The sequence below is a fragment of the Cetorhinus maximus genome, chromosome 6, assembly GCF_964194155.1.
Source record: "Cetorhinus maximus chromosome 6, sCetMax3.hap1.1, whole genome shotgun sequence".
In the NCBI taxonomy this organism is placed as follows: domain Eukaryota; kingdom Metazoa; phylum Chordata; class Chondrichthyes; order Lamniformes; family Cetorhinidae; genus Cetorhinus; species Cetorhinus maximus.
The window spans coordinates 721,905-866,083 of NC_135884.1; the positions used below are offsets into that span (position 1 = coordinate 721,905).

Here is a 144,179-nt window from a genome sequence, read left to right on the forward strand (position 1 = left end):
GCTCCTTTCATGTTTGATAATGACCCAAGGAGATTCACAGGAACACAGCCAACAAAAAGAAATGAAATCAGCCAAAGAATGAGATAATGAAGGTAGAAGAGGTTTGAAGGAGGAAAGAGAGAGAGAGAGAGAGAGGCGGAGTAGTTTCGGGCAAGAATTTCAGAGCTTAGAGCCCAGGTTGCTGTCAGCATGGCTGCCAATGATGGAGCACTGGAAATTGGGGATGTTCAAGAGACCAGGATTGGATAAGTGCAGATATCCCAGAGGGTTCTGGGACTGGAGAAGGTTACAGACTCACTCCTGCTGCCTCCCCCCTTGTCATTCTCCTGCAACCTGACCAGCTGAAGGCTGCAGCATCAGTACCTCTGGCGCCTGGTCCACCCTCCCTCTACACCGCTCCTCCCCTGCCCAGGCTTCAGGAGAACTGGGTGGATGTCTTCAATCCCCCTTTACTAGTCACTGCCACTGCAGGACATGTCCTCCAGGAAGTCCCAGAACTTCCAAATGCACCTGTGCCTGTGGCACTGCAGCTCCACCTCTAACAGCTTCAAACAAGTCACCTCTTACTCTTCTAAACTCCAGCGGATACAAGCCTAACCTGTCCAACCTTTCCTCATTAGACAACCCACCCATTCCTGCTATTAACCTAGTAAACTTCCTCTGAACTGCTTCTAACACATTTACATCAGCTCCTCAAACTGCCCCTCATCTCCTTGGAACTGCCCCTCATCTCCTTGGAACTGTCCCTCATCGCCTCGGAACTGCCCCTCATCTCCTCAGAACTGTCCCTCATCGCCTCGGAACTGCCCCTCATCTCCTTGGAACTGCCCCTCACCGCCTCGGAACTGCCCCTCATCTCCTTGGAACTGCCCCTCATCGCCTCGGAACTGCCCCTCATCGCCTCGGAACTGCCCCTCATCTCCTTGGAACTGCCCCTCATCTCCTCGGAACTGCCCCTCATCGCCTCGGAACTGCCCCTCATCTCTTCGGAACTGCCCCCGGCTCCTCTGAACGGCCCCTCAGCTCATTTGAACTGCCCCTTATCACCTCGGAACTGCCCCTCATCTCCTTGGAACTGCCCCTCATCTCCTTGGAACTGCCCCTCATCGCCTCGGAACTGCCCCTCATCTCCTCGGAACTGCCCCTCATCTTCTCGGAACTGCCCCTTATCACCTCGGAACTGCCCCCTGAATGATTGTCATGCCCTCCTGCCCCTGTTCAGCAGCACTCTCTCTACTGCACAATGGCTGACCTTCCCTTCGGAGCCTGAGGTCTTGCCTGGATTCCACCATCTTTAATGGTGGGGGGTCTGTCAGCCTGTGATCCCCCATGTGACACACATTTAATTTGTGAGCTACAATTAAATTCCATTCACTGTCCTGCAAATGAGGTGTAAGTGCCTTTTGGATAAGCTCAATTGCCTTTGTGCCGTTTCCATGTGGCATTGCCACCTCCCTGTGCCCAGGCTGCCAGCTGGGCTCCCAGAACAACTGGCCCACCCCGCTTCCCACTCCAATAACTCTACCCAATGGGCTGAATGGCCTCCTTCTGTTCCCTAGGTATTCTAAATTTCTAATTCTGCATTCCTTGAATTTAAGGGAGCAGAGATGAAAGCCATCTGAGAGGAACTGGGAGGGTGGGGGACAGTAATGGTTTCAATGGGAATTAAGGCATCAGACATAGAGACTAGGGTATTACTGAACAGATATGAAGCTGCTGAAATATTTTGGTGACTTGAAGGCTAGAGGCTACAGAGTTGAGATTGTGGAATTGCATTTGTGAGAGAATTGGGAGAGTCTTTTCCAGGGTGTGGAGACAGAATGAAATAAGTTTTGGAGGGGGAAGGGAGCAATGGGTAGAGAGAAATACATGGGACTGACCAGAGGTGATTGACATGATGGGAGTTGAGCAGCATGGGAGATGGCAAGGCAAGTGGCTTGTTGACAATATGGGTTCGGGAGTTTACATGGAGGAGGGATTAAAGGGGGATAAGAGATCAGTGAACTCAGAGGAGTGAGAACGTGATGATTTGAGATGAAGTTTGAAATCACCAAGGATGAGAAGCTGTTCAATGCAGAGGCCAAGAGAAAAAAGCAGTGAAGATATTTCAGTGAGAAACTTGCGTGGTTTTGCATGTGTGAAAGGGAATGAGGATTTTAAAGAGCAGGTGAGAGGAGTGGAACAAAGTGAGATGTTGAGAGGAGCACAGAGTGCCAGAGGAGCAGGGGGTCAGACCAAGGCGAGGTTTGGTGATAAGACCCACACCAACACTATGACAGTAAGAGTGGGGCAAGTGGTGGAAGGTGCAGCCAGCCTTAGAAGCTTCACCTCCTCCTGTCAAGGCCATGATCTCAATGCAATCATCCACGGCTGGGGAGGACCCTGATCCCCAATGAACTGACATTCTGGAGGGAGCTGCAGAGAGAGACAGTGAGAACTGGCAGAGTCCACAGGGTCAGCACTGGGTGGGGCAATGGGGTGGGAAGGAGATTGGAATGATTAGCTCCTAGTGGACGTGCTGGGTAGGGAGGGCAGTGCAAGAACAATGAGGCAGTTGGGGTTACTATTAATGAGGAAGCATTGATGAGCCCTTGGAGAATCTCGAGTGGGGTCACACAGTGAAGGTGCCAGTTTATCTAAAGAGGGAGTCCAGCCTAGAATGGGGGTAGGGGAGTGGGAGGGTGGGAGAATGCTGAAGGGTTGGGGTAGGGATTTGAGAGAGAGAAATGAAAAGAGTTTGATATTTTAATCTGCCAACATGCTAAGTTTTCCCCTCCCCAGGTCACTGAGCTCTGGGACTTGGTGTCATTGGTTATTCTTCAATAGTCAAATAAAAACCACAGCAAAGTGGAAACTCATTGTTGTTCTTTGCATTCTTTCTGCTTCCTGACAAATAAATGTAAATGCAGTTTGTAAACAATCAAAACAGTTTTCGTCTGTAACATTAAGGGGCAACTTGATCATTTTTACTCATGTACACACTCAGAATGAGGTGAGTTGGACAGTGACGGCTGGGTTGGGGTGGGGTTGGATTTTGATCGTAGGGAGTGGGGTTGTGAGGGTGTTTGGGGGTCACAATGAGGGGAAGGTGCAGTTTGGGACAGGCCGATGAAGCACCCGCCCTGTCCTTCATTTCTATAAGTTTGTAAATAGATTCAATGTTGCATCTTAGTTGTCCATCCTGTCACACTCACATCGCTCTTGCAAACATCTCTCTTAAGTGGGACATGTCCCTGTTTCCCTGATTGTGCACAGGCTCCAAACACACACCAAGGGCAACAGAGCAAGCTTTCTGCCCTCGATCTTGCTGGACTGGCCATGGGTAAAACATTTAGTTTCTTGGGGTATCCATTGGGGCCCACCTCCTTCCTGAATCAGCTGATCACAGCGAAGCCATTGGCCTCAGTGCCCCAGACTTGTTCGGGTTCTCAGAGAATTGATGTAGAATTTGGCGGAGATGAAGATGGCAGTGAGTTCATGAACCAAACGTGTGTGAAAAGCAGGGTTGTCATGGAGCTGAGTTAAACCCAAATACTAATCATTACCCATCCATTACTGTACATACTGGAGAAAATACACCCCCTAGAATCCCTAACAAGCTGGTACTATATTTGCTGGAGATAATGCACCCCCAGCTTCTCGAGTCTCTCTACATTAACAGAACTCCTTCATCTCTGGTACCGTTCCGGTTAATCTCCTCCGCATCCTCTCCAAGGCCTTGACATCTTTCCTAAAGTGTGGGGCCCAGAATAGGACACAAGACTACAGTCGAGGGCCATTCAGTGTTTTATAAAAGCTTACCATAACTTCGCTGCTTTTGGACTCTATGCCCCTATTTATAAAGCGCATGGTCCTATCTGCTTTTTATCCACTTCCTGAAGTTATCCTGTTGTTTTCAAGATTTGTGCACACACCCCTGGATCTCTCTGCTCCTGCATTCCCATTAGAATTGTTCCCTTTATTTTCTATTGTCTCTCCTCATTCTTCCTACAAAATGCATCACTTGACATTTCTCCACATTAAATTTCATCAGCGACTTGCGCACCCATTCCACCCACCGGTCTATGTCCCCTCGAAACCGCCTACTATCCTTCTCACCCTTTATAACATTTCACAACTTCCTGTCATTTGCAAACTTTGAAATTATGTCCTGTGTATCCATAGCGAGGTCATTAATATATATTAAAAACAGCAATGGTCCCAGTAACGAATCCTGGGGAACTCCACTGTAAACCTCCCTCCACTCTGAAAACAACTCTTCCCACTAATCTCTGCTTTCTCTCACCGAGTCAGTTTTGTATCCATATAGTTACCGTCCCTTTAATTAAATAGGTTTCAACATTGCTAATACGTGGATTGTGTTGTAAATCATGATGAAGGTCCATAGCAAAGCCCTGTTAATTGGAAAAATGGGCTTCATAAAACTGAGCATGTCCAGGAAAAGCAAGGCTCATTTCTCTTCTGCTGTAGTATTTGGATTGTGTTATCCGCAACAGGTTTAAACTTTACTCCATCCAATTCATCACTGAAGTTCAATGCTGTCTGGCAATCCTGCACAGCAAAGTATTAAACACGTGGTTACTCCTAAACCAGTGCCAAATAACTGCGAAACCACAGTCAAATACAGTCACTTTTAATACTTCAGTGAATTACTGCAAAGGAATACCTTCATCTATCTGTAGTGGGTCTGTGATATTACTGCTGGGATGTGGTGGGTCTGTGATATTACTGCTGGGATGTGGTGGGTCTGTGATATTACTGCTGGGATGTGGTGGGTCAGTGATATTACTGCTGGGATGTGGTGGGTCAGTGATATTACTGCTGGGATGTGGTGGGTCAGTGATATTACTGCTGGGATGTGGTGGGTCTGTGATATTACTGCTGGGATGTGGTGGGTCTGTGATATTAATGCTGGGATGTGGTGGGTCTGTGATATTACTGCTGGGATGTGGTGGGTCAGTGATATTACTGCTGGGATGTGGTGGATCAGTGATATTACTGCTGGGATGTGGTAGGTCAGTGATATTACTGCTGGGATGTGGTGGGTCTGTGATATTACTGCTGGGGTGTGGTGGGTCAGTGATATTACTGCTGGGATGTGGTGGGTCTGTGATATTACTGCTGGGATGTGGTGGGTCAGTGATATTACTGCTGGGATGTGGTGGGTCAGTGATATTACTGCTGGGATGTGGTGGGTCAGTGATATTACTGCTGGGATGTGGTGGGTCAGTGATATTACTGCTGGGATGTGGTGGGTCAGTGATGTTACTGCTGGGATGTGGTTGGTCAGTGATATTACTGCTGGGATGTGGTGGGTCAGTGATATTACTGCTGGGATGTGGTGGGTCAGTGATATTACTGCTGGGATGTGGTGGGTCTGTGATATTACTGCTGGGATGTGGTGGGTCAGTGATATTACTGCTGGGATGTGGTGGGTCAGTGATGTTACTGCTGGGATGTGGTAGGTCTGTGATATTACTGCTGGGATGTGGTGGGTCAGTGATATTACTGCTGGGATGTGGTGGGTCAGTGATGTTACTGCTGGGATGTGGTAGGTCTGTGATATTACTGCTGGGATGTCGTGGGTCAGTGATGTTACTGCTGGGATGTGGTAGGTCTGTGATATTACTGCTGGGATGTGGTGGGTCTGTGATATTACTGCTGGGATGTGGTGGGTCAGTGATATTACTGCTGGGATGTGGTGGGTCAGTGATATTACTGCTGGGATGTGGTGGGTCAGTGATGTTACTGCTGGGATGTGGTGGGTCAGTGATATTACTGCTGGGATGTGGTGGGTCAGTGATGTTACTGCTGGGATGTGGTGGGTCTGTGATGTTACTGCTGGGATGTGGTGGGTCAGTGATATTACTGCTGGGATGTGGTGGGTCAGTGATATTACTGCTGGGATGTGGTGGGTCTGTGATATTACTGCTGGGATGTGGTGGGTCTGTGATGTTACTGCTGGGATGTGGTGGGTCTGTGATGTTACTGCTGGGATGTGGTGGGTCAGTGATATTACTGCTGGGATGCGGTGGGTCAGTGATATTACTGCTGGGATGTGGTGGGTCAGTGATATTAATGCTGGGATGTGGTGGGTCAGTGATATTACTGCTGGGATGTGGTGGGTCTGTGATGTTACTGCTGGGATGTGGTGGGTCTGTGATATTACTGCTGGGATGTGGTGGGTCAGTGATGTTACTGCTGGGATGTGGTGGGTCAGTGATATTACTGCTGGGATGTGGTGGGTCAGTGATATTACTGCTGTGACACTAGAAGGTGCAGTTGAATCTTTCGGACAGCAGAGGTCAGTAAGTGACTGTTCAAGAACATGAAGCTCGATGTTGAGAAAGTTTATTTTTTGCTTCGAGCTGCATTTTTAAATTCTGCATCTCCGGGAGATTCGGCCTCGGGTGTCTTGGCCGTCGGGGTGGGGACAACACGGAGAGACGGACAAAAATTTGTTTCACGCCTTCGTGAAGCCAGTTTGTGACCGTCCGCTCCACCTGTCAATGGGAGACCACATTCCCCATCACCGCATGTCGGGGACCTAATTTCAATCATTTAGCGTCTCATTATAATCCCCCTCCCCCACTCCCACCCCCACCCCCATCCCCACACCCACCCCCACCCCCACCCCCACTCCCACACCCACCCCCACCCCCATCCCCACCCACACACCCACCCCCACCCGCACCCCCACCCCCACCCCCACTCCCACCCCCACCCCCATCCCCACCCCCACCCCCATCCCCACCCACACACCCACCCCCACCCCCATCCCCACCCCCACCCCCACCCCCACCCCATGCCCATCCCCACCCCCACCCCCACACTCACCCCCACCCCCACCCGCAGCCCCACCCCCACCCGCACCCCCACCCCCACACCCACCCCCACACCCACCCCCACCCCCACCCCCCACCCGCACCCCCACCCCCACACCCACCCCCACCCCCACACCCACCCCCACACCCACCCCCCACTCCCACCCCCACCCCCACCCCCACCCATACCCCCACACCCACACCGGGATCATCCCCACCTCCACCCCCACCCCCACTCCCACTCCCATCCCCACCCCCTCACGCTGGATCATCCGGACACATCAGCCTGATCCCGCACTGACGTGTTTCACAACCCATCATAACCGACGTGCACCTGGTGAGCTGCCCTTCACTCGGGACTTCCAGGTTTGTTTGTCTATCCTGCTTCGGGCAGCACTCGGGGTCTCAGCCCCAGGATTCTCAGGCAGCACCACATCACTGTTAGGGGGGCTCACGGGCAGGTCTCTACCCACCAGACCAGCTGTAAGGTGGGGGGGGCTTTTCAACAGCTGCAGGGCTGGGGTTTGGGCAAGCGGGAGAAGTGGCCTCAGGCAAGGGAAGAGGCTGCAGGGCGAGGGCTGTAATGGGGAAGGAGGGTATCCCAGGGTGTGTGTGGGGGGCACATGTTGATCTGTGCAAGTGGCCTCAAGATGGTGAGGGCTGAGGAGGCAGCCTCCAGAGGAGATGAGGCCAGATGGGGATGTGAGGGTGTGTGTGAGTGAGTGAGTGGTGATGTCCCTTGAGCTGGCAGTGAGTGAGATGCCAGTGAGTGTGTGATGGGTGGGTGAGTGTGTGATGGGTGTGTGTGTGTGTGATGGGTGTGTGAGTGTGTGATGGGTGTGTGTGTGTGATGGGTGTGTGAGTGTGTGGGTTTAGAGTGATGAGATGGTTTCCTTACCCTGGCGGTATGGATGAGATCATTCATCCTCTTTCTGCACTGGATGGCCAACCTCTTCTGTGCAGCATTGGCACTGACCACCACTGCCATTGCCTCCCAAGCCGGAGTGGTGAGATTGCTGGACCTCCTGCAGCCAGAGTGGGGGTGGGGGACATTGTGGTGGGTCTCCGGGTGTCCGGAAGGGATGCATCACGGAATCAGGGGGCTGTTCACCGGTGCCCCCCTGGGCTGTGACATTGAGAAGCAGGCGCACAGCTGCAGTTTGAATATGGGGCCCTGTGTGAGGAAGCGGCGAGGTAGGTGTGGCGGGTAAATCGGACCCCGTCAGCCAGCGAGACGCACGTTTCCTGTGGCTGCAAAATTAATCAGGTGGGAAACGGACAATCCAACACAAAAACCCCCCAGTGCAGCCCGTGGGTAAAATGGCTGAATTCCTGCTCAATACCGCAGTGTGTACAAATCTGGGATAATCCCATCTTGGGGAGAGAGAGACTGGGGGAGAGAGAGACTGGGGGAGAGAGAGACGGGGGAGAGAGAGACAGGGGGAGAGAGAGACTGGGGAAGAGAGAGACTGGGGGAGAGAGAGACTGGGGGAGAGAGAGACTGGGGGAGAGAGAGACTGGGGGAGAGAGAGACTGGGGGAGAGAGAGACTGGGGGAGAGAGAGACTGGGGGAGAGAGAGACTGGGGGAGAGAGAGACTGGGGGAGAGAGAGACTGGGGGAGAGAGAGACTGGGGGAGAGAGAGACTGAGGGAGAGAGAGACTGGGAGAGAGAGAGACTGGGAGAGAGAGACTGGGGGAGAGAGAGACTGGGGGAGAGAGAGACTGGGGGAGAGAGAGACTGGGAGAGAGAGACTGGGGGAGAGAGAGACTGGGAGAGAGAGACTGGGGGAGAGAGAGACTGGGGGAGAGAGAGACTGGGGGAGAGAGAGACTGGGAGAGAGAGACTGGGGGAGAGAGAGACTGGGAGAGAGAGACTGGGGGAGAGAGAGACGGGGGAGAGAGAGACTAGGGGAGACAGAGACTGGGGGAGAGAGAGACTGGGAGAGAGAGAGACTGGGAGAGAGAGAGACTGGGGGAGAGAGAGAGACTGGGGGAGAGAGAGACTGGGGGAGAGAGAGACTGTGGGAGAGAGAGAGACTGGGGGGGAGAGAGAGACTGGGGGAGAGAGAGACTGGGGTAGAGAGAGAGAGACTGGGGTAGAGAGAGACTGGGGGAGAGAGAGAGACTGGGGGAGAGAGAGAGACTGGGGGAGAGAGAGACTGGGGTAGAGAGAGAGAGACTGGGGTAGAGAGAGAGAGACTGGGGTAGAGAGAGAGAGACTGGGGTAGAGAGAGACTGGGGGAGAGAGAGACTGGGGGAGAGAGACTGGGGGAGAGAGAGACTGGGGGAGAGAGAGACGGGGAGAGAGAGACTGGGGAGAGAGAGACTGGGGGAGAGAGACTGGGGGAGAGAGAGACTGGGGGAGAGAGTGACTGGGGGAGAGGGAGAGACTGGGTGGGTGGGTTGCTAGGACAGAGAGGGAGACTGGGTAAGGGGGAGACTGGGGAAGAAAGACTGAGTCATAGAATCATAGAGTCATAGAGGTCTACAGCACAGAAAAAGGCCCTTCGGCCCATCGAGTCTGCACCAGTCAAACAAGTAACTAACTATTCTAATCCCATTTTTCAGCACTAGGCCCATGGCATCGCAACTGCACATCCAAATACTTCTTAAATGTTATGAGGGTTTCTGCCTCTACCACCCTTTCAGGCAGTGAGTTCCAGATTCCCACTACCCTCTGGGTGAAAAAATTCTTCCTCACATCCCCTCTAAACCTCCTGCCCCTTACCTTAAATCTCTGCCCCCTGGTTATTGATCCCTCCACCAAGGGGAAAAGTTCCTTCCTGTCTACCCTATCTATGCCCCTCATAATTTTATACACCTCAATCATGTCCCCCCTCAATCTCCTCTGCTCCAGAGAAAATAACCCCAGTCTATCCAATCTCTCCTCATAACTAAAACTCTCCAGCCCAGGCAACATCCTGGTAAATCTCCTCTGCACTCTCTCTATTGCAATCACATCCTTCCTATAATGTGGATTTCAGAACTGCACGCAATACTCTAGCTGTGGCCTAACCAGCATTTTATACAGTTCCAGCATAACCTCCCTGCTCTTGTATTCTATACCATGGCTAATAAAGGCAAGTATCCCATATGCCTTCTTAACCACTTTATCTACCTGTCCTGCTACCTTAAGGGATCGGTGGACATGCACACCAAGGTCCCCCTGATCCTCGGTACTTCCCAGGGTCCTACCATTCATCGTGTATTCCCGTGCCTTGTTTGTCCTGCCCAAGTGCATCACCTCACACTTATCCGGATTAAATTCCATTTACCACTGATCAGCCCATCTATATCCTCCTGTAATCTAAGGCTATCCTCCTCACTATTTACCACCCCAACAATTTTCGTGTCATCCGCGATCAACCCTCCTACATTCAAGTCTAATTATATATACCACAAACAGCAAAGGACCCAACACCGATCCCTGTGGAACCCCACTGGACACAAGCATCCAGTCACAAAAACACCCCTCGACCATCACCCTCTGCTTCCTGCCACTCAGCCAATTCTGGATCCAATTTGCCAAATTGCCTTGGATCCCATGGGCTCTTACCTTCGCTATCAGTGTCCCATGTGGGACCTTATCAAAAGCCTTGTTGAAGTCCAAGTAGACTATGTCAAATGCATTGCCCTCATCTATACACCTGGTCACCTTTCAAAAAATTCAATCAAATTGGTCAGACATGACCTCCCCTTAACAAAACCATGCTGACTTGTCCTCGATTAATCCCTGCCTCTCCAAGTGTAGATTAATTCTGTCCCTCAGAATTGCTTCCAATAGTTTCCCCACCACTGAGGTTAGACTGAGTGGCCTGTAGTTTCCTGGTTTATCCCTTCCTCCCTTCTTGAATAACAGTACCACATTGGCTGTCCTCCAGTCCTCTGGCACCTCTCCTGTGGCCAGAGAGGTATTGAAAATTATTGCCAGTGCCCCTGCTATCTCCTCCCTTGCCTCACTCAACAGCCTGGGATACATTTCATCTGGGCCTGGAGATTTATCTACTTTTAGCCAGCCAGACTACTTAGAACTTCCTCCCTTTCTATGCTAATTTCTTTAATTATATCACAGTCCTTCTGCCTGATTTCCATACCCACGTCGTCTCTCTCACTTGTGAACACCGACACAAAGTATTCATTTAGAACCCTACCTACATCTTCCGGCTCCACACACAAATTACCACTATGGTCCTTAATGGGCCCTACTCTTTCCCTAGTTATCCTCTTACTCTTAATGAACTTGTAAAATAACTTTGGATTTTCCTTTATTTTACCTGCCAATGTTTTTTTCATGCCCCCTTTTTGCTCTCCTAATTTCCTTTTTAAGTTCCCCCCTACACATTCTATACTCCTCTAGGGCTTCCGCTGTTTTGAGCCCTCGGTATCTGCCATAAACCTCTCTTTTTCTCTTTATCCAATCCTGTATATCCCTCGACATCCAGGGTTTCCTGGATTTGTTGGTCCCGCCCTTTGTCTTTACTGGAATATGTTGGCCCTGTACTCTCCCTATTTCCTTCCTGAATGAGTCCCACTGCTCTGACGCAGATTTACCTAAAAGTAGCTGCTCCCAGTCCACTCTGGCCAAATCATATCTGATCTTATTAAAATCGGCCTTCCCCCAATTTAGAACTCTGATTTCTGGCCCATCCTTGTCCTTTTCCATAACAACCTTGAATCTAATGGAGTTATGATCACTATCTGCAAAATGCTCCCCCACTGATACCTCTACCACTTGCCCGGCTTCATTCCCTAAAATTAAGTCCAGGACCGCCCCCTCTCTTGTCGGACCTTCTACGTACTGGCTTAAAAAGCTCTCCTGGATGCATTTTAAGAATTCCGCTCCCTCTAAACCTACCACACTATGACTAACCCAGTTAATGTTGGGGAAGTTGAACTCCCTCACCATTACAACTCTATTATTTTCACACTTCTCTGAAATTTGTCTACATATCTGTTCTTCTATTTCTCTCTGACTGTTTAGGGGTCTATAGTACACTCCCAGCAATGTGATTGCTCCTTTTTTGTTTTTAAGTTCTACCCATATGGCTTCATTCGAGGAGCCTTCTAAGATGTCATCCCTCCTTACTGCTGTAATTGATTCCTTGATCAATATTGCGATACCCCCTCCTCTTTTACCTCCTTCCCTGTCTCGCCTGAAGACCCGATATCCTTGGAATACTGAGCTGCCAATCCTGCCCCTCTCTCAACCATGTCTCTGTGACAGCAATGACATCATACTTCCATGTGTTAATTTGTGCCCTCAACTCATCTGCCTTATTCATCAGACTCCTTGCATTAAAATAAATACCATCCAGCCTTGCCAAACTCCCTTGTGCCTTAAATGACCTATAATTTCTAGGCCTTCAAGACTCACTTGCTCTCTCTTCTAATTTTGGCTGTGCATCTCCCCCTGCTGAACCTCCTCTCAGGATCCCATCTCCCTGCCAAGTTAGTTTAAACCCTCCCCAACAGCACTAGTAAACCTCCCCACAAGGATGTTGGTCCCATTCCAGTTCAGGTGCAACCCGTCCTCCTTGTACAGGTCCCACTGCCCCTAGAAACAGTCCCAATGTCCCAGATATCTAAAGCCCTCCCTCCTGCACCATCTCTCCAGCCACGCATTCATCTGGACTAACCTCCTATTTCTATACTCACTAGCGCGTGGCACCAGAAGTAATCCAGAGATTATTAACTTTGAGGTCCTGTTTTTTAATCTGTTTCCTAGCTCCTAAATTCTGCTTGCAGGACCTCATCCCTCTTTCTACCTATGTTGTTGGTATCAATATGTACCACGATCTCTGTCTGTTTGCCCTCCCCCTTTAGAATGCCCTGCAGCCGTTCAGTGACATCCTTGATCCTGGCACCAGGGAGACAACATACCATCCTGGAGTCACGTCTACAGCCACAGAAACGCCTGTCTGTTCCCTGTACTATCGAGTCTCCTACCACTATTGCTCTTCCCCTCTTTTTCCTCCCCCCCTGTACAGCTGAGTCACTCCCAGTGCCATGAGCGTGGCTGCACCCCCCAGAGGAACCGTCACTCTCACCGTTTTCCAACACAGAAAAACGGTTCTCGAGCGAGATGCACCCTGGGGATTTCCTGACAACCTGCCTGACACCTTTCTTCTGACTGATGGTCACCCATTCCCTCTCTGTCTGCACTTCCAGAAGCTGTGGGGTGACCACGTCTAAAAGCGTGCTATCCACGAAACTCTCAGTGCCTCCAGCTGCTGTTCAAGCTCTGAAACTCAGAGCTGAAGTAGCTGCAGTTGGTGGCACTTCCTGCACACGTGGTCAGTCAGAGAGCAAGGAACGTCTAGGACTTCCCACCTGTCGCAGGCGGCACATAACACGGGACTGAGCTGCCCTGCCATGCCTCTAGTTGAAAAAAAACCCTTACTTTAAGTTAAATACAGTAAAAAACATTAAATTATTTATGTACTTTAAATAAAAACTAGAACCCTTACCTTTCCTTAGCTTAATCTATTTTAAACTGGAGAAAAACACTTACCCACTGCTCACCAATCAGCTCTCACCTTTGTGCTGACGTCACTTTTTGAAGTGAAGGACATAAAAGGTTTCTCGGACTGCTGTTCCCGTCGCATTCTGAGATCCACACTCAGTGCCATGCGCCACCATATGAACAGACTCGACCTCTCCCTCCAGCAGCACCGCCGCACCCTTTTTCAAAGCTGCCCGTGCCCCCAGTTTCATTTTATTCTTCGCCTCATCCGACGCCTCAACAAGAAACTTTTTCTCTTTCTCTCAAGTGCTAAGGAACACAAGCTCCAACAACTCATCGACACCAACACCCATCTGGGACCCTCCACCCCTGCTTGTCCCTCCGTCCCCACCCCATCTTCCAATCCCAGCCCCAGCCGTGTATCCACCATACCCCCTGACCTTCCCCTCTCCGATGCTGAACGTTCAGTGCTCAGCAAAGGACTTAGTTTCATACCCTTACGCCCTCATCTCAATGAATTTCGGGCTCGGCATGATGCTGAACTCTTCTTCCGCCGTCTTCGTCTCCGTGCTCACTTCTTTGGGCAGGAGTCCTCTCCCCGTTCAACGGATCCTTTTACCCACCTCCAATATTCTCCCTCCACCTGGACCCCTCCCTCTGGATTCTTACCTTCTCTTGATCTTTTCATTGAGAACTGTCAGCGTGACATTAGTTGTCTCAATTTCTCTGCTGCTCTCACCCATTCTAATCTGTCTCTCTCTGAACTTACTGCACTCCGTTCTCTCAGGTCCAACCCCAACATTGTCATCAAACCCGCTGACAAGGGTGGTGCTGTTGTTGTCTGGCGCACTGACCTCTACCTCGCGGAGGCTGAGCGTCGACTCGCAGACACTTCCTCCTACCTCTTCCCTGGACCATGACCCCACCACTGAACATCAAGCTATTGTTTCCAGGACTGTCACTGACCTCATCTCATCTCTGGAGATCTTCCTCCCACAGCTTCCAACTTGATAGTCACCCAACCTCGGACGGCCCGCTTCTACCTCCTACCCAAAATCCACAAACAGAACTGTCCTGGCAGACCAATCGTGTCAGCCTGTTCCTGCCCCACGGAACTCATTTCTCGTTATCTTGACTCCCTTCTCTCTCCCCTTGTCCAGTCCCTTCCCACCTACATCTGTGATTCCTCTGACACCTTACGTCACATCAACAATTTCCAGTTCCCTGGCCCCAACCACTTCCTCTTCACCATGGACGTCCAATCCCTCTACACCTGCATCCCCCACCAGGATGGTCTGAGGGCCCTTAGCTTCTTCCTTGAACAGAGGCCCGAACAATCCCCATCCACCACTACTCTCCTCCGTCTGGCTGAACTTGTTCTCACACTGAACAATTTCTCCTTTAACTCCTCTCACTTCCTCCAAATAAAAGCTGTGGCTATGGGTACCCGCATGGGCCCCAGCTATGCCTGCCTCTTTATGGGGTATGTGGAACATTCCTTGTTCCAGTCCTACTCCGGCCCCCTCCCACAGCTCTTTCTCTGGTACATCGATGATTACTTCGGTGCTGCTTCATGCTCTCGTCTGGATCTGGAAAAATTTATTAATTTTGCTTCCAATCTCCACCCCTCCATCATTTTCACATGGTCCATCTCTGACACTTCCCTTCCCTTCCTTGACCTCTCTGTCTCAATTTCTGATGATAGACTGTCCACCAATATCCATTACAAGCCTACCGACTCCCACAGCTACCTCGACTACAGCTCCTCACACCCCGCTTCCTGTAAGGACTCCATCCCATTCTCTCAGTTCCTTCGCCTCCGTCGCATCTGTTCTGATGATGATACCTTCAGAAACTGTTCCTCTGACATGTCCTCCTTCTTCCTTAACCGAGGGTTTCCACCCACGGTGGTTGACAGGGCCCTCAACCGTGTCCGGCCCATCTCCCGCGCATCCGCCCTCACGCCTTCTCCTCCCTCCCAGAAACATGATAGGGTCCCCCTTGTCCTCACTTATCACCCCACCAGCCTCCGCATTCAAAGGATCATCCTCCGCCATTTCCGCCAACTCCGGCATGATGCCACCACCAAACACATCTTCCCTTCACCCCCCCGCCGGCATTCCATAGGGATCGTTCCCTCCGGGACACCCTGGTCCACTCCTCCATCACTCCCTACTCCTCAACCCCCACCTATGGCACCTCCCCATGCCCACGCAGAAGATGCAACACCTGCCCCTTCACTTCCTCTCTCCTCACCTTCCAAAGGCCCAAACACTCCTTTCAAGTGAAGCAGCAGTTCACTTGCATTTCCCTTAACTTAGTCTACTGCATTCGTTGCTCCCAATGCGGTCTCCTCTACATTGGAGAGACCAAACGCAAACTGGCTGACCGCTTTGCAGAACACCTGTGGTCAGTCCGCAAGAAAGACCCAAACCTCCCTGTCGCTTGCCATTTTAACACTCCACCCTGCTCTCTTGCCCACATGTCTGTCCTTGGCTTGCTGCATTGTTCCAGTGAAGCCCAACACAAACTGGAGGAACAGCACCTCATCTTCCGACTAGGCACTTTACAGCCTTCCGGGCTGAATATTGAATTCAACAACTTTAGACCTTAAATTCCCTCCCCCCATCCCCACCCAGCTTCTTCCCCCTCCCTTTTGTTTTTTTCAATAATTTATATAGATTTTTCTTTTCCCACCTATTTCCATTATTTTTAAATCTACAACTAATACCTTGTCAATCTTTCCACCCCACCCCCACTAGAGCTGTACCTTGAGTGTCCTGCCATCCATTCTTAATTAGCACATTCTCTTAGATAATATCACCACCTTCAACACCTCTTTGTTCCTTTTGTCTGTGACATCTTTTGATTATCTGCTCCTATCACTGCTTGCTTGTCCCTACAACCGCCCCCCCCTCATCAACTTCTCTTTCCCACCCCCCCACCCTTAAACCAGCTTATATTTCACCCCTCTCCTAACTATACTCAGTTCTGTTGAAGGATCGTGAGGACTCGAAACGTCAACTCTTTTCTTCTCCGCCGATGCTGCCAGACCTGCTGAGTTTTTCCAGGTAATTCTGTTTTTGTTTTGGATTTCCAGCATCCGCAGTAGTTTTTTGTTTTTATCACTTTTTGAAGCTTCCCTGCACTCGCGCTGGTTCTGATCTCTTCACCGCTCTCTTGCGCTGTCTTGTGATGTCACTCTTGCTATTTTCAACAAGAACTGGCTGCAGGACACTCTTCCCAGGCTGCTTCACCGCGATGCTGACTGCAGGACACTCTTCCCAGGCTGCTTCACCGCGATGCTGACTGCAGGACACTCTTCCCAGACTGCTTCACTACGATACTGACTGCAGGACACTCTTCCCAGGCTGCTTCACCACGATGTTGACTGCCGGACACTCTTCTCAGACTGCTTCACCGCGATGCTGACTGCAGGACACTCTTCCCAGACTGGGGGAAAGGGAGACTGGGGGACAGAGACTGGGGGAGTGGGGGACATTGGAGGAGGGGGAGAGACTGGGGGAGGGGAAGAGACTTCAGGAGGCAAACTGGGGGAGAGAGAGCTGGGGAGGGGACTGGGGGAGGGAAAGAATATGAGAGAGAGAGACACGAGGGGAGGGGAAGACTGGCGGAGGGAGAGACCAGGGGAGAGGGACAGACTGGGAGGGAGAGATTGGAAGAGAGAGACACGGGGGGAGTGAGACACTGGGGGAGAGGGAGATTGTGGGGTGGGGGGGTACTGGGGGACAGTGGGGCTGGGGGAGAGCAGGACTAGAGGAGAGGAGGACTGGGGGAGAGGGAGACTGGGGCAGGTGGAGACGGGGGGAGGGAGAGATGTGGGAGAGAGACAGATGGAGGAAGAGACTGGGGGGAAGAGAGACTGTGAGAGGGGGAGACTGGGGTAGAAAGAGAATGGGGCAGGGGGAGACTGGAGGCAGGATTTTCCAGTCCTGTCAGCAGTGGACATTGTGGTGGGCGGGACAGGAAAATTCACAATGAGGCCTAAAGTCAGTCTCTGGTCGGTGTGAAAATAGACTGTAATTATCTGTAATTATCTATAATTATCTGTAATTATCTGTAATTATCTGCTCCTGATGTTCATGGTGGGTTAAGCTGCCCGCCATACCATGTCGGGAATCGCATTTGCATGTCTTTGTATCTCATGAATGGTCATTAAATACCCGGCTGACCGGAATCATGCTCCCCCTAACTGGATCGGTGTGAGTCACAACCGGATATAACTGACAGGTACCTTACAAACCGCACACATGACTTCAGATTTGTACCTGTTGCTCTCACCTACCTTTCACTGCGCTGTGCTCCTGGCTGCTCAGGCAAGACCAGCAGGAGGGGAAGGGAAGGTGGTGGGGGTGCAGGTGGTGAGTCTGGACAGAAACAAGGGAAAGGGCTTCATGGTGGGGGGTGGGGTGGGGAGGGTGGAGTCTGACCTGGGAGGGAAGGGACAGACCAGGCATAGATATGACTGTGAGTGGTGACTGGGGCCTGGGGTGGGGGTCTCATAATAAAAGCAGAAACCAACACTTTGGCAGCCCATTGAATGATGCAGTTGGAAAATAAGCTCGGAAAATAAATCGTCAGGGGAAGGGTCAGTGGGCTTGTGGGAGGGGTCGACTCCTGCACTTTTGGGCCATTGAATGGGTCACAGAATCTTTACATTGCAGGAGGCAGCCATTCGGCCCATCGAGTCTGCATTGGCTCCCTGAAAGAGCATTCTACCTACTCCCACTCCCCTGCCTTATCCCTGTAACCTTGCACATTCTCTCTTTCCAGGTAGCAATCAAATTCTCTTTTGAATACCTCGATCAAACCTGCCTCCACCACTCTCTCAGGAAGCAGGTTCCAGACTCCAACCACCCTCTGGGTGAAAAAGTTTTTCCTCACATCATTTCTACTCCGTTTGCCCATTATTTTGAATCCGTGCCCTCTAGTTCTTGATGTTCTCTTGCGTGGGAACAATTTCTCACTATTTACCGTCCATACCCCTCAGGATCTTGAACATCTCTATCAAGTCTCCTCTCAGCCTTCTTCTCTCCAAGGAAAACAGTCCCAACGTCTCCGATCTATCCTCATAGCTACAGTTCTTCATCCTGGGAATCATTCTGTGAATCTCCTCTGTACTCTCTAATGTTTTCACATCCTTCCTCAAGAATGGTGCCCAGAACTGGACGCAGTACTCCAGATGAGGCCTAACTAGTGTCTTATAAAAGTTTAACATGACCTGAAGAAGGGTCATATGGACTCGAAATGTTAACTCTGTTTCTCTCTCCACAGATACTGCTAGACCTGCTCAGTTTTTCCAGCATTTTCTGTTTTTGTTTCAGATTTCCAGCATCCTCAGTATTTTGCTTTTATTTAACATGACCTCCTTACTCTTGTACTCAATGCCCCTATTAATAAAACCTAAGATACCATATACTTTATTAACTGCTCTCTCAACATGCCCTGCCATCTTCAATGACCTGTGTGTATACACCAAGGCCGCTCTGTTCCTGCACCTCCTTTAAAGTTTCTCCCTTTATTTTATACTGTCTCTCCATATCCTTCCTGCCAAAATGAATCACCTCACACTTCTCTGCATTGAACTTCATCTGCCACTTGTCTGCCCAATCCACCAACATCTCTATGTCCTTTTGAAGTTCAAGACAATCCTCATCACAGTTGACAGTGCTTCCAATCATCGTATCATCCACAAATTTTGAAATCATGCCCTGCACACCACAGTCTAGGTCATTAATATACATCAGGAAGAGCAAGAGTCCCAACACTGACCCCTGGGGAACTCCACTACAAACCTTCCTCCAATCTGAAAAACAACCATTTATCACTACTCTCTGTGTCCTGTCACTCAGCCAATTTCTTATCCAAGTCCCTACTTTCCCTTTTATTGAATTTTGCTCACAAGTCTGTTGTGTGGCACTGTATCGAATGCCTTTGAAAATCCATATACACCACATCAACAGCATTACCCTTATCAACCTTCTCTGTTACCTCCTCAAAAAAGTTCCAGCATGTTAAGTTAGTTGAACATGATTTTCCCTTATTGAATCGATGCTGGTTTTCCTTAATTATCCTGCACTTGTCTAAGTGACTATTAATTTTGTCCCATACTATAGTTTCCAGAAGTTTCCCTACCACTGAAGTCAAACTGACTGGTCTGTAGTTGCGGCTTTATCCTTGCACCCCTTATTGAACACAGGTGTAACAATCACAATTCTCTGGCACCACCCCTGTGTCTAAGGAAGACTGGAAGGTTATCACCAGTGCCTCTGAAATTTCCACTCTCGCCTCCCTCAGTATCCTCAGATGCATCTCATCTGGTGCTGGTATCTTATCAATTTTAAGTAACAATAGGGCAGAATTTTTCACTGAGTGAGTCACACGCCCGACCCGCTCGAGCGTAAAATGATACGCGATGAAGTTGGGCGAGAGTCATCGCGCATTCACTCGATATTTAGGTTGACGGGTGCGAAAAGGCCAAGCGGCCTTTACATTTTTTAGGAAACCTCATCCACGGGCAGGATGAGGTTTCCAACAGCAAATAAAGATTGAATAAAAACTTAAACTTTTCATGAATAACATGTCCCTGCTCATGTGCCAGGGTCACATGAGGGGACATGTTTTTTAAGACCTTAAAATTCTTTATTTTTTATTTTCAAAACTGTTCATCTGCCTGAGTCCGCTCTGTGCCACAAGGAGCTTTTCCAGTGCGCACCTGGGTGCAGGTGTGAACTTGCACTCTCGCCCTCCTCCCCCATGGGCAGCGCTGAGCAATGAAGCACACGTTTCATGCTGGGCGGGCCTTGATTGGCCGGCCGGTGTGAAATCGCAGTCCGGCCCCGATCGCGGGTGGCAGTTGGCGTCCCGACCGCTCCAGCCCACCATCCCACCGAGCCCACCCAATGAGGGAAAACTCCTGGCCAAAGTCTTTCTGACACCTCCTCCCACTCAATTATAAATTCCTCGCGTGTACTAATCACCTCCCCTCTCACCTCGGCCTGGGTAGCATCCTCTTCCTTTGTAAAGGCAGATGCAAAGTATCTGTTTAAAAGCTCCACTACTTCTCCTGCCTTCACATGAAGTCTCATTCTTTATCTCTAATCGGCCCCACTCTTCCTTTTACCACCCTTTTATTATTTACATGCTTATAGAAGACCTCGAACTCCTTTTTATCTTCGCTGCCAGACTCTTTTCATGCTCTCTCCTTGTTTCTCTTATTAGTTTCTTCACTTTCCCTCTGGTCCTTCTATATAAAGCCTGATTTTCCATTGTATTTTCTACATGATATCTGTCGCTCGTGTACTTCTTCCTTTTCATCTTTACCTCTATCTCCCTCACCATCCAGGATGTTCTAGATTTATTTGTCCTAACTTTCCCCTTCAAGAGAATATACCTTGTGTCAGGAAGATATAATAATGTTTATTGGAATTTATTGTAAAATAGTGGTATCTTTGTCTATATGTGTCTGTGTGTCTGAATGTGAGACTTAATTGAATTAAAGGCAGCTGGTCTGAAGGCTTTGATGTATTAGGAGATAAGTGAGGTTTGAAATGTTAAGTAGGTAAACATGGGTGCCAAGGGAACATTTACATTTTTAAATAAATCAGACTAGATTGTTTTCAAAAGGAGTGAAATGTATCAGCTAGCCAGGTGAAGTTCAGAAACAGTGTGTTTATTTTTCCCAAAGATTAGTGGTAAAATTAGTGCTATGAGAGATTTTTATGATTAGAAAGGTAAAGTCCAAAGACATAGTGAAACAATGGGAATTTGCATTCAAAGGGGAACATATATATAAAGGTGCAAAGGCTGCGTGTAAGGGTAGGGATTTTAAGATCTAAAAAGTATGAAAAGCCTTCACCATCTAAACCTCAAGCTGCTGTCTACAATGAACTGAAGTTAAGGAAACTCACTTTGAATTGGATTGTTCAGGGCATCGTGTTTCTTTGCCTGGGTCTTTTAAAATCTGTGTGTCTTCTTGCTGCCTTAACATAAGTTTAACTGGGAGTTAGATTAATTAGGGCATTTAAAAGTTATTATAGTAGTAATTTGTAGACATATGTCTGTGCTTAAAAATTATTTTCTTGTTAATAAATGCTTAATCTAGTTTTGTAAAAACCTATAAGACTCGATGGTCTTATTACTATTGAATTCAAAGTCTGCATCTCGAAACATACAAATTGCAAAATTAGTTGCGATATTGTTTCAAGTTTCCCTCTGGGATTTCAAGAACTCAGCATTTACTATCGGTTGTGCCGTAACACCCTGACATTGCCTGTAATACTGTCTCTTTGAAGGTGGCCCATTGCTCAGCCACCATCTTTCCGCCAACATTTGATTCCAACTCACTCGACTCAGATGCATTCTCATCCCATCAAAGTTGGCCCCACACAAGCTGAACATCAAAAGCAGCTTATTATCTATTACACAAACATATTTTCCATCTCGTTTCACAATTGCACATCATGTTGTAGAATGACAAAAATGTACTTAAAGTCAATAAATGTCACAAGATTAGTAGAATTTATACATCATAGCATTATCATAACTCACAGAATCACAGAATCACACTGTGCAGAGGAGGCCCTTCGGCCCATCGAGTCTGCACCGACACGTGAGAAACACCTGACCTACCTACCTAATCCCATTTACCAGCACTTGGCCCATAGCCTTGAATGTTATGACGTGCCAAGTGCTCATCCAGGTACTTTTTAAAGGATGTGAGGCAACTCACCTCCACCACCCTCCCAGGCAGCGCATTCCAGACTGTCACCACCCTCTGGGTAAAAAGGTTTTTCCTCATTTTCCTCAACTCTTATGTTTCTTTTTCCCCTTATTCCCAGTCTTTAACTCAGCAAAAATGTTTCATTTAAGTCCACAGCCCAGTCCTTTTGGTTCACTGTAGGTGTAATTCCATCCTCAAGCTCATTTTCTGAACTCAAATGCGATAAATTCTCATTTCGATTCAGCAAAGCCAGAATGGTATTTTTGTGCATTAACATCTCATTTCTTCTCTGGTCAAAATCTCCTTTCGCCGTTTCAGGGATGTTGTTGAGATGCTTCTTATGTTCAGACAGAAGAGTTTTGTACGTCTGCTTGGTTTGATCTTTAAACTTTTTATGATCTTGTTTTTTCTCACAATCCCATTTTGAACAGGTCTTTTCCACTTCTCTTGGAGTAATTTCAATTATATTCTCTCTGTGGAGTTTCATAGTTTGCTCCAACCCTTCAATTCTTTTGCATAATCCACGAACAATATCATTCCTCTCCTTTCCAGGTTTTGGATGGTCTTTTGCAAACTGTCCACTTGCCTGGATTCCAACTGTTGTATTTTGTATATTAGCATCAGCAAGAACTTATAAATCTGTCTCTCGGATCATTGCCTTTTCCAGACCAGTTTGCACTTTCAGTCCTTTTTGTTGGCAATTTGTGATTTCCAATTCTGTGTGCACTTTCTCTCTTTTCACATTGTCCATTACTGCGGTTGATATCAGTGATGTTACTTGGGTCAGTCCTTTACTCAACTGGACCACAATCCAGCAAGAAATTTTTATTCACAGGAATAACTTTGGAGTTCTGACATGCTGTACTACATATCTTCCCCTTCATCTTCTCCTGATTGCATTGAAGTTCGAGAATCTCATTACTCTTTTCTTGATGAAGTTCTAACAGTTCATTAGTTTTGGTCTTTAATTCTGCATTTAACCAATTATTCTGATTCACCAACAATTCCTTTTCTTGTTCAAGGCATTTTCCCTGATTTTTCAGAGAGGCTTCTGATGCTTGAAGTTCATCAGGTTTTAACTGAAGAATGACCTTTGTTAAATTTGCTTCTATAAGTTTATCATTTAGACATTTCAAATCCTCAGTCACGTGTCCTACTTTCTGTGACTGATTCTCAATTGATCACATCAATTCTCTTCATTAATTAGCAAATTCCTCTTTCATGCATGAAAATTGGTTTTCTAAATTAATCAGCTTTTCTTTCAATTTCTTGTTAACTGCAATAAGAGTTTCATTTTTGGCCACAGTAGTTTTCTGAATTTTGTTAAATTCTGCAATAGAGCCATTGCTACATTACTGGCTCCACTGGCCAAATCATTACCCAGAATAAAATCTACCCCTTCAATAGGTGATTTCGGAATAATTCCCACCGTAACAATTCCATTTACAAAGTGACTTTGTAAGTTAACTTTACACAAAGAAAAAGGTTAATAAATTCCATGAATACCATCAATACTTTTTCTTTCATAAAACTTTTTTTTATTAATTCACAGGCCGTGGGCTTCGCTGGCTGGGCCAGCATTTATTGCCCATCCCTAGTTGCCCTTGAGAAGGTGGTGGTGAGCTGCCTTCTTGTACCGCTGCAGTCCATGTGGTGTAGGTACACCCACAGTGCTGTTAGGAAGAGAGTTCCAGGATTCTGACCCAGTGACAGTGAAGGAACGGTGATATATTTCCAAGTCAGGATGGTGAGTGACTTGGAGGGGAACTTCCAGGGTGATGGTGTTCCCATCTATCTGCTGCCCTTGTCCTTCTAGATGGTAGTGGTCGTGGGTTTGGAAGGTGCTATCTAAGGAGCCGTGGTGAATTCCTGCAGTGCATCTTGTAGATGGTACACACTGCTGCTATTGTGTGTTGATGGTGGAGGGAGTGAATGTTTGTGGATGGGGTGCCAATCAAACAGGCTGTTTTGTCCTGGACAGTGTCTTGAGTGATGTTGGACCTGCACTCATCCAGGTAAGTGGGGAGTATTCCATCACACTCATGACCTGTGCCTTGTAGATGATGGACAGGCTTTGGGGAGTCAGGAGATGAGTTACTCGCTGTTGGATTCCTAGCCTCTGACCTGCTCTTGTAGCCACAGTATTTATATGGCTAGTCCAGTTCAGCTTCTGGTCAATGGTAACCCCCAGGATGTTGATAGTGGGGGATTCAGTGATGGTAATTCCATTGAACATCATGGGGTATTGGTTAGATTTTCTCTTAATGGAGATGGTCATTGCCTGGCACTTGTGTGGCATGAACGTAACTTGCCACTTGTCAGCCCAAGCCTGGATATTGTCCAGATCTTGCTGCATTTGGACATGGACTGCTTCAGTATCTGAGGAGTTGCGAATGGTGCTAAACATTGTGCAATCATCAGTGAACATCCCCTATTCTGACCTTATGATGTAAAGAAGGTCATTGATGAAGCAGCTGAAGATGGATGGGCCAAGGACACTAACCTGAGGAACTTCTGCAGTGATGTCCTGGAGCTGAGATGACTGACCTCCAACAACCTCAACCATCTTCCTTTGTGCTAGGTATGACTCCAACCAGTGGAGAGTTTTCCACCAGATTCCCATTGACTCCAGTTTTGCTAGGGCTCCTTGATGCCACACTCGGTCAAATGCTGCCTTGATGTCAAGGGCAGTCACTCTCACCTCACCTCGGGAGTTCAGCCCTTTTGCCCATGTTTGAACCAAGACTGTAATGAGGTCAGGAGCTGAGAGGCCCTGGCAGAACCCAAACTGGGCGTCAGTGAGCAGGTTATTGCTAAGCAAGTGCCTCTTGATAGCACTGTTGATGACCCCTTCCATTACTTTACTGATGATGGAGAGTAGACTGATGAGGCAGTAATTGGCTGGTTTGGATTTGTCCTGCTTTTTGAGCACAGGACATACCTGGGCAATTTTCCACATAGCTGGGTAGACACCAGGGTTGTAGCTGTACTGGAACAGCTTGGCTAGGGACACAGCAAGTTCTGGAGCACAAATCTTCAGTGCTATTGCCCCTGGGTGCCTGGCTCCTCTCTGTGGGTGCCCGAGGGCCGCTCTGTGACTCCTTGAGGAGAAGGGGCTTTTGGAGGGATATTGAGGTGCCCCATTCCCCTCTCACATAACCACTGATGCATTCCATTCAGGGCTATAGTGATGGTGTGTAAGGCCAAGTGCATATCTGGTGTAAGCTGCTGGACCAAGGTTTCCATGGCAGTTGTCTCCCTTCCAATGGTGACCTCAATGTGTTGGCATTTCAGCACCACAACATGAGATGGGACATGAACAGACTGACTCCTCCACCCTCCATTCTAGTCGGCTGACAGCCCCCCAGCCTGCTGCACCCCTGCCTGCTGCACCCCAGCCTGCTGCACCCCTGCCTGCTGCACCCCAGCCTGCTGCACCCCTGCCTGCTGCACCCCTGCCTGTTTCTGGAGCTCCAATATCTCTCTCAGGGCCGATTCCAGATGCTGGTCATCCTGCGCCTGCTGTCTGTGCTGAGTGAACCTGTGTAAGGGCCGAAGGTACAACTTGTGCAGGAAGTGACAAGAATGAAGGTGTAAAAGTGTGAGAGAGAGAATCAGTGGTGATGTCCCTTGTGCTGGTCGTGAGTGAGATCTCTGTGGACTATAACCATGCGAATGCCTGATGGGCTTGTGAGAGTGAGAGTTTAGAGTGAGCAGGAGGTTGACTTATCCTGGTGGAAGGGGTGAGATCATTCATCCTCTTTCTGCCCTGGGTTGTAGTCCTCCCTGAGGAGCGCAGGCACTAACCATCCTGGAGACCTCCTCCCAAGTCTTGGGAGTGATGTCAGTGGTGCCTCCAGCTCCCATCATGGGGGGAAGGGGTTTCCTGCTGGTCACCCGCTGTCTGGAGAAGGGCCACCAGTGCCTTGTCGCTGAACTTTGTTGCAGAATTTCTTCGGAGGGTCATCGCTCTCCACGACAAGCCCTGGGCTGCAGAGAGTGAATGTGTGCGCGGGTGCCGGTTAAATATGGTCACATATTTCCGGGTGCCATATTTTAAACAGCACCCGGGAATACGAGCCGATGAGGTAACGATGGGCTGACGAATCCCAGCCCAACATGAGATATGACATGCTGCTCATCCATGAATACATAATGAGCTGAAAAGCAGAGGGTCTGGTGCAAAACCCACCCCCCCTCGGCCAGCAGGAGAGTTTCTCACCGGCCGCCACAATTAGACTCCGGAAAATTCCACCCTGAGGGCAGGGGAGAGACTGAGGAAAGGCAGAGACTCAGTGGGGTGAGACTGAGGGAGACAGAGGCTGGGGGAGACTGGGAAAGGGGTAGAAACTGCAGGGAGGAAGAGAGAGTGGGGAGACTGGGGGAGAGAGAGACTGCGGGAGAGGGGGAGACTGAGGGAGAGAGAGACTGGGGGAGAGGGGGAGACTGGGGGAGAGAGAGACTGGGGGAGAGGGGGAGACTGGGGGAGAGGGGGAGACTGGGGGAGAGAGAGAGACTGGGGAAGAGAGGGAGACTGAGGGAGAGGGGGAGACTGGGGGAGAGAGAGAGTCTGGGGGAGAGAGAGACTGGGGGAGAGAGAGACTGAGGGAGAGAGAGACTGGGGGAGAGGGGGAGACTGGGGGAGAGAGAGACTGGGGGAGAGGGGGAGACTGAGGGAGAGGGGGAGACTGGGGGAGAGAGAGAGACTGGGGGAGAGAGAGACTGGGGGAGAGAGAGACTGAGGGAGAGAGAGACTGGGGGAGAGGGGGAGACTGGGGGAGAGGGGGAGACTGGGGGAGAGGGGGAGACTGGGGGAGAGGGGGAGACTGGGCTAGACTGGGGGAGAGAGAGACTGGGGGAGAGGGGGAGACTGGGAGAGAGGGGGAGACTGGGAGAGAGGGGGAGACTGGGGGAGAGAGAGACTGGGGGAGAGAGAGACTGGGGGAGAGAGAGACTGGGGGAGAGAGAGACTGGGGAGAGAGAGAGACTGGGGGAGATGTAGAATCTGGGGGAGAGGGGGAGACTGGGGAGATGTAGAGACAGGGAGGGGGGAAACTGGGGAGAGGGGGAGAGGGAGAGACAGGGAGAGGGAGAGTCTGGGGAGAGAGGGACTGGGGCAGACGGAGAGGCTGAGGGAGAAATGGGACTGGGGGAGAGGGAGCGACAGTGGGGCGACTGGAGGAGAATGGGGTTGTGAGAGAGAGCCTGGGGGAGGGGAAGACTGGGGAAGAGGGGGACACTGGGGGAGATGGGGAGACTGGGGGAGAGAAAGACTGGGGGAGAGAGAGACTGGGGGAGAGGGGGAGACTGGGGGAGAGGGGGAGACTGGGGGAGAGGGGGAGACTGGGGGAGAGGGAGAGACTGCAGGAGAGGAGGAGACTGGGGGAGAGAGAGACTGGGGGAGAGAGTGAGACTGGGGGAGAGAGAGACTGGGGGAGAGAGGGAGACTGAGGGAGAGAGAGACTGGGGGAGAGGGGGAGACTGGGGGAGAGAGACACTGGGGGAGAGGGGGAGACAGGGGAGATGTAGAGTCTGGGGGAGAGGGGGAGACTGGGGGAGAGAGAGAGACTGGGGGAGAGAGAGAGACTGGGGGAGAGGGGGAGACTGGGGGAGCGAGAGAGTCTGGGGGAGAGGGGGAGACTGGGGGAGAGAGAGAGACTGGGGGAGAGAGAGACTGGGGGAGAGAGGGAGACTGGGGAGATGTAGAGACAGGGAGGGGGGAAACTGGGGAGAGGGAGAGACAGGGAGAGGGAGAGTCTGGGGAGAGAGGGACTGGGGCAGACAGAGAGGCTGAGGGAGAAATGGGACTGGGGGAGAGGGAGAGACAGTGGAGAGACTGGGGGAGAATGGGGTTGTGAGAGAGAGCCTGAGGGAGGGGAAGACTGGGGAAGAGGGGGACACTGGGGGAGATGGGGAGACTGGGGGAGAGGGGGAGACTGGGGGAGAGGGGGAGACTGGGGGAGAGGGGGAGACTAGGGGAGAGGGGGAGACTGGGGGAGAGAGAGACTGGGGGAGAGAGGGAGACTGGGGGAGAGAGAGACTGGGGGAGAGAGAGACTGGGGGAGAGGGGGAGACTGGGGAGATGTAGAGTCTGGGGGAGAGGGGGAGACTGGGGGAGAGGGGGAGACTGGGGGAGAAGGGGAGACTGGGGGAGAGAGAGAGACTGGGGGAGAGGGGGAGACTGGGGGAGCGAGAGAGACTGGGGGAGAGGGGGAGACTGGGGGAGAGAGAGAGACTGGGGGAGAGAGGGAGACTGGGGGAGAGAGGGAGACTGGGGGAGAGAGAGAGACTGGGGGAGAGAGGGAGACTGGGGGAGAGAGAGACTGGGGGAGAGAGAGACTGGGGGAGAGAGGGAGACTGGGGGAGAGAGAGACTGGGGGAGAGAGGGAGACTGGGGAGATGTAGAGACAGCGAGGGGGGAAACTGGGGAGGGGGGGAGAGGGAGAGACAGGGAGAGGGAGAGTCTGGGGAGAGAGGGACTGGGGCAGACGGAGAGGCTGAGGGAGAATTGGGACTGGGGGAGGGAGAGACTGGGGGAGAGGGAGAGACAGTTGGGAGACTGGGGGAGAATGGGGTTGTGAGAGAGAGCCTGGGGGAGGGGAAGATTGGGGAAGAGGAGGACACTGGGGGAGAGAGAGACTGGGGGAGAGGGGGAGACTGGGGGAGAGGGCAAGACAGGGTGAGGGGTAGAGACTGGGGAGTGGTAGAGACAGAGAGGGAGGAAACTGGGGAGAGGGGGATAGGGAGGGACAGGGAGAGGGAGAGACTGGAGGAGACTCAGGGAGAGAGACAGGGGGGAAGGAGACAGGAAAGAGGAGATTGGGGGAGGAGAGACGAGGGGTGTGGGCGACTGAGGGAGGGCAGGATGGTGGAGTAGTGGGAGGCTGAGGGAGAGGGGATTGGGGTAAGGAGACTGGGACCAGGTAGGGGCTAGCAAGGTGGGTGCTTGTGTCTGGGGTGTCAGTAATGCTCAGATCTGGGGGAGGGGTACAGACAGACTGAACCCCTGTTGGGGAGGGAGGTCAAAAGAACATAAGAAATAGGAGCAGGAGTAGACCATTCGGCCCCTCGAGCCTGCCCCACCATTCAATACGATCATGGCTGATCTTCTTGTGTTTCGAATTCCACATTCCCATCTAACCCAAATAACCTTTGATTCTCTTGCTGAACAAGAATCTCTCTCCCTCTGCCTTAGGTCATGAGCAACACCTGCTCTGGAGATATGACCGAAGTCCAGCCTCAGTTTCTCGGTTAATTCTCGACCACAGTTCTTTGAATTTTCCTCAGTTTCATTGCACCTGAAGGGACAGCAGAGTCTTCACCCGTGTCAGGGTATCTAGAACATTCTCCTTGATCTATGAACTCTAAAAACCAAGCGTGCCAGAATGTTCCCTGTGTCCCACACCCCTGCAGACCAGGACAGGAGTAACATTACATACTGAGGGTAAAAGACCTTCACACAGGGTTCACATCTTCGCGTTTGATCTATTCACAGGCTATAGTACCGCTGGCTAGGTCAGCATTTATTGCCTGTCCCTAATTGCCCTTGAGAAGGTGGTGATGAGCTGCCTTCTTGAACCGCTGCAGTCCATGTGGTGTAGGTACACCCACAGTGCTGTTAGGGAGGGAGTTCCAGGATTTTGACCCAGCGACAGTGAAGGAACGGCGATATATTTCCAAGTCAGGATGGTGAGTGGCTTGGAGGGGAACTTCCAGGTGGTGGTGTTCCCATCTATCTGCTGCCCTTGTCCTTCTAGATGGTAGTGGTCATGGGTTTGGAAGGTGCTGTCGAAAAAGCCTTGGTGAGTTCCTGCAGGGCATCTTGTAGATGGTACACACTGCTGCTACTGTGCGTCGGTGCTGGAGGGAGTGAATGTTTGTGGATGTGGTGCCAATCAAGTTGCCTGCTTTGTCCTGGATGGTGTCAAGCTTCTTGAGTGCTGTGGGAGCTGCACTCATCCAGGCAAGTGGGGAGTATTCCATCACACTCCTGACTTGTGCCTTGTGGATGGTGGACAGGCTTTGGGGAGTCAGGAGGTGAGTTACGCATCGCACGATTCCTAGCGTCTGACCTGATCTTGTAGCCACAATGTTTATATGGCTAGTCCAGTTCAGTTTCTGGTCAATGGTAACCCCTAGGATGTTAATAGAGGGGGATCCATTGATGGTAATTCCACTGGACATCAAGGGATGATGGTTAGATTCTCTCTTGTTGGAAATGGTCATTGCCTGGCATTTGTGTGGCATGAGTTACTTGCCACTTGTCAGCCCAAGCCTGGATATTGTCCAGGTCTTGCTGCATTTGGACATGGACTGCTTCAGTATCTGAGGAGTTGCGAATGGTGCTGAACATTGTGCAATCATCAGCGAACATCCCCACTTCTGACCTTATGATGGAAGGAAGGTCATTGATGAAGCAGCTGAAGATGGTTGGGCCAAGGACACTACCCTGAGGAACTCCTGCAGTGATGTTCTGGAGCTGAGATGATTGACCTCCAACAACCACAACCATCTTCCTTTGTGCTGCGTATGACTCCAACCAGCGGAGAGTTTTCCCCCTGATTCCCATTGACTCCAGTTTTGTTAGGGCTCCTTGATGCCACACTCGGTCAAATACAGCCTTGATGTCAAGGGCAGTCACTCTCACCGCACCTCGGGAGTTCAGCTCTTTTGCCCATGTTTGAACTAAGGCTGTAATGAGGTTAGGGGCTGAGTGGCCCTGGCAAAACTCAAACTGGGTGTCAGTGAGCAGGTTATTGTGAAGCAAGTGCCGATTGATAGCACTGTTGATGACCCCTTCCATTACTTTACTGATGATGGAGAGTAGACTGATGGGGCGGTAATTGGCCGGGTTGGATTTGTCCAGCTTTTTGTGTACAGGACATACCTGGGCAATTTTCCACATAGCCGGGTAGATGCCAGTGTTGTAGCTGCACTGGAACAGCTTGGCTAGGGGCGCGGCAAGTTCTGGAGCACAAGTCTTCAGTACTATTGTCAGAATATTGTCAGGGCCCATATCCTTTGCAGTATCCAGTGCCTTCAGCTGTTTATTGATATCACTTGGAGTGAATCAAATTGTCTGAAGACTGGCATCTGTGATGCTGGGGACCTCCGGAGGAGGCTGAGGTGGATCATCCACTCGGCACTTATGGCTGAAGGTTGTAGCAAATTATCTTTTGCACTGATGTGCTGGGCTCCTCCATCATTGAGGATGGGGATATTTGTGGAGCCTCCTCCTCCAGTGAGTTGTTTAATTGTCCACCACCATTCACAACTGGATGTGGCAGGACTGCAGAGCTTAGATCTGATTTGTTGGTTGTGGGATTGCTTAACTCTGTCTATCACTTGCTGCTTACACTGTTTGACACGCAAGTAGTCCTGTGTTGTAGCTTCACCAGGTTGACACCTCATTTTTAGGTAAGCCTGGTGCTGCTCCTGGCATACCCTCCTGCACTCTTCATTAAACCAGGGTTGATCCCCTGTCTTGATGGTAATGGTAGAGTGGGGGATATGCCGGGCCATGAGGTTACAGGTTATGTTCGAGTACAATTCTGCTGCTGTTGATGACCCACAGCACCTCATGGATGCCCAGTCTTGAGTTGCTAGATCTGTTTAAAATCTATCCCATTTAGCACGGTGTTAGTGTCACACAACATGATGGAGGGTATCCTCAATGTGAAGGTGGGATTTCATCTCCACAACGACTGTGTGGTGGGCACTCCTACCGATACTGTCATGGACAGATGCATCTGCGACAGGCAGATTGGTGAGGATGAGGTTAAGTATGTTTTTCCCTCTTGTTGGTTCCCTCACCACCTGCCGCAGACCCAGTCTAGCAGCTATGTCCTTTAGGACTCGGCCAGCTCGGTCAGTAGTGGTGCTACCGAGCCACTCTTGGTGATGGACATTGAAGTCCCCCACCCAGAATATATTCTGCACCCTTGCCACCCTCAGTGCTTCCTCCAAGTGGTGTTCAACATGGAGGGGCACTGATTCATCAGCTGAGGGAGGGCGGTACGTGGTAATCAGCAGGAAGCTTCCTTGCCCATGTTTGACCTGATGCCATGAAACTTCGCGGGGTCCAGAGTCAATGTTGAGGATTCCCAGGGCAACTCCCTCCTGACTGTATACCACTGCCGCCACCTCTGCTGGGCCTGTCCTGCCGGTGGGACAGGGCATACCCAGGGATGGTGATGGTGGTGTCTGGGACATTATCTGTAAGGTATGATTCTGTGAGGATGACTATGTCAGGCTGTTGCTTGACTAGTCTGTGAGACAGCTCTCCCAATTTTGGCACTAGCTCCCAGATGTCAGTAAGGAGGACTTTGCAGGGTTGACAGGGCTGAGTTTCCCATTGCTGGTGCCTCAGTTGATGCTGTGTGGCCTGTCCAGTGTCATTCTTTTTGTGACTTTAAGCAGCTTGATACAACTGAGTGGTTTGCTAGGCCATTTAAGAGTCAACCACATTGTGTGGGGTCCAGAGTCACATGTGGGCCAGACCAGGTAAGGACAGCAGATTTCCTTCCCTAAAGGGCATTAGTGAACCAGATGGTTTTTATAACAATCGGCTTCATGGTCATCATTAGACTTTTAATTCCAGATTTTTCGATCTGCTGTGATGGGATTACAAACCCAGGTCTCCTGGGCCTCGGGATTACTAGTCAGTGACAATGCCACGATGTCACCACCTGCCCTTGTCCCCATTCCCAGGAAAATGTGGACACTGGGACAGCCCTAATCCCATTCCTGATCTTTACTGTCTCAGAGCGATAGAAAGAAGGAAATTGTGACTCTGAGTAAAGATTAAAACTAGACAAAGGAATGGGCAGCTTTCACCAATGATTATGTTTGATCAAAATAAACCTGAAAATCAGGGAATCTACATATGGTCAGTCAGAATCCCCCCAAATTTTACAACACAGAAGGAGGCCATTCAGCCCATCAAGTGGAGCTGGAAATTGATATTTAATACTTTAGATGCACATGATTTCTTCAATTTAATTTTATCTACCTCCCTGATAACTCAGTGAAGGACCCAGTGAGTAACTGATCAGACAGAACAAATTCCAGAAAATTAAACAAGGGCAGCAGATAGATGGGAACACCATCACCTGGAAATTCCCAGCCAATCACTCACCATCCTGACTTGGAAATATATCGCCGTTCCTTCACTGTCGCTGGGTCAAAATCCTGGAACTCCCTCCCTAACAGCACTGTGGGTGTACCTACACCACATGGACTGCAGCAGTTCAAGAAGGCAGCTCACCACCACCTTCTCAAGGGCAACTAGGGATGGGCAATAAATGCTGGCCCAGCCAGCGAAGCCCACAAATCTGAACTGAAACCAACAGGTCAGGCAGTGTCCGTGGAGAGGCAAACAGAGTTAATGCTTCAGTTAACTGACCTTTCATCAGAACTGGCAAAGGTTCTGAGGAAAGAACAACATTCACCCTCAGTGTGGGCACAGTGACCAGAGCTCAGGGCAGTAGCTGGGAGTTAGACTCTACCCCAGTCTCCTGGTGGGTGCAGGAGGGAACAACGTGTGAGTTTTGCCTCCAAGAGGCGAGTTCACTTCAGCAGCAGCTGGGGCGATGGGGTGGAGGGGGGTGGGGGTCAGTATTGCTGCTGAACCTTAAACTTGTGGATAGGGGGGATTCCAACCAGAGGGAACTGGACAATTTCTAAAATTTACCTGGCAATAAGGAATGAGGTCAAGAAAATTACTGAGTAAATTGGGTTTATATTCTCAAGTTTAGAAGAATGAGGGGCGATCTTGTTGAAATCTACAAAATTCTGAGGGGGTTTGATAGGGTGAACGCTGTGAGATTGTTTCCCCTGGTCGGGGAATCTAAAACACGGGGGCACAGTCTCAGGATAAGAGGCCGATCATTCAGGACTGAGATAAGGAGAAATTACTTCACTGAAAGTGAATCTTTGGAATTCTCTACCCCAGAGGGTTGTGGATGCTCCGTTGCTGAATATATTTAAGGCTGGGAGAGGCAGATTTTCAGTCTCTCGGGGAATTCCATGATAAGGGGAATGGGCGGGAAAGTGGAGTTGGAGCCCAGGATCAGCTATGATTGTATTGAAAGGTGGAGCAGGCTCGATGGGCCGAATGGACTACTCCTGCTCAAACTTGTTGTGTTCTTGTGTAGACTGCAATTTGTGTGGATTCCAAGCTGGTCCATTCAGTCCACAGCATTAATAACCAAAGAGCTTCTGGTGAAGGAATATCAGGAAGGTGAAGAACAGGGAAGCCTGAACAGTGAAATATTCCCCCTACCCCGCTCACCCCGTCCCCACTCTCAGCCTCCCTCGAACTCTCCCTTACACCTACCCAGTTCCAAACAAAACGAATACAGGCCATAATTGTCCAGCAGGGGAGTTTGAATAACCAGTTCAAACACTTTGGTTATTAGGAATTGATCTTCAGCCAGTTGGCTCGTGTTACTGCAGAAAGTGTCGGATGTTCAAGAGAACGACCAACAATCTCTGTTTACACAAGGATAAAATTCCAGCACCAGTTTGGATAATTTCTCTTGTTTCATTCTTAATAACAGTTCATATTTGAGAAGTAACAGTCACATAACAGAAAATAACTGCATGTTAAAGAGCAGCGGCTGGGGAGAGCGAATAGCAAAAGTTTGAGACGGAAGAATATGATCGTGAAATAATATTAGGGACGTAAATTGTGCAAAACTGAACCAATAACGAGAGTGAAGGCTTCAATGAAAACACGGGCACGATGAAAACCGGTACAGTCCCGCGCACGCTGACTCTCACTGGGGTACAGTCCCGCACACACTGACTCTCACTGGGGTACAGTTCCACACACACTGACTCTCACTGGGGTACAGTCCCGCACACACTGACTCTCACTGGGGTACAGTTCCAGACACACTGACTCTCACTGGGATACAGTTCTACACACACTGTCTCTCACTGGGGTACAATCCCACACACACTGGCTCTCACTGGGGTACAGTTCCACAAGTACTGACACTCCTTGGGGTAAAGTTCCACACACATTGACTCTCATTCGCGTACAGTTGCAGACACACTGACTCTCACTGGGGTACAGTTTCACCCACACTGACTGTCACTGGGGTACAAACCCGCACACACTAACTCACACTGGGGTACAGTTTCGCACATACCGACTCTCCTGGGGTACAGTTCCACACACACTGAACCTCATTGGGGTACAGTTCCACAGGCAATTGCTCTCAGTAGGGTAAAGTCCAACACACACACTGACTCTTACTGGGGTACAGCTCCACATGCACTGACTCTCAATGTGGTTCAGGTTACACACGCACTGTCCCTCACTCGGGTACAGTTCCACACACAGTGACTCTCGCTGGGGTCCAGTTCCACACACACTGACTCTCACTGGGGTACAGTTCCACACACACTGACTCTCACTGGGGTACAGTTCCACACACACTGACTCGCACTGGTGCACAGTTCCACACACACTGACTCGCACTGGGGTACAGTCCCACACACACTGACTCACACTGGGGTACAGTTCCACATAAACTGTCTCTCACTGGGGTACAGTTCCACATACACTGACTCTCGCTGTGGTACAGTTCCACACACACTGACTCTCACTGGGGTACAGTTCCACACACACTGACTCTCACTGGGGTACAGTTCCACATACACTGACTCTCACTGGGGTACAGTTCCACATAAACTGTCTCGCACTGGGGTACAGTTCCACACACACTGACTCTCACTGGGGTACAGTTCCACACACACTGACTCGCACTGGGGTACAGTTCCACACACACTGACTCTCACTGGGGTACAGTTCCACACACACTGACTCGCACTGGGGTACAGTTCTCCACACACACTGAAATTCACTGGGGTACGGGTCCCGCACACACTGACATTCACTGGGGTACAGTTCCACACACACTGACTCGCACTGGGGTACAGTTCCAAACACACTGACTCTCACTGGGGTACGGGTCCCACTCACACTGACTCTCACTGGCGTACGGGTCCCGCGCACACTGACTCTCACTGGGGTACGGGTCCCACACACACTGACTCTCACTGGGGTACAGTCCCACACACACTGACATTCACTACACGAAGCTTTCCTTGTTGTGGCTCAATATGTGACCCAGACAGAGCCGAATTCTCTTTCCACTGGTCTTTGCCTGGATAATCTCCCCAGCCTCAGTGCCCCTCTTTGTGGAGGCTATAAAGACTGTTGGGCTCAGGCTGCAGAGAAGGTGATTGACCCAGGGACCTGCTGCTGAGCTGTGGATGGGATTATATGTCAGAGCCAGCCCCTTGTATTCAGAGGGTTAATGTGCCTTGGGGAACTTTAATCAAGTTTCTTTGTTGTGCTGGGATTGCTCACATTCCCATCATTCATCAGAAACACAAAGGTAACATGAGGCCATTGGCAAAGCAGCTGGTTATAGGGAGCTGTCAGCAGATGGGCCCCAGTGTCTGAGCAGCTGGAGCTCAGGGCATGTGGTCTCCATGGTGAGATGGGGAGGGGTCCAATTGGCTGGACAGGCCATTGACTGAGTGATCCTGGAATACAAAGCCAGGGAGGGTCTGGGGTGCGGAGCCGGAGATCAGAGCTGTGCCGTGTCTTTAAGAGTCAGTCTTGTCTGGAGCGATGTTATCCAATCACTTGGAGGCTGTTGGTAAATTCAAGTTAATCTCACTCGCTCAAAATAATTCTGCCAGCTGCCTGAACACATCTCACACATTTACTTCATCTGGATCTGGACCTGTTTCCTCTCTGGAACTTCACATCTTTAATTTGGGTTTCCACAGTCTCCTGATCACCTGCAGACAGCGGAGAGGTCAAACTTTCCCAGGTTAGTGACTCACTTCCTAATGTACTCGGAGAGGGCAACAAGCAGCCCCTGTGCCCCCCACCCCCGGTCTCCATACCCCCGGCCCCTGTACCCCGGCCCCTGTACCCCCCAATCCCTGTGCCCCCCGGCCCCTGTGCCCCCCACCCCCGGCCCCTGTACCCCCGGCCCCTGTACCCCCGGCCCCTGTGCCCCCCACCCCCAGACCCTGTACCCCCCCCAATCCCTGTACCCCACCGATCCCTGTACCACCCCCCCCCCCCAACCCCCGGACCCTGTGCCCCTCCAGTCCCTGTACCCCACCCCGGTCCCTGTTTCCACCCCCCCCCCACCCCCCCACCCTGGTCCCTGTAACCCCACCCCCCAGGTCCCTGTACCCTGACACTGCATGAGCAAAATGCGCTGTAATCAACAAAAAAAGAAACAAAGACACAGACTAAAGATTAAATCCAACCTCCTCCCAAAGCTTTTCAGATCTAACTAATTATTCCGAAATCGTGGTCAGCACAGATTGAATGGATTAAAGGTTCTGGAACATTCTATAATCTATAAGCGTGTGGCAAAAGACAGCAGGAAAATGTACCCCCAACTGACAATGAATCAGATGGTATTGGGTATCCTGTTGCTCAGGATATCAGGTCCCTGTTTATCTCCCGGTAAAATAACGGGAACTGGAAAACTAACAGCACAGGCAGCCAGAACTTCGGTTGACATCTCAACCAAAAGATGCTCCTCTGACAGTGCAGCACTCCCTCAGTACTGACCCTCTGACATTGCAGCACTCCCTCAGTACTGACCCTCCGACAGTGCAGCACTCCCTCAGTACTGACCCTCCAACAGTGCAGCACTCCCTCAGTACAGACCCTCCGACAGTGCAGCACTCCCTCAGTACTGACCCTCTGACAGTGCAGCACTCCCTCAGTACTGACCCTCTGACAGTGCAGCACGCCCTCAGTACTGACCCTCCGACAGTGCAGCACTCCCTCAGTACTGACCCTCTGACAGTGCAGCACTCCCTCAGTACTGACCCTCTGACAGTGCAGCACTCCCTCAGTACTGAACCTCTGACAGTGCAGCACTCCCTCAGTACTGACCCTCTGACAGTGCGGCACTACCTCAGTACTGACCCTCTGACAGTGCAGCACTCCCTCAGTACTGACCCTCTGACAGTGCGGCACTCCCTCAGTACTGACCCTCTGACAGTGCAGCACTCCCTCAGTACTGACCCTCTGACAGTGCAGCACTCCCTCACTGCTAACCCTCTGACAGTGCAGCACTCCCTCAGTACTGACCCTCTGACAGTGCAGCACTCCCTCACTGCTAACCCTCTGACAGTGCAGCACTCCCTCAGTACTGACCCTCTGACAGTGCAGCACTCCCTCAGTACTGACCTCTGACAGTGCAGCACTCCCTCAGTACTGACCCTCTGACAGTGCAGCACTCCCTCAGTACCGACCCTCCGACAGTGCAGCACTCCCTCAGTACTGACCCTCCAACAGTGCAGATCTCCCTCAGTACTGACCCTCTGACAGTGCAGCCCTCCCTCAGTACTGACCCTCTGACAGTGCAGCACTCCCTCAGTACTGACCCTCTGACAGTGCAGCACTCCCTCACTGCTAACCCTCTGACAGTGCAGCACTCCCTCAGTACTGACCCTCTGACAGTGCAGCACTCCCTCAGTACTGACCCTCTGACAGTGCAGCACTCCCTCAGTACTGACCCTGTGACAGTGCAGCACTCCCTCACTGCTAACCCTCTGACAGTGCAGCACTCCCTCAGTACTGACCCTCTGACAGTGCAGCACTCCCTCAGTACTGACCTCTGACAGTGCAGCACTCCCTCAGTACTGACCCTCTGACAGTGCAGCACTCCCTCAGTACCGACCCTCCGACAGTGCAGCACTCCCTCAGTACTGACCCTCCAACAGTGCAGATCTCCCTCAGTACTGACCCTCTGACAGTGCAGCACTCCCTCAGTACTGACCCTCTGACAATGCAGCACTCCCTCAGTACTGACCCTCTGACAATGCAGCACTCCCTCAGTACTGACCCTCTGACAATGCAGCGCTCCCTCAGTACTGACCCTCTGACAATGCAGCACTCCCTCAGTACTGACCCTCTGACAATGCAGCACTCCCTCAGTACTGACCCTCTGACAATGCAGCACTCCCTCACTGGGAATGCCAGATGTGGCTTAGTCGCAGTTACTCTGTGTCAGGAAGTGATAAGCTCAGATGTTCTCAGAAATGTGAGCACAGTTGCTTTATCTGGGGATTGTTACACTGTTAGAGATACTGTTTTACATCTGATAGGTTAAATAAAGGAAACTGTACTGGACTAGCCATAGAAATTCTGTGGCTACAAGAGCAGGTTAGAGGCTAGGAATCCTGTGGTAAGTAAGTCACCTCCTGACTCCCCAAAGCCTGTCCACCATCTACAAGGCACAAGTCAGGAGTGTGATGGAATACTCTCCACTTACCTGGATGAGTGCAGCTCCCACAACACTCAAGAAGCTCAACACCATCCAGGACAAAGCAGCCCGCTTGATTGTCACCACATCCACAAACATTCACTCCCTCCACCACCGATGCACAGTAGCAGCAGTGTGTGTATCATCTACAAGATGCACTGCAGGAATTCACCAAGGCTCCTTCGACAGCACCTTCCAAACCCAAGACCACTACCATCTAGAAGGACAAGGGCAGCAGATAGATGGGAACACCACCACCTGGAAGTTCCCCTCCGAGCCACCCACCATCCTGACTTGGAAATATATCACCGTTCCTTCACTGTCACTGAGTCAAAATCCTGGAACTCCCTCCCTAACAGCACTGTGGGTGTACCTACACCACATGGACTGCAGCGGTTCAAGAAGGCAGCTCACCACCACCTTCTCAAGGGCAACTAGGGATGGGCAATAAATGCTGGGCCAGCCAGCGAAGCCCACATCCCGTGAATGAATAAAAAGGAAAACTCCCACAGGCTCTGTTTTGAATTCTCTGTTCTAAAGATTTGTCCCCATTGTTTTTGAGCCAATATTTATCCCTCTGTTTCCAGTCATGTTGTTGATGTGGGATCTGGATTTGTGCAGATTGGCTGCTCCTTTCCCACTATTCCCCTCCACTGGGGCTTTTGCAGCAGGTTATCAGACAGAGAAGATTTTTTCAGTGAGTGAGTTGGTATGAGTCCGTGTTGTTTACTGGCAGACCTATGCTCAAAGACTCAGAGATTCAAAATCTATTTACAGACAGACTGAGTTTATTTTTAAGACATATTAATGCAAATGAGTGGGTGTAACTGTGACCTGACCATTCGGAGGGAAATTATTGAAAGGAACAGGGCAGGGTGTGGACCCAGCAATGGGGCTGAGCATGCAGCTTGTCTGTGAGTAGTTACTGACAGCCTTGCTCTGTTTGTACTGTTTCCCTCTCTCTTTCTATTACCCTGACTGGGTCCCCTGCCCCCATTTACCCTGCTTCCAGCCCCAACTCCCTCTGCCCTCCTTCGCCCTGTCCCCTCCCCATGGCCTCCTGTCCCTACATTCCCCTGTGCCCTGCACCCCCACCCCCAACACCTTCTCCACCCCCAACACCTTCCCCACCCCTTTACCCCCCTTTACCCCTGCCTCCTTACTTCCCTGCCACCATCTCCTTACACCCCTGCCCCCTTTAACCCTCTGCCCCCTTTACCCAACTACCTCCCCTGACCCCCCTGCTCCCTCCCACTCCTCCTTCCCGCCCCAGGGGTCTCACTATAAGCGGGGAATGGGATCGGGCACTTTGCCAAAGTGAGTTCTGAGTTGAAGAAGTTTCTGAAGTTCCGGGACCGGGGCCGGGGTTCTGAGGAAGTGGGGCAGGGGGTGTGGGCTCCAGGCTGGGAGGGGGTTTGGGGAATCGGTGCCGAGCGGGTCCCGCCCCGAATGCAGGAGCCCGGGGGGAGAGGAGAGCAGCGGAGCGAAGGAGAGCGGGGTACAGAGTGCCCGAGCCCGGTACACGCTGGCACTGGGACAGCGCGACACTGGCACCTGTAGCCAAGGCTCCCAGAGCAGGTACCAGGTGCCGGGGAACAGGGGGACCGGGTAATCGGGATTTTGGGACATTGCGATACGGGACAAAATCTCAGCGACAGTCAGACAGACCCTCCCCAAGAGGACCTCGGTCACCCTGTGACAAACAGTTTGGGGACAAGGACCAGCTCCAATTCGTTGATAATTAAAACTCCCAAAACGTTATCTACAACCTCGGTCCCATTAAAAGGCAACACAGAAAAATTCGGCTACTTGGGTCATTTCAGACCGGGTCAGACTCCCAGGTAGTAATTGTTCCTCAAACACCTTTCCTTCCAAAGTAAAACTCCCTCTACACTGTCCCCATCAAACACTCCCAGGACAGGTACAGCACGGGGTTAGATACAGAGTAAAGCTCCCTCTACACTGTCCCCATCAAACACTCCCAGGACAGGTACAGCACGGGGTTAGATACAGAGTAAAGCTCCCTCTACACTGTCCCCATCAAACACTCTCAGGGCAGGTACAGCACGGGGTTAGATACAGAGTAAAGCTCCCACTACACTGTCCCCATCAAACACGCCCAGGACAGGTACAGCACGGGGTTAGATACAGAGCAAAGCTCCCTCTACACTGTCCCCATCAAACACTCCCAGGACAGGTACAGCACGGGGTTAGATACAGAGTAAAGCTCCCTCTACACCATCCCTATCAAACACTCTCAGGGCAGGTACAGCACGGGGTTAGATACAGAGTAAAGCTCCCTCTACACTGTCCCCATCAAACACTCCCAGGACAGGTACAGCACGGGGTTAGATACAGAGTAAAGCTCCCTCTACACTATCCCCATCAAACACTTCCAGGACAGGTACAGCACGGGGTTAGATACAGAGTAAAGCTCCCTCTACACCGTCCCCATCAAACACTCCCAGGGCAGGTACAGCACGGGGTTAGATACAGAGTAAAGCTCCCTCTACACCGTCCCCATCAAACACTCCCAGGACAGGTACAGCACGGGGTTAGATACAGAGTAAAGCTCCCTCTACACCGTCCCCATCAAACACTCCCAGGACAGGTACAGCACGGGGTTAGATACAGAGTAAAGCTCCCTCTACACCGTCCCCATCAAACACTCCCAGGACAGGTACAGCACGGGGTTAGATACAGAGTAAAGCTCCCTCTACACCGTCCCCATCAAACACTCCCAGGACAGGTACAGCACGGGGTTAGATACAGAGTAAAGCTCCCTCTACACTGTCCCCATCAAACACTCCCAGGACAGGTACAGCACGGGGTTAGATACAGAGTATCAGAGTATACGGGTGGCTGTGGTAGGGGCAGGTGCGGAGAAGGGGTGGGGGCAGGGATGTGTGGCAGGGGTGTTGCTGGTGGCAGGAGCAGGGGTTGAGATGGGGCCAGGGGCGAGAGCCAGGTGCAGGGGGCTCAGGGAGCTGGTGGTGGTTGTTGTGCTCAGTGCCTGGGACAAGGGGACTGACTGAGCTGGTCAGCAGTGGAGTGTGTGGAGTGTGTATTAGCAGAAGGCTGGGGAATATTGTGGACTTTGGATAGAGCGATAGTTTCCTGTGATATCAGTCTGTGGATTGGAATCATGAATTTTACTCTGTACAACAGCGAGACACAAGAGGCTCGGGATGTCCCGCTTATTGGAGACACACTCTTCTGTAGTTTGCGAATGGGACACGTGGGGATGTGAAAGGAGACTTAGTCAAAAGAAAAGAGCTGCCAATGCTCAGTCATTGACTACGTCCAGGATAGAGGGTCTCAGATCTTCCGATGCTGAGGGAATTAATGGATAAAAGTTCGTGCAAGACGAGATAGAAGATCAGCTATAATTTCACAAATGGAGCAGGAATGAAGAACCCAATTGTTGAGGAAGGAACTGTACCCCAGCCTGAGCCGGTGCCTATGGAACTGTGCTCCAGCCTGAGCCGGTGCCTATGGAACTGTACCCCAGCCTGAGACGGTGCCTATGGAACTGTACCCCAGCCTGAGCCGGTGCCTATGGAACTGTACCCCAGCCTGAGCTGGTGCCTATGGAACTGTACCCCAGTGTCACTTGTTAGCCCAAGACTGGATATTGTCCAGGTCTTGCTGCATTTGGACATGGACTGCTTCAGTATCTGAGGAGTTGCGAATGGTGCTGAACATTGTGCAATCATCAGCGAACATCCCCACTTCTGACCTTATGATGGAAGGAAGGTCATTGATGAAGCAGCTGAAGATGGTTGGGCCGAGGACACTACCCTGAGAAACCCTGCAGTGATGTCCAGGAGCTGAGATGACTGACCTCCAACAACTACAACCATCTTCCTTTGTGCTAGGTATGACTCCAACCAGCAGAAATTTCCCCTGATTCCCATTGACTCCAGTTTTGCTAGGGCTCCTTGATGCCACACTCTGTCAAATGCGGCCTTGATGTCAAGAGCAGTCACTTTCACCTCACCTCAGGAGTTCAGCTCTTTTGTCCATGTTTGAACCAAGGCAGTAATGAGGTCAGGAGCTGAGTGACCCTGGCAAATCCAAACTGGGCATCAGTGAGCAGGTTATTGCTAAGCAAGCGCCGCTTGATAGCACTGTTGATGATCTCTGCCATTACTTTACTGATGTTGGAGAGTAGACTGATGGGGAGGTAATTGGCCGGGTTGGATTTGTCCTGCTTTTTGTGTACAGGACATACATGGGCAATATTCCACATAGCCGGGTAGATGCCAGTGTTGTAGCTGTACTGGAACAGCTTGGCTAGGGGCACGGCAAGTTCTGGAGCACAAGTCTTCAGTACTATTGTCAGAATATTGTCAGGGCCCATAACCTTTGCCGTATCCAGTGCCTTCAGCCATTTCCTGAAATCACATGAAGATGCTGTAAAACTGTACCCCAGTGAGAATCAGTGTGTTTGGGACCTGTACCCCAGTGAGAGTCCGTGTGTGTGGGACCTGTACCCCAGTGAGAGTCCGTGTGTGTGGGACTGTACCCCAGTGAGAGTCCGTATGTGTGGAACTGTATCCAACTGAGAGTCAGGGTGTTTGGGACCTGTACCCCAGTGAGAGTCCGTGTGTGTGGGACATGTACCCCAGTGAGAGTCAGTGTGTGTGGAACTGTAACCCAGTGAGAGTCAATGTGTGTGGACCTGTACCCCAGTGAGAGTCAGTGTGTGTGGAACTGTATCCAATTGAGAGTCAGTGTGTGTGGACCTGTACCCCAGTGAGAGTCAGTGTGTGTGGAACTGTACCCCAGTGAGAGTCAGGGTGTGTGGACCTGTACCCCAGTGAGAGTCAGGGTGTGTGGAACTGTATCCAATTGAGAGTCAGTGTGTGTGGGACTGTACCCCAGTGAGAGTCAGTGTATGTGTAACTGTACCCCAGTGAGAGTCAGGGTGTGTGGACCTGTACCCCAGTGAGAGTCAGTGTGTGTGGAACTGTACCCCAGTGAGAGTCAGTGTGTGTGGAACTGTAACCCAGTGAGAGCCAGTGTGTGTGGAACTGTACCCCAATGAGAGTCAGTGTGTGTGGAACTGTAACCCAGTGAGAGTCAGTGTGTGTGGAACTGTACCCCAATGAGAGTCAGTGTGTGTGGAACTGTACCCCAGTGAGAGTCAGTATGTGTGGAACTGTACCCCAGTGAGGGTCTGTGTGTGTGGAACTCGTAGCCCAGTGAGAGACAATGTGTGTGGATCTGTACCTGAGTGAAAGTCATCGTGTGTGGAACTGTATCCCAGTGAGAGTCAGTGTTTGTGTAACTGTACCTCAGTGAGAGTCAGTGTGTGTGGGATCCGTACCCCAGTGAGTGTCAGTGTGTGTGGAACTGTAACCCAGTGAGAGTCAGTGTTTGTGTAACTGTACCTCAGTGAGACACAGTGTGTGTGGAAATCCTACCCTAGTGAGAGTCAGTGTGTGTGGAACTGTACCCCAGTGAGAGTCAGTGTGTGTGGAATGGTAACCCAGTGAGAGTCAGTGTGCGTAGGACTGTACCACAGTGAGAGTCAGAATGTGTGGAAATCCTACCCTTGTGAAGGTCAGTGTGGGTGGGACTGCAGCCCAGTGAGAGTCAGTGTTTGTGTAACTGTACCCCAGTGAGACTTCCTGTGTGTGGAACCTGTACCCCAGTGAGAGTCAGCGTGTGTGGAACTGTACCCCAGTGAGAGTCAGTGTATGGAACTGTACCCCAGTGAGAGTCAGTGTGTGGAACTGTACCCCAGTGAGAGTCAGTGTTTGTGTAACTGTACCCCAGTGAGACTTCCTGTGTGTGGAACCTGTACCCCAGTGAGAGTCATTGTGTGTGGGACTGTACCCCAGTGACAGTCAATGTGTGCGGAACTGTACCACGGTGAGAGTCAGAATGTGTGGAAATCCTACCCTTGTGAAGGTCAGTGTGGGTGGGACTGTAGCCCAGTGAGAGTCAGTATGTGAGGAATACCTACACTAGTGAGAGTCAGTGTGTGTATAACCGTACCCCAGTGAGAGTCAGTGTGTGCGGAATGGTAACCCAGTGAGAGTCAGTGTGTGTGGGACTGTACCCCAGTGAGAGTCAGCGTGTGTGGAACTGTACCCCAGTGAGAGTCATTGTGTGCAGGACCTGTACCCCAGTGAGAGTCAGCGTGTGTGGAAATCCTAGCCTAGTGAGGGTCAGTGTTTGTGGGACTGTACCCCAGTGAGGGTCTGTTTATGTGGAACTGTACCCCAGTGAGAGTCTATGTGTGTGGAACTCGTACCCCAGAGGGGGACAATGTGTGTGGAACTATACCCCATTGAGAGTCAGTGTGTGTGGAACTTTATCCAACTGAGAGTCACTGTATGTGGAACTGTACCCCAGTGAGAGTCAGTGTGTGTGGAACTGTATCCAACTGAGAGTCAGTGTGTGTGGAAATGTACCCCAGAGAGAGTCAGTGTGTGTGGAACTGTACCCCAGTGAGAGTCAGTGTGTGTGGAAACCGGATCCCAAGTGAGAGTCTGTGTGTGTGGAACTGTACCCCAGTGAGAGTCAGTGTGTGTATAATTGTACCCCAGTGAGACTCAGTGTGTGTGGAACTGTGCCCCCGTGAGGGTCAGTGTGTGTGGAACTGTGCCCCCGTGAGGGTCAGTGTGTGTGGAACTGTACCCCAGTGAGAGTCAGTGTGTGTGGAACTGTACCCCAGTGAGAGTCAGTGTGTGTGGAACTGTACCCCAGTGAGAGTCAGTGTGCGTGGCACTGTACACCAGTGAGGGTCAGTGTGTGTGGAACCCGTACCCCAGTGACAGTCAATGTGTGCTGAACTGTACCCCAGTGAAGTCAGTGTGCATAGGACTGTACCCCATTGCGACACTGTGTGTGTGGAACCTGTACCCCAGTGAGACTCCCTGTGTGTCGGACCTGTACCCCAGTGATAGTCAGTATGTGTGGAAATCCTACCATAGTGAAGGTCAGTGTGGATGGGACTGTACCCCAGTGAGAGTCCATGTGTGTGGAAATGTACCCCAGTGAGAGTCCGTGTGTATGGAACTGTACCCCAGTGAGAGTCAGTGTGTGTGGAACTGTACCCCAGTGAGAGTCAGTGTGTGTGGAACTGTACCCCAGTGAGGGTCAGTGTGTGTGGAACTGTACCCCAGTGAGAGTCAGTGTGCGTGGAACTGTACCCCAGTGAGGGTCAGTGTGTGTGGAACTGTACCCCAGTGAGAGTCAGTTTGTGTGGCACTTTACCACAATGAGAGTCAGTGTGTGTGGAAAACCTACACTAGTGAGAGTCAGTGTGTGTGGGACTGTACCCCAGTGAGACACAGTGTGTGTGAAAATCCTACCCTCGTGAGAGTCAGTGAGTGTGGAACTGTACCCCAGTGAGAGTCAGTGAGTATGGAACTGTAGCCCAGTGAGATTCAGTGTGTGTGGAGCCTGTACCCACGTGAGAGGCAGTGTGTGTGGGAATATACCCCAATGAGAGTCAGTATGTCTGTAACTGTACCCCAGTGAGAGTCCGTCTGTGTGGAACTGTACCCTAGTGAGGTACTGTATGTGTGGAACTGTACCCCATTGACAGTCCATGTGTGTGGATCCCGTACCACAGTGAGAGACAATGTATGTGGAACTGTATCAAAGTGAGAGTCAGTGTGTTTAGCACTGTGCCCCAGCGAGAGTCAGTATGTGTGGAAATGTATCCCAGTGAGAGTCTCTGTGTGTGGAACTGTACCCCAGTGAGAGTCAGTGTGTGTGGAACTGTATCCAACTGAGAGTCAGTGTGTGTGGAAATGTACCCCAGTGAGAGTCAGTGTGTGCGGAACCCATACCCCAGTGAGAGTCAGTGTGTGTGGAACCCATACCCCAGTGAGAGTCAGTGTGTGTGGAACTGTACCCCAGTGAGAGTCAGTGTGTGTGGAACCCATACCCCAGTGAGAGTCAGTGTGTGTGGAACTGTACCCCAGTGAGAGTCAGTATGTGTGGAAAACCTATCCTAGTGGGAGTCAGTGTGTATGAGACTGCACCCTGGTGAAACTCAGTGTTTGTGGAACCTTTTGGCCCTGTGAGAGTCAGTGTGTGTGGAGTTGTATCCAACTGAGAGTCAGTGTGTGTGGAATAGTACCCCAGTGAGACACAGTGTGTGTGGAATTCCTACCGTAGTGAGAGTCAGTGTGATTGGAACCTATCCCCCAGTGAGAGTCCGTGTGTGTGGCATTGTATCCATCTGAGAGTCAGTGTGTATGGAACTGTACCCCAGTGAGAGTCAATGTGTGCGGAACTGTATCCCAGTGAGAGTCAGTGTGCGTAGGACTGTACCACAGTGAGAGTCAGTGTGTGTGGAAACCCTACCCTTGTGAAGGTCAGTGTGGGTGGGACTGCAGCCCAGTGAGAGTCAGTGTTTGTGTAACTGTACCCCAGTGAGACTTCCTGTGTGTGGAACCTGTACCCCAGTGAGAGTCATTGTGTGTGGGACTGTACACCAGTGAGAGTCAGTGTGTGGGGAACTGTACCCTAGTGAGGTACTGTGTGTGTGGAACTATACCCCAGTGAGAGTCCGTGTGTGTGGATCCCGTACCCCAGTGAGAGACAATGTGTGTGGAACTGTATCTAAGTGAGAGTCAGTATGTTTGGCACTGTATCCCAGTGAGAATCCGTGTGTGTGGAACTGTTTCCCAAGTGAGAGTCAGTGTGTGTGGAACTGTATCCCAGTGAGAGTCAGTGTGTGTGGAACTGTATCCCAGTGAGAGTCAGTGTGCGTGCAACAGCATCTAAGTGAGAGTCAGCGTATTTAGAACTGTACCCCAGTGAGAGTCAGTGTGTGTGGAACTGTATCCCAGTGAGAGTCAGTGTGTGTGGAACTGTACCCCAGTGAGAGTCAGTGTGTGTGGAACTGTACCCCAGTGAGAGTCAGTGTGTGTGGAACTCTACCACCGTGAGAGTCAGTGTGTATGGAACTGTACCCCAGTAAGAATAAGTGTGTGTGGGTCTGTACCCCAGTGAGAGTCAGTGTGTGAGGAACCTGTACCCTAGTGAGAGTCAGTATGTGTGCAAAATCTACCCTAGTGAGAGTCAGTATGTGTGGGAATATACCCCAGTGAGAGTCAGTGTGTGTGCAAAATCTACCCCAGTGAGAGTCAGTGTGTGTGGGACTGTACCCCAGTGAGAGTCAGTGTGTGTGGAAATGTATCCCAGTGAGAGTCTGTGTGTGTGAACTGTACCCCAGTGAGAGTCAGTGTGTGTGGGACTGTATCCAACGGAGAGTAGGTGTGTGTGCGAGCTGAACCCCAGTCAGAGTCAGTGTGTGTGGAACCTTTTGCCCCTGTGAGAGTCAGTGTGTGTGAAACTGGACCCCAGTGAGAATCAGTGTGTGTGGAAAAGTACCCCATTGAGAGTCCGTGCGTGCAGAACCCATACCACAGTGAGCGTCAGTGTGTGTGGAACTGTACCCCAGTGAGATTCTGTGTGTTTGGAACTGTACCCCAGTGAGAGTCGGTGTGTGTGGAACTGAATCCAACTGAGAGCCAGTGTGTGTGGAACTGTACCCCATTGAGAGTTCGTGTGTGTGGAACTGTACCCCATTGAGAGTTCGTGTGTGTGGAACTGTACCCCAGTGAGAGTTAGTGTGTGTGGAACTGAATCCAACTGAGAGCCAGTTTGTGTGGAACTGTACCCCATTGAGAGTCCGTGTGTGTGGAACTGTACCCCAGTGAGAGTTAGTGTGTGTGGAACTGAATCCAACTGAGAGCCAGTTTGTGTGGAACTGTACCCCAGTGAGAGTCAATGTGTGTGGAACTGTACCCCAGTGAGAGTCAGTGTGTGTGGGTCCCGTACCCCAGTGAGAGTCAGTGTGTGTGGGTCCCGTACCCCAGTGAGAGTCAGTGTGTGTGGGTCCCGTACCCCAGTGAGAGTCAGTTTGTGTGGAAAACCTACCCCATTGAGACTCAGTGTGTGTGGAACCTTTTGCCCCTGTGAGAGTCATTGTGTGTGGAAATGTATCCCAGTGAGAGTCCGTATGTGTGAGACTGTAACCCAGTGAGAGTCAGTGTGTGTGGAAATCTTACCCCAGTGAGAGTCAGTGTGTGTGGGACTGTGGTCTTGCTCTTTGTTAAAGCAATTCACTTATTCCACTCTCCCATCTTTTTCTTATACACTCCACATGTTCTTCTCTTCATGTCATTGTCCAATTCTCTTTTGAAATTCATGATTGAAACTGACTCCAATTCATTCATTCCTTCCAATTCTTACCATTCATTGCTTAAAACTGTTTTTCCTTATTCTCCTTTTGCTATTCACTTTAATCCGGGTCCCTATGGAATCCAGTCTTTTGCCAATGTCAGCACATTCTCTCTCTCTACTCTGCCCATGTTCCTGTGGGTTCTGAACAATCCCATCTCCAGCCCTTTTTAAGGAGAACAGTCCCAGTTTCTTTGATCCGTTTATGGAATTGAAGTTCCTCATCCCTGGAACCATTCTTATGAATCTTTTCTGCATTTTCTAATGTCTTCACATCCTCCCTAAAGTGTGCTGCCTGGAATTGGATACATGATCCCAGCTGAGCTGAGTTGGTGTGTTAGACAGGTTCACTGTAACTTCCTCACTGTTGTACACTATGCGATGTCTTCGTGGTATCATCACCGGGCTAGTAATCCAGGGACCCAGGGTAATGGGACCCGGGTTCAGATCTCACCACAGCAGATGGTAGCATTTGAATTCAATATTGAAACCATTGACGACCATCATAAAAACACCCTTTAGGGACAGAAATCCGCTGTCCTTGCCTGGCCTACATGTGACTCCAGACCCGCAGCAATGTGGTTGACTCTTAACTGCCCTCTGAACTGGCCTAGCAAACCACTGTATCAAACTGCTAAAAAGTCTCAAAGGAATAAACCAGACCACTTGGCACTGGAACAAACATGGCAAACTCAGCCCTGTCTTCCCTGCAAAGTCCTCACGCACTAGTCAACCATCAACCTGACATCGTCACACTCACAGAATCATACTTTACCACTTTACCGACAATCTCCCAGGCTCCACCATCACCGTCCCTGGGTATGTCCTGTCCCACTGGCAGCACAGGCACAGCAGAGGTGGTGGCACAGTGGTACACAGTCGGGAGGGAGTTGCCCTCTATCATCAATTCTATGACGTCTCATGGTATCAAGTCAAACACGTGCAAGGGAATCTCCCGCTGATTACCACGTACACCCAGTTTGGGTTCTGCCAGTGTCACTCAGCTCCTGACCTCATTACAGCCTTGGTTCAAACATGGACAAAAGAGCTGAACTCCAGAGGTGAGGTGAGAGTGACTGCCCTTTACATCAAGGCAGCATCTGACCAAGTGTGAAATCAAGGAGCCCTAGCAAAACTGGAGTCAATGGGAATCAAAGGAAAACTCTCCGCTGGTTGGAGTCATACCTAGCACAAAGGAAGATGGTTGTGGTTGTTGGAGGTCAGTCATCTCAGCTCCAGGACATCACTGCAGGGTTCCTCAGGGTAGTGTCCTCGGCCCAACTATCTTCAGCTGCTTCATCGATGATCTTCCTTCCATCATAAGGTCAGAAGTGGGGATGTTCGCTGATGATTGCACAAAGTGCAGCACCATTCACGACTCCTCAGATACTGAAGCAGTCCATGTCCAAATGCAGCAAGACATGGACAATATCCAGGCTTGGGCTGACAAGTGGTAAGTAACATTCGCGCCAAACGAGTGTTAGACAATGACCATCTCCAACAAGAGAGAATCTAACCATTGCCCCTTGATGTTCAATGGCATTACCATTGCTGAATCCCCCACTATCAACATCCTGGGAGTTACCAATAACCAGAAACTGAACTGGACCAGCCATATAAATACTGTGGCTACAAGAGCAGGTCAGAGGCTGGGAATCCTGCGATGAGTAACTCACCTCCTGACTCCCCAAAGCCTGTCCACCATCTACAAGGCACAAGTCAGGAGTGTGATGGAATACTCCCCACTTGCCTGGATGAGTGCAGCTCCCACAACAGAAGCTTGACACCATCCAGGACAAAGCAGCCCCGCTTGATTGTCACCACATCCACAAACATTCACTCCCTCCACCACCGATGCACAGTAGCAGCAGTGTGTGTACCATCTACAAGATGCACTGCAAGAATTCACCAAGGCTCCTTTGACAGCACCTTCCAAACCCACGACCATTGCCATCTAGAAGGACAAGGGCAACAGACACATGGGAACACCACCACCTGGAAGTTCCCCTCCAAGTCACTCACCATCCTGACTTGGAAATATATCGCCGTTCCTTCACTGTCGCTGGGTCAAAATCCTGGAACTCCCTCCCTAACAGCACTGTGGGTGTACCTACACCACAGGGACTGCAGCGGTTCAAGAAGGCAGCTCACCCCCACCTTCTCAAGGGCAATTAGGGATGGGCAATAAATGCTGGGCCAGCCAGCGAAGCCCACATCCCATGAATGAATTTTTAAAAAATCCACAATATTTTCAAGTTTCATGCCATGCACAATTTTGAAATTGTGCCCTGTACACCCAAGTCTAGGTCATTAAGATAGATCAAGAAATGCAGTGGTCCCAACACCAGCCCCTGGGAAATCCCACAATATATTTTCCTCCAGTTCAAAAAAAAAACTCTTCACCGCACGACAGTGTTTCCTGTCACTCTGCTAATTCGAATCCTCACTGTTACTGCCCCTTTTATTCCATGGGCTTCAAATTTTCTCATAAGTCTGTTGTGTGGCACTGTATCAAATGCCTTTTGGAATCCCATATACACCACATCAACAGCATTGCCCTCATCAACCCTCCCTCTTATGTCTTCAAAGTCCTCCAGCAAGTTAATTAGACCTGATTTCCTATCTTTCCTGAATATTGTACCCAGGAATATTGGATCGCCAGTCCTCCTCTTTTATCAGCCGGGTTTTTTATTGCTGCAACATCATATCTCTCTGTGACTGGCTGTGCCTGCAGCTCCCAAACATTACTTACCACATTCTGCACAGTCACATCAATGTTCAATAAATCTAATTTAAACCTTCTTAATCTGACTCCACCTAACACCTTTCCATTCCTTACCCTAGTGCCGTGTGTCTCCCAATGCTTTGTGCACTTTGGTGTTTCTCCATTATTAACCGTTGGATACCATTTCTCTGCCATGGGTAGTACCTCCTAGTGTGGTATCAGTTCCAGAGGAATCTAGCCTCTGGGTAGGGTATTTATCCAAAAGGGGTCCATCCTGTCCTAATAAGGAATACGGGGAGAGGGCAGCAAAGTGAAGTTGAGGCAGATGGTCAGCTATGATTGGATTGAATGGTGGAGCAGGCTTGATGGGCCGAATGGTCTAGTCCAGCTCCTATTTCTTATGTCCTTGCCTGTCATTGTTGGTCAGGTGTATAACTTGGAGTTTTTTGATGGATGAGAACCCGGGTGATATTTTCTCAGGCTCCTTCCAGCCCAAAGGCATTGAGAACAATTCTGGGCCCTTTCCCCTGCACCCAGCCCCAGACTGTGACCATCCACGCAGCCCTGGCCTGGCTGGGACCTGGCGGGAACCTGGCCTGGCTGGAACCTGGTCTGGCTGGAACCTGGCCTGGCTGGGACCTGGTCTGGCTGGAACCTGGCCTGGCTGGGACCTGGCGGGAACCTGGCCTGGCTGGAACCTGGTCTGGCTGGAACCTGGCCTGGCTGGGACCTGGCGGGAACCTGGCCTGGCTGGAACCTGGCCTGGCTGGAACCTGGCGGGGACCTGGCCTGGCTGGAACCTGGCCTGGCTGGAACCTGGTCTGGCTGGAACCTGGCCTGGCTGGGACCTGGCGGGAACCTGGCCTGGCGGGAACCTGGCCTGGCTGGGACCTGGCGGGAACCTGGCCTGGCTGGAACCTGGCAGGGACCTGGTCTGGCTGGAACCTGGCCTGGCTGGGACCTGGCGGGAACCTGGCCTGGCTGGAACCTGGCCTGGCTGGGACCTGGCGGGAACCTGGCCTGGCTGGAACCTGGCCTGGCTGGGACCTGGCGGGGACCTGGCCTGGCTGGGACCTGGGCTGGCTGGAACCTGGGCTGGCTGGGACCTGGGCTGGCTGGGACCTGCTGCTGGCGAGGTGGATGTGTTCCTTTCAGCAGTTTTTGTGGAGATTAAAGCTGGATTTGCCACTGGGCTTGTGGGAACAATGAGTTTTTATTTGATCGTTTACTAACACTCTGAACTTTCATTTCTAAATGTCAGGTTGCTGTGCTGTGGAGGTATAAGTGTCAGGTTGCTGTGCTGTGGAGGTGTAAGTGTCAGGTTGCTGTGCTGTGGAGGTGTAAATGTCAGGTTGCTGTGCTGTGGAGGTGTAAGTGTCAGGTTGCTGTGCTGTGGAGGTGTAAGTGTCAGGTTGCTGTGCTGCGGAGGTGTAAGTGTCAGGTTGCTGTGCTGTGGAGGTGTAAATGTCAGGTTGCTGTGCTGTGGAGGTGTAAGTGTCAGGTTGCTGTGCTGTGGAGGTGTAAGTGTCAGGTTGCTGTGCTGTGGAGGTGTAAATGTCAGGTTGCTGTGCTGTGGAGGTGTAAGTGTCAGGTTGCTGTGCTGTGGAGGTGTAAGTGTCAGGTTGCTGTGCTGTGGAGGTGTAAGTGTCAGGTTGCTGTGCTGTGGAGGTGTAAGTGTCAGGTTGCTGTGCTGTGGAGGTGTAAGTGTCAGGTTGCTGTGCTGAGAGGTGTAAGTGTCAGGTTGCTGTGCTGAGAGGTGTAAGTGTCAGGTTGCTGTGCTGCGGAGGTGTAAGTGTCAGGTTGCTGTGCTGCGGAGGTGTAAGTGTCAGGTTGCTGTGCTGTGGAGGTGTAAGTGTCAGGTTGCTGTGCTGCGGAGGTGTAAGTGTCAGGTTGCTGTGCTGTGGAGGTGTAAGTGTCAGGTTGCTGTGCTGTGGAGGTGTAAGTGTCAGGTTGCTGTGCTGTGGAGGTGTAAATGTCAGGTTGCTGTGCTGAGAGGTGTAAGTGTCAGGTTGCTGTGGAGGTGTAAATGTCAGGTTGCTGTGCTGAGAGGTGTAAGTGTCAGGTTGCTGTGCTGAGAGGTGTAAATGTCAGGTTGCTGTGGAGGTGTAAATGTCAGGTTGCTGTGCTGAGAGGTGTAAATGTCAGGTTGCTGTGCTGAGAGGTGTAAGTGTCAGGTTGCTGTGGAGGTGTAAATGTCAGGTTGCTGTGCTGAGAGGTGTAAGTGTCAGGTTGCTGTGCTGAGAGGTGTAAGTGTCAGGTTGCTGTGCTGCGGAGGTGTATGTGTCAGGTTGCTGTGCTGTGGAGGTGTAAGTGTCAGGTTGCTGTGCTGAGAGGTGTAAGTGTCAGGTTGCTGTGCTGAGAGGTGTAAATGTCAGGTTGCTGTGCTGTGGAGGTGTAAGTGTCAGGTTGCTGTGCTGTGGAGGTGTAAGTGTCAGGTTGCTGTGCTGTGGAGGTGTAAGTGTCAGGTTGCTGTGCTGCGGAGGTGTAAGTGTCAGGTTGCTGTGCTGAGAGGTGTAAGTGTCAGGTTGCTGTGCTGCGGAGGTGTAAATGTCAGGTTGCTGTGCTGTGGAGGTGTAAAGCTGTTCATGTTTCCGGTGTTTGGGGAGTTATCTGTAATGCGCAGACCTGGGGAGTTTGAGCTGCAGCTTAATCGAATCCATCGCACAGTCACCCTCTGTGTGTCCACCATGATCCGGTTTCACTATCACTGGACCAGAGGCACAGTTTTAACCCTCATTGACTGATCTGAATAATCATTTCCAATCAATTGATTTCACGTGGAGTCTCCACTGGCCCTTTGCACATGTTTAGTGGGCGGATGGGAGGTGGGCGAGGAGACAGTGAGGGGGCGGCTGGGGAGCTGAGACCAGGACAGGAAGTAATTACCGGGGTGAGGGTGGATCCGGAAAGTTCCGGGACTGAGCCCAGTCGATGCACAATTCAGCAAATTGATGTAGCTCAATGTTTACATTCGTCCCCATAATCTTCCCTCTCCCATCAAATGGCAGTGTCACTCCCCCACCTTCCACTGGATACTCACCCTGACCCTCCCCCACCTTCCACTGGATACTCACCCTCACCCTCCCCCACCTTCCACTGGATACTCACCCTGACCCTCCCCCACCTTCCACTGGATACTCACCCTCACCCTCCCCCACCTTCCACTGGATACTCAGCCTCACCCTCCCCCACCTTCCACTGGATACTCACCCTGACCCACCCCCACCTTCCACTGGATACTCACCCTCACCCTCCCCCACCTTCCACTGGATACTCACCCTGACCCTCCCCCACCTTCCACTGGATTCTCACCCTGACCCTCCCCCACCTTCCACTGGATACTCACCCTGACCCTCCCCCACCTCCCACTGGATACTCACCCTGACCCTCCCCCACCTCCCACTGGATACTCACCCTGACCCTCCCCCACCTTCCACTGGATACTCACCCTGACCCTCCCCCACCTTCCACTGGATACTCACCCTGACCCTCCCCCACCTTCCACTGGATACTCACCCTGACCCTCCCCCACCTTCCACTGGATACTCACCCTGACCCCCCACCCCGCACCTTCCACTGGATACTCACCCTGACCCTCCCCCACCTTCCACTGGATACTCACCCTCACCCTCCCCCACCTTCCACTGGATACTCACCCTCACCCTCCCCCACCTTCCACTGGATACTCACCCTGACCCTCCCCCACCTCCCACTGGATACTCACCCTGACCCTCCCCCACCTTCCACTGGATACTCACCCTGACCCTCCCCCACCTTCCACTGGATACTCACCCTGACCCTCCCCCACCTCCCACTGGATACTGACCCTGACCCTCCCCCAACTTCCACTGGATACTCACCCTGACCCTCCCCCACCTTCCATTGGATACTCACCCTGACCCTCCCCCACCTTCCACTGGATACTCACCCTGACCCTCCCCCACCTCCCACTGGATACTCACCCTAACTGTACTCGCCATCCCCCCCTCGAGTCCTCACCCTGACTGCCCTCCAACACCCTCCCTCCACTGGATCCCCATCCTGACTCCTGCTCCCTCAGGACCCTCCCCCTGTCCACTGGATCCTCACCCTAATCCCTCTGCCCCCGACACCTCCCCCTCACTGGACCGTTGCTGTGGAGCTTTAACCTCTCCCACTGCATTAGTGACTGTTTCACTCGGACTCACAGTTTTTGTTATTTTGCGATGCAGACGGGTCCAGGTTGTTGTTTTGTTTGAAAGTTGACCTTGTGCTGCTCCCGGTGATGTCCTCGTACACTCCTCATGTAACCAGCACTCGGCTCAATGTGTATTGCTGCCAGCGCCCGTGCTGGGTTAGGCCCTGCTGGGTTAGGCCCCGCTGGGTTAGGCCCCGCTGGGTTAGGCCCTGCTGGGTGAGTCCCTGCTGGGTTAGGCCCTGCTGGGTGAGTCCCTGCTGGGTTAGTCCCTGCTGGGTGAGTCCCTGCTGGGTTAGGCCCTGCTGGGTTAGTCCCTGCTGGGTTAGGCCCTGCTGGGTTAGGCCCCGCCGGGTTAGTCCCTGCTGGGTTAGTCCCTGCTGGGTTAGGCCCTGCTGGGTGAGTCCCTGCTGGGTTAGTCCCTGCTGGGTGAGTCCCTGCTGGGTTAGGCCCTGCTGGGTTAGGCCCCGCCGGGTTAGTCCCTGCTGGGTTAGTCCCCACTGGGATAGGCCCTGCTGGGCAGGACAGAGTGACGGTGATGGGTAAATCAGAACATTGACCAGGGGCTGTTGATCGATTAATTTGGGGAAAACCAGCCCAACTGGAGCTTCAGCTCCGGATGTTGGTGGGACAGAGTTTACAGGGGCTTTGCCTGGGGGTGGGGGTGGGGGTGGGTGTGGAGCGAGGCTGGGGCGAAGGGAAACAGGGCTGGTACCCATGGAAACGGGGTTTAAAATTCATGTCAGTGAATATTGACCTTGTGCCTCAGCCGGAGCCTGAGTTTCTGTTTATTCATTAATGGGATGTGGGGGTCACTGGCTAAACCAGCATTTACTGCCCATCCCTAATTCCCCTGTTCAGGGGGCAGTAAAGAGTCGGCCACATTGCTGTGGGTCTGGAGTCACGTGTAGGCCCAGACCAGGTATGGACGGCAGATTTCCCTCCCGAGAGGACATTAGTGACCCAGATGGGCCTTTACCACAATCGGCAATGGTTTAGGTGGTGAGTGGGGACGGGAGAGGAGTTTGTGGTACTGGATGAACATAATGCGATTGGTTCACTTAATGTTCGGTTTAGAGGAAATTGTGAATCACCTGAGACTGGACAGAGGACCGAATGTCTGACAGCACAGAACTGGTCAATGGGTCAAGAGGTCAATGGGTCAAGAGATGGACCTGGATTGTGGGAGCCAGTCTGTTGTCTGTCCGATGGTGCCTGAGCTGTTCTGTGTTACTGACATTTCCTGGTTTATATTCTTCTCCAGTCTTTGTCCATTTCCCTCTCAGTTCACAGGGTGACTGGCTCCTGATTTTTGACAGTCTCTCTGCAGAAATTCTGACTGAAATGTCAATGCTCAGGTCCTGGGGTCACATTTATAATCGACTAAACCAGACTCAGTCATTCGATTGTCTCAATCACTGGATCCGGACAGTTTTACTTTAAAATTTCCTCCCTAGATTGGACAACCCAGGATGAAAAGAACTCACATTTCCCTCCCAATCCTCCATCCACTCCCTCCCTATCCCCCCTCCGCTCCCTCCCTATCCCCTCCACTCCCTCCCTATCCCCCTCCACTCCCCCCGATCCTCCCTCCACTCCCTCCCTATCCCCCCTCCGCTCCCCCCTATTCTCCCTCCACCCCCTCCCTATCCCCCCTCCGCTCCCTACCTATCCCCCTCCGCTCCCTCCCTATCCCCCCTCCGCTCCCCCTATTCCCCCTCCACTCCCTCCCTATCTCCCCTCCGCTCCCTCCCTATCCCCCCTCCGCTCCCTCCCTATCCCCCCTCCACACCCTCTCTATCCCCCCTCCGCTCCCTCCCTATCCCCCCTCCACCCCCTCCCTATCCCCCCTCCGCTCCCTCCCTATCCCCTCCGCCCGTTATGGACAGTATTTGGGAAACTGTAATATTTGTGAGAAATTAAACAAGGCGATTGGTCAGTTTAAAAATTGTTCCAACAGTTTAGCAACTCCGTGCCTATTGGTTGATGTTGGTGCTAAAACGCTTCCCCAGGATCTCATTGGTCAACCTCGATTTCCCACTCAATCTGCTTAATGTTTCCATTTTTTATTTTCAATATGAGGATGAGAATCTCTGGATGTCCCCGTGCAGCAGAAATCCTGCCATTGGGTCCACCTTGTGTAACCATGGTAACGGGAGGATTCGAGTGGTCACTGTTTATCACTTTGTTACTTGTCACTAAGTTGCTTGTTGCCTGGATACAAACTAACAACTTTGATGGTTGTCACAGGTTGGACAAGTGACCGATGGATGTTCCCTGTCATAGAGCAGGTTCTCTGTGTCGATCATCCCTCTCCCCAGCCAGTGGCATCTTCAGCGCCTTCCTATGTCTGCTCCTTACACTGGACTGGGCCCAGTCTCACTGCAACAAGCAAGCAATGCCCCCTGTGCTGGCCAACCAGCCATTCCTGGTCATCTGGAACATTCCAACTGAGAAATGCAGCACTCACCGAGGAGTCGATCTCCACCTCAGTGACTTTAACATAGTGACCAATCAGAATGAAGTTTTTATGGGAGGGAATATCACCATATTTTACATTGAACAGTTGGGTCAATATCCTTACTATGATAAAGGCCACCCAGTCCATGGAGGCTGTCCCCAGAACATAAGCCTGACTCAACACATTAACAAGATGAAGGCTGACGTTCGGAAGTATTTACCATCCAAATTCTACAAGGGCCTGGCCGTCATCGACTGGGAGGAGTGGAGACCCCAGTGGGTACGTAACTGGGGCAATAAAACCGTCTACCGGGAGAAGTCGGAGGAACTGGTCCGAGCCAAGTACCCTCACTGGCCTCCTGCTCGAATCCTCAAGCAGGCACAGTGGGAGTTTGACTCTGCAGCAAACAAGTTAATGAGCCGGACTCTGAGTGTGGGTGAGATGATGAGGGCCCAGGCATTGTGGGGTTACTACCTCTTCCCAGACTGTTACAATTACCATTACAACATCAACTTCTCCCATTACGATGGGCGTTGCCCTGATATTGAGATTGAGCGCAATAATCAGCTGCAGTGGTTGTGGTCTCACAGTAAAGCCCTGTACCCCTCAATATACATGGAAGAAATCTTAAAATCTTCAGAACAAGGGAGACGTTTTGTGAGGGCACGAGTACAAGAGGCTATGCGTGTGTCATTGACAGCTGACTCACTATATGCACTGCCTGTCTTTGTATACTCTCGGTCACACTACGCTTACACGTTCAAACCAATGACACAGGTAGGTTACACAGTAACATCTAACTGCCTGCTGGTTAACTAACAGTTATTACACGTTATAAACAGGAGCCTGCACTTCTCCAGCATCTGGAACCAGAGTCAATTTAATAATAAGAGCCACTCGAGACTAAATGATGTACGGGATGAGCTTCCACAAGGAGCCTGCGATAGGACTCGGCTAACAGGACCTTTCCAATGGCGGGGTCCTGAGTGAGCGACTGCACAATGACCTTTATTAAATCAGACAAACAATTTGCTGCCAGGATCAATGGCTATTTCTCCTGAAGTCTGATCTCAGAGCCTGGTTGAGGAGGTGCCACCTCTCGCTCAGTGTGAGCACTCTTAACACCAGCAAAACGCATATGTCCAGCCCCACTCCAGACAGCACACAGTCCAAACTAACGTTCCAGTATAGTACTGAGGGAGTGCTGCACTGTCAGAGGGTCAGCACTGAGGCAGTGCTGCACTGTCAGAGTGTCAGTACTGAGGGAGTGCTGCACTGTCAGAGGGTCAGTACTGAGGGAGTGCTGCACTGTCAGAGGGTCAGTACTGAGGGAGTGCTGCACTACCTGATGGTCAGTACTGAGGGAGTGCTGCAGTGTCGGAGGGTCAGTACTGAAGGAGTGCTGCACTACCTGATGGTCAGTACTGAGGGAGTGCTGCACTACCTGATGGTCAGTACTGAGGGAGTGCTGCACTGTCGGAGGGTCAGTACTGAGGGAATGCTACACTGTCAGAGGGTCAGTACTGAGGGAATGCTACACTGTCAGAGGGTCAGTACTGTGGGAGCGCTGCAGTGTCGGAGGGTCAGTACTGAGGGAGTGCTGTAGTGTGACAGGGACAGGCCTGAGGAGTGTTAAACTATCAGGGGGCTAATAATGAGTGAGAGCTGCACTGTCAGAAAGTCAACATTGAGCGACTGCCACATTTTGTAAGGTCGGTGTCTCACTAAGAGCTCTCAAGGCTTGTATGGCTGGACAGAAGCGGTTTATTATTAACCCATAACTATATACAGCTCTAAGATGCAGCCTTGCACAGGAGCTGTCTCCATGCTCCTTCCAGACTCTCCTGCACACACTCTGCAATCATGTGCCTCTCTACATCTACGGTACCCTATCCCCTGTCCCACATTGACCCTTGCTCATCCCGAAAACCTTTATACTACATCTCCCCTAATCCTCACCCAAACATATTTGCAACACAGTCTTTACTTGTTACCCCTTCTGCCTCCTCCAGCCTCTGACATTATAAATTCAGACGATCTGGAGGCTTGACAATTCTTCCAGATCTCATTCTGTCACATTTGGAAGAATGGTCGTCTCAGTCGCTTTGGATTGACTTTGTCAGCTTGGGGTTGAAGTTGTTTTCCTCTGTGTTTCTGGTACTCGGTTGTCTACTTGATTCATTCTTTTTTTACATTCCTTCAAGTTATGTTTCTCTTTATCGACAAGCCGCTGGTTTTGTTCAGATGCTGTGGGTTTTGTCCCATTTCTTCCAATGGGGAATGTTCACTTTGCTCATTCCTAGAGTGGCTTCAGATTTTCTTTTTCCACGGGTTCCGCTATGTTCTTCTTGGAAGTTTACATTTCAAAAATGGAACCTTTGTTTCCATTTGTTTCACAATTGCACACAAATATTTGTTTACTCTCCTATTTTCCAATCCTTTAACAAGCTTATCAACCTCTTCATTCAGCTCAGCAGCTACTCTGGTGAGTTCAGTTGTCTTTGTTTCAGAGTTATCTGTGGAATCCTTACACACACCGAACAACTTCACCCTCCATGGTCACTACCTGCTCCTTAAACTCTTTCAATTCACTCCTTCCATCCTCAATCTGCCCCTTGGAATTTTCTTTTCTGCTTTCACAGTCTGAATTCACTCTTCCATTCTGTGCATCTCATCTTTCCTATTCTTCCGATTGGATCAAAGTTCTAGAATTTCAATTCTCTTTTCACCAGACTCACCTTCCCTACGGGAAAGTTTGTTCTCTGCTCTGAACAGTTTTTCCTTAGCAGAGCCTAACCCTCGTGTGCTCTCTCTAAAAGTCACATTGTTTAATGTTACGCCTGTTGGATGTTTCAGAGACGCTTCACACTCCTTATTTAAGGAATGATGTAAATATATTGGGGGCGGTTCAGAGGAGGTTTACTAGACTGATACCTGGAATGAGTGGGTTGTCTTGTGAGGAAAGGTTGGACAGACTGGTCTTGTTTCCACTGGAGTTTAGAAGAGTGAGGGGTGATTTGAATGAAGTTTACAAGATCCTGAACGGCCTTGACAAGGTGGATGTAGAAAGGATGTTTCCTCTTGTGGGTGACTCCAGAACTAGGGGGCAGTGTTTTAAAATTAGGGGTCACCCTTTTAGGACAGAGATGAGGGGAAATTTTTTCTCTGAGGGTTGTGTGGCTTTGGAATTCTCTGCCTCAGAAGGTGGTGGGGGTGGAGTCATTGAATATTTTTAAGGCTGAGGTAGATTCTTGTCAGGCAAGGGAATCAAAGGTTATCAGAGGTAGATGGGAATGTGGAATTAAAAATACAAACCAATCAGTCATGATCTTATGAATGGCGGAGCAGACTTGAGGGGCCGAATGGCCTACTCCTGCTCCTATTTTGTACGTTCGCGTGTAGAGTCCCCTCAAGTTTATTCTGTTGTTCTTCTATTCTGTTGTTCAAGACAGTCTTCATTTCTTCATGCTGCTGAAGGGTTAAGTACTCTTTTTGTATTTTATCTTGAAGAACAATTAGCTGTTCTTTCAACTGTTTATTTTCTTGTTGACCACTTGCCAACTCACGCTGTACTTCAGTGCATTGCTTTGTCGCTACTGATAGCTCCAATGCAGCTTTTGCTGAAGTAGTGTTCAATATCTTTTTTAGCTCATGTTTATCCAGGGCTACGTTTTGATTCTTCAGTCTTATAGGGTGGCCGACTTCTCTGAGTACCTTTTCTGCCAGATGTTGTGCCTGGCTATATTCCTGATTGAATTCTTCCAACTCGATACAAGCATTTTCCAATCTTACTTCATTTTCCTTTTCCAGGGATTGTGTATTTTGGACTTTATCAGATAGCTTTCCTTCATTTACAGTCAGCTGCTTGCTCACCACTGCCACCTGCAGTTGCGTTTTGGGTAATGTATCATCATTTCCAAAAAGATGTAATTCTGAAACCTCCCAAAAATTCTTTGCTCCCTGGTGCCCTTGTACAGTTTTCTTGGGTAATGTCTTTCCCCTTTTGTAGCTTTATTGGGGGTTTTCTACCCTTTGTTCAAACTAATCGGTTCTCCAGGAAGTGTTAAAACAAGTCATTTGGGCCAGCTACCTGCCCCTCCAAGCCTGGGAATCAACTGGAAGGCATTTGTTAAAATTCTGCCTGTCATTTTAAAAAACATTTCCCTTCAGGTGAGCCCAGCCACTACATGTTATGGTGCAGCTGTCGACCTGTTACTATAGCTTTCTTACAGCTGTGTTCTGGAATGCTAGTGATCCTGACTGCTGCCTGTTTTCAAAGGTAACATCAACTTTTTTACTGTATGGTTCTCACCCTTCTTGTGATTTAGCTAGGTCTGTAGACTCTGTGTTCACTCTGGTTCTTCTTTTCGTCTGCACAGTCGATTCTTCTGCTTTTCCGAATTTTTGGAATATTTCTCAGCCTTTTTTGACCGAGTGAGGTCCCGTGACTCTGCATTCGATCAGGTTGGCAATGGAGCGCCACCTGCCCTGATTGAGTTCTTCAGCCCCCATGTCTGAAGTTGAGGTTTGTTAGGCCATCAGCAACTGTCTTCAAATTATGTGCACTTCACTCAGGTTAGGCTGCAGCCTCATTAGTTTTTCATCTTTTCAGAATCTGTGTTCCTTCTCCAATTTCTCTGGGATTTCAGGGTCCATCCTTCACTGCCACCATGTTGTAAGGTTGTTTGGTGTCTCACTAAGAGGTCTGGAGGCATGTGTGTTGAACATAAACCGTTTATTGGTAACCCATAACTATAGACATCTCCAAGGCGCAGTGATTTACTGCAGCAGTCCCCATTCTAACTTGTTCAATACTTTACTACACAGTCGACTCATGTGACTCCCTACAGAGCTACATGTGGGTGGAACTGTTTCCCCAGTCCCACATTAACACTTGCTCTGCCCGAACACCCTTATACTACACTGCACTGTCAGAGGGTCAGTACTGAGGGAGTGCTGCACTGTCAGAGGGTCAGTACTGAGGGAGTGCTGCACTGTCAGAGGGTCAGTACTGAGGGAGTGCTGCACTGTCAGAGGGTCAGTACTGAGGGAGTGCTGCACTGTCAGAGGGTCAGTACTGAGGGAGTGCTGCACTGTCAGAGGGTCAGTACTGAGGGAGTGCTGCACTGTCAGAGGGTCAGTACTGAGGGAGTGCTGCACTGTCGGAGGGTCAGTACTGAGGGAGTGCTGCACTGTCAGAGGGTCAGTACTGAGGGAGGGCTGCACTGTCAGAGGGTCAGTACTGAGGGAGGGCTGCACTGTCAGAGGGTCAGTACTGAGGGAGGGCTGCACTGTCAGAGGGTCAGTACTGAGGGAGTGCTGCACTGTCAGAGGGTCAGTACTGAGGGAGGGCTGCACTGTCAGAGGGTCAGTACTGAGGGAGGGCTGCACTGTCAGAGGGTCAGTACTGAGGGAGTGCTGCACTGTCAGAGGGTCAGTACTGATGGAGTGCTGCACTGTCAGAGGGTCAGTACTGATGGAGTGCTGCACTGTCAGAGGGTCAGTACTGATGGAGTGTTGCACTGTGAGTGGGACAGTACTGAGGGAGTGCTGCACTGTGAGTGGGTCAGTACTGAGGGAGTGCTGCACTGTGAGTGGGTCAGTATTGAGGGAGTGCTGCACTGTGAGTGGGTCAGTACTGAGGGAGTGCTGCACTGTCAGCGGGTCAGTACTGAGGGAGTGCTGCACTGTGGGTGGGTCAGTACTGAGGGGGTGCTGCACTGTCAGTGGGTCAGTACTGAGGGAGTGCTGCACTGTGGGTGGGTCAGTACTGAGGGAGTGCTGCACTGTCAGAGGGTCAGTACTGAGGGAGTGCTGCACTGTCAGAGGGTCAGTACTGAGGGAGTGCTGCACTGTCAGTGGGTCAGGACTGAGGGAGTGCTGCACTGTCAGAGGGTCAGTACTGAGGGAGTGCTGCACTCTCAAAGGGTCAGTACTGAGGGAGTGCTGCACCGTCGGGGGGGGGTCAGTATTGAGGGAGGGCTGCACTGTCAGAGGGTCAGTGCTGAGGGAGTGCTGCACTGTCAGAGGGTCAGTACTGAGAGTGGCGGACTGTCAGAGGGTCAGTACTGAGGGAGTGATGTACTGTCGGAGGGTCAGTACCGAGGGAGTGCAGCACTGTCGGGGAGTCAGTATTGAGGGAGTGTTGCACTGTCAGCGGGTGAGTACTGAGGGAATGCTGCACTGTCAGAGGGTCAGTACTGAGGGACTGCTGCGCAGTCAGAGAATCAGTACTGGGAGTGACGCACTGTCAGAGGGTCAATATTGAGGGAATGCTGCACCATCAGAGGGTCAGTGCTGAGGGAGTGCACCACTGTCAGAGGGTCAGTATTGAGGGTTGCACTGTCAGTGGGTCAGTACAAGTGAATGCTGCACTGTCAGACGGTCAGTAATGAGGGAGTGCTGCACTGTCGGAGGGTCAGTACTGAGGGAGTGTTGCACTGTCGGATTGTCAGTACTGAGGGAGTGCTGCACTGTCAGAGGGTCAGTACTGAGGGAATGCTGCACTGTCAGGGGGTCAGTGCTGAGGGGGTGCTGCACTGTTGGAGAGTCAGTGCTGAGGAAGTGCTGCACTGTCAGAGGGTCAGTACTGAGGGAGTGCTGCACTGTCAGAGGGTCAGTACTGAGGGAATGCTGCACTGTCAGGGGGTCAGTGCTGAGGGAGTGCTGCACTGTCAGAGGGTCAGTACTGAGGGAATGCTGCACTGTCAGAGGGTCAGTGCTGAGGGAGTGCTGCGCTGTCAGAGGGTCAGTACTGAGGGAATGCTGCACTGTCAGGGGGTCAGTGCTGAGGGAGTGCTGCACTGTCAGAGGGTCAGTACTGAGGGAGTGCTGCACAGTTAGGGGGTCGGTGCTGAGGGAGTGCTGCACTGTCAGAGGGTCAGTACTGAGGGAGTGCTGCACTGTCAGGGGGTCAGTACTGAGAGAGTGCTGCACTGTCAGAGGGTCAGGACTGAGGGAGTGCTGCACTGTCAGAGGGTCAGTACTGAGGGAGAGCAGCACTGTCAGAGGGTCAGTACTGAGGGAGTGCTGCACTGTCAGAGGGTCAATATTGAGGGAATGCTGCACTGTCAGGCGGTCAGTGCTGAGGGAGTGCTGCACTGTTGGAGGGTCAGTACTGAGGGAATGCTGCACTGTCAGGGGGTCAGTGCTGAGGGAGTGCTGCACTGTCAGAGGGTCAGCACTGATGGAGGGCTGCACTGTCAGAGGGTCAGTACTGAGGGAGTGCTGCACTGTCAGAGAGTCAGTACTGAGGGGGTGCTGCACTGTAGAGGGTCAGTGCTGAGGGAGAGCTGCACTGTCAGAGGGTCAGCACTGATGGAGGGCTGCACTGTCAGAGGGTCAGTACTGAGGGAGTGCTGCACTGTAGAGGGTTAGTGCTGAGGGAGTGCTGCACTGTCAGAGGGTCAGCACTGAGGGAGGGCTGCACTGTCAGAGGGTCAGTACTGAGGGAGTGCTGCACTGTAGAGGGTTAGTTCTGAGGGAGTGCTGCACTGTCAGAGCATCAGTATTAAGGGAGAGCTGCACTGTCAGAGGGCCAGTACTGAGGGAGAGCTGCACTGTCAGATGGTCAGTACTGAGGGAGTGCTGCACTGTAGAGGGTTAGTTCTGAGGGAGTGCTGCACTGTCAGAGCATCAGTATTAAGGGAGAGCTGCGCTGTCAGAGGGCCAGTACTGAGGGAATGCTGCACTGTAGAGGGTCAGTATTTCAGATTAGATGTTATATTGACACTCTGCGTGCTCTATCAGTTGCAAAATTCCACGAGCAGTATTGGAAGAAGAGCAGCCAAGTTCTCCCCAGTGCACTGAAGTCAATATTTATCCCTGAACAAGCATCATTAAAACAGTTTACCTCATTATTTAAAATATTGCCTTTTGTGGGATCTTGCTGTGTGCAAATTGACTGTTTCATTTCCTACATCACAACAGTGACTATACTTTAACAGGACTGAATGAAGCGATCTGAGCATCTTGAGCTTCTGAAAGGTGGTATAGAAATGAAAGTGCTTTCTTTACAGTCGTGTACAAGGAAGGTACAACACAGTCACTGGCCACTCAGCCCATTCAGTCCACATCAGCCTTTATCCTCTGCACAAACAGACAGTGTCAAGAACAGTTTCCCTCCTATTCCCATGTCCCTCAGACCCTTCCTGTTGTCTCCAGCCTACACTGATTATTGACACCGATTCCTGAAGCTTTCATCACCACATTCCTGAAATTAAAAACCATGTAAAACAAGAATTCCCTGTAAGAAATTGTGGGATCTGAGGGCAGTGCAGAATTCACACCATCTTTAATCACTTTATTTTCAATATCCACAGGGAGTGGTTGAGGTCAATAGCATCAAGGTATTTAAAGGGAAAATGTGCATCATCTTGAGGGAGAAAGGAATGGATGGATTTGCTGATAGTGTGAAATGAAGAGGTTGTGAGATGTGGAGCATAAACACTACCACGAACCAGAGGGGCTGAATGGCCTGTATGCTGTAATTGCCTTTCTACCATCAAATGTTTTAGTGTATTTTCCCAATCCACCAGAGCCAACTTGCCCCTTAGATCTTCATCATGTCTTTTGTTCAGGTTTCCGACCTTAGTTTCAGAATGAACGAAATCACTTATAAACTTAATGTAAAACTCTATCATATTATGGTCACTATTTCCTAATAGCTCCTTTGCAGCAAGGTTATTGATTAGCCCTTTCTCGTTAGATAATATTAAATATAAAATAGCCCAGTCCCTAGTTGGTTCTTCAATGTACTGCCCCAGAACCCCATCTCATCCACACTCAGGGATTCATCCTCCACAGCATCAGTACTGATTAGGTTTATCCCAGTCTATATGTAAATTGAAGTCAACCATTATTACTGTATTTCCCATGTTGCATGCAGCTTTCATTTCCTGACTTATACAGTGCCCAATGTTACCACGACAGTTTGGTAGTCTATAAACAATTCCCGCCAATGTTTGCTGCCCCTTGCTGTTTCTTAGCTCCACCCAAAAGATTCTACATCTTGATCCTTCAATCTAAGATCCTGTCTCACTAACGTACTGATCTTGTCCCTTATTAACGGTGCTACCCCACCTCCTTTCCCTTTTTTGCCTATCTTTCCTAAATGATGAATATCCATGAATAGTCAATTCCCAGTCTTGGTCACCCTGTAACCATGTCTCTCTAACTCATTTGTGCCTTCAAATCATTTACTTTATGTGAATGCTGCATGCATTCAGATAGACCGCCCTTAACTTTGCCTTTTTAACATTACTCTGCATTCTGACCCTATTTGATGCTTGTCTCTGTTTTGTCTGCCTTCAGATGTGGCTTACTATCTTTTGTCTTCCTGTTATTAGTTTTGCTTCCCTCCAATCTGAGCTACATCTCAGGTTCGCTCCCCCTGCCAATCTAGTTTAAACCCTCCCCAAACTAGACACATTGGAACAATCACCGCTTTCTTTCCAGGTCAGAGAGTTATTTGGGTTTTAGCATCTTAAAGAAACATTTTTTCACTTTAACCTCCCATTTTCATCGGAACGAGTTTCATATCTCCCAGGCAGTTGAAGGTTCTTTAAACTTCTCCCTAACTTTCATCTTGTTCATTGTAACAGCTCACCTCTCACTTTCAATCAATTCATGATTAACCTCCTGCCCAACACCTTTCTCTCTTTTGTAAATACTTGGGTGAAATTCCTGTTCATTATCTCTGCTGATACATTTATAGATTACTTTACTGTTCCTTTTAATAATTTTTGAGATTCCCACCTCAATTCTCTTTCCTATTTTCTCATAGACTCTCTTATTTTAATCATTTGTATCAAACCCAGTGACTCCATTTACCTTTTCTTTCAATGAACTAAGTTGCAGAGTTTTGGAATCCAGGTCATTGGTGTAAATTCATGATGGTCCCAACTTGGCACCTTCTACCCCCCGTTCTGCACTGACCTGGTATGACCTGCGCTGACCCAACCTCTACCCAACATAACTCCTCTAACCAGCAGTGCAGATCTCCTCTCCTCAGCCAGTTTTCTATCCATTTCCAGGGTTTACCCCTGAATTCCCACAGAATTCCATTAACTAACAATCTTCAATGCAGAATTTCCATCAAAAGTTTTTTCCACAGTCCGTCTGGTTTGTTGCCTATTTAAAGAAGTTGAGGAGGTTAGCCAATCAGAATCTCACTTTTCTGAATTCCTCTTGACTGATGTTTACTGGGTTCTTATTGTAAACTTACTTAATTCTACTGTGAATTGAAGTTAGACTGAAGGGTCTATATCTGCACACAGCATTGGCAATGAGGTACATGATTTGAAGGCATAAATACCAGGACTGAATATGGGTGCCACGTTACCCTGTGCCTACCTGCTGTGACCTCCCCAGTGCCTACTGACCTGATCTTAATAAATGTCAGTGCATCATAAATCCATAAATCTACACTCCCCCCCCAACCCCCACCACCAATCCCGCCCCACCCCAACCCCCACCACTGCCCCCCAAACCCCCGCCACCACCCCCACCTCCCCCCGCCTCCCCACGGAGGAGAGTAGTGGGCCCGAACAATCCCCATCCACCACTACTGTCCTCCGTCTGGCTGAACTTGTTCTCACACTGAACAATTTCTCCTTAAACTCCTCTCACTTCCTCCAAATAAAAGCTGTGGCTATGGGTACCCGCATGGGCCCCAGCTATGCCTGTCTCTTTATGGGGTATGTGGAACATTCCTTGTTCCAGTCCTACTCCGGCCCCCTCCCACAGCTCTTTCTCCGGTACATCGATGATTACTTCGGTGCTGCTTCATGCTCTCGTCGGGATCTGGAAAAATTTATTAATTTTGCTTCCAATCTCCACCCCTTCATCATTTTCACATGGTCCATCTCTGACACTTCCCTCCCCTTCCTTGACCTCTCTGTCTCAATTTCTGGTGATAGACTGTCCACCAATAACCATTACAAGCCTACCGACTCCCACAGCTACCTCGACTACAGCTCCTCACACCCCGCTTCCTGTAAGGACCCATCCTATCCTCTCAGTTCCTTCGCCTCCGTCGCATCTGTTCTGATGATGCTACCTTCAAAAACAGTTCCTCTGACATGTCCTCCTTCTTCCTTAACCGAGGTTTTCCACCCACGGTAGTTGACAGGGCCCTCAACCGTGTCCGGCCCATCTCCCGCGCATCCGCCCTCACACCTTCTCCTCCCTCCCAGAAACGTGATGGGGTCCCCCTTGTCCTCACTTATCACCCTACCAGCCTCCGCATTCAAAGGATCATCCTTCGCCATTTCTGCCAACTCCAGCATGATGCCACCACCAAACACATCTTCCCTTCACCCCCCCTGGCGGCATTCCGTAGGGATCGTTCCCTCCGGGGCACCCTGGTCCACTCCTCCATCACCCCCTACTCCTCAACCCCCACCTATGGCACCTCCCCATGCCCATGCAAAAGATGCAACACCTGCCCCTTTACTTCCCCTCTCCTCATCGTCCAAGGGCCCAAACAATCCTTTCAAGTGAAGCAGCATTTCACTTGCATTTCCCCTAACTTAGTCTACTGCATTCGTTGCTCCCAATGCGGTCTCCTCTACATTGGAGAGACCAAACGTAAACTGGGCGACCGCTTTGCAGAACACCTGCGGTCTGTCCGCAAGAAAGACCCAAACCTCCCTGTCGCTTGCCATTTTAACACTCCACCCTGCTCTCTTGCCCACATGTCTGTCCTTGGCTTGCTGCATTGTTCCAGTGAAGCCCAACGCAAACTGGAGGAACAGCACCTCATCTTCTGACTAGGCACTTTACAGCCTTCCGGGCTGAATATTGAATTCAACAACTTTAGATCTTGAACTCCCTCTTCCATCCCCACCCCCCATCCCCACCCTGTTTCTTCCCCCTCCCTTTTGTTTTTTCCAATAATTTATATAGATTTTTCTTTTCCTGCCTATTTCCATTATTTTTAAATCTATACCTGTAATGCCCGGTTAGTCTTTCCACCCCACCCCCACTAGACCTGTACCTTGAGTGTCCTGCCATCCATTCTTAATTAGCACATTCGTTTAGATAATATCACCACCTTCAACACCTCTTTGTTCCTTTGTCTGTGACATCTTTTGATTATCTGCTCCTATCACTGCTTGCTTGTCCCTACAACCACCGCCCCCCCAACTTCTCTCCCCCCACCCCCCAACCTTAAACCAGCTTATATTTCACCGCTCTCCTAATATTACGCAGTTCTGCTGAAGGGTCATGAGGACTCGAAACGTCAACTGTGCTCTTCTCCGCCGATGCTGCCAGACCTGCTGAGTTTTTCCAGGTATTTCTGTTTCTGTTTTTGTTTTGGATTTCCAGCATCCGCAGTTTTTTGTTTTTATTCCTGTGGATAGATTCTTGTCAGGCAAGGGAATCAAAGGTTATCGGGGGTAGATGGGTCTGTGGAATTTGAAATTGCAGAGCAGGCTTGAGGGACTGAATGGCCTACTCCTGTTCCTATTTCTTAAGCTCTTATGTTCTTATGCTGACTATTTATTATATCTTTCATTTCTATTCTCTCCTTTAATAGGGATTCTTTGATATTTCCACCACCAATGTTAAGCTGAGTAGTTTATAATTCCCTTTCTACCCCCTTTCTTAAGTGTAGGAATTACATTAGCTATCCAGCTGGGAATAGGGATAAATAGACCATTTTCAGGGTGGCAGGCTGTTACTGGTGGAGTGCACAGGAATCAGCACTGGGGCCTCAAACCATTTCCAGTCTATATTGTTATAACCAGGTGGCAAGACTGCCTTTTTTCCCCACTCCTTGATTGATTGTAACAGTGTTTTTTTAAAGTTATAACGATGAATGTGCCAATTCTGTGTATTCTGTGTATGTACTTAACTGTTTACGTGCTGATTGCAAAATATTCAGTCCGACAGGCTTTCTCGGGTTTAAGCAAAAAAAGGGTTAATTTGTATTGTGCTAAAAACCCAGCCAGGTAAAGACATAAAAACATTTAAAAAGGTAAACACACATCCCAAGTGTTGCAACACACACACACATACACACACGCGCACCCACCCACACACATACACACACACACACACACACATACCCACACACACATACACACACACACACACACACAAATACACACACACACACACACACATATACACACACACACACACACATACCCACACACACACATACCCACACACACACACATGCACACCCACACACACACAATCACACATACACACACACCCCCTCCCCCCGCCCCCGCCCTCTCCCCAAGCATGCAAAATTATAAGTTACACAGTAGAGGAGGTTAACTTTTGAACAAATTAAGATACAATGATAAAAGGCAAATAAATAGAGTTCACTGATTACGAATCCTTTGCTGTTGTTTGTGAAAGAGGCTGTTTTTAAATGGTGCTCCTTTTTTCCCCCTGGAAATACTGCTTTGGATCTCTTCTTCTGAATTTCTCTGTCTGTTATCCCTTGTATGACACAAGCTGGCAGAGTTCACTTTAGTTGAAAGAGAGATAGATAGAGAGAGAGAGAAATAGAGAGAGAGAGAGAGAGAGAGAAATAGAGAGAGAGAGAGAGAGAGAGAAATAGAGAGAGAGAGAAATAGAGAGAGAGAGAGAGAGAGAGAGCCTTATGCTGCTTCCAATGTCCCTGTTCCAGACTGCAGACTTTTTCTGCTATTACTGTAACCAACAGACAAGTTCATAACAACAAAAAACTACTGCGGATGCTGGAAATCCAAAACAAAAACAGAATTACCTGGAAAAACTCAGCAGGTCTGGCAGCATCGGCGGAGAAGAAAAGAGTTGACGTTTCGAGTCCTCATGACCCTTCAACCCTTCTGTTGAAGGACTCGAAACGTCAACTCTTTTCTTCTCCGCCGATGCTGCCAGACCTGCTGAGTTTTTCCAGGTAATTCTGTTTTTGTGTTGACAAGTTTATAATCCTAGCTTTTCACAAGGGGGATTCGGTCATATGACAGCTGTTATTGGCTCACAATTGAGGGTGATCCATGTTAATGAAGGAGCTTTGATCTCCCATTGCCAAAGCTATCAAGATGGAATCAAAACAGATAGGGGACTTTAGCACCTTCCTTGCATAATAAGTTTTGTTAGTCCTTCATTGTTCCTGGCAGTTCCTGGGGTCAGAAGGACTAGTGGCCCATTGTCATTATGTTTTTTTAGAGAGTTCAGACAATGGAAGGTGTGAAGTCCATCAGGGGAACTGCCTTTGGCTACGTCTCCTGGCAAAACTATATTCAGAGGCTTCCAGGTTGGCCAAGTTGTAGGTCAGGTGACTTCTGCAGCAATTTTAAAGTCAGTGTCTTTTCTTGGCAAAAGTCCTTTTAAGTTTATCTGACCAGCCAATAAAATTAAAGATTAATATTCCACATCACATCGTGTGACAGGACCAATGACATGGATGAAGGGACTGAATGTATAGTTGCTAAACTTGCTGCTGACACAAAGTTAGGTAGGAAAGTAAATTGTGAAGAGGACATAAGAAGCTGCAAAGTGAATGAATGAAAGTTTGGCAGATGGAGTATAATGTGGGAAAAGGTGAACTTCTCCACTTTGTCAGGAAGAATAGAAAAGCAGCAAATTATTTAATCGGAGAGAGATTGCAGAACTGTGCAGTACAGAGGGACCTGGGTGTCCTGGTGCATAAATCAGAAATGTTAGTATGCAGACACAGCAAGTGATTAGCAAGGCAAATGGAATGTTGGGGTTTATTACCAGAGGAATGAAATATAAAAGTAGGAAGTTTTACTGCAGCTGTACAGGGCTTTAGTTAGACCACATTCAGAATACTGCATACAGTTTTGACCTCCTTGCTTAAGGAAAGATATAATTGCATTAGAAGCAGTTCAGGAAAGGCTCCCTCTACTGATTCCTGGGATAAAGGATTATCCGATGAAAAAATGTTGGACAGGCTGTACAGGTACCCATTGGAGTTTAGAAGAATGAGAGGTGATCTTATTGAGACATAAGATTCTGAGGGGAATTGACAGGGTGGACACTGGAAGGAGGTTTCCCCTTGTGGGAGAGACTAGAACTGGGGGTCACAGTTTGAAAATTAGAGGCCTCCCATTTAAGGCTACGATGAGGAGAAATTTTTTTCTCTTAAAGTGTCATAAGTCTGTGGAATTCGCTACCCCAGAGAGCAGTGGAGTCTTGGTCATTGACTATATTCAAGGTTTAATAAGACAGATTTTTGATAGGCAAGGGAGTCAAGGGTTAGGGGCCACAATCAGATCAGCCATAATCTTATCAAATGCTGAGCAGGCTCGAGGGGCCGAATGGCCTCCTCCCGGAATGAGTGCAGAGGCAGACTGGGTGGAAGGCCTGACTCTGTGCCATGGCACTGTATTGATTAAATAAAACAGAAGAATAAAACAAAAACGCAGCCCTCCCCTCTTCATCCCCTCACCCCCAACCCACACACACCCCATGCTCCATCCATGCCAACTTATGCCACCTCATGCCCCCATCCACCCCCAAGGCCCCTCATACCCCCATGCCAACCCATGCCCCTCTATCCACCCCCGTTGCCTCTGATGCTTCTTATGTCCCTACATCCCAATGGCCCTTTATAGCCCCTTGGCAAACTTAGTGCCAACTCATGCCAACCCATGCCCCACGCCCACCAACCTTTGCCTTTACCCTCCCCATGTCAACTCGCCTAGTATTCTTTGACAGTTCTTTGACAGTTTTACAGTTCATTGACAATTTTGCAGCTCTTTGACAGCTCGACAGTTCTTTGACAGCTTTGACTGTTCCAATGAGTTTATGCACTTTTTATACACAATAATGTTTACTTTAAACAATCCCAAAGGGTGCCTTACCTCTCCCAAATTGTGTCTTTCCTCTCACAAATGTGTCCCAGGACCATATCCAAAGGGGTAGCTTACCTCTCCTAAGGGGTACCCTTGCTATCCATAGAACCATAGAAAAGTTACAGCACAGAAGGAGGCCATTTGGCCCATCTTGTCCATGCCAGCCTGAGGACACCCAGGTGCTCTTTCTAATCCCACCTTCCTGCACTCAGCCCATAGCCCTGCAGCTTACAGCACTTTAGGTGCAGATCCAGGTACTTTTTAAAGGAGTTTAGAGTTTCTGCCTCTACCACCAACTTGGGCAGCGAATTCCAGACACCCAATACCCTCTGCGTAAAAAAATTCTTCCTCATGTCCCCCCTACACCTTCTGCCACTTATCTTGAATCTATGTCCTCTGGTTCTAGAATTCTCCACCAAGGGAAACAATTTTATCCTGTCCACTCTACCTATTCCCCTCATAATTTTTTACACCTCAATCATTCACCTTCAGCCTTCTTTGTTCTAAGGAAAATAACCCCAACCTATCCAATCTCTCCTCGTAGCTACACTTTTCTAACCCTGGCAACATTCTTGTAAACCTCCTCTGCACTCTCTCCAGAGCTATTACGTCCTTCCTGTAATGTGGTGACCAGAACTGCACACAATACTCCAGTTGTGGCCTCACCAGTGTTTTATACAATTCCAACATTATATCCTTACTTTTATATTCTATACCTCTGCCAGTGAAGGAGAGCATTCCATATGCCTTCTTTACAACCTTGTCTACTTGAACTGCTGCCTTCAGGGACCTGTGTACTTGTACGCCAAGATCTCTCACTTCATCTACCCCTCTTAGTATATTCCCACTTATTGTGTAATCCCTGTAACTGTTTAACCTCCCTAAATGTATGACCTCACACTGCTCTAAATTAAAATCCATCTGCCACTTTACCACCCACTCCAACCCATCTATATTATTTTGGAGATTATGGCGATCCTCTACACTATCCACTACTTGGCCAATCTTTGTGTCATCTGCAAATTTCCCAATCGTGCCCCCCACGTTCACGTCCAAATCGTTAATATATAACACAAACAGCAAGGGTCCCAACACCGAGCCCTGTGGAACACCACTTGAGACAACTTTCCATTCGCAAGGGCATCCATCGACCATTACCCTTTGTTTCCTGTTACAAAGCCAACCTTTTATCCAGTTTGCCACATTACCCTGAATCCCATGGGCTTTTACTTTCCTGACCAATCTGCCATGTGGGACCTTGTCAAATGCCTTGCTAAAATCCATGTACACAACATCCACTGCACTACCTTCATCAACCCTTCTTGTCACTTCCTCAAAGAATTCAATCAAATTTGTGAGGCAAGACCTTCCTTTAATAAATCCACGCTGACCATCCCTGACTAGTCCATGCCTTTCCACATGACAGTTAATCCTATCTCTCAGGATTGATTCTACTAATTTGCTCACCACCGATGTAAGACTAACTGGCCTATAATTGTTTGGCATTTCCTTTGATCCCTTTTTAAACAATGGAACTACGTTTGCATCCAACTGAATCCACCAAGTTCAGACCTCCTCTTACCTGGTCTAATCTGCACACTTCAAGTTTCACACTCCTGATCTACCAAGATCCCATTTAAATAATCAGCTGCCTCCACAAACCATGCATAGACAAACCTCGGCCCAGCTCCAGTCCTGCCTGTGCACAAACGGAACATGCCGCGGTCAGGAGTGGGACATAGAATTTTAAGCCATTTCCAGGAGTTTCGCCCTGAAAGCCTCTCCATTGCACAAATCTGGGCCAAAAGTTTTTTCAATGTCTTTGCTTCTTAAAGGACCAAGCTACTCTCTTATTGTTTTGTTTTTAATTCATGGGGTGGTGTGGGCATCACCAGCTAGGCAAATATTTATTGTCCAGCCCAAATTGCCCTTGTTCAGAGGGCATTTAAGAGTCAACCACATTGCTGTGGGTCTGGAGTCACATGTAGGCCAGACCAGGTAAGGGCAGCAGATTTCCTTCCATAAAGAACATTAGTGAACCAGATGGGCTTTTACAACAATCATTTTATGATCATTGCCTTTTACAATCATTTAATATTAGTGAATAGTTTAGTCCCAGATTCTATTTTTCCATTTTCATCAGCTTTTTATTGGCCCTTTTCCAGTTTCTAAAACACTCCCAATCCTCAGGTTTGCTAGTTTTCCTTGCAACATTATAAACCTCTTCCTTTAATCTATTACTATCCTTAATTCCTCTAGTAATCCTAGGATCTATCTTTCTTGCTCAGTTTTTGTTTTTTAATGGAATATATTTTTGTAGAGCATTTTCATTTGTTTCTTTAAATATTTACCACACTTTAGTCTATTTATCCAATTGACCTTGGCCAGCTCTCTTCTCATTCCGATGCAATTGGCTTTATTTAAGTTTGAGATTCTTGTTTGGGACTAGAGTAAGTTGCTTTCAAATTTGATATGGAATTAAATTGTATTATGATCATTTTTTCCCAGAGGAACTTTCACTTTGAGGTTACTAATTAATACACAATACTAGATCTAAATTAGTTATCATCCCTTGTGAGTTCCACGACATATTGCTACAGGAAACTGTCATGAAAGGATTCTACAAATTTATCTTTCAGACCAACTTTGCTAATTTGATTGGCCCAGTCAATATAAAGGCTAAAGTCTCCGACAATTATTACATTGCCTTTATTAGTTATTATTACATAGCTTCTGTTAGGGGGCCTATAAACTCCACCCACCAGCATTTTCTGACCTTTTTTATTTCTAATCTCTGCTCATGTTGATTTTACTTCCTGACCTCTGAGCCAGGATCCTTTCTCACTGCAATGTTTATGTCACCCTTTACTAAGACAGGGAAACCATTTCAAAGCTGCAGTCCACACCTCAGTTAACACCTGCCTCAGACAAGGGCATCAATTGTGCATCTTAAAATTTGGTTTTAAGATAACATCTGTGTTTACCAACACTCGTGCTCTAATTTGGGTTACTCATTAGTCCAGCCACCCTCTAGAAGTGCTTGTGTTGGCCTAATTGGTTTTGCCCATGACAAAGATTTGTTGATAAGTAGGGCCCATACTGAGGTAAGGAAGTATTTGTAAATCCCTGTGTATAACATCATTAAACCACCCCACAGAAGCAGGAAATTGGGTGTTATTTCACACAGCTGTACCAAATCGAACTCCTCCCCCTTGGAGTGGGGTTAAGTATAATTAACTAATTTACTCATTGACTGCCCTTCTATTTCAGGGAGATTTAATCTACAGCATTGGGGAAAGTGCAGCCCTGGGAGCGAGCGGAGTCATTCTGTGGGGAAGCATTGAATTTTCTCGCACCACGGTAAGAAGGGATATTCACCACAGAGGCTCTTTACTGAGTCCGGTCAATACTGATTTCCCAGGTCTAAAACACTGTAGTGAAAGGAGCTGGGATGTGGACACCTGCTGCTTCTTGCATTGTCAGTACAGTGAGGATCAAGTAAAGTTTTCCAGGACTATGGAAGGTTTAAAAAGGCGAAATAGTGAAAGCTTGTTTTCATTGGTGAATCAAGAACAAGCCTGAGGATTATCTTGAGGGAACAGAAGGATCTACATTTATATAGCCCCTTCCACAACATTGGGACACACCATAGTGTTACAACCTACCCCCCCCCCCCAACTGAGGTGAGGTTCCCCTAATTTGTTGATCCAGACGAGACCTCAATTTGTCATTGTCTGGCTGGGAGACCCCCCCAGGTTGTTGTATCCTGGTTGGGGAGGGATGAACTGGCTCCCTGTCTTTATTCAGCACTCGTGACTGTTGGTTGAAACAAGATTTAATCTAAAAAGGATCCCTTTCACGGATCCCAATCTCCCAGACCCAATCGTTCTGGTTTTGAAGGAGACAATTTGATCAGACTTTCTTGAGTTTACTTAGTTCTGTTGAAGGGTCATGAGGACTTGAAACGTCAACTCTTTCCTTCTCCGCCGATGCTGCCAGACCTGCTGAGTTTTTCCAGGTATTTCTGTTTTTGTTTTGGATTTCCAGCATCCGTAGTTTTTTGTTTTTATTTCTTGAGTTAAAGGTAAGAGTAAGTTTATTAACTACTAAAGGCAAGAAAGGATAAAACACAGGCATCTATGGTCATACGGGTTAAAGTAAGAAGTTAGCTTGAAGTAAGTTGGCTTGTATAAAAGGGAAGGTACACGGAACAGTCCTTGCCCTGGGGGGAGGAGGTGATTGAGCATCGTGGCCATTGTGATTCACGATTCCAGTAGAATGGACTCCGGTGGACAAGTAGCCGGTAGAGTTGACTCCAGTAGATGAATACAAAAAGCTAAAAGCTACTGCGGATGCTGGAAATCCAAAACAAAAACAGAATTACATAAAACGTTTCTCGGACTGCTGTTCCCGTCACATTCTGAGATCCACACTCAGTGCCATGCGCCGCCATATGAACACACTCGACCTCTCCCTCCAGCAGCACCGCCGCACCCTTTTTCAAAGCTGCGCGTGCCCCCAGTTTCATTTTATTCTTCGCCTCATCCGTCGCCTCAACAAGAAACTTTTTCTCTTTCTCTCAAGTGCTAAGGAATGCAAGCTCCAACAACTCATCGACACCAACACCCATCTGGGACCCTCCACCCCTGCTTGTCCCTCCGTCCTCACCCCATCTTCTAATCCCAGCCCCAGCCGCGTATTCACTATACCCCCTGACCTTCCCCTCTCCGATGCTGAACGTTCAGTGCTCAGCAAAGGACTTAGTTTCATACCCTTACGCCCTCATCTCAATGAATTTCGGGCTCGGCATGATGCTGAACTCTTCTTCCGCCGTCTTCGTCTCCGTGCTCACTTCTTTGGGCAGGAGTCCTCTCCCCGCTCAACGGATCCTTTTACCCACCTCCAATATTCTCCCTCCACCTGGACCCCTCCCTCTGGATTCTTACTTTCTCTTGATCTTTTCATTGAGAACTGTCGGCGTGACATTAGCCGTCTCAATTTCTCTGCTCCTCTCACCCATTCTAATCTGTCTCTCTCTGAACTTACTGCACTCCGTTCTCTCAGGTCCAACCCCAACATTGTCATCAAACCCGCTGACAAGGGTGGTGCTGTTGTTGTCTGGCGCATTGACCTCTATCTCGCGGAGGCTGAGCGTCAACTCGCAGACATTTCCTCCTACCTCTCCCTGGACCATGACCCCACCACTGAACATCAAGCCATTGTTTCCAGGACTGTCACTTACCTCATCTCCTCTGGAGATCTTCCTCCCACAGCTTCCAACTTGATAGTCGCCCAACCTCGGACGGCCCGCTTCTACCTCCTACCCAAAATCCACAAACAGAACTGTCCTGGCAGACCGATCGTGTCAGCCTGTTCCTGCCCCACGGAACTCATTTCTCGTTATCTTGACTCCCTTCTCTCTCCCCTTGTCCAGTCCCTTCCCACCTACATCCGTGATTCCTCTGACACCTTACGTCACATCAGTAATTTCCAGTTCCCTGGCCCCAACCGCTTCCTCTTCACCATGGATGTCCAATCCCTCTACACCTCCATCCCCCACCAGGATGGTCTGAGGGCCCTTAGCTTCTTCCTTGAACAGAGGCCCCAACAATCCCCATCCACCACTACTCTCCTCCGTCTGGCTGAACTTGTTCTCACACTGAACAATTTCTCCTTTAACTCCTCTCACTTCCTCCAAATAAAAGCTGTGGCTATGGGTACCCGCATGGGCCCCAGCTATGCCTGTCTCTTTATGGGGTATGTGGAACATTCCTTGTTCCAGTCCTACTCCGGCCCCCTCCCACAACTCTTTCTCCGGTACATCGATGATTACTTCGGTGCTGCTTCATGCTCTCGTCTGGATCTGGAAAAATTTATTAATTTTGCTTCCAATCTCCACCCCTCCATCATCTTCACATGGTCCATCTCTGACACTTCTCTTCCCTTCCTTGACCTCTCTGTCTCAATTTCTGATGATAGACTGTCCACCAATATCCATTACAAGCCTACCGACTCCCACAGCTACCTCGACTACAGCTCCTCACACCCCGCTTCTTGTAAAGACTCCATCCCATTCTCTCAGTTCCTTCGCCTCCGTCGCATCTGTTCTGATGACGCTACCTTCAAAAACAGCTCCTCTGACATGTCCTCCTTCTTCCTTAACCGAGGTTTTCCATCCACGGTCGTTGACAGGGCCCTCAACCGTGTCCGGCCCATATCCCGCGCATCCTCCCTCACGCCTTCTCCTCCTTCCCAGAAACATGATAGGGTCCCCCTTGTCCTCACTTATCACCCCACCAGCCTCCGCATTCAAAGGATCATCCTCCGCCATTTCCGCCAACTCCAGCATGATGCCACCACCAAACACATCTTCCCTTCACCCCCCCGACGGCATTCCGTAGGGATCGTTCCCTCCAGGACACCCTGGTCCACTCCTCCATCACCCCCTACTCCTCAACCCCCACTTATGGCACCTCCCCATGCCCACGCAGAAGATGCAACACCTGCTCCTTCACTTCCTCTCTCCTCACCGTCCAAGGGCCCAAACACTCCTTTCAAGTGAAGCAGCATTTCACTTGCATTTCCCCTAACTTAGTCTACTGCATTCGTTGCTCCCAATGCGGTCTCCTCTACATTGGAGAGACCAAACGCAAACTGGGCGACCGTTTTACGGAACACCTGCGGTCTGTCCGCAAGAAAGACCCAAACCTCCCTGTCGCTTCCCATTTTAACACTCCACCCTGTTCTCTTGCCCACATGTCTGTCCTTGGCTTGCTGCATTGTTCCAGTGAAGCCCAACGCAAACTGGAGGAACAGCACCTCATCTTCCGACTAGGCACTTTACAGCCTTCCGGGCTGAATACTGAATTCAACAACTTTAGATCTTAAACTCCCCCTCCCCCCATCCCCACCCTGTTTCTCCCCCCCACCCCCCCGCCTTTTTTTTCAATAATTTATATAGATTCTTCTTTCCCCACCTATTTCCATTATTTTTAAATCTAAAACTAAAACCTCGTTAGTCTTTCCACCCCACCCCCACTAGAGCTGTACTTTGAATATCCTGTCCTCCATTCTTAATTAGCACTTTTCTTAGACAAATATCACCACCTTCAACACCTCTTTGACCCTTTTGTCTGTGACATCATTTGATTATCTGCTCATCTCCACAATCACCACACCCTCAATGTCTCTCTCTCTCTCTCCCACCCACCCCCCCCACCCACCTTAAACCAGTTTATATATCTCCCTTCTTCTAACTATGCTTCAGTTCTGCCGAAGGGCCATGAAGGCTCGAAACGTTAACTGATTTCTTCTCCGCCGATGCTGCCAGACCTGCTGAGTTTTTCCAGGTAATTCTGTTTTTGTTCCAGTAGATGAATAGTTGTTTTCGAGGCTCCAGTAGTGTTGAATTCGGTAGAGAGGGAGAGAGATCAGGTTACCTGCAAAATGGCGATTTGCAGGGACACTGTGTGTGGCTGTTACTTCTGAGTCAAACTTCCAGCACTTGCTCTCTCTCAGAACACCCACCAACAGACAGACACCAGGGGAGCTTTCCAACTCACTTTTAACCCCTTCTCTGTATATTCCAAGTAGGAAACAAATTCACAAACCTATCTGGGCTTTGCTGACAGGATTTCTTGATGAGATGATACTGATCTCCCATTATGTCCCATTGCCTCGACCGGAGGGAGCAATCAGTTTCTGGATGTCTTTAGAAGTACCTTGTCTGGCAACAGGGTGGGGTTCCATTACCTCTCAGGGAGTTACCCTGCAGCGTTCCAGCCATTGGCTTGTGTACAGTTTTCAAACTCAGGTCTTATTTTTAAAGTCCAATATTTCTGGACACAATTCAGTGTTTTTCCTTCATTATCATGACATTAGGGACATACCAGATTGCTTTACAGCCAATTAATTATTCTGAACTCTAGTCTTCTGTTTTGTAGCAGAAATATAGGAGCCAATTAGTGCATATCCAATTCCAGTAGTGGGATGTATGACCAGACAACCTGATTTTCTGATGTTGGACAGGACACTGGGGAGAACTTCTCTGCTCATCTTCAAATAATATTGTCATATCTTACTTTCACACTCCAAAAGATAAACCAAATCCTCAGTTTAACAACATCTCTGAAAATATAGCATTCCTCAGTACTGACCCTCTAACACTGCAACACTCCCTCAGTACTGAGCCTCTGACAGTGCAGCACTCCCTCAGTACTGACTCACTGACAGTAACCCCCAGGATGTTGATAGTGGGGGATTCAGCAATGGTAATGCCATTGATTGTAAAGGGACGAAGGTTAAATTCTCTCTTGTTGGCAATGGTGTCATGTGGCACTAATACGGTGCTAAATGGGATAGATTTCAAACAGATCTAGCAACTCAAGACTGGGCATCCATGAGGTGCTGTGGGCCATCAGCAGCAGCAGAATTATTCTTGAGCGCAATCTGTAACCTCATGGCCCGAAATATCCCCCACTCTACCATTACCATCAAGCCAGGGGATCAACCCTGGTTCGATGAAGAGTGCAGGAGGGCATGCCAGGAGCAGCACCAGGCTTACCTAAAAATGAGGTGTCAACTTGGTGAAGGTATAACACAGGACTACTTGCGTGTCAAACAGCATAAGCAGCAAGTGATAGACAGAGCTAAGCGATCCCACAACCAACGGATCAGATCTAAGCCCTGCAGTCCTGCCACATCCAGTCATGAATGGTGGTGGACAATTAAACAACTCACTGGAGGAGGAGGCTCCACAAATATCCCCATCCTCAATGGTGGAGGAGCCCAGCACATCAGTGCAAAAGATAAGGCATTTGCAACAATCTTCAGCCAGAAGTGCCGAGTGGATGATCCATCTCAGCCTCCTCCGGAGGTCCCCAGCATCACAGATGCCAGTCTTCAGCCAATTCGATTCACTCCACATGATATCAAGAAATAGCTGAAGGCACTGGATACTGCAAAGGCTGTGGACCCTGACAATATTCCAGCAATAGTACTGAAGACTTGTGCTCCAGAACTTGCCACACTCCTAGCCAAGCTGTTCCAGTGCAGCTACAACACTGGCATCTACCCGGCTATGTGGAAAATTGCCCAGGTATGTCCTATGCACAAAAAGCAGGACAAATCCAACCCAGCCAATTACCGCCCCATCGGTCTACTCTCGATCATCAGTAAAGTAATGGAAGGGGTCATCAACAGTGCTATCAAGTGGCACTTGCTTAGCAATAACCTGCTCACTGATGGCCAGTTTGGGTTCCGCCAGGGCCACTCAGCTCCTGACCTCATTACAGCCTTGGTTCAAACATGGACCAAAGAGCTGAACTTCAGAGGTGAGATGAGAGTGACTCCCCATGACATCAAGGCTGCATTTGACTGTGCGGCATCAAGGAGCCCTAGCAAAACTCCCTCAGTACTGACCTTCGGACAGTGCAGCACTCCCTCAGTACTGACCCTTCGACCATGCAACACTCTTTCAGTACTGACCCTCCGACAATGCGGCACACCCTCAGTACTGACCCTCCGACAGTGCGGCACACCCTCAGAACTGACCCTCCGACAGTGCGGCACTCCCTCAGTACTGACCCTCCGACAGTGCGGCACACCCTCAGAACTGATCCTCCGACAGTGCGGCACTCCCTCAGTACTGACCCTCTGACAGTGCGGCACTCCCTCAGTACTGACCCTCTGACAGTGCGGCACTCCCTCAGTACTGACCCTCTGACAGTGCGGCACTCCCTCAGTACTGACCCTCTGACAGTGCGGCACTCCCTCAGTACTGACCCTCTGACAGTGCGGCACTCCCTCAGTACTGACCCTCTGACAGTGCGGCACTCCCTCAGTACTGACCCTCTGACAGTGCGGCACTCCCTCAGTACTGACCCTCTGACAGTGCGGCACTCCCTCAGTACTGACCCTCTGACAGTGCGGCACTCCCTCAGTACTGACCCTCTGACAGTGCGGCACTCCCTCAGTACTGACCCTCTGACAGTGCGGCACTCCCTCAGTACTGACCCTCTGACAGTGCGGCACTCCCTCAGTACTGACCCTCTGACAGTGCGGCACTCCCTCAGTACTGACCCTCTGACAGTGCGGCACTCCCTCAGTACTGACCCTCTGACAGTGCGGCACTCCCTCAGTACTGACCCTCTGACAGTGCGGCACTCCCTCAGTACTGACCCTCTGACAGTGCGGCACTCCCTCAGTACTGACCCTCTGACAGTGCGGCACTCCCTCAGTACTGACCCTCTGACAGTGCGGCACTCCCTCAGTACTGACCCTCTGACAGTGCGGCACTCCCTCAGTACTGACCCTCTGACAGTGCGGCACTCCCTCAGTACTGACCCTCTGACAGTGCGGCACTCCCTCAGTACTGACCCTCTGACAGTGCGGCACTCCCTCAGTACTGACCCTCTGACAGTGCGGCACTCCCTCAGTACTGACCCTCTGACAGTGCGGCACTCCCTCAGTACTACCTTTGGTTGAGAGCAGTACCCACTGGCCCATGGCTGACACATGAACTGCAGCAAAGTTCTGAGGGTGCAGTGCAGATATTTCGGAATTATCTGGGGCTGACAAGGTTAAATTATGAGGATGGTGTGCATGGATTAACCTTGTATTCCCTCGAAAAGATCAGTAAGGGGCGTGCGAGGAGACAGGCAACTGCGCCAAGGTGAGACGGAGGCTGAGTGAGTAGCGAATTAGATTCACATGCTAAGTTCTGGTAAGTCCTTTTCAGGTTTTAACTATAGCTTGAGAATCAAGATCTGACATAGTACTAACCCTCAGATAAGTTAAGTTAACTTGTTAAACAGAGAGCTGCATGGAGTGGCAGTTATCTGTCAGTCACCTGAAAGCAGTTGCCTCACGTGATGTTAATCACTGTAGCAGGAGGTTTAACTAGCTAGTGACTCATCAGAGGGTCCATGTTAGAGACTGAGTTTTTTAAACTGCATGATCAGTAAGAGGCGTGTGAGGAGACAGGTGACTATGCCAGAGTGAGACAGAGACTGAGTGAGTAGCAAATTCGGTGCACTGGGGAATGAGCTGTAGTATACATAGGAATTATTCTAAATTAAGTGATATAACTAAAGTTCACTAAAAACATGAGTAACAATGCAAGCACAGGGAGGTAAAACCTAAGAACACGCCAATAGCCAAGACTAGATTTTACAAAGATAACAAAAAGACAAAGCTAAAGGCTCTGTATCCGAATACGTGTAGCATTCATCACAAAGTAACAAATTGAAAGCACACATGAAGTAAATAAATATGACCTGATAGGCATTACGGAGAGATGGCTGCAGGATGACAAGGATTGGGTCCTGAATATTGAGGGGGATATGATATGATATTCAAGAAGAATAGGAAGCTACATAAAGGTGGAGGGGTAGCACTGTTAATCAAGGATGACATTGGTGCAATAGTTAGAGATAAACTTGGTTCAGGAGATTAGGATGTAGAATCGGTTTGGGTAGAGATGAGGAACAGTAGGGGAAAGGAATCACTAGTGGGAATGGTCTACAGGCCCCCTAACAGTAACCAAAATGTAGGACAAAGTATGTAAGAAGAAATATTGAGTACTTGTGATAAAAGGATGGCAATAAACATGGGTGACTTTAATCTACATATAAACTGGAAAAATCAGATTGGCAGTGGTAGCCTGGATGAAGAATTCATAGAATGCTTTCAACATAGTTTCTTAGAGCAGCACATTCTGGAACCAACCAGAGCGCAGGTTATATTAGACTTGGTATTGTGTAATGTGACAGGATTAATTAATAACCCCAGAGTGAAGACACCCCTAGGTAGCAGCGACTACAATATGATTGAATTTTATATCCAGTTTGAAATGGAGAAGAGCGGGTCTAAGACTAGCATTTTAAACTTAAATAAGAGCAACTATGTGGGCATGAAAGCTGAGCTAGTTGAAGTGAACTGGGATACTAGGCTAGGGGATAGATCAACAGAAAAGCACTGATAAATATTTAAGGGGATATTTCAGAATACTCAAAATGAGGGGCATGGACAGGGTGGATAGGGAGCTGCTGTTCCCCTTAGTTGAAGGGTCAGTCACGAGGGGACACAAGTTCAAGGTGAGGGTCAGGAAGTTTAGGGGGGATGTGAGGAAAATCTTTTTTACCCAGAGGGTGGTGACGGTCTGGAATGCGCTGCCTGGGAGGGTGGTGGAGGCAGGTTGCCTCACATCCTTTAAAAATACCTGGATGAGCACTTGGCCCGTCATAACATTCAAGGCTATGGGCCAAGTGCTGGTAAATGGGATTAGGTAGGTAGGTCAGGTGTTTCTCACGTGTCGGTGCAGACTCGATGGGCCGAAGGGCCTCTTCTGCACTGTGTGATTCTGCGATTCTGTGATTCTGTGATAAGTATATTTCTACTATGAAGAAAAATTTTAAGGGGAGGACCCACCATCCGCGATTAACTAAAGAAGCGAAGGAAAGTTGTTTATGACACAGCAGTTTGTAAAGTTGAGTTATTTAAAATCCCAGAGGGAAACTTTAAACAACTGTCATAACCTATATTTTCAATTGGTATGTTTTGAGTTGCAGCTCTAAATTCAGGAATAAGACCACCAGTTCTCAAGAGGTTTTTATATCAAACTAAATGAAACATTTATTAATTTACAACAAATTAAACACATACACATGGCTACAAATTACTACTATCATAACTTTTAACAAATTCCCAAATTAACCCCAATAACGCAACCAATAGACTTTAAGCAGACAACAGGCAAAGCATTTTTCACCTTACAAATTCAAAATGAGGTTCCTTTCAATGTGTCCCTTTGCAGACAGTGGTAGGCTTATAGCTGCTTAGATCTTACATGCCTCTGCCCTGCACACAAACTCCTTTCTGTTATACTCAGTCTTCCGCTTTGAATGTAAATTCTCACTGTATCACCAGGCCCTTTGAACCCCTTTCATGGCACCAATTTTATTAGTAATGTAAACATTGCTTGGTGTCTCCTAGCTAGGTGCAAGATTTCACTCCCACTCTTGAATGTTCTATTCAACAAAATGCAAATGTCCCCTCTACCTATTGTTTACATCTCAAAACTACTATGCACCAAAGCACCCAGACCAGCTGGCTTTAATCTAATTAACACACACACGGACCAAACCTCTATTTAAAAATAATTTCCAATAACACTATATACATTAATATCTCTTCCTGACATCCCCCTTCCTATTGAAAAATGAACTGTCATAATTCTAAAAGATGGCTTCATTTTTTAATAACCCATCTCACACTATCTCCTACACTTATTTCCCTATTACATCACCAGATGCACGTATTAGCATAACCATGTATATATAACAGTGGCCAGGTTTTTTTTTAAATGTCCGATTTTCCTTTAAGCTTCAAACTCTTGATAATGCACCTGCCAACAGATTCTCTCTTTTAGCAACATGTATAATCTATAGATCAGATGGTTGTAATAATAAACTCCACCCAAAAAGCCTTGTATTTTTGCCTCAAAATTTGCCCAAAAACATCAAAGGATTATGTTCTGTATAAACAATTGCTTCTGATGAATTATTTGCGACATAAATTTCAAAATGCTGCAATGCCAACACTAAACCCAAAGCCTCTTTGTCGATCGTTGAATATCTTCTCTATTGTACATTCAGCTTCCGTGAAAAATACCCTATCGGTTTTTCAATTCCAGTGTCATCTTATTGTAACAGTACAGCCCCAATGCCTATATCACTTACATCAATGGCCAACTTGAATTGCTTGGCATAATTGGGCACTGCCAAAACTGGTGTTGTAGTCAATACAGTTTTCAAACTATCGAATGACTTCTGACACTCCAGTGTGCATTGAAACTCATTGTTCTTTTTTAATAGTTCAGTCAGTGGAACAACCACTTGGCTAAAATTTGGTACAAATTTCCAGTAAAACTCACTCATGCCTAAAAATCTCAAAACTTCTCGTTTTGTTGTAGGCACTGGGGAATTCATGAGAGCCTTGAATTTCACATCTCTCAGAGCCACTTTACCATGTTCAATGGTGTGGCCTAGATACGTAACTTGCGCTTTTACAAATTCACTGTTAGCCAAGTTCATCACCAAATTAGCTTCTTGTAGTTGAGTTAATAATTCTTCCAGGTGTTGTAAATGCTCCTCCCACATCTAACTGAAAATGATTAGATCATCAATATAAACCACACAATTGCTTAAACCTGCAATTACTTTTGGCTTGTCAGTCTTTGAAATGTCGCAGGTGCATTGTTCATACCAAATGGCATGACTTTAAATTGATATAGTCCACCTGGCGTTACAAAAGCTGATATCTCCTTTGCTCTCTCCGACAATGGTACCTGCCAATATCCTTTTAGCAAGTCATAAATTGATAAGTTTTGATTGTCCCACTTTCTCGATGCAATCTTCCAGCTGTGGTATAGGATATGAATCCGCTTTGGTCACCACATTCACCTTTCAATAGTCCACACACAGTCTTTGTGTCCCATCTGGTTTCGGTACCAGTACAACAGGCAAACTCCAGTTACTGCAACTAGACTCGATGGGATCATTTTGAAGCATGAAATCAATTTCTTTTGTACTTGTGATAACTTTGCTGGATTTAATCTATAAGGATGTTGCCTTATTGAAGATGAAACTTGTACAGAGACATCATGGGCAACATTCCCCCCCCCCCCCCCCAACCCGTTGGGGGGGGGGATATGCGGGTGTGGGCGCGGATGGGCAGGTTCCCGATCAGCGCCCTGCGCCGCCATTTTACGTGGGAGCGCTGGCTCAGGGAGATCAGCTCAAATGTGAAAAACAGATTAAAGAATAGAAATAATTTTACTGACATGTCCCCTCATGTGACACTGTCACATGAATTGGGACATGCCCATAACTTTTATTATAAAATATTCTGAAATGTTTAAATCCCTCCATGAAACCTCATCCCGCCCATGGATGAGGTTTCATGTTTTTTCAGAAGCCCGCCTGGGCTCCCGGCCTGTCCACCGACCTGAAGGTTGAACGGGCAGGTCCATTAATTGGCTTAATTCATTTTTCAAAGTCCTTAAGTGGCTGTTGGCTGCGCGCCCGGTGAATTGAAAATCTAAATGATACAGGGTGAGGTCGGGATGCACACCCGACTTCATCCCACTTCATATTTTATCTGTCGGCGAGTGGGCACCTCCCTCCACCTCGCTGACCAGAAGATGCAGCCCTTTGTAAAGCTAAGTCTGTCTTCCCCAACTTATTTCCACAAATAGGTTCGTGTGACTGCAAAAGCTTTTCCAAATCACTTTGGCACTTGCTTGGAAGGTACCTCAATATTTCATTTAAATTTTCAAGCACCCCCTCATTATCCAATTTGATTAGAGGAAAATCTATTTCAGAGTCCTGCACTTTTACCTTTATCTCATCATCCACCATCACTAACACCTCTTTCTGTTCCTCTTCCCTGTCAAAGTACTTTTTAAGCATATTTACATGACACACCCTCTGCTTCTTTCTTCTATCTGGAGTATTTATTAAATAATTTACTTCACTCAATTTTGTTTCAATTCTGTAAGGCCCACTAAATCTTGCATTTAATGAATCCCCTGGTACTGGTAACAAAACTTGTACTTTCTCTTCAGAAGCAAAGCTGCCAATTTTAGCCGTCTTATCTGCTTTCACTTTCATCACTTGCTGTGATATCTTTAAATGTTTCCTAGCCAACTCACACGCTATGTTCAATCTTTCCCTGAAATCTGGTACATAAACCAGGAGGATAGTTTCTGAATTTTGACCCACCAATTTCTCATGAATCAATTTCAGTGGTCCCCTTACCTCATGACCACAAACTAGTTCAATAGGGCTAAAACCAGTCGATGCATTCGGACCATCTCTAATAGCAAATCACAAAAATGGAATTCCTGTATCCCAATCCTGTGGATAATCCTGACAGTACGCTCTCATCATAGTTTTTAACGTTTGATGCCATCTTTCCAAAGCTCAGTGACTCCAAATGATAAGCTGTTAAACTGTTTTATCCCCAAACTGTTCAATACTTCCTTAAGCAGCTGTGACATGAAATTTGACCCCTGATCTGATTGTATTTTCTTAGTTAAACCATATCTTGTAAAAAATTTAATTAACTCTTCCATAATCCTCTTAGTTGTAATGTTCCATAAAGGTATTGCTTCAGGAAACCTGGTAGACACATCCATTATTGTCAGTAAATACTGATTTCCACTTTTGGTCTTAGGGAGGGGTCCTACACAATCAATCATGATCCTGGTAAGAGGTTCTTCAAATGCAGGTATTGGGATTAAAGGCATCGGCTTAATCACTGTTTGTGGTTTTCCTGTTATTTGACATGTATGACAGTGGAGTTACAGAAAAATGAATTTGGCAACATCCCTAGGCAATCCTGGCCAAAAAAATACCTCTGTACCTTTTCCTAATTCCTAAATGTCTTCACATTGGAATTTCATGAGCAATCTTCAGAATCTCATTTCTATCCCCTAATGGGATAACAATCTGATGCACCTCCCTCTAGCTTTCATTTGCTGAGACGTGATCCGACCTCCACTTTCTCATCAAAATACCTTCCCGAAGATAATAACATACTAGAATACATTTTGCTTCAGTTTCTGAATAAGCTTTCTGATATAACTGCTTTAATTGCAAATCATTTTTCTGTAACTCCACTAACCTCCTTGAGTTAAACACTTCAGCTGAAATGAGCCTTTGATCTCATTATAACACAATCAGGAAACAATCCAGGATAAAAACAGAATTACCTGGAAAAACTCAGCAGGTCTGGCAGCATCGGTGGAGAAGAAAACAGTTGATGTTTCGAGTCCTCATGACCCTTCGGCAGAACTGAAGTAAAAGCTTTTAGCTTTTTGTTTTTAAACAATCCAGGATGTTCCTTCTGTAGCACTTCTGTTGAAAACAATTCTCAGGCTGCTCAACTACCATAGGCATCACCCAAATTTGCGATCCAGCTACATCATTACACAGAATAAATTGAAACCCTAAAATGGGCATTTTTTCCACCTCTCCAATTATAACTTCACCTGGCTTCTATTTGCTCTTTAAATTTACCTTCAACAATGGAATAGATTTAGCACCTCCATGAACCCCACTTATTATTACCTGCTCCTGCAACACTCCCTTTGAACAACAAATATCACTATCCCACAACATTAAGGATTGACTAGTCTCTGTGTCTCTTAATATTTTAACATCTTTACCTACTCCACCCTGTACACATGGAAAGACTTTCCTTCACACACAAGATCTTTAAACATTTCTGCAACCTGCTCCTCAGAATTCTCTTGAGTAAACTATGAACACATTCCCACTTCTTCACCCATCACTGATTCTCCCTGTTTCACCTGTACACAGAATCACAGAATCTCTCAGTGCAGAAGAGGCCCTTCGGCCCATCGAGTCTGCACCAAAACGTGAGAAACACCTGACCTACCTACCTAATCCCATTTACCAGCACTTGGCCCATAGCCTTGAATGTTATGATGTGCCAAGTGCTCATCCAGGTACTTTTTAAAGGATGTGAGGCAACTCACCTCCACCACTCTCCCAGGCAACGCATTCCAGACTGTCACCACCCTCTGAGTAAAAAAGTTTTTCCTCACATCCCCCCTAAACCTCCTGCCCCTCACCTTGAATTTATATTCCCTCATGACTGACCCTTCAACTAAAGGGAACAGCTGCTCCCTATCCACCCTGTCCATGCCCCTCATAATCTTGTACACCTCAATCAGGTTGCCCCTCAGTCCACTGGTTTCTCCTGTGTCTGAACCTCAGAACCCACAGCACTTTTACTTCCAGAGCTTTTCTGTACCCCGATAATTCCTACAGATTTTTCCTGCAACCTCCAACACACTGACTTCGTGTGCCCCACTTTATTACAATGAAAACACCTCCATTTTCGAATGTCACTTCTACCTTCAGCACCTTCCTTTTTGTTCTGAGAAAAAACTTCCTGGGAACATCCAGCTACTCCTCCTTTTCCCTGACTACCTGCCTTCCTTTCACCTTCCCACTTTTTATCCTTTTCCAATTTGAAAGGCTGATGAAAAAAGGTTTAGCTCTATGAACTAACTCAATCATCAGTTATCTCTGTGACTTGTCTTACAGAATCAACCCTCTGTTCCTCTACATGAGTTCTCACTACCAAAGGGACTGAATCTTTAAATTCTTCCAAAAGAATGACTTTCTTCCAAAAGAAAGAGCTGCATAAATTGTCTCTATTTTTAACGCCCGTATCCACTGGTCTAAATTATTTTGTTTTACTCTTTCAAACTTAATATAAGTTTGCCCAGGCTGTTTTCTCACATTCCTAAATTTCTGCATCAGGAACCAACTCCTGTTCACTCAAGATAACCTCCTTCACCACATCATAATTCACCGACATTTCTTCTGATAGCAAAGCATATACCTCATGCGCTCTACCCACCAACTTAGATTGTAATAATAATGTCCAGTTTTCCTGTGGCCATTTCATCTGTTTAGCTAGCTCCTCAAGTGACATAAAGAATGCTTCAATATCTTTTTCCTCAACCTTTGGAAGAGTTTGTACAAATTTAAACATCTCTCCACTGGGTTCTACTCTGGAGGTAAGCCCTTCCTCACCTACTGAAGTCTATTTTTTAACTGCCAACATTTTCAGTTGGAATTCTCTCGCTCTCTCTTTCTCTTTTCTCCCTCTCTATTCTCACAATTTCTAATTCCCTTTCCTGTTTTCTTTCTCTCATGCCTTTCTACCTGTTACCTTTTAAAAGCCATTTCTCTGTCCTTTGCTCCCAATTCAAGCTTTTTCAGTTCCTTTGCTTGTTCAAATTCAAGCGTCTTCATTTGTAACTGAAGTCTCAATGGCTCCAGCTGTGACTCACTCATGTCAGGTTTCACTTACAACTGTAAATATGTCCTTTACTTTTAATTAAATCTGATTTCCTAGTGCCCACAGGTAACCCCAATTTTAACTTATCTGCCAACTGTCTTAAGCTACTCTTGATGATTTGTTGCAACACAAACAGAGTTATATCATCTACTCCCAGACAAGTTTTAACAATTGCCAAAGCAGTCTTACCCGTTCTAAAATACCTCACCAACTTCTGAATTCAAAGTGCTTCTCGTGCTCATAAACTTAAGATTCACCAATTCCAAACCAATCAAGGAATTATAATTATTATCCCACCAAGAGCCCCCAATTGTTATGGCACAGCAGTTTGTAAAGTTGAGTTATTTAAAATCCCAGAGGGAAAATTTAAACAACTGTCATAACCTATATTTTCAATTGGTATGTTTTGAGTTGCAGCTCTGAATTCAGGAATAAGACCACCAGTTCTCAAGAGGGTTTTATATCAAACTAAATGAAACATTTATTAACTTACAACAAATTAAACACATACACATGGCTACAAGTTACTACTATCATAACTTTTAACAAATTCCCAAATTAACCTCTACTAAGGCAACAATAACCAATAGACAGAAACAGACACCAGGCAAAGCATTCTTCACCTTACAAATTCAAAATGAGGTTCCTTTCAACGTGTCCCTTTGCAGACAGTTGTAGGCTTACAGTTGCTTAGGCCTTTGCCCTGCACACAAACTCCTTTCTGTTATACCCAGCCTTTCTCTTTGAATGTAAATTCTCATTGTATCACCAGGCCCTTTGAACCCCTTTCATGGTACCAATTTTATTAGTAATGTAAACATTGCTTGGTGTCTCCTAGCTAGGTGCAAGATTTCACTCCCACTCCTGAATGTTCTATTCAACAAAATGCAAATGTCCCCTCTACCTATTGTTTACATCTCAAAACTACTATGCATCAAAGCACCCAGACCAGCTGGCTTTAATCTAATTAACACACACACGGACCAAACCTCTATTTAAAAAAAAGTAATTTCCAATAATATTATATACATTAATATCTCTTCCTGACAAAAGCATCAAACTGAAGGAAAAAGCATATAACTGCGCAAAGATGAGTGGCAGGTCAGATGATTGGTCAGGATATTCCTTTTTTGTAACTTTGTAGTGGTTTGCTATAACTGAGCGGTTTGCTATAACTGAGCGGTTTGCTATAACTGAGCGGTTTGCTATAACTGAGCGGTTTGCTATAACTGAGCGGTTTGCTATAACTGAGCGGTTTGCTATAACTGAGCGGTTTGCTATAACTGAGCGGTTGGATATAACTGAGCGGTTGGATATAACTGAGCGGTTGGATATAACTGAGCGGTTGGATATAACTGAGCGGTTGGATATAACTGAGCGGTTGGATATAACTGAGCGGTTGGATATAACTGAGCGGTTGGATATAACTGAGCGGTCGGATATAACTGAGTGGTTTGCTAGGCCATTTCTGAGGGCAGTGAAGAGCCAAGCACTTTTCTGTGGATCTGGAGTCACATGTAGACCAGACCAGGTAAGGATGACAGGTTTCCTTCCCTAAAGAATCTCACATCTACAAGGTGCACTGCAGGAATTCACCAAGGCTCCTTCGACAGCACCTTCCAAACCCTCAACTACGGCCTAGAAGGACAAGGGCAGCAGATAGATGGGAACACCACCACCTGGAAATTCCCCTCCAAGTCACTCACCATCCTGACTTGGAAATATATCACTGTTCCTTCACTGTCACTGGGTCAAAATCCTGGCACTCCCTCCCTAACAGCACTGTGGGTGTACCTACACCACATGGACTGCAGCGGTTCAAGAAGGCAGCTCACCACCACCTTCTCAAGGGCAACTGGGGATGGGCAATAAATGCTGGCCCAGCCAGCGACACCCACATCCCGTGGATGAATAAAAAAAATATATAAAGAACGGCAAAGAAACTAAAAGGTTAATCAGGAAAAAGAAACTAGAGTATGAGAGGAAGCTAGCTAGAAATGTAAAAATGGATAGCAAGAGTTTCTACAGGTATTTAGAAAGGAAAAGAGTAAGTAAAGTGAGTGTTGGTCCTCCAGAGAGTGACAGTGGGGAGTTAATAGTAGATAATAAGGATGTGGTGGATGAAATGAACAAATATTTTACTTCTGTCTTCACTGTAGAGGATACAAATACATTCCAGTAGTAGCTGTAAATCAGGAGGTGGAAGGGAGAGGGGAACTTGGTGAAATTACAATCACTGGGGAAGCAGTACTGAGCAAACTGATGGAGCTGTGGGCTGACAAGTCTCTGGGTCCTGATGGACTTCATCCTAGAGTCTTAAAAGAGGTGGCTAATGAGGTAGTAGATGCGCTGGTGTTAATTTTCCAAAATCCGCTAGATTCTGGAAAGGTTCCATCAGACTGGAAAGTAGCAAATATAACCCTTCTATTCAAGAAGGGAGGGAGGTAGAAAACAAGAAACTTTAGGCCAGTTAGCTTGACGTCTGTCAGGGGAAGATGTTAGACTTGATCATTAAAGAGATTATAGCTGGGCACTTAGAGAAACTCAAGGTAATCAGAAAGGGTCAGCATGGTTTTGTGAAAGGGAAATCTTGTTTAACAAATTTACTGAAAATCTTTGAGGGAGTAAAATGCACTGTGGATAAAGGGGAACCTGTAGACGTGCTGTACTTGGATTTCCAGAAGGCATTTGATAAGGTGCCACATCAGAGGTTATAGTCCAAAATAAAAGTGCATGGTGTAGGGGGTAACATTAGCATGGATAGAGGATTGACTGGCTGGCAGAAAGCAGAGAGTTGGCATAAATGCGTCCTTTTCTGATTGGCAGGATGTGATGAGTGGCGTCCTACAGGGGTCTGTACTGGGGCCTCAACTTTTTACAATTTATATCAATAACTTAGATCATACAAATATACAAACAAGGAGCAGGAGTAGGCCATTCAGCCCCTCGAGCCTGCTCCACCATTTAATCATGCTGAACCATGGCTGGTCTGATAGTAACCTGGAATCTGCATCCCACCCACCCCCGATAACCTTTCACCCCCTTGCTTACCAAAAATCTATCCACCTCCGCCTTAAAAATATTTGAAGGCTTTGCTTCCACCACCTTTTCAGGAAGGGAATTCCAAAGAATCACAACTCTCTGAGTGTAAAGATTTTGCCTCATCTCCATTTTAAATGGGCAATTCCTAATTGTTAAACATTGACCCCTAGTTCTAGATTCTCCCACAAGAGGAAACATCCTCTCCACATCCACCCTGTCAAGTCCCCTCAGGATCTTATAAGTTTCAATCAAGTCACCTCTTACTCTTCTAAACTCCAGGGGATACAAGCCTAGCCTGTCCAACCTTTCCTCATAAGACAACCCACCCATTCCAGGTATTAATCTAGTAAACCTTCTCTGAACTGCTTCTAATGCACTTACATCCTTCCTTAAATAAGGTGACCAATACTGTATACTGTACTCCAGATGTGGTCTTACTAGTGCTCTGTATAACTGAAGCATAACCTCCCTATTTTGTATTCAATTCCCCTCACAATAAACGATAACATTCTGTTAGCTTCCCTAATTTCTTGCTGTACCTGATACTAGCCTTTTGTGATTCATGCACTAAGACACCCAAGTCCCTCTGCATCTCAGAGCTCTGCAATCTCCGAAGGCATGGTAGCTAAATTTGCAGATGATACAATGATAAGTAGGAAAGTATGTTGTGAAGAGGATATAAGGAGGTTGCAGACGGATAATGATAGGTTGAGTGAGGGGGCAAAAATCTTGCAAATGGAGTAACAGTGCTATCAAGCTGCACTTGCTTAGCAATAACCTGCTCACTGACGTCCAGTTTGGGTTCTGCCAGGGCCACTCAGCTCCTGACCTCATTACACCCTTGGTCCAAACATGGACAAAAGAGCTGAACTGCCAAGGTGAGGTGGGAGTGATTGTCCTTGACATCAAGGCAGCATTTGATCGAGTGTGGCATCAAGGACCCCTAGCAAAACTGGAGTCAATGGGAATCAGGGAAAAACTTTCCACTGGTTGGAGTCACACCTAACACAAAGGAAGATAGTTGTGGTTGTTGGAGGTCAGTCATCTCAGCTCCAGGACATCACTGCAGGAATTCCTCAGGTTAGTGTCCTTGGCCCAACCATCTTCAGCTGCTTCATCATTGACCTTCCTTCCATCATAAGGTCAGAAGTGGGGATGTTCGCTGATGATTGCACGATGTTCAGCACCATTCGTGACTCCTCAGATACTGAAGCAGTCCATGTCCAAATTCAGGAGGACCTGGACAATATTCTGGCTTGGGCTGACAAGTGGCAAGTAACATTCACGCCACACAAGTGCCAGGCAATGACCATCTCCAACAAAACAGAATCCAACTATCACCCCTTGATGTTCAATGGCATTACCATCACTGAATCCCCCACTATCAACATCCTGGGGGTTACCATTGACCAGAAACTGAACTGGATTAGCCATATAAATACTGTGGCTACAAGAGCAGGTCAGAGGCTAGGAATCCTGCGATGCGTAACTCACCTCCTGACTCCCCAAAGCCTGTCCACCATCTACAAGGCACAAGTCAGGAGTGTGATGGAATACTCTCCACTTGCCTGGATGAGTGCAGCTCCCACAACACTCAAGAAGCTTGACACCGTCCAGGACAAAGCAGCCCGATTGATTGGCACCACATCCACAAACATTCACTCCCTCCACCACCGATGCACAATAGCAGCACTGTGTACCATCTACAAGATGCACTGCAGGGATTCACCAAGGGTCTTCGACATCACCTTCCAAACACACGACCACAACCATCTAGAAGGACAAGGGCAGCAGATAAATGGGCACACCACCTGGAGGTTCCCCCCCAAACCACTCACCATCCTGACTTGGAAATATATCGCCGTTCTTTCACTGTCACTGGGTCAAAATCCTGGAGCTCCCTCCCTAACAGCACTGTGGGTGTACCTACACCACATGGACTGCAGTGGTTCAAGAAGGCAGCTCACCACCACCTTCTCAAGGGCAATTAGGGATGGGCAATAAATGCTGGCCCAGCCAGCGAAGCCCACATCCCATGAATGAATTTTTTTAAATGTGTGAAAATGTGAAGTTGTTCACTTTGGTAGGAAGAATAAAAAAGCAGAGTATTACTTAAATGGAGAACAGCTACAGAATTCCGAGGTGCAGAGAGATCTAGGTGTTCTAGTGCATGAGTCACCAAAAGGTGCCTTGTACAGCAAGTAATTAAGAAGGCTAATGGAATGCCATCCTTTATTATGAGAGGAATTGAACATAAAAGTAAGGATGTTATGCTTCAGTTATACAGGGCATTGGTGAGACTGCATCTCGAATACTGTGTGCAGTTTTGGTCTCCTTATTTAAGGAAGGATGTAAATGTATTGGAGACGGTTCAGAGGAGTTTTACTGGATTGATACCTGGAATAAGTGGGTTGTCTTACGAGGAAAGGTTGAACAGACTGGGCTTATTTTCACTGGAGTTTAGAAGAGTGAGGGGTGATTTGATTGAAGTTTACAAGATCCTGAACGGCCTTGACAAGGTGAACGTGGAAAGGATGTTTCCTCTTGTGGGTGAGTCTAGAACTAGGGGTCATTGTTTTAAAATTAGGGGTCACCCTTTTAGGACAGTGATGAGGGGAAATTTTTTCTCTGAGGGTTGTGTGACTTTGGAACTCTCTGCCTCAGAAGGTGGTGGGGGTGGAGTCATTGAATATTTTTAAGGCTGAGGTAGATAGATTCTTGTTAGGCAAGGGAATCACAGGTTATCGGGGTTAAATGGGAATGTGGAATTCGAAATACATGATGATCAGCCATGATCTTATTGAATGATGGAGCAGGCTCGAGGGGCTGAATGGCCAACTCCTGCTCCTATTTCTTATGTTCTTAGTGTTGATCTCATTGAGGTGTTTAATGATTAAAGGATCTGACAGGGTTGATAGAGAGAAACTATTTCCTCTGGTGGGAGAGTCCAGAACAAGAGGGCAGAACCTTCAAATTTGAACCCGGCCGTTCTGGGGTGATGTCAGAAGCTCCGCTTCACACAAAGCGGAGTGGGAATCTGGAACCTTCTCCCCCAGAAAGCTGTGGAAACTGGGGACCAATTGAAGCTTTCAAGACCATAATGGTTGGATTTCTGTTGGGTAAGGAAATCGAGGGATCGAAAGCAGTTCAGATACAGATTGGCCATAATCTCACTGACCGCAGAACAGGCTTTGATGGACTGAACTTCCTGTTCCTGTGAGGGCAAAGATGAACCAGGTGATTTCTTAAAGCTGTGAATGTTTTAGCACAGGGAGCCATTGACACAGCGACTGGGTCTCAAGTGAACTCACTCCATGGGTAATGGGGTCTGAAGGTGTTCAATGTGCTTAATGTGGAGTGTGTTTGAGGGGCTGAATGGCCTCTTCCTGCTTCTAATGTTACTGCGAATTGTTGGTGCATTGCCTTCACTGATCGACATGTTCAATTTCTCTCTTTCTCTCCCTCTGTCTGTGCAGGCAAATTGCCAACACGTGAAAGATTATGTGAAGAGTATCCTGGGACCCTATGTTGTGAATGTCACAGTTGCAGCTCAGACCTGCAGTCAGTATCTGTGCAGCAAACATGGTCGATGTTATCGAAAGTATCCTGAGGAAAACACTTACCTACACTTGAGTAAAAGGTCCTTTCAGATAGTCACACGGACCGATCGTAGTACATTCAGGGTGTACACCAAAGGCAAATTAAGCTTTTGGGACAAGCACCAATTGAAAGCACAATTTGAGTGCCAATGCTACAAGGGCTGGAATGGGCAATACTGCAGTCAGTCAAAAGGCACTTACTGCCATTGTAAAGGATACAGATCCCTGCTCATCGCTGCTCTCTCACTGCTCATCGTTTGGTTCCTCTGCTGACATGTGCAACCTTCTCACAATGAGGATCAATCTCCTGTAACTTGAAAAACTCACTCTTATATTGTTAACTGTGCGTGTGTATGTGTGTCAACACACTTACGCTGACTCTCACACTCACACTGACTTTCACACACTCACACTGACACACTCACACTCACACTGACTTTCACACACTTACACTGACTCTCACACTCACACTGACTTTCACACACTCACACTGACTTTCACATACTCACACTGACTCTCACACTCACACTGACTTTCACACACTTACACTGACTCTCACACTCACTTTCACACACTCACACTGACTCTCACACTCACACTGACTTTCACACACTCACACTGACTCTCACACACTCACACTGACTCACATACTCACACTCACACTGACTCTCACACTCACACTGATTCTCACACACACTCATTCATTGACTCACTCACACTCACACACATTGACACGCACACATACTCAAACGCAAATTGATTCTCACACACACACACATACATACATTGACTCACACACATTGACTCACTCAAACACACACACACACACACACACACACACAGGCTCACATACATACACATGGACTCACACACATTCACACATACACTCACACTGACTCATGCACACACACATTGACTCACACACACACCCACACACACAGATTGACTCACTCACTCACACACACACACACACACACACACAGATTGACTCACACACACACACACACACACACAGATTGACTCACACACACACACACACACACAGATTGACTCACACACACACACACACACACACACACAGATTGACTCACTCACTCACATACACACACCCCGAGTGGCTAATTAATAGTGGCTGATTTGACCCTGCAAATGGTGCGAGTGGAGCTGTGACAATATCAGGTTATCAGCTGGATTTAGTTTCTGACTCTTTCACTGGGAAACCGGACTGAAATCAGATCAACAGAATCTGGCTTTAAGTGGCTGCAGTGATTACTGAGGCTGAGTGTGTGGTTTTTAAAAAATTGCCTGAGCTTTGGACTAAATAATAGATGGACACCTGAATTGGTTGGATATTTTCTTGAGTTTGATGGAACTGGATTAAAATGTAAATTAATTGCAGAGGTTAATTGGTGATTGGCAGTGAGTTACAGAGAGGATAGTGCACAGATAATGGTGAATACAGTGCACAGTGTGAATCAGATCCAGAAAGTATTGGGGCAACATTGAGAGCTGCTGCAACCACATCCAATTCCTGGATTAAATTATCAGTGAGATCACAAGGCAAGAAAATGGTAATAAAAAGAAGACAATTGGGAATCAATAAATGATCTGTAAATAAGTTAATGAACAGTAATGAGTAAAACTTTAGGATACTAGAACTACGCTGTGTTCCTGTATGTTACTCACATACCAGAGAGCCAATTAGCCCATCAATGTAGTTGAAATTATATTTTTAGTCATGAAATTTACAGAATTCTCAGCTGGTCTGAGACTGAGAAAATTGCGTGGATGATAAATTTTCATTGTTATTTTGTACAAAGTAAACCACAATAATGCTGAACAGGGGTCTGACTAAACCAGCAGAGAGAATCCCTCACTCGCAGCCAGCACAGGGAATCTTTCCAGCTAATCCGGGTTGGATCCATCAGCAGTTTAATCCGGTGGTGAGGAGGATACGGTGATAACTAGTCCCTGAAGAGTTTGTGTTTTCCTGCACATTGGGGGCTTTTGTTCCCAAAATCAAAGTCAGGAGCCGTGTTTCTTTTCATTGGTGCAGCCAGGAACTGGAAAACATTTGGATCAGACTCAGGTAGTGCCTGGACCACAGTTTGGAAGCAACGAGGCTCAGGGTGCAGAAGAAGACACTTCGTCCCTGGAAATCGGTGCTTCAGGAGGAAGAGGAGCGAATGTTCCAGTAATCGAGCACAGGATTACGATAGCCACAGTGGGTGATGGTGACAGCATAGAGGGAGCTTTACTCTGTATCTAACCCCGTGCTGTACCTGTCCTGGGAGTGTTTGATGGGGACAGTGTAGAGAGAGCTTTACTCTGTGTCTAACCCCGTGCTGTACCAGTCCTGGGAGTGTTTGATGGGGACAGTGTAGAGGGAGCTTTACTCTGTATCTAACCCCGTGCTGTACCAGTCCTGGGAGTGTTTGATGGGGACAGTGTAGAGGGAGCTTTACTCTGTATCTAACCCCGTGCTGTACCTGTTCTGGGAGTGTTTGATGAGGACAGTGTAGAGGGAGCTTTACTCTGTATCTAACCCCGTGCTGTACCTGCCCTGGGAGTGTTTGATGGGGACGGTGTAGAGGGAGCTTTACTCTGTATCTAACCCCGTGCTGTACCTGTTCTGGGAGTGTTTGATGGGGACAGTGTAGAGGGAGCTTTACTCTGTATCTAACCCCGTGCTGTACCTGTCCTGGGAGTGTTTGATGGGGACGGTGTAGAGGGAGCTTTACTCTGTATCTAACCCCATGCTGTACCTGCCCTGGGAGTGTTTGATGGGGACGGTGTAGAGGGAGCTTTACTCTGTATCTATCCCCGTGCTGTACCTGTCCTGAGAGTGTTTGATGGGGACAGTGTAGAGGGAGCTTTACTCTGTATCTAACCCCGTGCTGTACCTGTCCTGGGAGAGTTTTATGGGGACAGTGTAGAGGGAGCTTTACTCTATATCTAACCCCGTGCTGTACCTGTCCTGGGAGTGTTTGATGGGGACGGTGTAGAGGGAGCTTTACTCTGTATCTAACCCCATGCTGTACCTGCCCTGGGAGTGTTTGATGGGGACAGTGTAGAGGGAGCTTTACTCTGTATCTAACCCCGTGCTGTACCTGTCCTGGGAGCGTTTGATGGGGACGGTGTAGAGGGAGCTTTACTCTGTATCTAACCCCGTGCTGTACCTGCCCTGGGAGTGTTTGATGGGGACAGTGTAGAGGGAGCTTTACTCTGTATCTATCCCCGTGCTGTACCTGTCCTGAGAGTGTTTGATGGGGACAGTGTAGAGGGAGCTTTACTCTGTATCTAACCCCGTGCTGTACCTGTCCTGGGAGAGTTTTATGGGGACAGTGTAGAGGGAAGCATGAAATTTCAAAGGGATATTGATAGATTAAGTGAATGTGTAAAACTATGGCAAATGGATTTCAATGTGAGATCATCAAATTTGGATTTTAAAAGGTACAGCCAGGCATTTTCAAAATGGTGAAAGGCCAGAAACAGTGAAGCTCAAAGAGACTTATGGAGCCCAGGTTGAGATCATTAAAATGTCACGTACAGGTTCAGAAAGCTATCAGAAAGGTGAATGGAATGTGGCTTTTATATCTAGAGGACTAGAATACAAGGGGGTAGAAATCCTGCTTCAGGCACACACACCCTGGTTAGACCACACCTGGAGCACTGTGAGCCATCCTGAGCACCACTCCTTCGCAAGGAGATAATGGCCTTAGACAGAGTGTAGTTCAGATTGATAAGAATCACATGTGGACTCAAAGGGTTAGATTGCAATGAGAAATTACACAAACTAGTCTTGTATTCTCTGGAATGTGAAAGGTTAACATTTGATTTGATCGTTGTTTTCAAGACATTAAGGGGAACTGACTGGCTCGATAGAGAGAGAGCATTTCTGCTGGTCAGGGAGTCTAAGATCGGGGGCAGAGTCTAAGAATTAAAGCCAAATCTTTACAAAGTGAAATTTGGAAACATTCCTCCACATGCAGTGGTAGAAGTTTTGAATTCTCTTCTGCAAACAGCAATTGAAGGTAGATTGATGCTAATTTTAAAACTGAGATTGATAGATTTTTGTTAACCGAAGGTATTAAAGGATATGGTGCAGAGGTGGGTTTATGGAGTTAGGTCACAGATCAGCCATGATCTCATTGAATGGTGGAAGAGGTTGGAGGGGCTGAATGGTTTCCTCCTGGCCCTGTGTATCTAAGCAGTGTGATCTTACAGGAGGCTCTGTTGTCATGTGGGGATTTTCTGGCACTTTGGCAGATGTTTTGGGGACTTCATTATCACAGTTTGTCACTGGAAATCAGTTACCACCTGAACACTATATAAAATAAAGATGAGATGGAGCCTTCTACAGATTGTTTACCAGCTTCAGTCTGTTGTGTTCAATGAAATTTCAGCAACTTGATATATTTTTGGTTCATTCTATAAAGTGCTGCAGCCAATGATTGAATGGGTGTGGGCGGAGGCAGTAAGTGAACCAACCAAAACCGTGAGGTGACAGTGTGAAACTGACAGTTAAACCCCAACTGGGTCCCTCACCCTTCAGGAGAGGGGCTGTAGGGAGGGTGTGGTGACTGGTGAGGAGGGAGAATGGGGTGGGGGAAGAGGATGTGGAGAGGGAGAGGGGCAGAGTCAGCATTTCACTAATTGAGTGATGATGTAGAAAGGACAGTGTGGAGTAAACTCTCCAGTGGTTCCTCCTCTGCTGTAACCTGCCGCACTCTTATTGTTTCACCAATCGGCATCCTTTCCAAACTAGTCCATACACAGCCATTGCTTTCTCTCTCAGGGCCAACTGTCTGGATTATATTAATTACTGCATTCATTCTCAGCATTTTCAGTGTCTGGAAAATTAACTTCATCAATATCTGTATCTGTAATAATTCTTCTCCAACTCATTGAATTCCAGAAACTGCATATTGTGATCATTTCTAAACCCCTTTCTGTCTCCTTTATCTCTGTGATGATGTATTTATACAGACACTCTCCCACGCTGCTGGTTCCTCTTGGAAGGGTCCATCCATTTGTTTATTTTTGACATGGATTTTGGTGATAGAAACTGTGAAAGAATTTTCTGTCTGTCATGGGTTTAATATAAATGTGTACAGAATAACCCATTGGACACAGGGTGATTGCACACCAGCTGCTGTCTGATTCTAAACCCACATAAACCAACATTGTCAGCTCCTTGTATCATTCCCATGGTGCTGTGCTCTCCCAGTGACCTCATTACATGGAGCCCTCTGGCAGTGCAGCACTCCCTCAGCACTGACCCTCTGACAGTGCAGCACTCCCTCAGTACTGACCCTTTGAGAGTGCAGCACTCCCTCAGTACTGACCCTCTGACAGTGCAGCACTCCATCAGTACTGACCGTCCAACAGTGCAGCACTCCCTCAGTACTGACCGTCCAACAGTGCAGCTCTCCCTCAGTACTGACCCTCCAACAGTGCAGCACTTCCTCAGTACTGACCCTCCGACAGTGCAGCACTCCCTCAGTACTAACCCTCTGACAGTGCAGCACTCCCTCAGTACTGACCCTCCGACAGTGTAGCACTCCCTCAGTACTGACCCTCCGACAGTGCAGCACTCCCTCATGCTGACCCTCTGACAGTGCAGCACTCCCTCAGTGCTGACCCTCTGACATTACAGCACTCCCTCAGTACTGTCCCTCCCACAATGCACCAATCCCTCAGTACTGACCCTCTGACAGTGCAGCACTCTCTCAGCTCTGACCCTCTGACAGTGCAGCACTCCCTCAGTATGAACCTCTGATAGTGCAGCACTCCCTCAGCACTGACCCTATGACAAGTGTGGCACTCCCTCAATACTGACCCTCTGACAGTGCAGCACTCCCTTAGCACTGACCCTCTGACAGTGCAGCGCTCCCTCAGTACTGGCCCTCCAACAGTGCAGCACTCCCTCAGTACTTATCATCTGATAGTGCAGCATTCCCTCAGTACTGACCCTCTGACAGTGCAGCACTCCCTCAGCACTGACCCTCTGACAGTGCAGCACTCCCTCAGCACTGACCCTCTGACAGTGCAGCACTCCCTCATTACTGACCCTTTGAGAGTGCAGTACTCCCTCAGTACTGACCCTGTGACAGTGCAGCAATCCCTCAGTACTGACCCTTTGACAGTGCAGCACTCCCTCATTACTGACCCTTTGAGAGTGCAGTACTCCCTCAGTACTGACCCTGTGACAGTGCAGCAATCCCTCAGTACTGACCCTTTGACAGTGCAGCATTCCCTCAGTACTGACCCTCCGACAGTGCAGCAATCCCTCATGCTGACCCTCTGACAGTGCAGCACTCCCTCAGTGCTGACCCTCTGACAGTACAGCACTCCCTCAGTACTGTCCCTCCCACAATGCAGCAATCCCTCAGTACTGACCCTCTGACACTGCAGCACTCCCTCAGTACTGACCCTCTGATAGCGCAGCACTCCCTCAGTACTTATCCTCTGATAGTGCAGCACTCCCTCAGCACTGACCCCCTGACAGCGCAGCCCTCCCTCAGTACTGACCCTCCGACAGTGCAGCACTCCCTCAGTACTGACCCTTTGAGAGTGCAGCACTCCCTCAGTACTGACCCTCTGACAGTGCAGCACTCCCTCAGTACTGACCCTCCAACAGTGCAGCACTCCCTCAGTACTGACCCTCTGATAGTGCAGCACTCCCTCAGTACTGACCCTCTGACAGTGCAGCACTGCCTCAGTACTGACCCTCTGACAGTGCAGCACTCCCTCAGTACTGACCCTCTGACAGTGCAGCACTGCCTCAGCACTGACCCTCTGACAGTGCAGCACTGCCTCAGCACTGACCCTCTGACAGTGCAGCACTCCCTCAGCACTGACCCTCTGACAGTGCAGCACTCCCTCAGCACTGACCCTCTGACAGTGCAGCACTCCCTCAGCACTGACCCTCTGACAGTGCAGCACTCCCTCAGTACTGACCCTCTGACAGTGCAGCACTCCCTCAGTACTGACCCCCTGACAGTGCAGCACACCCTCAGTACTGACCCTCTGACAGTGCAGCACTCCCTCAGTACTGACCCTCTGACAGTGCAGCACTCCCTCAGTACTGACCCTCTGACAGTGCAGCACTCCCTCAGTACCGAATATCTGACCGTGCAGCACTCCCTCAGTTCTGACCCTCTGACAGTGCAGCTCTCCCTCAGTACTGACCCTCTGACCGTGCAGCACTCCCTCAGTACTGACCCTCTGACAGTGCAGCACTCCCTCAGTACTGACCCTCTGACAGTGCAGCACTCCCTCAGTACTGACCCTCTGACAGTGCAGCACTCCCTCAGTACTGACCCTCTGACAGTGCCGCACTCCCTCAGTACTGACCCTCTGACAGTGCAGCACTCCCTCAGTACTGACCCTCTGACAGTGCAGCACTCCCTCAGTACTGACCCTCTGACAGTGCAGCACTCCCTCAGTACTGACCCTCTGACAGTGCAGTACTCCCTCAGTACTGACCCTCTGACAGTGCAGCACTCCCTCAGTGTGGAACTGCGATTGTCAGCATGAATTTGGTGCTCAGGACCCTGTGGAATGGGACTTGAACCCACAACCTTCGGGCTCCAAGATGTGACTATCACCCATAGATCCACGGCTGGCACCTTAAAAGTTCCCACTGGGAGAACCGAGGAGCAGACTGAGGAATTATTGAGCTGGAGTTAGATTAGCCGATTGGCTAATCACTGGGTCTGAGAATAGGTGACCACAAGGAACCTGCAGACAGCAGAACTTAAACCTGCTGATGTGTTAAAGCATTTTCAGTATTGTGCACAAGGAAGGACAGTGGGAGAGAAGGTGTTAAATGGGCTTAATTGAAGTGAGAGGTAAACATTCTGAAAGGTCTACTTGCTCCAAGTGTTCCCACAGGAGGAATCACATCCTCTTCGAGATGCAACTAGTAAAACTGAATCAGGCGACAATCCTGAACAGACTGAAAGGATTTGAAACAAACTAGTAACTGATATTTATCCCAGTGATTCGAAAGCAGAGATCTGAGAGGCATGAAGGAGTTGCTGGTCACTGGAGAGGGTTCAATGCCCCGGAAACTGGTAAACATGATAATAAAACCAAGACAGGTAACTAGAGACCCATCAGCCTCATGTTCATTCCAAGCATTCGTTTCATAATAATCCCAGAAACAGGAGCCAACACCACATTATAACAGAGAGCACATTTCAAAAAACACTTCAGTGACTATAAAGGACTTTAGGTCTCCCTGAGATTGTGAAAGATGCAATCAAATGGGAATAGACATAAAACAAAAGGAGGAAGCAGTGATTACTGATGAAAAGTTATCGACCTGAAACAGAATCATAGAATTGTTACAACGCAGAAGGAGGCCATTCGGCCCATTGTATCTGCACCAGCTCTCCGAATGAGTAGCTCACCTAGTTCCACCTCCCCATTTTCCCTCTGTAGCTCTGCACATTCTTCCTTTTCAGGTAACAGTCTAATTCCCTTTTGAAAGCCTCAATTGAACCTGCCTCCACCCCACTCTCAGACAGTACATTCTAGATCCTAACCACTCGCTGTGTGAAAAAGTTTCTCTGCATATCACTTCTACTTCCTCTACTAATCACTTTAAATCTGTGCCCTCTCGTTCTTGATCATTTCATGAGTGGGAACAGCTTCTCCCTGATCTACTCTGTACCGTTTGTGATTTTGAACATCTCTATCAAATCTCCCCTCAACCTTCTCTTCTCCAGGGAAAACATTCCCAACTTCTCCAATCTATCTTCATAACTGAAGTTCCTCATCCCTGGAACCATTCTTGTGAATCTTTTCTGCGCTCTCTCCAATGTGTTCACATCCCTCCTATAGTGTGGCGCCCAGAACTGTACACTATATTCCAGCTAAGGCTGAACTAGTTTCCTATACAAATTCAGCATAACCTCCCTGCTCTTGTACTCTTTGCCCCTATTAATAAAGCCCAGGATACTGTATGTTTTATTAACTGCTCTCTCCACCTGTCCTGCCACCTTCAATGTCTTATGCACATTGTGCAGGTTAGACAAAGTAGAGCCAATGGATACTTGGACTTCCAGAAGGCCTTTGACAAGGTGCCGCACAGGAGGCTGCTCAGTAAGATAAGAGCCCATGGTGTTAGAGGCAAGATACTAGCATGGATAGAAGATTGGCTGTCTGGCAGGAGGCAGAGAGTGGGGATAAGGGGGTCCTTCTCAGGATGGTGGCCGGTGACTAGTGGAGTTCCGCAGGGGTCAGTGTTGGGAACACAACTTTTCACTTTATACATTAATGATCTAGCTGAAGGGACTGAAGGCATCCTGGCTAAGTTTGCAGATGATACAAAGATAGGTGGAGGGACAGGTAGTATTGAGGAGGCGGGGAGGCTGTAGAAGGATTTGGACAGGTTAGGAGAATGGGCAAAGAAGTGGCAGATGGAATACAACGTGGCCAAGTGTGAGGTCATGTACTTTGGTAGGAAGAATAGGGGCATAGACTATTTTCTAAATGAGGAGAGAATTCAGAAATCTGGAGTGCAAAGGGACTTGGGAGTCTTAGTCCAGGATTCTCTTAAGGTTAACTTGCAGGTTGAGTCGGTAGTTAGGAAGGTAAATGCAATGTCGGCATTTATTTCGAGAGGACTAGAATATAAAAGCGGGGATGTGTTGCTGAGGCTTTATAAGGCTCTGGTCAGACCACATTTAGAATATTGTGAGCAATTTTGGGCCCTGTATCTCAGGAAGGATGTGCTGGCCCTGGAGAGGGTCCAGAGGAGGTTCACGAGAACGATCCCAGGAATGAAAGGCTTAACATATGAGGAACGTTTGAGTACTCTGGGTCTATACTCGATGGAGTTTAGAAGGATGAGGGGGGATCTGATTGAAACTTACAGAATACTGAAAGGCCTGGATAGAGTGGACATAGGGAAGATATTTCCATTAGTAGGAGAGACTAGGACCCGAGGGCACAGCCTCAGAGTAAAGGGAAGATCTTTTAGAACAGAGATGAGGAGAAACTTCTTTAGGCAGAGAGTGGTGAATCTATGGAATTCATTGCCACAGAAGGCTGTGGAGGCCAGGTCATTGAGTGTATTTAAGACCGAGATAGATAGGTTCTTGATTGGTAAGGGGATCAAAGGTTACGGGGAGAAGGCGGGAGAATGGGGTTGAGAAACTTATCAGCCATGATTGAATGGCGGAGCAGACTCGATGGGCTGAATGGCCTAATTTCTGCTCCTATGTCTTATGGTCTTATCTCCAGCAGTGAGTGCTACATGGCCAGTGTTGGAGAGGAGATTGTACAACGTGTGCAGTCCAACTGCTCCACGGTCCAGTAAAGTGGTGGCGGACTTGAAGTCTGTATTGGGAGTGGGGGAGGGAGAGGGGGGTAAGGTCTGGAGCACTTGGTGGCCCTTTGGTGCCTCCCCATTGCTAGGAGCCTGACCTCAATCACATCACTGCGGCTGTGCCTGATCTGTCTCAGTTGCAGAGACATGGTCAGTTTATACAGGACGTCCCTAATGTGTGGCCGCTCCCCTCGCTTACCCTGCCCCCCACCTCAATTGCCTGTGTGTGGGATGCAGAACCAGGGCAGCATTTGACCCCCCCGCCTCAGCAGCTGCCCCTGAGGCCGGCCAGCACTTGCCCCCAGACACCCCCCGCCCCTCAGCTGTTGCCCGTGGGTCCAGGCATCAGTTGCCCCCATCCCACCTGTGCCCCTGAGTCCTGTAAACAGCGGGTGAGCTGTGGTGACGCTGCTGCCCACTCCCCTCAGTTCCCCCACAGTGAAGCCACCAAGTGCACGTGGCCTGTGCTGTTGTGAAACACGTGGACGTGTTTTCCCGTCGATGTGGACGGACGATACGGTGGGTTCCAAGAGTCTGGCGGGATGGTCTTTTAATGAGATGCTGATTTATTACAATTAGCTCCCCACTGACCAATGGCGGGAAGCGCGGCCCTGCCATTGGCTAAGTGGAAGGTCCGCGTGTCCTGCCTGTCCCCGCACGGCACCATCACCCCCCCCACCAGCAGCTCGGAATATTCTGCCCCCTGTCTTTATTCTATTTGACTTTTGCAATCATGGTTCACGTGTAAAAGCTGAGAGAGATCCAACAGCTCCAACACCAGGAGAGTTCATCCTGGCTGCTCGTGAACTCTGCTGGTGGAGGATTCGAATAGCAACTGACCCATCCACAGTGAGAGAGACTCTGGGATAAAGGGGCTGAAGGAGTGAAGTGTTTGACCTGGCGGATGGTGGATAAAGGTTGGAGTGAGGGGCGAAGACACTGATCCGAGCTCATCTGTAGTCATCAGACCTTATCTTGCTGCACAAGATGAGACTGTGAATATTATAGAGCAGCAAGTTCAAACCAGAGTCCCACACACTGACTCTCACTGGGGTACAGTTCCACACACACTGACTCTCACTGGGGTACAGTTCCACACACACTGACTCTCACTGGGGTACAGTTCCACACACACTGACTCTCACTGGGGTACAGTTCCACACACACTGACTCTCACTGGGGTACAGTTCCACACACACTGACTCTCATTGGGGTACAGTTCCACACACACTGACTCTCACTGGGGTACAGTTCCACACACACTGACTCTCACTGGGGTACAGTTCCACACACACTGACTCTCACTGGGGTACGGGTCCCACACACGCTGACTCTCACTGTGGTACAGTTCCACATACACTGACTCTCACTGGGGTACAGTCCAACACACACACTGACTCTCACTGGGGTACAGTTCCACGCACACTGACTCTCACTGGGGTACAGTTCCACACACACACTGACTCTCACTGGGATACAGTTCCACACACACTGACTCTCACTGGGGTACAGTCCAACACACACACTGACTCTCACTGGGGTACAGTTCCACACACACACTGACTCTCACTGGGGTACAGTTCCACACACACACTGACTCTCACTGGGGTACAGTTCCACACACACACTGACTCTCACTGGGACACAGTTCCACACACTGACTCTCACTGGGGTACAGGTTCCACACACACCGACTCTCACTGGGGTACAAGTTCCACACACACTGACTCTCACTGGGGTACAGGTCCCGCACACACTGACTCTCACTGGGGTACGGGTCCCACACACACTGACGCTCACTGGATACGGGTCCCACACACACGGACTCTCACTGGGGTACAGTTCCACACACACTGACTCTCACTGGGGTACGGGTCCCACACACACTGACTCTCACTGGGGTACGGGTCCCACACACACTGACTCTCACTGGGGTACGGGTCCCACACACACTGACTCTCACTGGGGTACAGTTCCACACATACTGACTCTCACTGGGGTACAGTTCCACACACACTGACTCTCACTGGGGTACGGGTCCCACACACACTGACTCTCATTGGGGTACAGTCCCACACACACTGACTCTCACTGGGGTACGGGTCCCACACACACTGACTCTCACTGGATACAGGTCCCACACACACTGACTCTCACTGGGGTACAGTTCCACACACACTGACTCTCACTGGGGTACGGGTCCCACACACACTGACTCTCACTGGGGTACAGTTCCACACACACTGACTCTCACTGGGGTACGGGTCCCACACACACTGACTCTCACTGGGGTACAGTTCCACACATACTGACTCTCACTGGGGTACAGTTCCACACACACTGACTCTCACTGGGGTACGGGTCCCACACACACTGACTCTCACTGGGGTACAGTTCCACACACACTGACTCTCACTGGGGTACAGTTCCACACACACTGACTCTCACTGGGGTACAGGTCCCACACACACCAACTCCCACTGGGGTCAAGTTCCAGTGACAAACTAAACAGCTCTAACCCTCACCTAATCCATCCTACCAACTCTAGCTATCAACCAATCTTACTAACCAGCTCCACTCATCACCTGATTGAATTAACTAGCTCTCATTAGCTGTCACCATGATCAAGTCCCAGCTATCGTGTTCAAATCTCTGTGACAGTCAGTGTTTCGCTTGCTCAATTTACCTGACGTTAGAAGTGGCTCATCCAGAGTGACTCTGCTCCACTGCATCATGTCTCCCCCTACAGCTCGTGCCTCCTGGAGTGATTCTCTTCCTGAAGGGACTCTCCATATGGATCAAGTTGCTCTCGGAGGGACTTTCCCCCCTAGAGCGACTGCTGCCCGGAGAGAGTTTCCACTGGAGCAAGTCTCCCTCCCGGACTGAGTCTCCCTCCCGGACTGAGTCTCCCCTGGAGTGAGTCTCCCCTGGAGTGAGTCTCCGCTGGAGTGAATCTCCCCAGTTCTGGCTTGTTAATGGTCTCAATTCTGAAAATGAGATAGGAATTGAAAGACTTCTTGAGTTTTAGTTCAGTATCAGGAGAATTCTGGGTCTCAATCACTTAGCATCTTCTCCTGCAGATTCTGCTCCATTGACTCCCTGTGAATGTAACAAAGATAAACTTTCCCACCTTGTCCTTCCCATTGACCACACCATTCTCCTCCAACACCAGGTGTCATGTGTAACCTCAGTAAGAGCTGTTTTGCTGCTATGGCAGGGAATGATTGAAGGGGTTCAGACAAGTTCCGGGAATGATAGGCATGGATTCGGGAAGTGACAATATGTTCAAGGAGTTGAGGAAAGGGAGGTTGGAGATGGGGCAATTGTTTGCTAGGTTGGAGGGGCAGGACTTTGTTTTTTGAGGAGAAGCATGATGACACAAGGACAGAAGAAATAGGAACAGGAGGAGGCCATTCAGCCCCTCCAGCCTGCTCTGCCATTCAATAAGGTCATGGCTGATTTCCTTGTGTTTCAATTTCCACATTCCCATCTAACCCTGATAACCTTTGATTCCCTTGCTTAACAAGAATCTATCTACCTCCGCCTTAAATATATCCAATGACCCCGCCTCCACCACTTTATGAAAAAGAGGATTGTAAAGTCGCACAATACTCTAAAAAAATTTCCCCTCATCTCTGTCCTAAAAGGGTGACCCCCAATTTTAAAACAATGCCCCCCCTAGTTCTGGACTCACCCACAAGAGGAAACATCCTTTCCACATCCACCTTGTCAAGGCCGTTCAGGATCTTGTAAACTTCAATCAAATCACCCCTCACTCTTCTAAACTCCAGTGGAGACAAGCCCAGTCTGTCCAACCTTTCCTCATAAGACAACCCACTCACTCCAGGTATCAATCTAGTAAACCTCCTCTGAACTGCCTCCAATGCATTTACATCCTCCCTAAATAAGGAGACCAAAACTGCACACAGTATTCGAGGTGTGGTCTCATCAATGCCCTGTATAACTGAAGGATAACATCCTTACTTTTATGTTCAATCCCTCTCGTAATAAAGGATAGCATTCCATTAGCCTTCTTAATTACTTGTTGTACCTGCATATTAACTTATTGTGACTCATGTACTAGAACACCTAGATCCCTCTGCACCTCAGAATTATGCAGCCGTTCTCCATTTAAGTAATACTCTGCTTTTTCATTCTGCCTGCCAAAGTGAACAACTTCACATTTTCCCACATTAAACTCCATTTGCCAGATCTTTACCCACTCACTCAACCAATCTATATCCATCTGCAACCTCCTCATGTCCTCTTCACAACATATTTTCCTGCCTATCTTTGTGTCATCTACAAATTTAGCTCCCATGTCTTCACTCCCTCATCTAAGTCATTGATGTAAATCATAAAAAGTTGAGGCCCCAGTTCAGACCCCTGTGGGACTCCACTCGTCATATCCTGCCAATCAGAAAAAGACCCATTTATACATACTCTCTGCTTTCTGCCAGCCAGTCAATCCTCTATCCATGCTAATATATTACCCACTACACCATGCACATTTATTTTCCGTAATAACCTTTGATGTGGGAGCTTAGCAAATGACTTCTGGAAATCCAAGTACAGCACATCCACAGGCTCCCCTTTATCCACAGCGCATGTTAGTCTCTCAAAAAATTCTAATAAATTGGTTAAAGATCATATCCCTTTCACAAAACCATGCTGTCTCCCCCCAATTACATTGTATTTCTCTGAGTGCCCAGCTATAACCTCCTTAACGATCGATTCCAGCAACTTCCCCACGACAGACATCAAGCTAACTGGCCTATAGTTTCCTGTTTGCTGCCTCCCTCCCTTCTTGAATAGAGAGGTTATATTTGCTGCTTTCCAATCTGATGGAACCTTTCCAGAAACTAGCGAAATTTGGAAAATTAACATCAGTGCCTACCTCATTATCCACCTCTTTTAAGACCCTAGGATGAAGTCCATCAGGACCTGGAGACTTGTCAGCCCACAGCTCCATCAGTTTGCTCAGTACCACCTCCTTAGTGATTGTAATTTCACCAAGTTCCCCTCTCCCCTCCACCTCCTGATTTACAGCTATTACTGGAATGTATTTGTATCCTCTATAGTGAAGACAGAAGCAAAATATTTGTTTATTTCTTCTGCTACTTCCTTATGATCTATTATTAACTCCCCACTGTCACTCTCTAGATGACCAACACTCACTTTACTTACTCTTTTCCTTTCTAAATACCTGTAGAAACTCTTGCTATCCATTTTTACATTTCTAGCCAGCTTCCTCTCATACTCTAGTTTCTTTCTCCTGATTAACCTTTTAGTCATTCTCTGCCGTTCTTTATATTCTGACCAATCACCTGACCTGCCACTCGCCTTGTATGTTGTATGCTCTTTCCTTAAGCTTGATGCTTTTCTTAACTTCTTCAGTTAACCACGGATAGTGGGTCTTCCCCTTAGAATTTTTCTTTATAATAGGAATGTACTTATTCTGAATACTCTGTCCCCTTAAATGTCTGCCACTGCTTCTCTATTGATCTATCCTCTAGCCTAGTTTCCCAGTTCACTTCAGCTAGCTCAGCTTTCATCCACACATAGCTGCCCTTATTTAAGTTTAAGACACTAGTCTTAGACCCTCTCTTCTCCCTTTCAAACTGAATGTAAAATTCAATCATCTTGTGGTCGCTGCTACCTAGGGATGCCTTTACTCTGAGGTCATTAATTAATCCTGTCACATTACACAATACCAAGTCTAATATAACCTGCTCTCTGGTTGGTTCCAGAGTGTGCTGCTCTAAGAAACTATCTCAAAAGCATTCTAAGAACTCCTCATCCAGGCTACTACTGCCAATCTGATTTTTCCAGTTTATGTGTAGATTAAAGTCACCCATGATTATTGCTGTCCCTTTATCACAAGCATCCAATATTTTCTCTTAAATACTTTGTCCTACACTGTGGCTACTGTTAGGGGCCTGTAGACCACTCCCACTAATGACTTTTTTCCTCTACTATTCCTCATCTCCACGCAAGCCTGTACCCTCCCCCCGTACCCTCTCCCCTATACCCTCTCCCCCACACTCCCTCCCCTGTACCCTCTCCCCTATACCCTCTCCCCTATACCCTCTCCCCTATACCCTCTCCCCCACACTCCCTCCCCTGTACCCTCTCCCCTATACCCTCTCCCCTATACCCTCTCCCCCACACTCCCTCCCCTGTACCCTCCCTCCCCAATCCTGATCTCCTGAGCCAAGGTCATCTCTAACTATTGCACCAATGCCCTCTTTGATTAACAGTGCTACCCCTCCACCTTTACCTAGCTTCCTATTCTTCTTGAATGTCATGTACCCTTCAATATTAAGGACCCAAACATTGTTGTTCTGCAGCCACATCTCCAAAATTGCCATCAGATCATATTTATTTACTTCAATGTGGGCCATCAGTTCATTTAATTTGTGATGAATGCTGTGAACGCTCAGATATAGAGCCTTCAATTTTTTTTAAGTCACCTTTGTAAGATCTAATCTTGACTGTTGATGTATTGTTAGGTTTTTCTCTCTCTGTCCCTTCCTGCCATTCTCTGATTATTACTATTTTGCTCTCCAGTCTTGACCTTGAATTGCTACCTTTACCCAAGCTTGATCCCTGACCCCTCTTGTTTAGTTTAAAGCCCTCTCTACTTCCCTAGTTATGTGATTTGCGTGGACACTGGTCCCAGCACAGTTCAGGTGTAAACTGTCCCAACCGTACAGACCCCACTTTCCCCAGTACTGGTGCCAGTGCCCCACAAACCGGAACCCACTTCTCCCAGGCCAGTCTCTGAGCCACACATTCGTCTCTCTAATCTTATTTGCCCTATGCCAATTTGCACATAGCTCAGGTAATAATCCAGAGATTATGACCTTTGAGGTTCTGCTTCTTAATTTGGTACCTAGCTCCTCACATGGACTTTGCAGAACCTCTTTCCTAGTTCTACCTATGTCATTGGTACCTACATGGACCACGACAACTGGATCCTCCCCCTCCCACTGCAAGTTCCTCTCCAGCTCCGAGCAGATGTCCCAAACCCTGGTCCTGGGCAGGCAACACAGCTGTTTGGACTCTCACTCTTTGCTGCAGAAAACAATGTCGATCCCCCTCACTGCACTACCCCCAGTACCACTAGATTCCTTTTTTCTCCTCCCTTCCTGGACCACAATGCCATGGGCAGCCAACTTATCCACCTTGCAGACCTCGCTTTCACCCACACAGGTTGTGAGCACCTCAAACCCGTTTGCCAATTTTAAAGTCTGAGGCTCCTCCACTACTGTCTGCAGATGATGGTAAATTTAAAGGAGAGAGGGCCAGTACCTGAAGAGAGAGAACTGTTAACAATATCAGCCACCATGGGAACTCGGTAGGGAGTTGGGTGATCAGCAGTTTAGTGGGAACAGCATTGAGGGAGCAGGAGGTGGGTCTCATGGACACGATGAGGGGAGATTGGAGACTAGTAGAGAAAGATGTGAGCTCAGGGCTAGGGCAGGGGGAGCATTAAAGGAAGTTTAGCTGGGGGGACTAGTGGAAGGGAGGGATGTGGCAGAGACAGCTGATCAGATTGTCTCGATCTAGTGCGAAAATAGCTCCATGAGTTCCCCACACTTGTTGCTGGAGGTGAGGGGACAGGTTACGGGGGAGAGGATCCAGGGGAGAGAGTGCAGGGGAAAGGGTACAGTGAGAGGGTATGGGGGAGAGGGTACAGGGGAGAGGGTACAGGGGAGAGGGTATGGGGGGTACAGGGGAGAGGGTAGGTGAGAGGGTACGGTGAGAGGGTACGGTGAGAGGGTACAGGGGAGAGAGTACAGGGGAGAGGGTAGGTGAGAGGGTACAGGGGAGAGAGTACAGGGGAGAGGGTACGGTGAGAGGGTACGGTGAGAGGGTACAGGGGAGAGGGTACGGGGGAGAGGGTACAGGGGAGAGGGTACAGTGAGAGGGTACAGGGGAGAGGGTACGGGGGAGAGGGTACAGGGGAGAGGGTACGGGGAAGGGTACATGGGAGAGGGTACGTGGGGTACAGGGGAGAGGGTACGGGGGAGAGGGTACGGGGGAAAGGGTACAGGGGAGAGGGTACAGGGGAGAGGGTACGTGGGGTACAGGGGAGAGGGTACAGGGGAGAGGGTATGGGAGAGAGGGTACAGGGGGACCACACCTGGAATATTGTGTGCAGTTTTAGTCTTATCTGAGGAAGGATGTTCTTGCTATAGAGGGAGTGCAGCGAAGGTTTACCCGACTGATTTCTGGGATGGCGGGACTGACATATGAGGAGAGATTGAGTCGGTTAGGATTATATTCGCTGGAGTTCAGAAGATTGAGGGGGGATCTCATAGAAACCTATAAAATTCTAACAGGACTAGACAGGGTAGATGCAGGAAGGATGTTCCTGATGGTGGGGGAGTCCAGAACCAGGGGTCACAGTCTGAGGATACGGGATAGACCATTTAGGACTGAGATGATGAGAAATTTCTTCACCCAGAGAGTGGTGAGCCTGTGGAATTCATTACCACAGGAAGTAGTTGAGGCCAAAACATTGTATATTTTCAAGAAGGAGTTAGATATAGCTCTTGGGGTGAAAGGGATCCAAGGATATGGGGAGAAAGCGGGAGCAGGTTATTGAGTTGGATGATCAGCCATGATCATAATGAATGGCGGAGCAGGCTCGAAGGGCCGAATGGCCTACTCCTGCTCCTAGTTTCTATGTCTCTATGGTACGGGGGAGAGGGTATGGGGAGAGGGTATGGGGGAGAGGGTACGGGGGAGAGGGGTTTAAGAAGACTTGATCTTGAGGTGAGCTTCCAACTTCACATTCACATCACTAAGACTATTTCCACCTCCGTAACATCACCCACTCCGCCCCATCTCTGCTCATCTGCTGCTAAAACCCTCATCCATGTTTTTGTTGCCTCTAGACTTGACTATTCCAACGCACTCCTGCCAGGTGTCCCACATTCTACCCTTTGATCATCCAAAACTCTGCTGCCTCTGTCTTAATTTGCCTCAATTCCGGTTACCTATCACCCCTGTGCTCACTGACCTACATTTGCTCCCAGTCAAGCAATGTCTTGACTTTAAAATTCTCATCCTTGTTTCCAAATCAGTCCATGGCCTCACTCCTCCCTGTCTCTATAATCTTCTCCAACTCCACAACTCTCCAAGGTATCTGCACTTCTCTAATTCTGATCTCATTAACATCCCCAATTTTAATCGCTCCACCATTGGCAGACATACCTTCAGCTGCCTGGGCCCCAAGCTCTGGAGTCCTCTCCGCCCCTCTACCTTGTTTTTTTTCTTTGACCAAGCTATGGTTATCTGACCTCATCTCTCCTTATGTGACTCGGTGTCATATTTTATTTTATAATGTCCCTTTGAAGCACCTAATTTAAGTTATTGTTGTGGATAAAGGGGAACCAGTAGATGTGGTGTTTTTGGATTTCGAAAAGACATTCGCTAAGGTGCCACATAAAAGGTTACTGCATTTAATGGGAAACAAGGGAATTGCAGAGACTTTGAAAAAGTATTTTGTTTCTGTCTTCATGGTGGAAGACATTAAAAACATCCTGAGAACAGGAGTAAAGCAGAGAGCAAAAAGGAGGGAGGAACTTAAAACCATCACAATCACTGGAGAAAAAGTACTGGGAGTGTTAATGACAAGTCCTCTGGACCTGCTGGCCTGCATCCTAGAATCTTAAAGAAAGTGGCTGCAGAGATAGTGAATGCATTGGTTGTAATCTTCCAAAATTCCCTAGATTCCGGAAAGATCCCAGTGGATTGAAAAACTGCAAATGTAACAACACTATTCAAAAAAAGGAGGGATACAGAAAGCAGGAAACTACAGGCCAGTTAGTCTAATATCTGTCATTGGGAAAATGCTAGAACCCATTATTAAGGAGATTATAGCAGGATATTTGGGAAAATGGTCTGGAACTCACTGCCTACAAGATGGAACCAGAGACAATCAAGATTTCAAATTGGATGGGTATATTAGTAAAACAAACTTGCAGAGCTACAGGGATAGAGCACGGGAAAGGAATTGACAGGAATGCTTCATGGAGAGCTGGCGTTGTCTTAATGGGTCAAATGGCCTCCTTCGTCACCATTAATGTAAAGGACTCTAATATTTTAATACAATCGAGCAGAGTCAACATGGTTTTGTGAAAGGCAAATTGTGTTTGACTAATTTATTAGAGTTCTTTGAGGATGTGAGAAGCAGGGTGGATAAAGGGGAACGAGTCGATGTAGTATATTTGGATTTCCAAAAGGCATTAGGTAAGGTGCCATATAAAAGGTTACTGTGCAAGAAAGAGTTCATGGTTTTGGGGGTGATATATTAGCATGGATAGAGGATTGGCTAACTAACAGGAGACAGAGTCAGGATAAATGGTCAATTTCAGGTTGGCAAACTAACTAGTGGAGTGCCACAGGGATCAGTGCTGGAGCCTCAACTATTTACAATCTATATTAATGACTTGGACAAAGGGGCCAAGTGTATTGTAGCCAAATTTGCTGATGATATGAAGATAGGTAGTGGGGCAAGTTGTGAGGAGGATATAAAGGACTTTGCCAGCCATCTGGAGAAGGGCTGGGAGGGGAGCACTGGTAAATTGGCAGTGGGAGGCATCAGGAGAGCGAATTCAATATCTTTCTCCTGTCACCAGATATTACCAGCGGTGGGAGTCTCAGTGGTGTTGGCATCCACTGGCCAGCCGGTTATGCCAATTAAGTGACCAATCAAGGAGCGCTCCTCACCCCACAGGCATTTTACCAGTGTAAGGAGGGGCTACCAATGCTGATAAATGGCAGTCCCTCCTGACAACAGGTTCCCATGTGGGGGGCCCTTCTTTATTGTCCTTCCATGGCCCACAGAGGGTCCCCCGTGATAATGACTACCCCACGGCAGTTTCAGAGTAAGGGATTGCCTATTTAAGACGGAGGTGAAGAGGAATGTCTTCTCTCAGAAGGTTGTGAATCTTTAGAATTCTCTAAGCTGAAGCGCTGCGGAGGCTGAGTCATTGAATATATTCAAGGCTGAGTTAGATTTCTTAACCAAGCTGAGGGTTATGGAGAACAGGCAGGAAAGTGGATTGAGAGTAAGATCAATGCAGCTATGATCTTATTGATGGATGGAGCAGGTTCACGGGGCCAAATGCCTTTGTGCTACTTCTCATGTTCTAGGGGCAGCACGATGGGAATGCTGCATTGTCAGCGAGTCAACACTGAGAGAGCACCATATTGTCCGAGAGGTATTAATGAGGGAGTGCTGTATTTATTTGAGGGTCAGTTTTAAGGGAGTGCTGCACTGTCAGAGGTACCGTTTTTCAGGTAAGACACTGAACCTAATCCCTATCTACCATCTAAAGTCGACATAAAAGATCCCATGATATTATCTTGAAGAAGAGTACTCCTGACCAATTTATATCCCTCAACCAACTTCACAAAAACAGATTACTGCTCATGCTCTCACTGCTGTTTATGGGGTCTTGCTGTGCACAAATTAATTGCCATGTTTTCTGCATTACAACAGTGACTGCACTTCACAGTACTTTATTTGCTCTAAGGTGCTTTGAGTCATCCGAAGGTCCTGAAAGTGGCTATGTAAATGCGGGTCTATTCACCCGCCTGCCTGTTCTGCTGCTGTCTGACCTGGGCTATTTCCACAGTTTGTGATTTTCCTCTAATCTTTGGATTTTTTTGTAAAGCTCCCTCCCATCCCAGTGACTCTCTAAGAACTTGCAGCAATTGTTCCATTATCGTGAGGGGTGCCAGTGAAAGGCAGTTACAGGAATTGCTCTCTAGGAGGTGCAGAACATTGTGAGTTAAGCCTCAGAAGAGCCACAAATTTCAGGACAGCTGCCAAAAGGGTTAGGAATACAGAAGAGCTGATATAGAGAGAGATGGACCGCTGCATTTCAATAGAATACTTGGGACAGCCTGTGGCAGGGGCTTCAACAACACACTGTCCTGCCACCAAAACAGGAATATAGGCTTTGTTGGGCCTAATGGGCTCTTCCTGTTCCTGAAGGTTATTAACATCTTAAACCTGAAGTGTTTTTGAATTCACTCCCTGACGTGGAGTAGATCTAGAGCAGGATCCCTGCACACCAGTTCCTAATTCAGCAGGAAGTGAGGGGAGGAGGACAGACAAATGGCCCCTGTCGCAGTGACTCATGCAGAGGACATCCTGGCTTTGGCGAGGGTTGTTGTAGGATGTCTTTGGCGAGGGTTGTTGTAGGATGTCTTTGAGATGGGTGGAATTTGAGGCAGAGGCCTTTGGAAGTTGCGAGGGGGTGGGGAGGGGAGTGGGGGAAGGTCCTGTCAAAGGGAGTGCCAACTCAATCCCACCTGCAATTTTCCTCCCTGTTATTTTCCCTCATGTCTGCAGGATTTCCCCAGCCCTCAGTCTAGGTGAGGGGAGTGCAGTCACTGAACGGAACAGCCTTGTCCTTTTATCTCAGGTTTGAATCTCAGGTTGTGGGCATCACTGACAGTGCCAGAGGTTATTGCCCACCATTAGTCACTCTGAGAGGGTGATGAGCCCTCTCTAAAAGTGTCTCACTCAGTCACTTCAGTGGGTCAGAGAAGAGCCACACATGTTGCTGTAGGTATCGTGCCTAGGCTTGGTAATGTGCAACAAGAGAGGATTAATTAATAACCTCATAGTGAAGGCACCCCTAGATAGTAAAGATCATAATATGATTGAATTTTACATTCAGTTTGAGAGAGAGCAGAGTGGGTCCATGACTAGTATTTTAAACTTAAATAAGGGCAATTATGAGGGCATGAAAGCAATGCTAGCTAAACTGAACTGGCAAATGAGGTTAAGGGATAAAAACAGAAAATGCTGGAAAAGTTCAGCAGGTCTGGCAGCATCTGTGGAGACAGAAACAGAGTTAACGTTTTGGGTCCATATGACTCTTCTCCAGGGCTGAAGAGAGGTAGAAATGTGATGGATTTTATACTGTCGAGGAGACAGGATGGAGCAGGTGGAGCAAAATAGAAGGTCAGGGATAGGTAGGAGCTAAGGAGAGATTTGACAAAGATGTCATGGACATATGACAAAGGGAGTGTTATGGTAGTGTTAAAGACTAAAGAAGGTGCTAATAGTGGCATAAAGGTCAGATAGCAGAAAGTGTTAATAGCAGAACAAGGGACAGCGCTCTGTGAAAGCAAAACATAAGAACAAATTACAGATGGCCCTGGGGGGAGATGTGAAAAATGTTTTAAAAGGCTCAGAATGGGGGACAGAGTTCATGGTCTGAAGTTGTTGAAGTCAATATTAAGTCAAGAAGGCTGTAAAATGCCTAACTGGAACACGAGGGAGGCTAAACATAGATCGGGTGACCGCTTTGTGGAACACTATCGGTCTGTCTGCAATCATGACCCAGACCTCCCTGTCGCTTGCCATTTCAACACTCCATCCTGCTCTCTTACCCACATGTCCGTCCTTGGCCTGCTGCAATGTTCCAGTGAAGCTCAACGCAAACTGGAGGAACAGCACCTCATCTTCCGACTAGGCACTTTACAGCCTTCCAGACTTAACATTGAGTTCAACAACTTCAGACCATGAACTCTCTCCTCTATTTTGATCCTTTTTGTAATTTTTTCCCCAACACCCTCCACCCACAGAACCATCAATAACTTGTTCTTATGTTTTGCTTTCACAGAGTGCTGACCCTTATCAGCTGGTGTGTGACCACCACAAACACATCCTGCAGGTCTGTGCACACTTCCCAGGGAGTGTCCATGACGCCTACATTCTCAGTAGGTCTCAGATCCCAGACATCTTCCAGGGTCCACAGAGGCTGCAGGGTTGGCTCCTCGGGGACAAGGGCTACCCACAGAGGCCGTGGCTGATGACACCCGTTCGGTGGCCTCAGACTGCAGCAGAGCGACACTATAATGAGGCTCATGCTGCAGCTCACAACTTGGTGGAGCAAACCATCGGGACGCTAAAGATGAGGTTCCGGTGCCTGGACCGGTCTGGTGGAGCCCTGCAATACAGTCCACAGAGGGTGTCACACATCATCGTTGTCTGCTGTACCCTTTACAACCTGGCGCTGCAACGGGGAGAGGAGCTGGCTGAGGAGGAGATGGAGGAGCTGCACATCTCCTCCGATGAGGAGGACGCTGATGGGGATGAGGGTGAGGGGGTCCTCGGTGGTGACGATGACGAGGATGAGGCTCTTGCACTGGCTAGACGATGCCCTCATAGCTGCCAGATTTGTGGAGGGTGATGACGACATGCAGTGAGGTGTCCCCACAGATCCTCACATCGCAGTTGTGAACGTTTGACTCCAGTCTGGCTTATGGCAGTGCCAATACCCTCTGTGAGAATGCTCCTGTCATGGAGATGCAGTGGAGGCCCTAATAGTCACTTGATCACAGGAGGCTGATGACAACATGCAGTGAGGACACTCCATAGATCTTCACATAGCCTCTGAGAATGTCTGACTCCTGTCTGGATGAGGGCAGCTCGCTTCTGCTCCATGATCAGGGCCACCTCAGAGACGTAGTCATGAAACTCTAGACGCATCTGATGCTGTGTCCGCCTTCAGCACCTCAGCCCTTCAGGAGCTGGTGCACAGCGTCACTGGTCACAGATGCTGAAGAGATGGGGGCCAGTCCCACCTTAAAGGTGCTGAGAGCACACAGAGAGAATGAGAGAACTCTGTGATGCCTGCCCACTACATTCTGGCAGTAATGACCAGCACTGTCGAGGTGCAGACATCAGTAATGTGTCCAGGGAGTGTGAGGCTGGACCATCTCTGTGGTCTGAAGGCTGTACAGACACAGGGAAGAGGCCCTGGACTGAGACACCTGCCTTTATCTTGTGCAGAAATGTTTCACATCTGAGTGACACAAACACTGCTCATCAGAACAAGGAGCCATAAGCAGGGAGACGTTCTTGGGAGTTTATTGACAATAGTGAACGTTATGTACAAGTGATTAACACCCGTACCCAGGCTGTGCAACTAATTCTCCTTAACTTTCCTAACCCTGTTGCTATGTCTTGGTGCTCCCCGGACATCCACAGTGGAGGTGGAGGCAGCCTGCTGACTGTGACACCCTGTCTGTGGTGACTTTGGTGGGTGTCCTCTGGAGGGCCGAGACCTGGAGGGCCCCGGCCTGCTTTCGGGGTCCTGCTGTGTGACAGTGGCCCCCTCCTCGGCCTGTGGAGCTGGAGCTGCTGAGGTCACAGGAAGAGGGGATTCGGATGGGCCGGACACTCCCAGAGTCACCTGGGTGGATGGCCCCAGAGTGTGCACCTGCTGATCCTCCTCCCTATGGGTGCCCGAGGGCCCCTGGCTGACTCCGTGAGCAGAAGGGGTAGCTGGAGTGAGATCGGTCTCTCCTCCGCTTTTTGAGTACACACTGTTGGAGACCAACTAAGGCATCAGCGATGGAGTTCAGCCCGCGCAGCAGTGCAGGAGCGATGTCCTGGACCAAGGTCTCCATGGCGGCCACCATCCTGCCAGTGTTGACCTCAGTGCGTTGGCAATGCCGGGGCTATCACCCCAGCCTGAAGGCGGACGGACTCCTCCATTGTGCCTTGCAATCTGAGGAGTGCAGCGGACATCCCTTCCTGATGTTCCCGAGTTTGCCTTTGCAGCTCCAGCAACTGTGACATGACCGAGTCCAGAGTCTCCTCATCTGACTCAGACTCAGCAACGTTCTGAACCCCAGCAGCTCCTCCCAGTGCTGGGGTCCCGGGGAAGTCCCTGTCTCCGCCTGCTGTGGATCAGACAGTGCGATGTGCTCACCAGATTGTGATCCCGAGGCTACTCTAAAGCTAGATCCCACCGAGGTGTGTGTCTCTGCGCTGGTGGAGGGTGTGGGTGAGCGCTGTGAGGGGACTTCAGGGAGGGTGCCTTCAGATTCCTCTTCAGAGGTTTCTTCGGAGCTTGATTGGAGGCCCTGGGTCATGGACTCCGTCGGTTGTTTCCTAGATGTGCCAGCGGAAGCAAGGGGAGATAATTAGTGCCTGGCAGGGGCCTGTGGAACAGGACACATCACTCACAGCCTGGTTGTCTGATGGATGTTGCACTGCTGGACCCTCACTTGGTAGAGCAGCGCCGACCTCACCGTCAGCACAGGACCGGTCCCAGTCGTCACCGACCAGCTGGATGGCTCTGTTTTGAAAAACCGTGAGGACCTTGATTTCAGGCATTTGTCCACCGGTCTGTGACCTCTCCCTGTTGTTGTGTGCCAGGTTGTCCTGCATGAATAGAGATGGGGAGAGTGTAAGCAGGACGCCTGCCAGGCCAGATGCTAAGTATACCCGGCCTGTTTGGGTGGTGGGTGGTCCCATTAGTGGGATGAGGACAATGACGGTGGGTGTGAGAGAGTGAATGGTGATGTCTCTTGAACCGGCAGTGAGTGAGGGCCCTGTGGATGTGTGATGGGTTTGTGAGTGTGTGAGTTGAGAGTGATGAGAAGAGTGACTTACCCTGGCGAACGGAGATGACCATTCATCCTCTTTCAGCACAGGGTGGCTGCCCTCTTCTGAAGGGCATTTGACACTGCCCACCACTGCCACCGCCTCCCAAGCTGGATTGGAGATGTTGCTGCCCATCCTGTGGCCAGAGCGGGGGGTAGAGGACATCCTCACGGCCTCCACGACATCTAAAAGGCGCTTGAGGGATGAGTCACTGAGCCTGGGGTCTTCAGCCTTCTTGCCTTTCAGGGCCACATCTTCCGTGCAGCAGTTGTGGGCTGGAAGCCCCGAGAGGGGGGGGCGAATGAGAGCCCGCCCACCATGGAAAGGTCGTGTTTCCCAGGAATGAGAGCCCGCCCACCATGGAAAGGTCGTGTTTCCCAGGAATGCGTTATCAATGCAGTGGGTTTGGGACGATACGGTGTGAGAAGCCGCCATTGTGGCTGGCGGGTAAAACGTCGTTTTACTCACCCGCTACCGCACTGAGTGCAAACCTGGGATGGTTCTGCCCCAGATCTGGAGAACTGGGTACAGTTTTGGTCTCCTTATTTAAGAAAAGATGTAAATGCATTGGAGGCGGTTCAGAGGAAGTTTTCTAGATTAATACTTGGAATGAGTGGGTTGTCTTATGAGGAAAGGTTGGACAGACTGGGCTTGTTTCCACTGGAGTTTAAGAAGAGTGAGAGGTAATTTGATCGAAACATTTAAGATCCTGAGGGGTCTTGACAGGGTGGATGTGGAGAGGATGTTTCCTCTTGTGGGAGAATCTGGAACTAGGGGTCACTGTTTAAAAATAAGGGGTCCCCATTTGAGACAGAGATGAGGAGAAATGTTTTCTCTCAGAGGGTCGAGAGTCTTTGGAACTCTCTTCCTCAAAAGGTGGTATATTCATAAATATATTCAAAGAAACAGATTCTTTGAATATTTTTAAGGCAGAGGTGGATAAATTCTTGATTAACAAGGGGGTGAAAGGTTATCGGGGGTAGGCGGGAATGTGGGCTTGAGGTTATATTGAGATCAGCCATGATCTTATTGAATGGCAGATCAGGCTCGAGGGGCCGAGTGGCCTCCTCCTGCTCCTAATTCATATGTTTGTATGTAGGTCTGGAGTCACATACATGCCCAGACATGGTAAGAACACCAAGTTTTCTTCCCTGAAGAACAGGTCGGTTTTTCTGACAAACTGATAGCTTCAAGGTCACTTTTACTGAAATCAGATTTTTATTTTCAGATATTTTAAAACCATATTTCAATCCTTATTCTGCCCAGGAGGGTTTGAACTCTGGATTCTCTGGATTATTAACCCATACAGGCTTTAGGATTACCGCACAATGACATAACCCCCACACGACTGTACCCGACATAAAACAGGAGGAAAAATGGAACCAAAATAAAGTGTGTAGCATGTTTGCAAAGTGAGCCAGTCATTACTCAGGACATTTTCACCCAGCCCTGGTCTGTGTGACTTCACATTCTCTTAAAGAAGCCCCTGGGTTCCAGCAGCCTCCCAGCTCCACTGGGTCCCACCTTTTTCCCCCAGTCCTCACTGGTTTCCTTTCCAATGGGACTGCCTCAGCACTTGCAGAAAAACACAGGAATAAGCTGCTGCTGCTGCTGTCAAAACTCATTTCCTTCTTTCAGAGTTTTGAAATTTACTGTGCAACATCCTTCCTGATCCAAGTGCATGCTCCCTCTGATAAGTTTCTCAGGGTAAAATAAGATTTCCTCCCTTATTCTTCCTCCCTGTACAAACATTGCCTGTTCATTCACCTCCTGGTGGGCGTGGACATACAAGACCCCTTTGCGCACCCCCCACTCCCACCCCTTAGCTGACCACCTCGGGTATATTCCAGAGACCCAGGGTGCTATTGCTGTCCCTCCCCTCTGCAAAGGGGGAATTTGATGCTTACTGGAGTTTGTGAGCTCAAATCCCATCAAGGCCAAATCAGCCCTTATCTAACTGAATTCAGCCCCTCCAACCTGTTCCATAATTCATAGAGTCATAGAAGACTCTACGACTCTATAAATGACGGAGCAGGTTTGAGGGGCTGAATGGTCTCTTCCTGTTTCTATATTCTATATTCCTATTTATGACTTTAATACACATGAGGCTTGGAAGCCACACACAGTTGACAAGCTCTTGCTTCAGGAAGAGGTTCATTGATGCCTCTTGGATTCTCCAGCTCAGGGTAACAAGCAGGGAGTGGCAGTAACTGTGCCCATGCCAGAGTTGGCCACATGCCCACAACTTGCCTCCCATAAGCTGTGGGACACAGAAAGTCAATGCCTTCAGTTCATGTTGTTGGTGCAGGAAGATCAGTAACTGGGAGCCCTGCATAAGTTAGAGAAGTGTCCGGGGATGCAGTCAGATGCATGTGGCTCCCTTCTCAGGGGCAACTAGGAACGGGCAAGAAATGCTGAGCATGACAATGACACTCACATCCCAAGAATGAATAAAAAAGTGTTGGGTGCAACATCAGGTGGGAAGAGACAAAACAACAATATTTTCTGTGATCAGCTTTTGTTAGAAATCCTTCCCCTTTCCTTTCGACAACTTGCAGCCCCCAAGCTGAGAGAGAAACCTCAATTTTGGCCCTGTATAATCAAGCTACATTTTTTAAATGTATTTGACCTTGGAGATTATTAACTGGTTTGACCCCAAAGGTCAGTATGGGGTCAGGAAGGGAATCTTCAATATTGTTTTTGTTCATCCTCTGGTTTCTCCCTCTTCACTCCTCTCCCCCATTTTGCTCCCTCACCTTTACTCTCGCCCCTTTCCTCCAACTCATCCTTCAACCCTCGGAAATCCTTGACACAAACTAACTCAGAGGGGTGTGGAAGCCAGGAGAGAGTATTAGAGAGGAATACCAGGGTGCACAAAATACCGGGTGGGACAGACAGCACTAGTATCAAGAATAGTAAGTTAACAGGTAAGGGAGAAAGTAACAAAATCTAAATCAGGGTTACTGTGCATGTATGTGAATGTACGGGGTATAGTGAGTAAGATTGGGGAGTTACAGGCGCAGATTGCCATGTGGAAATATGATGTTGTGGTGATAACAGAGACCTGGCTCAAGGAAGGGCAGAACTGGGTGTTAAATATTCCCGGGTACAAGGTGTTCAGAAGAGATAGGAAAGGAAGGAAAGGATGAGGGGTGGGGGTATTGGTTAAGGAGAGCATTGCAGTGCTGGAGAAAGAGGATGTCCCAGAAAATTCAAGGACAGAATCAATTTGGCCAGAGCTAAGGAACAAAAACGATGTAATTACGTTGCTCGGTGTAGCCTACAGACTGCCAAATAGTGAGAAGGACGTAGAAGAACAAATCTGCAGGGAAATTACAGGGAGATGCAGGCATTATAGAGTAGTTATAATGGGGACTTTAATTACCCGAATGCAGACTGGGACAGTGGTAGAGTAAAGGGTGGAGAGGGGGAAAAGTTCCTACATTGTGTTCAGGAGAATTTTCTACAGCAGTATGTGTCCAACCCAACAAGAAAAGACGCACTGTTGGACCTGGATCTTGGAAATGAGGCAGGCCAAGTAGATCAAGTGTCAGTGGGGGAACATTTAGGAGACAGTGATCATTGTATCGTACATTTTAGGATGATGATAGAAAAGGACAGTGTGAAATCCAGAGTAAAAATAATTAACTCGGGGAGATCCCACTTCGATGGGGCAGAAACGGAGCTGGGCCGGAGAGACTGGAATGAAAGATTGGCGGGAAAAACTGTAGCTGAACAATGGGCTACCTTCAAAAAATTAATAGTTCGGGCACAGTCAAGGTATATTCCATCGAAGGGGAAAGGTAGGGCAAACAAATCCAGAGTTCCCTGGATGAAAAAGGGATAGAAATTAAGATAAAGAAGGAAAAGTGCATTTATGACAGGTGTCAGGTAGAAAATATAATTGAGAACCAAGAGGAATACAGAAGGTTCAGAGGGGAGGTGAAAAAGCAAATTAGAGAAGCGAAGAGGGATTAAGAGACAAGACCGGCAGCCAACATAAAGGGGAATCCCAAAGTCTTCTATAGGCACATAAATAGTAAAAGGGTGGGAAAAGGAGGAGTAGGGCCGATTAGGCACCAAAAAGGGAATTTACACATGGACGAAGGGGCCATGGCTGAGGTAATAAATGAATACTTTGCATCCATCTTTACCAAGGAGGTAGATGCTACCCAGGCCATGGTGACAGATGAGGAAACTCTGTCACTAGAAGGGTTCAAAATCGATAAGGAGGAAGTGTTGAATAGACTGTCAGTACTTAAAGTTGACAAGGCACCGGGACTGGATAAGATGCATCCAAGGATATTGAAGGAAGTGAGAGTAGAAATTGCAGGGGCACTGGCCATAATCTTTCAGTCTTCCCTAGACTCAGGGGTGGTGCCAGAGGACTGGAGAATTGCAAACATTACGCCCTTGTTCAAAAAAAGGTTGTAAGGATAAGCCCAGCAATTACAAACCAGTCAGTTTAACTTCAGTGATAAGGTTCCAGAAACAATTATTCGGTATAGAATTAGTAGTCACATGGAAAATTGTGGGTTGGTTAGGAAGAGCCAGCATGGATTTCTAAAGGGGAAATCGTGTTTAACCAACTTGCTGGAGTTTTTTAAAGAGGCAACAGAAAAGGTCGATGAGGGTAATGCTGTTGATGTGGTGTACATGGACTTTCAAAAGGCATTTGACACAGTGCCACACAACAGACTTGTGAGAAAAAGTTATTGCTCATGGAATAAAAGGGACAGTAACAACGTGGATACAAAATTGGCTAAAAAATAGGAAGCAGAGAGTAATGGTCAATGGATAGTTTTCAGTCTGGAGGAAGGTTTGTAGTGGAGTTCCCCAGGGATTGGTATTGGGATTCTTGTTTTTCCTGATATATATTAATGATCTAGATCTTGGTGTGCAGGGGACAATTTCAAAGTTTGGGGATAATACAAAACTTGGAAGCATAGTAAACTGTGAGAAGCGCAGTGTGGAACTTCAAGAGGACATAGACAAGTTGGTGGAGTGGGCAAATAGGTGGCAGATGAAGTTCAATGCGGAGAAGTGTGAGGTGATGCATTTTGGCAGGAAGAACATGGACGGACAATATAAAATAAGGGGTGAAATTTTGAAGGGGGTGCAGGAGCAGAAAGACCTGGATGTATATGTGCATAGATCATTGAAGGTGATGGGACAGGTGGAGAGAGCAGTTAATAAAGCATATAGTATCCTGGGCTTTATTAATAGGGGCATAGAGTACAAGAGCAGGGAGGTTATGCTGAACTTGCGTAGGACACAAGTTAGAGCCCAGCTGGAGTATTGTGTACAGTTCTGGGCGCCACATTATAGGAAGGATATGAACACATTGGAGAGAGTGTAGAAGAGGTTTACAAGAACGGTTCCAGGGATGAGAAACTTCAGCTATGAGGATAGAGTGGAGAGATTGGGACTGTTCTCCTTGGAGAGGAGAAAACTGAGAGGAGATTTGATAGAGATGTTCAAAATCATGAGGGGGCTGGACAGAGTAGATAGGGAGAAGCTGTTCCTGCTCATAAAAGGGTTGAGAATGAGATGGCACAGATTTAAAGTGATTTACAAAAGAAGCAACTTTTTCACACAGCGAGTGGTTTGGGTCTGGAACGTACTGCCTGGAAATGGACATTGTTTCTATTCAAATAATCATCCAATGTGCAGGGGTACAGGGAAAAGGTGGGAGAATGGCACTAAGTCATAATGCTCATTCGGAGAGCTGGTGCAGACAGGATGGGCTGAATGGCCTCCCTCTGTACTGTAACAATTCTATGATTCTGTGATTTATGGATTCAATTCCCAGATGAAGAAGGAACCCTGGAATCATTGAAAAATAATTGGATGCTACATTGGGAATCTCTGTGGATGGATAAATTAAAATGGGTCAAACGGCTTTCCTCATCTGGAACTGTCCTGTGAATGATGTTGGTGTCAGTCCAGTGATTGATGCTGTTTGAGAAAGAAGAGCTGAAAGCCAGGATACCAGGAGAGTTCATGGAACATTAGGCAGGTCCAGGGGGTTTGGTGTTGGTGAGCTCAGGGCTGGTGGGGCTGAAGTAGAGGGTGTGAGGTGGTAGGGGCTGTGTGCCAGGGCAGTGTGAGGGTGAGCTGGAGTCACTTTCCAACATCACATTTGTCACTCTCTCTTTCAGAGACCAGATACAGCAGAGCTTTCTTTCAGAATTCTGCTCAGTTGTTTATAAACTTTTTGAAATGCTAAAGTTTTGGGGGAGTTGATGGTAATCAGTAAGTAAAGGATAATCAGCATTCTGTCTGTCCTCAGCAGGAAGCTGAACTGACGCACAAGGAAATGAGTGGTACTTGCAGCTGAGTCTCTGTGAATCTGGGATGAAATTCAAAGCTCTGTGAACAACCACAGAGAAACGCACACACTGGACTGAGGAGAGCTGTCAGGTAGGAATCCTCTCCATTCCATTCACTCTTCCCCAGCTTTGTTTGTTGCGATTTTGGGATTTCACTCGATGGATCATTACATCAGTCATGTATAATATTCTAAAAGTCCACTGGGATTTGTGTTAATTGATGGCTGAGATCACTAAATTAAAGGAAACGGGACATGGAGGACAGATGAGCAAGTAGAGTTTTTTTTATTCATTCATGGGATGTGGGCGTCGCTGGCTGGGCCAGCATTTATTGCCCATCCCTAATCGCCCTTGAGAAGGTGGGGGTGAGCTGCCTTCTTGAACCGCTGCAGTCCATGTGGTGTAGGTACACCCACAGTGCTGTTAGGAAGGGAGTTCCAGGATTTTGACCCAGCGACAGTGAAGGAACAGCCGATATATTTCCAAGTCAGGATGGTGAGTGGTTTGGAGGGGAACTTTCAGATGGTGCTGTTCCCATCTTTCTGCTGCCCTTGTCCTTCTAGATGGTAGTGGTTGTGGGTTTGGAAGGTGCTGTCTAACGGGGCTTGGTGAGTTGCTGCAATGCATCTTGTAGATGGTACACACACTGCTGCTACTGTGCGTCGGTGGTGGAGGGAGTGAATGTTTGTGATGTGGTGCCAATCAAGTGCGCTGCTTTGTCCTGGATGGTGTCCAGCTTCTTGAGTGTTGTGGGAGCTGCACTCATCCAGGCAAGTGGGGAGTATTCCATAACACTCCTGACTTGTGCCTTGTAGATGATGGACAGGCTATGGGGAGTCAGGAGGTGAGTTACTCATCACACGATTCCTCACCCCTGACCTGCTCTTGTAGCCACAGTATTTATATGGTTAGTCCAGTTCAGTTTCTGGTCAATGTTGATAGTGGAGGATTCAGTGATGGTAATGCCATTGAACATAAAGGGGCAATGGTTAGATTCTCTCTTGTTGGAGATGGTCATTGCCTGGCACTTGTGTGGCGCAAATGTTACTTGCTACTTGTCAGCCCAAGCCTGGATACTGTCCATGTCTTGCTGCATTTGGACATGGACTGTTTCAGCATCGGAGGAGTTGCGAATGTGCTGAACATTGTGCAATCAGCAGCGAACATCCCCACTTCTGATGAAAACAAAATACTGCAGATGCTGGAAATTGGAAATAAAAATAGAAACTGCTGGAAAAACTCAGCAGGTCTGGCAACATCAGTGGAGAGAGAAACAGGGTTAACATTTCGAGCCCAATGTCACTTCTTTGGAACTGAAGAGAGGCAGGAACATGATGGAGGGGCAGGTGGAGCAAAAGAGAGGGCCAGGGACAAGTTAGTGGGCGGGGAGATTAAATGATAATGATGTCACAGAACAAAAGAGAAAGTTAGTATTCAAGCAACAAATGGTCCAGAGTAGGAAATGGGAATGGGCGCATTGTATCCTTACCCTGTGCTCTGGGGACACTGTGAACTTTACCCTGTGCTCTGGGGGTATTGTGAACTTTACACTGTGCTCTGGGGGCACTGTGAACTTTACCCTGTGCTCTGGGGACACTGTGAACTTTACCCTGTGCTCTGGGGGCATTGTGAACTTTACACTGTGCTCTGGGGGCACTGTGAACTTTACCCTGTGCTCTGGGGACACTGTGACCTTTACCCTGTGCTCTGGGGGCATTGTGAACTGCACCCTGTGCTCTGGTGGCATTGTGAATTTTACCCTGTGCTCTGGGGACACTGTGAACTTTACCCTGTGCTCTGGGGACACTGTGAATTTTACCCTGTGCTCTGGGGGCATTGTGAACTGCACCCTGTGCTCTGGGGGCACTGTGAACTTTATCCTGTGCTCGGGGGACACTGTGAACTTTACCCTGTGCTCTGGGGGCATTGTGAATTTTACCCTGCGCTCTGGGGGTACTGTGAATTTTACCCTGTGCTCTGGGGGCACTGTGAATTTTACCCTGTGCTCTGGGGACACTGTGAACTTTACCCTGTGCTCTGGGAGCACTGTGAATTTTACCCTGTGCTGTCTGCTCCTCTCTGCAAAGCATCGTGATAGTTCACAGACTGTTGAACTTTGAATATCAAGCACAATCCTTTGTTCAGCTCATGGTCAACACGCTGACTGTCTGCAGGAATCACAGGCTGGTATCCTGAATCAGCAGCTCTTCCTCTCCCTAACCCATTGGATATGGAGGTGACTCTGCTTCAAGCTGGTGTGCTGTTTGAGAGCAGAACTCAAACCTGCACCCAAACTGGTGAGAGAATTCACCAGCTGAATGGATGAATTGCCTGAGGTATTGGGAAGCACCTGTGTTTATATAAAAAGCAAAGTGATGTTTTAATCCTTCTCACAGCTTCCTCCCACCTCCTTCTACACTTTCCAAATACTCAGTAAGTAATCGAGAACTTTAGCACTTTTGTATTCACAATAGTAACTAGCAGTGTCTGTCAAACTAAATCATCGAGTTCCCATTCCCAATGAACGTGATCTGTGCTCTCCCTGTGGTATGCCCACAAATCCCATTCCTTAATGATTAGCTCCATCCCTCTCCCCGGCAACTGTCTGAGGCTGAACCAGACCTGCTCACAACCTTGGTGTCAAATTTGACCCTGAGATGAGCTTCACCAATCACATAGCCACAGCATCTCTAAGTTGGAATGTATCTATTCTGTGTATTCTAAATGGTCCCTTTTTATTGTCTGCCACTGTATCTCCATTGAACTATCCCTTAACCTAATTTGCCACTTCAATTTAGCTAGCTCTGCATTCATGCCCTCAAAATTGTCCTTATTTAAGCTTAAAATGCTTGTCTTAGACCAACTCTTCTCTCCCTCAAACTGAATGCAGAATTCAATCATATTATGATCACTGCTACCTAGGGGCGCTTTCACTATGAGATCATTAATTAATCCTATCTTGTTGCATAATACCAGGTCTAGTATAGCCTGGTCTCTGGTTGGCTCCAGAATGTGATGATCTAAGAAAGTACCCCGAAAATATTCTATGAATTGCTCATTTAAGCTACCTACATGCATTAGATTTTCCAAGTCTATATGTAGTTTAAAATACCCCATGCTTATCTCCGTACCTTTCTGGCAAGCTCCCATCGTTTCTTGAATTATACCCTATCCTGCTGTATGGTTACCGTATTAATTGTAGCTTTAAGGAATATAGTGACTGTAGCTTTAAGAATTATTGTGTTGTGTAGTTTCACGTGACCACGTGAACAAATCAGCTTTAAGTGCGCGGAACCTTCGAGTGAGAGTTCTCCTATTGGTGGAGCTTGATGGAAGCATGTAACTGCTGCCACAGCCTGTAAATAAAATTTGATGTTTCTAATGAGAAACCTGTCTGGAAAATCAAGTCCATAACAAACTGACAATGGGATAAATTGGTTCCGGTGTTGTCCCTCGCCTAGCAACTGTGAGTATCTTGTTTAAACAGAAAAAAAGGAAGATATACTCACCAGATATGCCACATTTTGGCAGGATTAACCCCTTCAAACTATCTATAGTGGACTGGTGTCAATGTTAGACCGCCTCAGATTCTATTTCCAGGCAATCAAACTAACAAGGGAGGAAAAGAGGTGAGCAATTCTCCTAAGCGTTTGTGGGAGTAAAACATATAATTTAATCTGAAGTTTAACTGTCCCAAACCCCCCTGATTCGAAGACCTTCAGTGAATTGGTGGACCTTGTTAATGGACACTTTCAACCCAAACCCTCAGTCACCATGCAGAGGTTCAGGTTTAATTTGAAGGTTAGAGCCCCAGGGGAGACCATTGCTACATAGGTGGCAAAATTGAAACAACTGACTGAACACTGTGATTTTGGGGGTCATATAGCCAGTTCAATTCTCAGAGTGGGCAGCACCTGTAGTCTGTCTCTTAAAACCAGGTCAGACCATCCAGATCTGTGGGGACTATAAGCTAACAGTAAACAAAGCTGCCAAGTTGGACAGGTACCCTATCCCCAAGATTGAGGATCTCTATGCTAAATTAGCAGGAGGAGCAATTTATACTAAACTAGGTAGTGTAAAGAACATATCCTTTTACTTTTCTGTATTTCTGTTGGACTGTGGATTTAAAACTACAACGGTTGCAGTTTGAAAGACATGTCTACTGGAACAGGATGAGAGATTATATATACAATGTTGTTGTCCTGGAACAGAGTGTGCCATGAAAGACAGGATGGTGCCGGAAAGGTGTCCTGGATCTAGGGAACTGCCTAACAACAGCATTTTGATTGGCTCCTGACCAGGTTACCATGGTTTGTGTGGGAGCAGGGCAGCAGAAAGCTCCTGGCCTACAGAGACAAAACATCTAAAGTCTCTTTCCCTCATCTCCATAACCTGCTCTCTCTCTGAGGAAACCCCTGTAAAAAGGAAAAGGGGAAAACCACTGTTAGAGGCATTGAAAAGCAAGCTCTCAACCAGTGTACTAAAGACTGAAAGTGCCGGAAGACCACCTCATGTCATCAACAAGACCTGAAAGGAATTTGGATCAAAATCAACACGTAGAATCCTGTAGTCTGGATTGGTGCTTTTATCCCACCCTTAACATCTATGTTTTGTATGTCTTGTGTGTGTGTGTGTGTGTGTGTGTGTATGTGTGTGTATATGTGTGTGTATAGGGATTTAAGAAGGGATAACATTTAAGTTATAGTGTTAGAAGTTAGCAGTTCATATTTCTTTCCTTTGCCACTAGTTAAAGTCAGTTTGTTCAATAAACAGTTATTTACTTATTAAGTTTACAAACCTGGTGCTCGTATTCTATAAACTTAAATTAAACAGTTGGGTAGAATTGGGGCAATCTGGTGGTTTGGTCAAACTTTTCACATTTGTCACGGCTCAGGGAACAGTGAGTCGATATTACAGCGCGCTGTCCCCAGTGAGTCGATATTACAGCGCACCGTCCCCAGTGAGTCGATATTACAGCGCACCGTCCCCAGTGAGTCGATATTACGGCGCACTGTCCCCAGTGAGTCGATATTACGGCGCACCGTCCCCAGTGAGTCGATATTACAGCGCACCATCCCCAGTGAGTCGATATTACAGCGCACCGTCCCCAGTGAGTCGATATTACAGCGCACCGTCCCCAGTGAGTCGTTATGACGGCGCACCGTCCCCAGTGAGTCGATATTACAGCGCACCGTCCCCAATGAGTCGATATTACAGCGCACCGTCCCCAGTGAGTCGATATTACAGCGCACCGTCCCCAGTGAGTCGATATTACAGCGCACCGTCCCCAGTGAGTCGATACTACAGCGCACCGTCCCCAGTGAGTCGATATTACAGCGCACCGTCCCCAGTGAGTCGATATTACAGCGCACCGTCCCCAGTGAGTCGATATTACAGCGCACCGTCCCCAGTGAGTCGATATTACAGCGCACCGTCCCCAGTGAGTCGATATTACAGCGCACCGTCCCCAATGAGTCGATATTACAGCGCACCGTCCCCAGTGAGTCGATATTACCGCGCACCGTCCCCAGTGAGTCGATATTACAGCGCACTGTCCCCAGTGAATCGGTATTACAGCGCACTGTCCCCAGTGAGTCGATATTACAGCGCACTGTCCCCAGTGAGTCGATATTACAGCGCACTGTCCCCAGTGAGTCGATATTACAGCGCACTGTCCCCAGTGAGTTGCTATTACAGCGCACTGTCCCCAATGAGTCGCTATTACAGTGCACTGTCCCCAGTGAGTCGATATTACAGTGCACTGTCCCCAGTGAGTCGCTATTACAGCGCACTGTCCCCAGTGAGCCGATATTACAGCGCACTGTCCCCAGTGAGTCGCTATTACAGCGCACCGTCCCCAATGAGTCGCTATTACAGTGCACTGTCCCCAGTGAGTCGATATTACAGTGCACTGTCCCCAGTGAGTCAATATTACAGCGCACTGTCCCCAGTGAGTCACTATTACAGCGCACTGTCCCCAGTGAGTCGATATTACAGCGCACTGTCCCCAGTGAGTCGCTATTACAGCGCACTGTCCCCAGTGAGCCGATATTACAGCGCACTGTCCCCAGTGAGTCGCTATTACAGCGCACTGTCCCCAGTGAGTCGTGACAATATGAGTCGTGTGTATCAGCAGCTGGAACTGGAGGATACCTCCAGAGGCATAGTGACCATAAACACCCACAAAGGGTTATATCGATACACGTGTCTGACCTTCGGTGTTTCTTTGGCCTGTGCGATTTTCCAGAGGGCGTTGGAGAGTTTGCTACAAGGACTACCTCAGGTTGTGGTCGCCCCACACGGGTCCTGATAACGGGGCTCACGGAAGCTGAACACTTGGCTAACTTGGAGGAAGTCTTGAAACAATTATATATGGATAATTATTATGGTCGATTCCTACCCAACTTACCAACAGGCCTAGCCCCTCTACACTCATTATTAAAGTAAAACCAGCGGTGGGTTTGGAAGTCACTCCAAGAAGAAGTCTTCACAAAAGTTAAACAATTCTTTCACTCTTCAAACTTGTTAGTACATTATGACCCAAAGAAGGAACTGATACTAACCTGTGACGTGTCCCCCTGTGGTGTGGGGACGGCACTATCGCACAAGATGGACAGCGGTTCAGAAAGGCCAATAGGCAACGTGTCCAGGAACCTTTCCATGGCCAAATAAAAGGTATTCACAAATCGAGAAAGGATTATCAATTATTTTCGGAGTTAAAAAATTCCATCAATACATACATGGCTGACACTTTACAATAGTGTCTGACCACAAACCGCTCTTGGGACTGTTCTGTAAAGAAAATGTTATCCCTCCCATAGCTTCTGCACAAATTCAAAGACAGGCTCCAATTTTATCCACATATGAATACACTTTTGTGCACAGACCAGGGATGCATATAGTCAATGCTGATGCCCTAAGTCACCTTCCTTTGTAAGAGAGCAATGAACAGTTCCCCAGAGATCATATTAGCAATGAATTTCCTGGGTTCCTTGCCTGTCTGCAAAAGACAAATAAGAAACTGGATGAATCTTAATCCAGTCCTGTCTAGAGCGAGAGACCAAGTGTTGAAAGGATGGACCCAGAAACCAGTCCCTGATGAATTGAAGCCATTCTTCATTCAAAGGAATGAACTGAGCAGTCAGGATTGGATCCTGTTATGGGATGCAAGAACAGTTGTTCCTTCACAAGGAAGGGAATCACTCCTGGCAGAGTCACAAGGTGTATATCCAGGAATCTCAGGAATGAAGATGATTGCGAAAAGTTACATCTGGTGGCCGGGCATGGACAGTGACATCGAGAAGGTGGTTAAACACTATATACGACGCCAACAACTACAGACGTTACCTGTTATCCTCATTACACTCATGGGAATGGCCTGATGGGCTCTCGATGAGACAGCACATAGATTACCTGGGTCGATTTCTAGGCACCACGTTCCTATTAATAATTGACGCACATTCCAAATGGCCAGACGTGTACAGGGTTAGGTCGCCAACGTCAGGTGCGACTATAGAAACATTATTACGCCAAAGCTTTTCTATACACGGATTGCCAGGAGTAAACACTCAGACAATCTCAGACAATGGTGCTGCATTTACTAGTACCGAATTTAAAAGATTTGTGAGCCTAAATGGTATCAAGCATGTAAAGATAGCACCGTATCATCTGTTGTCTAACAGATTAGCTGAGACAGTGGTACAGACTTTTAAAGCTGGGATGAAAAATTATCAGGAGGATCATTGGAGACTAAACTTTCACGTTTCCTGTTTCATTACAAAACAACACCCCCCACTCCCCCCAACCCCGATACTACTACAGCTTCAACACCTTCAGAGTTACTTATGAAGCGATGTCTTCCAATGAGGTTAAGGCTAATACTTCCCAATTTGATGGGGAAGATGGAGAAAAATAAAGGGAATCAAAAAGTAACTCATGATTTGCATAGTTGTGAGTGCTGGTGAAGCAGTGTACATACAAAACTTCGGTGGTGGATCGAGTTGGTTACCTGGTGTAATAGTTTCTGTGACCGGAGCGTTGCCATAACATGTAGAAGTGGAGAGCCAGATCACCCAAAAACACATGGATTATGTGAGAAGAAGGGAGATACCCCAACAAAATAATGTTCCACCTGTAACCATTGTAGAACCCATGGTCCCTGTTGAAATTGTTCAACCGAGGATAGACATCCCAGATGTCTCTGTCAGAGTAGATAACATGAACTGCCTGCACCTAAAGAGGTGCCTCATGTTGCTGCAGCTCCAGATAATATGGATCCTGTAAGAGATTCAAAAGTCGTGGAGCTACAGCGTTCCGGATCAGGAAACCACCTGAGAGATTGAACTTCTAATTCCATGACCCGTGAATATATTTGTAATGTCATGAAGGTGGATGTTCTTTTAAATACAAACTCTGCAAAAAATTTAAAGGGGGAGCAATGTAGTGACTATAGCTTTAAGGCTTATTGTGTTGTATAGTATCACGTGACAGTGTGAACGAATCATCTTTAAATGCAGGGAGACTTAGAGTGGGAATTCGTCTGCTAGTTGTGGAGCTTGATGGAAGTATGTAACTGCTGCTGTAGCCTGTAAGTAAAGTTCAATATTTCTAATGAGAAATCTGTCTGGAAAATCAAGTCCGAAGCAGTTACTCTTAGGAGGCCTGTACACCACTCCCACAAATAATTTCTTGCATTTATCATTTCTCATCTGTACCTAAACTGCTTTCACACCTGGTTTCCTGAACTTAGGTTATCCCTCTCTATTGTGCTAATACCTTCATTAATTAACAGAACAACCCCTCCACCTTTTCCTGACCTTCCTAAAGGGAATGTACTCTTCATTATTCAGGTCCCAATCTGTGTCATCCTGCAGCCATGTCTCTGTAATGGCTATCAGATCACACTTATCTATTTCTATTTGCACTATCAATTCATCTATTTTGTTTTGTATGATACATGCCTTCAGATACAGAGCCTTTAGTTTTGTCCTTTTATTACTTTTGCAACCTTTAGCCTTATCTGCCGATTTACTCTTCAATTTGTACTCTCTACCCCTTCCGGTCACAGCCTGATTATTATTTCCCATATTCATACCTTTCACTCTTGTCTTGTTTCTACTTTTTGATTTACCACATCTTCTCAGATTTGATCCCTTGCCCCCAGTATTTAGTTTAAAACTCTTTACCTCCCTAGTTAGGCAGCTCACTAGAACACTTGTCCCAGCACAGCTCAGGTGCAGACCGTCCCAACGGTACAGTCCCCACTTTCCCCAGTACTGGTGCCAGTGTCCCACAAACTGGAATCCACTTCTCCCACACCAGTCTTTGAGGCACACATTCATCTCTCTGATCTGATTTGCTCTATGTCAATTTGCACATGGGTCAGGTAATAATCAAGAGATTATTATTTTTAAGGTTAATAAGAAGGGAAAAATTAGAGTATGAGAGAAAGCTAGCCAGAAATATAAAAACAGATAGTAAGAGTTTCTATAAATATTCAAAAAAGAAATGAGTTAACAAAGTGAGCGCTGGTCCTATAGAAAGTGAGTCTGGAGAACTGATAATGGTAAACAAGGAAAGGAGATGAATTCAACAAGCATTTTGCATCAGTCTTCGTTGTAGATGATACAAGTAACATCCCAGAAATAGCTGTAAATCTGGAAATGGAAGGGAAGGAGGAAGGGAAGTGGTCCTGAGTAAATTGTTGGAGCTGTGGGCTGACAGGTGCCCGGGTCCTGATGAACTTCATCCTAAGGTATTAAAAGAAGTGGCTAGTGAGATAGTTGATGCATTGGTTTCAATTTTCTGAAACTCCCTAGATTCAGGAAATTGGAAGATAGCAAATGTAACTCCATTATTCAAAAAGGGAGGGAGACAGAAAGCAGGAAACTACAGGCCAATTAGCTTAACATCTGCCATAGGGAAAATGTTAGAAGCTATTATCAAAAAAGTTATAGCAGGGCACTTGGATAAGCTCAAGGTCATCAGGCAGAGTCAACATGGTTTTGTGAAAGGGAAATCATGTTTAACCAACTTATTGAGTTCTTTGAGGAAGGAACATGCACTGTAGATAAAGGGGAACTTGTAGGTGTGCTGCATTTGGATTTCCAGAAGGCATTTGATGAGGTGCCACATCAACGGTTTTTGTGGAAAATAAAAGTTCATGGTATAGGAGGTAACATATTGGCATAGATAGAAGATTGGCTGGCTAACAGGAAGCAGAGAGTAGGCATAAATGGGTCTTTTTTAGGTTGGCAAGATGTAATGAGCGGTGCACCACAGGGATCAGTGTTTGGACCTCAACTATTTACAATTTCTATAAATAACTTGGATGAAGGGATGGATGGGATGGTTGCCAAATTTGCTGATAACAGAAAGATAGGTATGAAAGTAATTTGTGAAGAGAACATAAGGAGACCACAAAAAGATATATATAATAAAATGAATGGGTAAATATCTGGAAAATGGAGTATAATGTGGGACAATGTGAAATTGTCCATTTTGGCAGGAAGAATAAAAGAGAAGCATATTATCTAAATGGTGAGAGATTGCAGAGCTCTGAGGTGCAGAGGGATCTGGGTGTCATAGTGTATGGATTCCACAAGCCTAGTTTGCAGGTACAGCAAGTAATTGGGAAAGCTAATAGAATGTTATCATTTATTGTGAGGGGAATTGAATACAAAAGTAGGGAGGTTATGCTTCAGTTGTACAGAGCACTAGTGAGACCACATTTGGAGAACTGTTTACAGTATTGGTCACCTTATTTAAGGAAGGATGGA

At 48.3% G+C, this 144,179-nt stretch overlaps 1 pseudogene; it reads left to right on the plus strand.

Moving 5' to 3' along the window:
* The first annotated feature begins 58,790 nt into the window (after positions 1-58,790).
* LOC144681437 (hyaluronidase pseudogene) lies at positions 58,791-100,568 on the plus strand (annotated as a pseudogene).
* Positions 100,569-144,179: the final 43,611 nt, after the last annotated feature.